Below are 128,168 nucleotides of genomic sequence, written 5' to 3'. Positions count from 1 at the left end.
ACATACAACACATACAATGGCCTCAAGAATGTTAACTCCCACTGATGCATATACCCGTAGGTGCACCACAACACAATAATAAATTAAACATTATGCATGGTGTACAACACCTAATTTCTAATACATAACCTTCAACACTGTATGAAGAACTTGTTTAATATGTAGACTACAATGGTACAATCTTCTTTCCTAAAGAAATATGGGAAAATCCAAGATATGATATAGACTTATCAATCTCTATTGTAGATTTGTTATGTCTCATTACAACCCCATTCTATTAAGAGTTGTATGATACTATAGACTTCATCTTGATCATTGCTTCTTTGCCAAAAGAATCAAAGTCACTAGAGGTATACTCCCATCTAATATAAAATTTCAATACCCTTCTCTTCTTGCTTAGTTCTCAAAAAGGTCGTTTAACTCCATGAACATGCCAAAGATGTCATCCTTGTCATCATTAAATAAATCCAAGTCTTTTTGAAAGAACCATCAATGAAAGACATAATACAAATTACGTGACAACAAGGCTAATGATATGGGTCCACAAATGTTTGAACGAATTAGATCTAGAACCCCTCAACATGTGCTTGCTACATGAAAAAAAGGTCTTCTCATGTTTGTTGAGTGAACATCCCTTACATACCCCTCTTCTCCTTAAATTCAAGGAATTCAACTGCCATGCCCTTCATAAGAGACAACAATCAATTTGCTTCATTGAATTTACCAATAACTAGTAAAGGCCATCCTCTCAAACTTGCTTTGGCCAAGTGTTGAATAGGATTGTGTCTATGTTTTTCAATGGTTATTTGTTGATCATAGTCATAACAAGAACATACAATACCCTTTGTAGCTCTAGAACTTATGTTGGTAGCATGCAAAACGAGGTGGATTATATCCTAATCATTAAACATTTGGCATTATCACCAAGCTCCAATGCATGTTGTTAGAGTGCTCCTTCAATCTAAATAAGGTTGTTCTATTCAAAATTGTGACTTAAGGAACCATTATCAATCTTCCATCCAATACTTAAGACTCAAACAAGATTGCGGTTATGTTCCTAAGGATTGCATGTCAATCATCAAACTTAATCCTACACTTCAAATCTATTAGAAAAGAAATTAAAAGAAGCTTCTTAATCATCTTAACCATTCAAAGAATATACAATAGCTCATGTAGCTCTAGAAATCCTCCTACTTGTATGTAGAATGAGATATTCCCTATCCCAATCACTACTTGGCATCATCTCCATGCTCCAAATGTATATTGGCATTACGCTCCTCCAATCAAAAGAAAGATGACTTGTTCAAAGTTATTTCTCTTGAGGCTCCACTATCAACATACCATCCAACGCTCACCCAACACTGAAGACTATGCTAGTGGAAATTCGCAATGCCATGGTAAAGCTTGTGCCAACTTTAGCAATCAACTTGTCTACACCTGAAGCTTCTATTTGCTATAAGCAATGTTTTTATTGCTAATTTCCCTACACTTCAAATCTATTAAACAAGAAATTAAAAGGAGATCCTTAGTCATGCTAGGAGCATACAATAGCTCATGTAGCTTTAGAAATTTTCCTACTTGCATGTAGAATGAGATATACCCTATCCCAATCATTAAGTACTTGGTCTAGATGCATGTTGGTATCACATTCCTCTAATCTAAAGAAGGATGACTTGTTTGAAGTTATTTCTCTTGAGGCTCCACTATCAACATCTCATCCAACACTTGAGACTTTGTTGATGGAAATGCACAACACCATGGCAAAGGTTGAGTCAACACTAGCAATCAACTTGTCTACACTTGAAGCTTCTACATTTAGTATAAATTGTTTTTTGTTGTTGTTACTTTCCCTTCTATGTCTTCTTCTTTGTACACTAAGAAGCATAATCACCATCCTTATTACAATTGAAACACATGATATGAATCAAACCCTTCTTTTAATTATTAAAGGACTCTTCTTTCTTCTTCCAACCATTCCTTGATTATTTCTTTCATCCCTTCCTAGTGAGGGCCTAGTCAATGACATCTTGAAAATTGTTTCAAACTCATGGTATCATCTCTTCTCCAAAGAAAACAATCGGCAAATACTAAAAGCCTATTAATTTATCTCAACCATAGATAACTCAAACATCTTTGACTAGCTCATTATTATGACTTCTTCACCAACTACACCAATTTCACCCCTATGATGTACTAGCTTCACTTGATAGCTTACCACTATATATTCCTTGATCATGTAGGTAATGTTGAGCTTGTTCCTCAAAAGCATTACCATGGATATATTCACATTTTTATTAAAGGTTACGAAGGCCTTGCACATCTCCTTGACAATCTTCTTGATGGAGATGTGAGGGATCATATAGTCCTTCACTAAATCTAACAAGATTTTCTTTGCCTACACTAACTTCCTATTGTACTCCATTAGATCTTTGGAATTTATGGAAGGCAAAAAATTCTCCATGATGTCCCATAACTCTATTTCTTCTAAGATAATATACAATGTTTATTTCCATTGCAAATAGAGGGTCCCTCTAGCAAGTGATTCTCACACACATTGGAGTTGTCAATGTTGCAACTACTCAAGCAAGCTTCAATCTACAATCTAGATCAACCATGGTTTTACTCCCCACAACTCTTCAGAAGTCCACATGTTGATAATTGACACAATCTTGCTTCGATCACCAAAGCTTGAAGATATTATCCATTAAAATCCTTTGATCGCTCTCTAGTCTAGACAACTAGCCTCTCCATATTGCTACTTCATATTGTTATGATATTTCTTTGAAATAAATGCAAAAATCAGAAATAGCATAGACCACTTTGAGGCGGCGACCTCCAATAATTAGAGAATAATATAAGAATTCAATAGAAAAATATATAATGATATGGGAAAGAGTTGCTTTAATTTTTAATAGGCTTAACTATGTAGGGACATTCCCCTTCATCCTAATTAAAAAGGATTTGTGTACTAACTAAAATTTATGTTACTATGAAGCATGCCATGATTGCTTATCCTTATTATGTTGGGGAATACATGATATTAGGATCATAATATTTCCTTACCCTTCAAAAAAGCATTGCTCTCAATGCTTAGCAACTCTAAAAATTTCATGTGAATCATTCATCATTCCATGTTGTATCTTCACTTGAAAAATTCTTCCACTTGGGCAGAAGTCGTGAAATGGCTCTATTTTACAATTTGATTTTGAAATTTCCATTTAACTTTCATATATTTTATAAGAATAGTTTTTCCATAATATCAATAATAAGTAGATGAAAGTCCAAAACAATATGCATTCTTAATGAGTCTATCCACAATAAGAAAGATTACTTCAAGATTATATCTTTAGCAACCCCATAATGAAGTCCATTAATATTTGTACCCAATGTTGAATTGGATTGCCTAATATTTGTAAGAGGCTTTGAGTCTTTCTTCTTTCCCTTTTATTTTGTTAGCATATCAAATGTTCCACCACAAACTTTTCGACAATCACCTTAATACCTTCTCAAAAGAAATGTTTCTTTATATGATGATGGGTATGAATAAATCTTTTATAGTATCTTGTTAGACCCAAAAATCCTCTCTTCTTAGGATCCACCTTATCAATTTTAAGTGATACCAAATGTCTTGAGTATTCTACTTCTATCACCTTATAAATACATTTGAATTGTTTTGCATATATTTTATTATCTTTCAATTCATTAACAATAGAAATATAAAATTTGTCTTTATGAATGATCTTGTTTAGCTTCTTGTAATGTGAGCACACTCTCCATGAATCATCCTTTTTGTTAAGCATCAACATAGGAGATAAATAAGAACCTTTGTTGGGATGAACAATGCTTCTTGGTATTAATTTAATGTCCTGACTATGGGCTCCAGTTAGAGGCATAACCTTAAATGCTTGAAATACTTCTTGATGGTATTTAATAATCTCTTGAATTTTTGGTTGATCTTGAGTTATCATACTTTGTGCTTTTATAAAAAGTAATTGTGTCTCTATATAATAAGAAATTTTCTTGAGTAAAATCTCCATCCTATGTGTGCTAATGATTTCACTTAGTGCTGATTTTATTCCCAAAATTTCATACTTTTTTTCCATTTTTCCTGAAAGACATGAATAAGTGTTGAAAATTGAAAGATATTGTTTCTAATTGATTAAACCATTGCACACCCAAAACTACGCCCACTCCCTTAATAGGAATAGCAACCATTTCTTAATCTAGTTGATAATTTTCTATTGAGAGCTTTATATGATGGCATTTACTACCATAAGGTAATTGTTTCCCATCACCAATCATGGCTTGAAAATTAGAGACTAGATAAACAAAACAATTGAATCGATTAGCTAATCTTCTATCAATAATGTTATGTTTACTACCAATATCAGCTAACGCTCACATTTTTCTTTTTTTATATTACCAATTACTCTGAGTGTTAGTGTATTCATTTCATTCAATGCATGTAGAGAGACAATGGTATTTTTTCCTCCTTGAAATCCTCATTCTTAAGTTTTATATTTGGCTCTTTCACAAGCACTTCTCCCTCTTCTACCTCTTATGTTTTCTTGCTACTAAAATACTTATGAATCCTCAACTCTTTGCTACCACAATTCCAACATAGGCCTTTTTCTGTTTTCTCTCTCTTCTTGAGGAGAGCTTAAAATTTTCTCGTAGGTTAAAGAATTTATCCATTGTTTTATTGCTAATAGGATTAGTTAGATTTTTGTCAATTACTCTCATGATTTTATCTTTGGTGGTATTCAATATGCAATGCTTGTTGCACAACTTTCCTAGTTGTACAAGGTTCTAACAAATGGACATCATATTGAAATTGGTCCTTAAGTCCATTAATGTACAATTGTAGCCTTTAGTAAGATGTCACCTCTAGAGTCTTAAGTGTCAATTTCATATACTCAACATTATATTCAACTATTGACCTTAATTGTTTTAAATTTGTTAGTTGAGTAAAATAGCTTCCAATACATGGTTGCTCAAAGAAGGTTGCTAATTCTTTACCAAATTCTTGCAATTGAACATTCAACCTTGTTTGTCACCCATCTTCCATTGGTACCATTGACAAGGTCCTAATTCTAAATATAGTAAACTTATGTCAACCATTGCATTATTTGGTATAATGTGAAATGTAAAATGTTGATTTATGAGGCTTACCCATATAATTACATTTTTACCGTCAATTTATGAATTTTTATTCTTGATAGGGATAATAGTTGATCTCAAAAAGTTGTAACCCTTGTTTTGGTTTTGTTGGGACTTTAATTGTGATAACCATTCCTTATTAAACCTATCTAAAACCCTCACATAAGGATAATACAACTGGGTAAAACAATTTATCTATAACAATATGCATTGTTGGTTTTTGTCCTTCTAAAATTCTTTTCTCAATTTTAAGTGGTGGAAAATAAAATGGGACCTTAGATTTTGTGTGTAGAAAAGTCATATAATTCTAAAGATGGCGTGGCTATAATTATATTTTTATTTTAAGATTTATTAAAATAGAAAAGTACTTGGTGTGAGAGAATTTCATGCTTTTGTTTGGACCAAACTTTGACCACTAAATTAAGGAATATGTTTCATGCCTAACAATAACTTTCAAAGAATTAACCCCACCTAATTTTTTATAAGATTTCTAAAAATATAGTAGTTAAAAAAAAATCCAAAAGTTGCAGCTCTAGAGAAAATTAATGAAAAAACATAAAATTCAATAACTTTTGAAAAACGAACCTTCAAAATCTAATTTTCTTCTAAGAGCTTATTGAATGCATACCTCAAAACCCCCAAAAAAGATCTAAATTCACACTACTTTGTTGTAAGTTATGGCGGAACAAAAATGTTGGCCCAAATTCTAGTTATAATACCATTTATTATGACACCTCTTAGAAATAAATGCAAGAATAAAAAATTATAGAAAACTACTGCAAGGAACTGACCTCTAATAACTAGATAATAATATATGAATTCAATAATAGATGATATGAGAGAGAGTTCTCTTTCTTATTTTTAGGTTTAACTATATAGAGATATACCTAATCATCCTAATTAAAAGAGGTTAATATATTAACTAATATTTATGTGAGGGTTAAACATGTCACAAGCATTTATAAACATTGATATTTATTTACTTATTTTGTTCTTACTTACATAATAGATAACACGAAAAAGACAAACAAGTTTTCCACAATACTACATAAGAAGGGTTTGATCATTTTAACATGGTTAAGGAGTAAAGACCACTATACGTTTTAGATGCCTAACATTATAACAACCAACTTACAATCTATTCACCATGTATAAATTAAATTTATCACCTTAACTCTGATTCATGCTAAGAGATTTAAGAGAACTATTTCTATTTTTGGACCATTTCAAATCTTTCTACCCTGCCAAAGTTAGAAATCAACCAGATCAATTTTTTTATCAAATATGTTTTTCGTGTTATTATGATTGTATTGAAATCTTCAATTGATCATAATCTCCTAATCATTCAATCACCCTCTTTTGATCAATTTTCTAGTCCAGTTTTCTTCCCAAGGCACCCATGCATGAAGAAGAGCGCGTACAACACCCACAACCAATTCAATTGTATTCCTAAATATGCATAAGAAGCAAATAGGTGATTCCTAAAGATTTAGGTGTTGTACATAAAATGGGAAAACCCACCAAACGAGAAATATTTATGAACTAGTTGGGATACACTCCCCATTTTACAAAATAGATCTTTTTTTTTTCAAAAAAAAAATTGCTACAAGATTAATTGAAATCTCTTTCTGAAAAATAGCAGCCCCTATTATATAGGACTGCAGATTTGAGTGTGTTGAAAAAGTGGAGGAATGGAAATTGCCCCACTAGGTTAAACTTTTTTTTTCTGCTACTTGTCAATCATCCAAAGTTTTTTAATTTTCTTGTTATTTTATATTTTACTCAGTTGAATTGAATATGTTAAATGATAAAATTCATGAGATCACCTACTTCATAAATTTTGGAGTTTAAATTTTTAAACTTAAATTACACTACAATGTTCATGGAACCACCCACTTTAAAATAATCCTAAAAATCTCAGCAACACCCACTGAATCATAATCTTAACATTCTTTAAATCGAATTGTTTTGTAGGACACCCCAATACTTATCATTAAAAAATGAATTCAAATGTGTTTTAACTTCATTGCACAATATACCACTGAAGCTGCTATCAAAAAATTTAGATATATTCTCAGGGGAAAAAAAATTTGTATCATTTGAGGTACATATGAACATGTAATCCCTTCTTCAAAAGGCACTTGCTCTTCCAACTAAGTTGATATTTAGGCATGCCACAAAAAAAGGTACAAAAATGATCTCTCTGTACTGCTATTTGTCACAGAATGAGATGTTGAACTATATATGCAACATACCCTGCTTTTCATAAGAAAAAAATCTCAACAAATGAAACTTAAAAAATGTTTAGAACCCTTTTCTAACAATTTGATAAGCCTCTCCTTCAAATACACTTTAACTTAGAATTAATAAGGGAAAAACACACTAGATCTCCATAAATTTCATATCACCGGCAAGTTATGACACATGTTTATCAAGCACTTGCTATGATGATGACCTAGGTTCAAACTTTCTTGAAATTGTTGCTTGTGTTAAAATAGGCTACACTCAAACAAAAACAAGTCAAAGGCAAATTTTGGCAAAATAGAAACCACTCAGACATGCCTTAAACCAAAGAGGGCACTCAAACATGCCTTAAACCAAAGAGGGTTTCTAAACTAGACTGTATATTCACCATGTTTAGTTGTGACAGAAAAGTGTTACACTTGAACATTATAGAAAAAAAGAATGTCACATGATCAATGTCAGAGTCCCCAAATGTCAAATACTAATAAATTTCTTTTCTGCAATTAAAACACAGCTTTCAAGTTCTAATTGATTTAGCCAAGCAATTTATTACAAAAATCAGCAGGACAAAGATGAATGATGGAATAGAATCTAGGATTTCTAGATAGCAAGATTATAGATTATACAATAAAATTCAGAATACTTTATATCCTTCAATGAACCAGTGTCTCTAAACAATGTTCAAAGACTTACAACAATAATTGAAGCATAAACACACAAGCTTTGGTAGAGTATTTTTAAGCACGGGTAGGTGAGTTGGCTTGGGCTGTGCGTTTGCTCCCCATAGGTCTCAGGTTTAAGAGGGGTGACTGCTTGTGAGGTGTGGATCCTTCCCAAGAGATTAGTCTTGCCTCAGCTCGCCTTGTTCGTTGGACTGGGTCGCAGGGATACCCTCGATATCTTTAAAAAAATAGCATATGTCGACAGTACAATTTGATACTAAATTTAAAACCCTTCCATGGCATTCATGCATGTGCTACACAACCTAGATTGCCATCCATCTAGAATCAATATAGTCTTGAGCATAAAAACATTTCACAAAAATTAAGATCAAATTTTCTCCAAAAGAAATCAAACGTGTCAAATAAAATAACTCAATATTAAGAAATTATAATAATCAACAACTTTAAATTGGATTTTAATTCCTAGCAGCATAAATTTTTCTTTGGAAATAAATTGGCATATCAAAGGTAGAAAAATTGATTAGCATGAGAGTTTTTGGAAATAATCACACAAGCAGAAAATTTCGGTAAAAAGGATTCTCATCATTGAACCACTGGAGTAAAAGAGGTATAAAAGAGTGAGTGAAGGGGTTCCTCATTTTTACTCATTTCAAAAGCTAGGTTGAACAGGAGTAAAAGAGTGAGTGAAGGAATGAAAGAGTGTGATTGAAGTGATGCAAGTGCAAGAGAGGGTGAAGAGGAGCAAGAAGAAAAGAAAGAAGAGGAATTCTACACCAAGTTGGGAAACAATTTCATGCACAATGTAAGATTCTCTGACTTTCGAATTTTCTTTATTAGTTTCATATTCAAATTTTAATTTTATTCTTTGTTTCATACACATGGCTGCAAGTGTATGTTTAATGATTCATTGTTCAATGTTTATTGTTTGTTGCTCATATTGTCAATTTGTATTAAGATTCAACACTGAAATTTATTTTTTAATTTTGTTAAACTAGGTTGAAACTTTTGTGTATCCTCTACTCTTGTGCTTCATATGACCTAAAGTAAGAAAAACAAAAGCAAAATCTTTGATTGACAAAGATTAGTTTGAATTTTAAATCTAGAATTCTAACTTTTTGCTTTATTAATGAATCCACTAAAACTCGGCCAAATGCTACCCCCGTCATGAATCAAAGATTAGTTTGAATTTTAAATCTAGAATTCTAAACTTACAAATTTTATTAGTGAAGATGAGGTTGAGGCTCACAATGAAAGTATTGAATCTAATTATGGACCTGAGGTTGAGGTTGAGGCTGAGAGGGGTGACCATGAGGCTGAAACCCAAACCACTAGTTTAATGGCCATTGCAACTACAAGTATAGATTGCCCCTCTACATAACTGGCAAACTATACCATGGGTCCTTTTGAATCATAAGTCTCCTTTGAAACAATTTACAACAAAATTGTCAAGCAAGATTGGGACATTTGGGGGCACAAGGTTGTGGAAGTGCAACTTTTGTGCACTTAAATTTTTGGGGAAGCATATGAATTTTGGGGGAGACCAGTGAACCTAAATTATAAAACTAAGATATACAAGCTATGGGGTGTTACCAATGGCAATGCAGTTGCACCTATGTCTATTTTTTTGTCTCATAGGCCACAAGCTCATCAGAGCCATCCACACGATTATACTTATACTTTGCAAACGAGAGTAGTAGAGATGCCAGGTTGTTCTTCAGGGTCTCGTGTAGGAGAGGCTGGGGGGAACACAAATTAACAAGTGATGCTCATAACCTCAAAGCTGATTTATTCGATGTGTAGATGAAGGATGATACATATGATGCCATACGAAAATTATTCTTTCCCAATGACATTACATTTCATGTGGCTCAATTTCCTTATTATAAGACGATGATGGCAATGGTAGCAAGGACAGGTCCATCATATGTGCCACTAGGTGAGACAAAATTGAGAACCATGATCTTGTACAAGAACTATCCAAAGATAAATGTGTTAATGAAGAAAATGTGGAATGCGATATAGTCATTGATGAGTGTACGGACATTAGGCATCATCCACTCATCAATATCATGGTTACATGTATAGAGGGCACATATTTTCTTAAGGCAATTGATTGTTCAGGGCATTGCAAAGATGTTGATTTTCAGTTTCAGATCCTCAAGGATGCTATTGAGGAGGTTAGGCCACAAAATGTGGTCCAAATAGAGACAAAAGTAGCCCATGTGTGCAATGTTGCAAGGAAATTAGTTGAGACAACTCATAGACATCAGTTTCAGATTCTCAAGGATGCTATTGAGAAGGTTGGGCCACAAAATGTGGTCCAAGTACAGACAGATGCAGCCCATGTGCGTAGTCTTGAAGAGAAATCAGTTGAGACAACTCAAACATATTTGGGGGACGACTCCTTGTGTGCATGCCATGAATAATGCACTCAAGGGCATGGGAAAGATTACGTGTATCAAAGCAGTGGTCAATGATGCTAGAGATGTGCAAATGTTTATTTGCAACCACCACACTCACATGCACTCTTCAAGAGCTTCTCTAAGGAGTTTTTGAAACTTGTTGAGACTAGCTATGCATCGCATTTCATTCTCTTGGAGAGAATACTTGAGTTGCAAGAGGAATTGCAACTAGTGGCTACAATAGTGGAATGGAATCAATGGCCCAAGTCCAAGACAAAGTAGGGAAGAGTGAAGAATGTAGTGAAGAGTGATGCTTTTTTGGGTGATGCAAAATATAGTCTCCACCATTGCTCTAGTTTTTCAAGTCATTAGATCTATGGATGTCAATGCACCTAACCTTGGAGAGGTGTATGAGTGCATTGATTCTATGCTTGACCATATGAGGGTTGTTGTGCAAGAGGACCCCACATTGCACTCGACAATGAGCATGTTCAACCAATCCCTCATCGGAGATGGGAGCTCAACACTCCCCTGCATATGGTTGCCTATGCATTGAACCCCAAGTGGTACAAGCATAGACCTGGTAGAGTTACACCTATACAATATGTTGAGGTGTAGATAGGGTTCTTTAGGGCCATTGAAAAGATGTACAATCTTGTAGAGGCAAGCATCATTCATACGAAGTAAACAAAATTTGCCACTCTTAGATGTTATTGTGGGGTGGACAAGATGGATATGACAACTATGGCACAAGAGGACCCAATTTTGTGGTGGAATTACCATGGACTGATTTCTTTGACTACCACTCTAGCCATTCAATTGTTATCTTAAGTTTCTAGTTCCTCAATTGGTTTGAGGAACTAGTCTACTTATAACTTCATCCTGTTGTGACGTTTTCACACATCGCCCCATTGCAAATGGGGACCCCCTACTTTTTAGGCCCTCTCGATCTTTTGGCTTTTGTTTGTTGGGTCTCCTCGCAGCAGTCTCGTCAGTCTCCTCGCTTTGGAAGTGTTTGGGGGTCAATTTGATCAAGTCTACAACTCATTTGAGCAAATTGGGCTAAGTCTAGAGCTTGTTTTGGTTGTTTTAGGGTTTTGTTCTTCAAACCTAGATTTTAGGGTTCTCTTTTAGGATTTTCAGAAAACTGAATGTTGCATTGGACTCAAAGCCCTCTAAGGAACCTGCATGTGAAATTTGAGTGAATTTTGGGCAACTTTCTATTTTTAGAAAGTTCTTATTTTTTAGGGATTTCATTTGCCTCCTAGATTGTGTTCATTTCACCAAAAATCAAACTTACTATTTTTAGTAAGTTTCTATATTTAGTAAGTCTCCCTACGTCTTGTTTTGCCCTAAATTTGACATTTTGAAACACTTTCTATTTTTGGAAAGTCTATTTGTGGCAGGTTCTTCATAGCCAGATACTGGAGACTGAATATTCATGAACATTCCTAAATCCAGAAAGTAAAGGAGCAGGCTAAATTGATCAAAAAATTGGCTAACTGTGGACATTCATTCCAAAAATGGAAAGCGTGAAGATCTTCCAAGTCTGGCACATGGAAATCGCTTCAATTCCCAAATTGGCATCCTGATCATGGAAAATGTCCAAAACTAGCTAAGTCTGGAAGGGAGCAAGTCATATTCCTTGGCCAGACCAAAATGGTGCCCTAGTCAGAATTTGTGCACTGAATTCCAAATGCCATGGAAAAGTCCAAAATCTCGAAATTCCTTCCCTAAAGTGTTTTGGTGCCCAAGAAGAGTGATGGGCGCTAGATGGAGGCAAGCATGAAAAAACACTCAAAAGGCAAAATTCCACCATGAAGTGATTTTGGCGCCCAAGTAAAGGGTTGGGTGCCAAATAGGGGCCCTCGTGGAAAAACAACAAAATGAAGATTTCCTCCCCTTGGTGGATTTGGCGCCCAAGTGTGCATTAGGGCACTAGAATGAGTGTGCCATGGAAAATTTAAAAAATGTTTAGATTCCTCCCCATGGTGAATTAGCACCCTAGTCAGTATTCAGACCCTGAAATGGGATTGCCAAGGAGAGAACACACAAAGACAAAATTTCTTCATAAAGTGCTTTTAGTGCCCAAGTCAAGGAAGGGTTGCCAAAGTCAAGGTGGCTTGGAAAAAGTAAAATTTGAAACATTCCTTGGCACAGTGAAAATAACGCCCAAGAGGCAGGTAGGGCGCCAAAAGATGGCTAGCATGGAAAAATCAAAAAGTGAAAATTCCTTGCCCAAGTGCTTCTAGCGCCCAAAGAAGAGTGGAAAGCACTCAAACAAGGGTGGCATGGAAAATAAGAAAAGAACAAAATTCCAGGAAAGGTGAAAATTTGGCTAAATGATGGAAATTCCTTCTAGAAATTCCTTCCTTCAAGACGAAACTCCAAGCAAGGAAGAAATCACACCCAATGATGAATTGAAGATAAAATTTCTATGGCAAGGAAGGAATCAAGGATAAACTAAACAAGAAATTTCCCCCCGAGAAAATTTTTGAAAAGTCCATTTTCAGGCATCAGAATCATCCAAATTTCAAAATGATGATGGATTTGGATTCATGAGAGAAATTTCTCTCTCCTGGACCCTAGAACCCTAATTTGAAAATTTTAATTTCTCTCCAAACCTTGGAACCCTAATTTGAAAATTTTCTTAAAAAATAGGAAATGTGCAAAATTGATGAAAAAGGTTCCTTGGAACAAGGCAAATTCAAAATTTCAAGAATATTCTTCATGGATTAAGTTTTCTCTCCAAGGATTTTCTCTCTCTGAGGGTTTCTCGCCAAGTGGCAGCCGGGTCAACACATGTCGAATTGATGGAGCACCTCTTTGCATGTAGCCGCCACATTTATGACATTATGGCATATTCTTTTTGCATGTAGCTGTCATGTTCAAGAAATGATGGTGCATTTATGACATCATGGGCAATTTTGCATGGAGGAATATTTATTGCATTTATGATTTATTGGGCGAGCTTGATGGATGATAGTGCATTCAATGCACAATGGATGCCATTTTTGGCCGAAATGTAATTAATTGTATATGGGCATAATGGGCATTTATTGCAGTTTCCCACCTTGTTGCATCATGTGTGAGGAATCTTTTAGGGAAAACCCTAATTAGGGTTTGCATGTAGCCAAAGCTTGGAGCCTATCTAAAGGGGGCGACCCCTTCATTTGTAGAGGAGAGATTAATTTGAGATTGTTGCAATAAGGTGTTGAAGCAATAACTTAATACATTGTTCAATTTGATGGTGTATTACTTGTTTTGTTTTGGCAACTTGCATGATCTTGCTCTCTTCACTTAGATTAGATTTGCTTTTAAGTATTTAGATGAACGAGATTTGATGAGATTACTTGTGAAATCCGAGCTCATACCTTTTGTTTGCAGATGATTGTTGCCTACTTTGCAAGGTTAGTCTGAGCCATTTACATGTGTAGGCTTATCTTCGATCATCATCATCGAGTGAATGTTGTTCAAATTGATGGCTTTCAATGGTGATATGAAAAACCATCACACAACCTCTAAAGATTGCACCACCTTCGTGTAGTTGTACTATGTTGGCGAAGCGAAGTGTGGTTTGATTTTGAACAAGTGATCTTGTCTCTTTGTTCTTAAAGTTAGATTAGACTTAGCTTAACTTCCTTAACCCTCTTCCCATTTACTTTCTGCATATTTCAACCTCAAAAATCCCCAAAAAAGAGTTATTTAAAGCCAAATCATTTGCATAAAGATCCTTGAACCCGCAAATTTGTCAAATCTTCTTTAAGTGATACGTAAGGCCCCTTGGATTACCAGTAAAACACATCAGCCAACTGAGTCATGTCTGATGCACGAAGGAACCTTGGAGTTAGTCGTTTAATCTTATTGCAATATTGGCAAACGGTTTAACTTTGATCAAGAGAGAGTAAGGTGACCATTGGTAACTTTATTCTATGTTAGACATTGTCCTAAAAAACACATCAACACATCCACTCTCTTAAAAGGAACATACTTACCCCTAGGAGAGTAGAGAAGCTTGTGGCTATACTTTATTCTATTTTGGACTCTCCTAAAAAACACGTCAACACATCCACTCTCTTAAAACGAACATACTTACCCCTAGGAGAGTACAGAAGCTTGTGGCTATACATAGTGCCTTGTGTATCATTGATCGCAAGACACTTTTGTAGAAAGAGAGTCTAGCCGCACAAGGAGATGTAGAGCTAGAGGAGCCAGCACAAATTGATGAGGATGCTACAGTTACAAAGGCAAGGCTACTTGATATTAGTTTGGTGAAGCTTGACCATGTGGAGTCCAACAATTCTAGTGATGAGGATTTCAACGATGATTAGAGGCTTCACTTCACTATTGTTTGTTATTTTGACATCATTATACTCATCATAATATTTTTATGAAATCTTGAATACAATATAAATTTCAAATTTGACATTTTCATTGTTTAAACTTCAATGTTAAATTATTAAAATTGAAAGTTCACTTCAAATTTTAGTAGTATTTAAGTATTTTAGTCTTTATTATTTACTATGTTTCCAAGTACTATATATCAGGGAACTCCATGGAACTATAAAGAAAGAATAATTGGCTGACCAAAAAATACTTAGAAAGTCAAAACTGCAAATTTATCAGTTTGAGGCACATTTTTGTTGATTTTGTCATCATAAATCACAAAAAGAAAGTGAAATATTAGTTTGACCAATTTTTAGGTTAAAGTTGTGATTTTTCTACTCAAAAAATTGATCAGGCAGTAACTTGCCATTTTTTCCCCCTTTTTGCTTCTTTGCAGTTAAAATAACTGTCAACATTAGCAACAGTTAGAATTAGCAAAATGTTTTCATTTAAAAGAGAAATTAGTTTTAAAAAAGTCAACATGAAATTTAAAAATAAAAAACATTAAATTAGTAAATAAACAAAATTTAAAAGATAGTAGATACAAAGAGGCACAAGTGATGACCAGCATTCAATTAAAATAAGAAAATTGCATTACAAGAAGTGGATAACCGATTATAAATAATGATTAAAGAAAACATGTATCCTTAATACAAAACTAGAAAGAATTGTTGATCTACTCTAGTAAATACACCCACAACCAGTGAATCCATCAAGTTTCCACGAATGTATCATATCTTCTCAATGTTAATTTTTATATGGAAATGAAATTACCTAGATCCAATGATGTAAATGCACCTAGTTAAGGTGCTAAGTGTATGCTTAGAAAACAAAATCAATCGACACTTCAAAATTGATGCACGTATTCCAGATAAATTATATGAACTCATATAGCCTCCTTTCAATTGAGAAGACTAAGATATCATTGGCATCTGTAATGGATATAGGGCGTAAGCTTCTCCACTGTAATTTAAAATAATTCTTCCAAAACATTCAATTAAAATGCAAGGATATAGACAGTAACTACAACCAAAAAGACAGAACCTATTAATCAATATTAACCCATTGCGGGAACCAATAACTGCTCTACATTCAAAATATCATATCAAAATATAAAATCATGGAATAATAAATGAACTTTATATGCACATCATTCCCAAAATTTAAAATGATGTAGACAGACCACCAAGAAAAATGAAGACTATTTAAATTCCAGCAGTCCTATTTAAAAAGATCTTTTGACATTCCCGAACATGTACAATTGAGTTTGTGAAGATGTTAACAAATTAGTTACCAAAAAATGCAAACAAAGAAAATAAATATATTAAAGAAACTTAGTAATGTAAATAATGAAATCTACACTATACTGAGATGGTAAAAGACAATAAAATAATGAAAAGAAATCTATCTCTTGACAGGGCAAGTAAGAATTACCAAAAAACCATAGTTTTAATACAAGCAAGTATTAGCACAAGATCACTTCGCAATACTCTTCAAGTTTAGCCATGCATTCTACTGAGTTAAGCTAGCAGATCTTTTTTCGAATAATTTTTCCTTGCTATGGATTTGGATATTTTTCAACAGTTTTCCTAGCTATACATTCTCTAAATTCATTTTTCTTTTTTCTAATCACAGAAAACACTGCATATCGATGTAGAGTTCAAAAGAAAAGTACACAAAGATGTTAGGCCACGATAGGCCCACAAGGCAGAAGAAGGTCAGCAAGACTAACATAGAAACCAAGCCCCTCAAATACAAAGATGCCTGACATCGGCTGAATGAGGATAAAGAAGTCAGCTTTATTTGGCTGTTTTGTCAGCAACAGAGTTAAATCTTCTGAGAACTTGCTGGCAGCTAATTTGGCCCAAATCATGAAAATCATGGAGACCTATTTTTTTACAAAATGTGATTGGACAGATTTGAACACATGTATATGTGAGAGGCATTGAATTATAAACTTGGAATCTCCATACATGTAGTAAGGATTGCAATATTTTCCTTGATTGCAAGAATAAGACCAAACTTGCAGCCCATAAGTTCAAAAACATTGTTGGAGACCTGTCCAAATTTATACAGAAATTTGATGAGATTCCTGGGGATCCGGCCACAACACTCCACCATACACCACAATCCCAGGATTCAATTTCGAGGTACTGTCAAATAAGAGAGCAGAGAGTTGAAGTGGGTATCTGGAGCAGGGTAGACAACAGGAGAATTACTAATGAAGTCCAATAGATTCTACTTTTTGATAGAATGAATCGCAGCACTGGTTAGAACTTTCACAATTTGTTTTCCTTTGGCAAAGGTCTTGGCATTTTCCACCATGGTCAGCTGAATTTTATGTATCAAGGTGTGCTTTAGCATAGTAAGAGCTTCAAATATCCTTCCATTCCTGTCAAGCAGAATAAACCACATGCACAAGAAAGGAATGCAGACCATGAAATTTTTATGAGCAGCTTGCCGAAGACTGAGCTAGAGTAGCAAGAGTTCCATTGCTAGGTACAAACTGCAAGACTCCAACAGTTTTGGAAGTGAACCCCAAAACAAAGAGAAAGGGAGATCCAAATAGAAGCAACTTTGGCACAGTCAAAAAACAAATGCAATCAAGTTTCACAAGCCTTGAAACACCTAAAGCAAATATGGGGCCTATGATATTCCTTTCAGTGAGATTCTCACCGATGAGAATCTTTCACTACCAAACGAGCCACTAAAAATCTTAACTTTGGGAGTACTTTTGTAATACCAAACATTGTTCCTCAAGAAGAGAGATGCATCTTTCCTAACCGAACAACAGCCTGAGAAACAAATATCACCCAAATAAGAAAATCAGCACTAAGCGGATCAGCTGGGAGAAGACCCACATATTTCTTCTTGATTCAAGTCAACTCATTTTGATGGCCTTCAGTAAGGCCAAAAAGGTGAGCAATTTGGGTTGATTTCCAATTTCCATCCAACTCAATGAGCTGATTTTTTTAATTTCCAGTTTCTTCATGGTTGAAATATCTGTTGGCATAAGAGAAGATAAGGGTTTGTAGCCTAGAATGAATTCCCAACAGTTAATACCAGGACCATTACCAAGATACCAAGTGATGTTCTTCTTAATCACATTTGCAGCTCTAACAATTAAAGACCAAAATTTGAAGGCACTGGATTTTTGTTGAATGCAGTTGAGCAAATGCACTGGATTTTTGTTGAATGGAGTTAAGCAAATGCATACCTTCATTCAGACCTCCATATTTAAGAACCAAGATCTGCTTCCAAAGGGCAGAAGGAGGTTTTAGGAGAATCCAGACAAGCTTAGCACCCAAAGAGTTGCTCATTACCATGACAAATCCAATTCCCAAGCCACCACACTCCTCTCTCTTGGTCACTTTATTCCAACCAACAAGGTAGGAACGTGTTCCTGTGGCATTGCTTGCCCCTTGCCATAAAAGTTCCCAATTTTTTTGTCAAGAATGTAAAGAATAGAAACCAGGGCATAATAAATCATGAGTTGGTAAATGGAAAGATTGGAGGTGATCGATTTGATCAAGAGCAATCAGCTCACAAGACTAAGCCACCTGTTGCTAAATCTTTGGATTTGCTTCTCAATTACTTCCAGAAGATTGAACCAATAGTCAAAGCTCCTCAGCTTGAAGCACATCTAAACACACAAGTAATTGAAGATACCTTCACTATCATAAGCAGATTGAACAATATAATTGAACCTTCTGTTTTCTGCAACATAAGTATTAATGGTGTAAAAATTTTACTTGTGAGAATTAACGGCTGCTCCCAAAGCCCACAAAAAATTGCCCAAATCAGTTTATCAGTCTTCTAACATTTAGTGGAGAACCTTTCCCTAACAGGATGGTATCATCTGCAAACTGGGCATGAACGATTTCCTTGACCCCATTAATCACTTTGATTCCCATGATTTTTGAAACCTTCCTTTCAATAGAAAGAGATTTCTCTAGGACATTACCAAGAATGATGAACAGATTGGGGCAGAGTGGACAACCTTGTCTTCAACCTCTAGTAGCTTTGGAAAAACAGTAAAACCCATTGAGGATCCATTAATGATTGAGGGAACTCAAGGATTAGTGATGCATCCAAAAAACCATTTACTGAAAGACAAAGGGAAGCCGAAGGCTTGCAAGATCTGTGCCAAGAAGTGAGATCAACCATGTCAAAAGCATTAGCCATGTCCAATTTAATAGAAATCCTCTTTCTTTTCTCTGCTGCTAGTATACAGCCATCTAAATTCATTTCTTATACAATGTTTGAGTAGATATATTGTAACATTAAACCTCGAAAACCATTATTAATCATGTTTTCATTTCATAATATGTTCAGACGTGTTGCCTCTATTTTGGTTACCAAATATTTCTTATTTCAATTGATCTTCCAACTAGGGTTTTCAATGGTGTGAAACTTATCTTTCATTAGTTTATAATGGCATAGTTCACTACTTGTAATATAGCCAAGGCCCTTGGCCAAAGTCTTGTACATGTTTCTATAATATAATACATAAGGCATTTGATTAATCTTATGTTGACATCATACTCAAATTGAAATGCACAACTCTTTTGTGCAGAAAATGAGCTTGACAATAGGGATCCGTGGAAAAGTTTATATGCAATTTGTTCCTGCTGTTTGCTTTTTTGGCTATTCCATTTGATGGTTTGTCTTTTTCAGACATGATAAGTTACTTCTCTTATTGTAGGTTTTCTAAAGTGTGAAAATTTGAAATATGTTTTCAGTTTTTAAAATTAAAGCTATCATGTAGGCAGTACTTCAATAGAGCCTTCAGTGCATTTGCATTTTATCAATCTTTTCTGAATTTCAACTCGTTTTAGTTACCTCCAAAAAGATAATGGATATGCATTTCCTTGGAATTCGATACCCATGATCCAGATCACTCCAGGATAAAAATTTATTGGCACAGCTGAATAGGGTCAATAATATTACATTGAAAACCATCATTTTGAAACAATAACCAGCACACGCTAATGTGAATCTGTGTGTTAAGCAGGACATGGAATAGTGGTAAACTAAGAGAGATTACCATGATGATGGCCAGTGTTTAAATCCCACTAGGATTATTCCTTCTAAGTATCCATTTGCAAGATTTAAGCAGACCTCCATTGATCAAGACTGGCTACAAATCCAAAGCATGTTTTGACAAAAAAGACACCCTCGTCAGAAAATCAATGTATCTCTATGCCATATTTCAAATTGTATCAATGGTTATGGCCAATGGTACTAGACTGAGCCTTTGTTTTACTGCTTCTGATTTTCATCAATGCCTTCAATAATGTGGCAAGCTAAATCCTATGATAGTCCAGACTCCAGGGACATACACTTGTGATCGTGTCAGAGCAAAGTATATGTAGAAGAGCTGTACGTAATGGAACTAGGTACCTAGTATGAATGCAAGTTTTGGTTGAATGGAAGATGATAAGGTTCCTCAATGAAAAAAACTTAAAAGAAAATTCATCCTTAATATAATTGCTACAAGTAAACTTAAAAACCAACAACCAAAAAATAAATTAACCAGAAGCAATTGTAATTAAGTTACATGTAAACATTCACTAGAATAATATGGCTGCAAGTGTAGGACAACAGTCACCTTGCTGCAAGTGAATAATTGTAAAAGAATTGCTTTGCTGCAAGTTAGTAAATTTCATGCAATAAATGAAAAAAGTAAAATCATACAATAATTGATAACCAACAAAAACTTGAAACACACCACACAATGAAAAATGCATAGTCGCTGACACGGAAGTGAATGGCTCCCTTCCACCTCCCTATTATGATAACATGAAAGGTGCTTTGCTAAATCAACTGTACCCTGTTTTTATCGGAAAAGAATGTATTACAAGTTTATATCATCAAAATCTATATCCCCATCTATTTGGCCCCATATTTATATCAAATGATCAAAGTCTTAATAGAAATTATAATTTTAACTTACGCACATCCTATGGATGGCCTTTCAAATTAAACAGAAAATGCTAAAGTTGACTTCTCCCATTTCTGCTGCTGAGTTGGGCAGATCAATGACACAAGCTATCTTTGGGGAATCAAGTACTGACATAACTATAATTAGGGAATCTTGCTGCTCATAAAATGCAGATTAAAGTTGGGTTGTTCAGCAATTTTGTTCAACCACCATTTTTGGGAGTAAACTTGCAGCACCTTCCTCAAAAATAGGTATTTCTTGTAATGAATAGATGTCATCACCAATTGGCATCTCCTCTATTCTGGCACAAGGTTCACATGAGCAAAATGATTTAGATTCACATAGAACAAACTCAGAGAATTATAATTCATAATAAAAAATCTCTTTATTTCATAATACTTAACCACTTAAGCACAATTGAACAATTATAATACTATTAGGCGATTAGGTAATTCTAATGGCATAAGTATGAATAATTGGGCATAAAAGGAAGAAAAATGGATTAAAACACTGGGAATTGAGGAACGCCTTTAAGACTCATCATCACCAACCACCTCATCGAATTGCACGTCCTTATGCAATCTAAGCAGCTGTTTGCCTATCATAGGTATCAAACTATAAATAGTTGAATGTGATGCTTTGCCTCATTGATAGTATCCTCTCTTCTGCCCACACTTTTTCATTTTGTTAAATAATTGAACAGGGTCTTGTTGTGAGGTATTCACACATCGCCCCATCGCAAATGGGGACCCCCAGTTTTTTTCTGCCCTCTACGGTAGTGTTAAGAGTCCTTAGCTATTATCCTTTGCATTAGAGGGGAATAAGTGGTCAAAAGGCCAGGGAGTCAAGTGGATAGCCTTGTGTGAGGTGTGAAATGAGTGAGTTAGAACCTTCACTTCATGTGCATACCCTCAAGAGCGTGCTTCATGACCATCACCCTTGGAGCGAATTCCCCTAAAAAGCCTTATTTGAATGTGAATTAGAGCATTTGAATGAAGATAGTGAGCATGGTTTTGATTTGAGATCACTCATTCTTTAGAGCGAAGTTTCCTTCATGAGCTCCTTGATAGGAGCGAATTTTGCATTTTAGGCCTTCATAGGGAAAGTTTGGCATGGTATTGTGAATGAAAGCTTGAGAAACCTAAGGATTGAATTGGTAAAACATTGAAGTAATGTAGGAAGGGTTGATTTTGGTTTTCACTTCACCTTCATGAACTAAGGTACATGAGCGAACTTCATGATCAACCTTGGGAGAGCGAACTTCAAGCATAGAGCTAGAGGAGTGAACTTCATATTTGGAGGTAGGAGAGCGAATTTCCATAAAAGCCTTGTTTGAGTGTGAGTTTGAGCAAAACCTAAGGAATGAATCAATAAGCAACAACGTGATTGAAGACAAGCTTGTTTGAAATCCACTTCATCTCCAAGCCCTCAAGAGGTTTACTTCATATTTGAGCATAAGTGAGCGAACTTCATGAACTCAAGAAGATAAGCGAACTTCATGAACTCAAGAGGATGAGCAAACTTCATGAACTCAAGCATATGAGCGAACTTCACAAATCAAGGGAGATAAGCGAACTTCAAGAATCAAGGTACATGAGCGAACTTCAAGAATCAAGGTACATGAGCGAAATTCACAAATCAAGGTACATGAGCGAACTTCATGAACTACAGGAGATGAGCGAACTTCATGAACTGGAGGAAATGAGCGAACTTCATGAGTTGAGGATAGAATAATTTTGAATTTTAGGAGATGAAAGGTAAGTTAGAAGGCTACTTCGTAAACTAAGGTAGAGGAGCGAACTTCATGTTTAGAGGTAGGAGAGCAAATTTCCTCTAGTGGCCTTCCCTAAGAGCAGTTCATCATGTTTGCATCAATAAATGGTGGAAAGATTCAATGCTGAAACCCATAGAACGAAGAAAATGAATGAGAGCAAATTCAAAGATCACTTCCTGAGCAGCAAGATGAGAGCGAACTTCACAAACATCAAGGTGAGAGTGAAAAATCATGTGCATCAAGGTGAGAGCGAACTTCAAGTGTCCCTTCCTTAGAGCAACCTCAACTTCAAGTGCTCTTTCATGAAGGCAAATTCTCTCTAAATGCTCTTATTAAACCTACAAACCACATGAAATCATAATCATGTCAAACTAAGAGATTATAGAAGGTATATATTATATGTGTTTGATGCTTGCTTATTTGTTTTGCAGGAGATGAAGAAAGAAATCAAGGAGATCGCATTGAAGGAGGATTGAAATAAGTCACTCGAAGATCAAATTTCAACATCAAGATTAAGATACAAAGAAGATATCCTCAAGGGAACTTCATAAGACAAGCACAAGAAGGTGATTACACAAGAAGCATTCGCTTACACAAAGATATGATTCACAACACCAACAACATAAAAGGAGTCACAGAGAAGAAATTCCAGAGCGGAGAAGTAGTTGTGCCATCATGAGTTTGTTCCAAGGCAACATCAATACTTCAAAACTAAGAGGAAGACAAGATCTATACCTTGCACCTCCATGATTAAAGCCCTCAAGAGGATAGTTTCAAAAGAGTTAATCAAAGTTAGAAGATCATCATCATCATCGCTGAAGCTGGATAATGTTGAGTATCAAGAAATATTCCTTCATGAATCAAGCCTACAAGTGCAAGTTAAAGGTGGAATCCTAGTCACCACTCACCAATCAGAGAAGTTCCACATCAGCGTGTCTAGATGCAATGTACCTGACTCATCCATGATGGCACAAACTTCAAGGCACCTACCTTTTTTATCTATTGATTATGTTAAAGTGTTGTAATCATTTCATTGCCCAGAATTGAGTTTGTTGTAACAAACCCTAATTAGGGTTTTCATTGTAAAATCTCGACCATTGATCTCAAATTGATATGAGCCATTGAATTGTATTGAGAGCACTATAAAAGGTTCAAGCTCTTCATTTGTAAAGGTTAATAGTTAGTGAGTAGAGTAGTGAATAGTTAATAGTGAGTAGCGAATAGTTAGTAATAGGAGAAGAATAGAATAGCAATTAGAATAGAAGTTAGATTAGGAGAAGGCAAAGATTGTTGACAAACCTTGTTGTAATGAACAATTGATTTCATTTTCAACAAATTGCATGGTCTTTACTTCTCAATTCATTTTCATGTTGATTAGATTGAATGGAGAAATTTGTTGAATGCTTTTGTGTGGAATCCGTTTAGTCCATACCACTAGCCTCTTGCTGATTGTAAGTGCCTTGCATGGTCAACTGGAATAATATGAGCTTAACTTCAAATTGTTATGCGTCCAATGTTTATGCATTAACTTGAATGGTGATCAATGTTTGATGGTAATAATTTGAACATCTTTGAAATGTCCTTAGTGTTGACATGTAGCTAGGTCGGATACCTAGCGAGGGCCGACCTAGTCTTGGAATTGCTAATTGGCCTTTTGGCCTTTGCAATTCTCCATAAAATGCACAACTTATACGTTTAATATAAAGGTATTGGTCTGGCCCTAAATAAGTAACTTGTAATTAAATAGGTCTGACCCTATTCTTGGCGTCAAATCAGGTAAGGCCGACTTGAGGTCTTTTAGGTAGCCTTCCCTCATATATATTCAATTGTCTTGTAGTCTTTCAAACACAATGAAGATATGCAATTCGCAGTAAGCGAACTTGTGCTTGGGGGTGACGATAAGACCTTATCGTCTATGGTTGGGAAGGCAACAATCTGATGTTTGCCTGTGGTGAACAAGCACAGCCCAGAAAATCAACACTTAGAAGATTGCACTAAGCTTGTGTCAAATTGTTCAAGTTGATGGTGAGAGCTTGCCCAGTAGGATTCCACATAATCATTCACCTATCTTCTTGCATTCTTAGGATTAGGATAGACTCTCTCAACCCTCTATCTTTTGTCATTTTTTTAACTCAAGTTAGTTTAGGATCAGAAAGCATCACCAGATTGCAATATTAGATGATCAAGTTTCAGCGATTCAAGCATTCGACAATTCAGCGTAAGTCCTTTTGTGATACCAGCAATCACATCAACCAACTGTGCTTATCCACACGTCGTGACCCAACATACAGAACCTTGGAGTTGTCTAAAGTGATCCTTAAGCCAATCTTCAGCATTTGAGTAACTTTGTTCAAGAGAGGATAAGATACTCTTGGGTATTTTATTTTGTGGTCTATGTTAAGGTCATTTTGTTGCCACACAGGAATGTGTGTCCAAATCACAAATGGACACCATTTCAATCCAATTCGCTCTAAGTCTGCATCTGCTATTGTGTTCAAATAATGTTTAGTTTTAACTCTAGCAAGATGGAAAGCAAGGTATCTCATGGGTTAAGTTCTTTTTAATTTTGGGGTTGGTTCTCCTCACCTTTGTTTATAATTCATCTCTACTATTAATTCCAAGAAGATTTCATTGGCCACCTTTTGCCTATGTATCTTGCACTAATTGTTTTGTTTCAAGTTTATGCATAAATTTATATACATCTGCCCTAGATGGCCATTACAGCAACATGTTCACTTCTAATAAGCAATCTACCTTTTCCACCTCTATATTATAAAACAGCTTCTCCTTTCCCCGTTGCACATGATTCTGGACAAATGAAAAAAATGATCTCAATTGTACATCCCCTACATAGAGGTTAAGATTCCACCCAAGTTCATTGATCATGTCCTACACACGATTTATGCTCAAAGAATGTCAAATGCTTCGTGTTCAATAACACATTGCATGACATGATCAATACTTTATGAAACAAAATCCTACTTCTCAATGAGAAAATTCTACTTGTATAACTCACTTGTTTCAAACCCTAGGAGAAAGGTAAGGATGAAATTTAGCTGCAACTCAATAATAGCAATATCTACAAACCACAGGCTTTTAACTAAAATTGCAAAGAGGTGTTCATCTAGGAAAAAATCATTACCTAGTTCTTTTAAATTACCTGGCAACCTGGACAAATAATCTACAACTAAAATTTTCACAACCAAGTTTGTCAAGTATAGTAATATCGAATTCTTGTAAAAGAATCATCCATTAATAATTCTTCCTATGACTACTGGCTTATTCATAAGAAATTGAATAGCTGAATGATTTGTACATAGATTGGATAGCCAGAAAAAAAATATACAAATTTGTTGATAGAGGAAAAACTGCCAAAAATTATTTTTCAGTTAATATGTAACCGAGTTCAATAGCAATCAAATTTTTACTTAAGTAATAGATAGCATCGGAATCATAACTTTCCTTTTGACAAAGCACAACGACCACAGTTGTATCTGATTCATCAGGGAGATTACAATAAAATATCAATCTGAAACCCTTAGTGCTTTAGTGTTGACATCTGCCCAGAACTACAGCCAATATACTTATTCTTCAAATCAACTATAATAATCAGAAATGTTTATTTACTACATGCCAAAATATGGCGAATTTGAACTATGTAAATGAAAACTCTAACTACTGAAATTAGAACAAAATATCAGCAAACCCTAACCTGTATGGTAGAATTTTATCCTCTTCCATGCCCTTTGTTTATCCAGAAAAATGTAGCAATCTCTGCTGTGTAATATTGGCTCTCCTTTCTGCCCTTGCCACCTATCCAAAAGAACACAAAATGACACAGATCCCTTTCAGACAAAATGGCCCTATTCAGGAAATTTCGGCACTTAATTTTTATCTTTAAACCGTGTCAGACTAGCTTCAAACTGCTACAGTTCAGACCTGATGATGTGCGGTGCTAATTTTCCTCCAAAATCGCCCAAACAGTCCTTAAACTACCACAAATTATACCCAAAGTGCAGCAGCTTGATTCATAAGATGCTGCACTGAAATTATCTACCAAAATCAGCCTCAACCTGCCTTTAACTGCCATGAACCCCTCACAATATTGAGCTGCGCCTCTTAACGAATTTGTCCCACGGTAAACCCAAATTAATGCTGAATTTTGCTTGAGAAACAATGCAATTCAGCTCCAAGATCTCAAGTCAGTTTGCTTGCAAACATCAAATCACTTGACTTGATAAGGATGACAAGTTCTTCACTTTAGTCCACCATGCAATCCTTAAAATGGAATTGCCAATGCAAGAGGCAAGGGTTTTCATCCTAACCTCTTGAATTTGGAAAGCCAAGAGAATTTCCATCCTCCTAGTTTGCATAATTTGGAGCCAACGAGTTTCATCCTTGAAAACAAAACTCCAAACTTGAACTCAAAGTGAATAATACCAATTTAAACATGAAGTCAGAAAATGAAATGAAGACCAGCGCTTTATTTATACACCCTTTCAACTCGGGCCCTTGGATCCTAAATTTCCCTCTTTATTATAATTAATAAAAACACTGTTTTTTATCATAATATTATATTAAGTTGCCTCTTAATTTCTTTAATAAAAATTATCAAGCCCAACTTAAAATAATATTATAATTTCCTTTCCCTTGCCCAATTCCTTAGCCTACAGGAAAGAGAATAGACTAGAGGTATTCTTACTATTTTAATCCTAAATTACCGGTTTTGACTAGGGTGTGTGTTTGGGTTGGAGATTTGGTTCGCAGGTTCAATAAAAAAAAATTGGGGTTGGATTAGTCCATACAAAAACATATAAAAATTATGTGTGTGTGTGTGTTTGCAGCAGTAATTAAGTTCAGAATACCCCACATAACATCATATATTGTATAATAAACAAAACGACCATAAAAATAAAAAATATTACAATGTCGATTAGTCAAACTTGAATGTCAGGATATAATTATATATTAAAATTAAAAAAATAACAATGTCAAAGATAAAAAATCAGCCATCACTGATCAAGCATTATCATATGGATCTTCAAATATATCATTGTAACCATCCGTAGTAGACAAGGTTACCCCGAGTTTCCAGGACAGGGGGAAGGGGTGACGCATCCCCAAGTCCCCGATTTTTCAAGCCAGTTTTGGGGATGCCAAAGGGGACGACTATATGAAATATTGGGAAAATTTAAAACATATAGGGAAATTTTAAATGTAAATATGAAAACATGGATAAAGCGTGCATATATAGATTATATATGCATATGAGGAATAATCTTAGGTTAATTTGTACTTTGTAATAAACGTTTAGTTGGGCTTCATAATATCTCTGTTTATGCATATAAATTACCATTGAATTGAAATCAGCAATTGTATGATGCTATCCCTGTTTTGTATCAATTTTTGTTTTTGCGCCTATCCCCCAGGTTCACATTTCAAGCATTATGACAAACAGTTTGTTGTATTCACTGATATAGTTTTCTGATACACAGATTTGTATAGTTTGATTGATGAGTCTTACAGAGCAAAGGTTTTGCAAACATTCATAACAATACTTGAAATATTTTACATGAAATAAGAGATGATTGAACATCTGATTACAAGAATGTTTCAACTGATGTCATTCGACATAGATAATTAAACATACAAACTCTGACCTTAAGTGTGACAATGATACTCATACGAGTAGAATGGAAATATATTGAGTGTTCACCATCAACACATGGAATGAGCAGCAAACTGTTGTTATGTTTGCACCTCTGTAGCCAACAATATCTGATCTGAAATAGGGTCTGAAAACAGGTCTGCACTAGCTCCAAAAATGGATGACAAGGCCTCACGAACTTCTAACACCAAGTCATAACTGACCCAAACCCCTTGCTCCTCATTCCTGGTCAGTTCGACTGGTCATATAAATCACAAATAGATGCAAAATATTCCTCGAGTCATTGCCAGATCAATATAACAGCAGCTGCCCCCAAAAAGCATAAAGAAATTTTTTTTTAAAGTGAGTTTTATTCATTTTAAATGCTGTCTAGCACTGGGGACGTCCAGCCGTCCTCGGTATGGTTGAGGGACGTCCCAGACATCCACTGTCGTCCCCGAGATGGTGGGACGTCCCCAGTGCCAGGCAATGGCGTCCCCGGGTTTCCAGGACATTTCCAGCAAAACGCAGCAGATTAGGGATGCCTAGGGGACATCCTCGAGCCATCCCTGGGATGGAGAAAAGGTTTTTAGACTCAGGGACGTGTCCCCAGGTAACGTAGATATCAGATGATGTAGGTAATGGTCAAATCGAAGAACTACAAAAAATGTGACTAGCACTCTCTTTCTCGCTAGTTAGCTTGTCTTCAACATCAAGCGCAACAAGCTAGGAAGTCGAAGCATCCAAGTCAATATGCTCCGGCTCCATATCCCACTTCTTTCTATCTCATTTCTTGTAGCCATTTTGTTTGTGTGAAAGGAGCCACAAGTTTGAATGCACATACACTAAGTCCTCTAACTTTTTTGGGTGTAGTCAATTGTGCTTTACTTAGTGGGTAAAGAAGCATGTTCTCCAATTCCTCTTAGATGCAAACAAACTAACAACTTATTGGGATAGAGTTTAAGATAAATTTTTTAATTTTAATTATAAAATATAAATAGAACTTAAAAGATAAAATATTTTTTGTAAACTTAGTTGTGATAAAATTTTGTTCACAAGAGGTTGTAGGTATGTGAATGATTGGTCATGGAAGTACCATCACCTATGAGAATAAACCTTATACTTGTCACAAAGAGCATCAATGTTAAAGTCATTAGAGCATACAAAATCCATGAACTCAATCTTCACCGCATCCCTCATGTTTGGATCAATGAAGAGTCTACAAAGTGTTGGCTTGTACCCTCGGTTGACTTTCAACAAATGTATATGGGGCAATTCTTGTTGGAACAAAAAGGAGCTCAACACTATAATATTTGGGACTCAAAGCAAAGGCAAAAAGATAAAAACGAGTGGTTGTTTTGTTCTCTCTCTTCAATAACTTTGTGTAATTGTTTGAATAAAGTTTCTTCAAGATTTTGTTCTTTTACATTTATGATGGCTTTCATCTTCTCAATCATTGAGTCAATGTCATCATATATATTCTTTCAAACGAGGCCTATCCATGTTGGTAGAACAGATCACACTCGATATGGGCTCAATGAAACTCAAAAGATATTCAACACAATCCCACCAAATGTCATCTAGGATCATTTGCTTAATACTTGTTGCCCTTGTAGTGCTAGATTGCCTCCATATGGACCGATATGGTTTGATGGCTATGTTGGAAAGTGCCTCACAAACCTTCACAAGTCATATCAAGACAATTGTGTTGGAGACAAAACAAGTCTCAACAACCTATTTTGAAAGTCAAAACTAAAAATTAAAATTAAAATTTTTACTAGAGTGAAAAATTTTATTAAAATAAATCTTAATACTTAACTTCAAAAGCTAATTTTGAGAATGTTTTGAATATGCCTTGCGACATATGGTGGTTGGTGATGAACATTTGATTCTCTTCGACCTCAACATACACATGTTTGATAAAATTAATTTTGGTCACAATTTTTTGTAGCATAAGGTTGAGGAAGTGGACAACAGAAGGTGACCAAAAAATGTCAAATAACACTCATCAATCAATAACCCACCTACCCTACAATTTTGGCGTTGTTTGCTATAACTTACACAATGTTTCGAGTGGCCACTTCCTCAATGGTTGTCATGAGAATGTTAATAATTAATACACATTCATTCACCTCCCCTTCGCAATCCATTGCTCTAAAAAACAGTGCATCTTTAAGAGAGAATGCAATAACATTGATCAATGGTCATTTCTTGCATCTTTCTGTCCATTGGAAACAATGGACACCCCTGTCTAGGCCCACAAATCCCTTATGTGCTTCAATGACTCCTGTACAAACTTCACCTCTTTTCCAATAAGATATTATGCACTTTTTCAAAACCTAGGCCTTTGTACCCTTTTGGAGCCTCATTAATTGCTTTTATCATTTGCTGCCAATATGGTGACAAAACAACATTGAAAACCAATTCATTTGCATAAAGACATCTTGCTATGTGTTGATCAGCAATCTCTCAAGAATCATTTTGAAACACAATTTCCAACTGTCCCTTTAATCTCTTATGTAAAGGCCATGGGGTGTTCTTGAGTAGCCAAAAATAGATGGTTCTCTATACATTGAAGATTAGAAGATGATGAACGGGGCCTCATTCATTTAATTCCTTTCTTTAATGAAGGATAATTTGATTTGCTGCCTGCTGCTTGATCTTCTTTTTCTTTCTCGTTAATATATGCCATAACTTGTGTTTTTGGAATGGCCTTTCACCAGGCCTTTTGTTAAGTTTATGATCAGATTACGAGAAATCAGATAGAAGATAATTAAATCAAAATTGTACGGCATATACCCTGGGAAAACCCTCCAACTTGAGGGAGAAAAACCCAGCAACAAGATCTCTTATTATATTTATCAAATCAGTATGGCAAGATGCCTTTACAATAGTTCACTTATTGAAGCAAGGTAAACAAGGAATCGATCTGCAGAGACAACACGGACTGCTCTGGATGATAGCGAACTGCTGTAGGAGATACACAAACTGCTGGTGGTAATATTTGATCTGCTGTGTAAGATCGATCTGCTGTGTATATTATACGAACTGTTGTGCATATGAGGATCCGATCTGCTGAAGGTGTATGCGGACTGCTTTAGATAATTTGATCTGCTTGATATGTAATTCAATGCCAATGAATGGATATTCAATCTCCTTTAAATACACCGCTAGGGCCCCTTCACCGAGGGTCGGCACTCTCCCAAGCAACATGTCTCAAGGCAAGGGGGTGGCGGACTTCCAAGTCAGCCTCATAAGAAAACCGATTATAATTAAAGCAATACGGATATGCTAATCAGCATATGTTAAATCCTTAATTATGTTTAACATAAATGTAAATAAATCAAACCTATAAATGTCTAAGGCTGATAGGCCAATTAGACATTTATATTAGCTATGTCGGCCTGAAGGAATCCAACCATAGCTATAATAACATCAACACCTTTCACCTGATTGTATGAGCATGAATACCTATTGTCTCAACCACTACAAATACAAACATAATCGGCACTGCTTAGAATCTGTTGTACCATGTCAAATGTTTCCAAAGGGGAGAATTTAGATCTATTTTCAAGTGAGGTCAGCCCCCATGGAGTTAGAACTGATTGCCATTGTAATACCTATGACAACAAGGTCAATAAACAACACATTCAAAGAATCAAAACAAATGAAAATAAAACATATATATACAACTTAACTCATTTTAAGAAAATTTAGCATGTGTTATAGATTCATAGAAGAATAAAAACAAAACAAAAACAAAACAAAAGAGTTCATTTATTAAAAAAATGTAGAACAAAAATCTAAAAACTTGAAAAAAACCTACCTCTTTTGCAAAAATCTTCCTCTACAATCTCCTTGGCAACAAATGGGCTCTTGTAAATGTGTAGGAAGGAATAGTAAACCAACCACTTTGGAATATATTTGTGCAATGGCAAGCAAGAATGAAAGTTCAGCAAGTATGAAATAAGAGAAATGACTTTATTTTTGTCTTCAAAATATATTGCAATCTTCATTTTAGAGTTTGGTGAGGCAACTTTGGGTTTTTGGTCAAAATGGATATAAATATTGTTAAATTTGCTACCTAGGTGTGAAAGGCAACCAAATATATTGCAAGTTCTTAAGGGTTCATCCTAGATTGACCCATAGACCTAGGACTGTAGAGTTATTTCAATTTTAATTGAAGAACAAGTTATGAACTATGAATGCTATATATGGATATGAGGAATTATGTCAATATCTAATAAATCTGATTTTTATCTGCAGGTCTGAAGGAGAGAGATCATTTAATATTTTCTATGTCTTCTCCAAATGAATTCAATTGGTATATATATCATTTAGGCAACCGGTCAATTGGTGTATTGACAGGTCATGCCTTTTAGGCATGACCGATCAATGCACCCATTGATCGGTGCCTTTACAATTATACCATTAACACAATGCTGATTATCGGTTCAAAAACCCCCGATAGCATATTGTAATATCATAATATAATGACTGATCTATTTAATGAATCGGTTCAGATAAACATCGATGATTCAAAGTGCACGATGAATATAATCCAACCGGTGCATTTGTTAACCAATGTTTAATGCCAAATGAAGCAGTGTATTCATTAAACCCGATAACAAATATGCTCGATATAATTAAGCCCAATAACAGATGTGAATCAGTGCCAATGTTTATGCATCCGATAGCAAGTATGTATCGGCTAATTTAACCCGATAACTTAATGATAAACAATGTTTGTACAATCCGATAATCATATGTAATATAAATCAGACATGAAGCATGTAGATGAATAACAGAACAAGGAAGGTTAGGAAGATCTTATCTTGCATAAGCTACCATGCATTAACACTCCCTCTTAGCTTTGGAAGATAGATAAGGCAACCTGCATCACATTTCCTTTTCATAACTAAGATAATGTCAGTCAGCAAAAATCATTTATACATGAGAAGTACCATCAAGACATATGATACAAAATAAAAGAACATCACTTGAGTATGTGACATAAAGTATTATTTTAACATGTGATAAAAGTAAGAGAATCATCACCTGATCATGTGAGAAATCACCAAAACATGTGATCTGTAAGATTCATCAAGATATCACCTAACACATGATATCAATATTGCCTAACACGCAATACTTAAGGATAAGTCTATGAGAAAGGTTAGTTTCTCATCATATCCAAGTTGTGATAAGTGCAATAACATTTATAAATGTTTATCACAACATAGTCATGGCACATCCATGACTTACCAGAGATCCAACATGATCAATGGTTGAGATATCACCTACACGTGATATCAGTATTGCCTAACATGCAACACAAGGATAACCATATGAGAAGTGCTAAGTTCTCATCATATCCAAGTTGTGATAATGCAATAACATTTGTACAAATGTTGTATCACAACATAGTCATGACACATCCATGACTTACCAGTGATCCAACATGATTACTGGTTTGACTATCATAAGATCGTCACCTTATGATGTCTACATACAAGTGTTCAGTATCTAAGAGATCGTCACCTCTTAGATATGAACACAGGTGGCAAGAAGCCAAGAGATAGTCCAAACATGACAAAGAAGTTTACACCTTAAACATCTTAAATATATGTAAGTATAGATTACAAAGCAGATTACCTTTCTATCATACCTAAACCCTTTCTGAAGTGATCAACCTTCACTCTGGAAAGTGGTTTGGTCAGAATATCTGCAGTCTGATCTCTTGTACACACATATTCTAACTTTATCACATTCCTGTCAACCATATCTCGTACATAGTGATATGGAATCTCAATATGTTTGGACCTGTCATGAAATACTGGATTTACAGAAAGTTTTATACAACTTTGATTATCACACTGAATGACTGTAGGTTTCAAAGGTTCTCCGAATAATCCCACGAGCAATTTCCTTAGCCATACTGCTTCTCGGGCAGCCATTGAAGCTGCAATATATTCAGCCTCTGTGGAACTCTGAGCTACTGAAGATTGTTTTCTGCTAATCCAGGATATCATAGCTGACCCTAAACTGAAGCAGCACCCTGAAGTGCTCTTTCTGTCAGTCACACTGCCAGCCCAATCTGAATCTGTAAATCCATGTAGATCTATGTCAACTTTTTCATATTTAAGACCAAGCTTTAGGGTACCTTGTAGATATCTCATTATATGCTTTACTGCAACCAGGTGTATCTCCTTAGGTTCACACATGAACTGACTTAAGGCATTAACAGCATAGCAGATATCTGGCCTTGTATTTACTAGATACATCAAGGACCCAATTATCTGCCTGTATTGAGTGGGGTTAGTAGGTCTTGATTCTGCTACTGCTTCTTTAAGTTTATGGAAGTTGGTTTCCATAGGAGAGGTCATGGGTCTGCAGTTTAGCATTCCAAATCTTGTCAATATGTCCAAGGTGTACTTCCCTTGGTTCAGTACAATATTATCAGAATTTTGCCATACTTCCAATCCTAGGAAGTAATGAAGAAGCCCCAAGTCTTTCATATCAAATTCTGTGGATAGATCTTTCTTGCATTGATCTATTAGGTGATCATCTCCTGTAATTAATAAGTCATCAACATATAAAATTAATATTAACATATCACCTTTATTTCTTTTGAGGTAGAGATTAGGATCTGCATCATTCTTAGAGAAACCCAGCTTTGAGAGATAGGTGTCAATTCTTTCATACCAAACTCTGGGAGCCTGTTTGAGCCCATAAAGAGCTTTCTTGAGTCTACACACATGAGACTTTGCATCATGAATTTCAAACCCTTCAGGTTGCTCTAAGTAGACTTCTTCCACGATCTCGCCATTTAGGAATGCTGTCTTAACATCCATTTGATGTACCTTCCACCCCTTTGCTGCTGCAATGGCTAGGACAGCTCTTACTGATGTGTACCTGGCAACAGGTGCAAATGTTTCTTCGTAATCTATTCCTTCCTTCTGTGAGAACCCTCTAGCTACAAATTTGGCCTTGTGTTTTTCAATACTGCCATCTGCAGCATGCTTGATTTTAAACAACCATTTAGAAGACACGACAGACTTCTTGGTTGGCCTAGGAACAATCTCCCAAACATCATTCTTCATAATGGACTGATATTCTTCAGTCATGGCATCTATCCATACTTGATGTTTGAGTGCATCTGAAACATTGTTAGGTTCAGCTTTAGAGAGATCATTCATAAGTGCAACATAGTTGATGAATTTATTAGGCCTCTTGCTTTCCCTGAAGGTTCTTGAAGGAGCAGCAAACTTCTGAGCTTCTGCTATAGTTTTGGTGGCCCAAAGTGGTATTTTCTTGCAATTATCTATAGGTGGGTCTTGTGTTTCACTTATAATTTCCTCAAGATACTCCCTCTAAAGCTCAAGAGTAGGTTCTTCTTCTAGGTTAGGAGTAGGATTATGAATTTCAGGTTCTATTGTATTTTGGGCCCTTTTGAAGGCTAAATCTTCTTCGAAGATTACATCCCTACTGAGTTCAATATTTCTCTACCCTTGTACATAGTCTGTAGGCTTTAGAAGTTTCACTGTATCCTACAAGTATTCCCCTTTTTCCAGAGAGTTCTAGTTTTAGTCTTTACTCTTTAGGTACATGAATATAGACCGGACACCCAAATATCCTAAGATGGCTGATATCTGGTTTTGTCTTGGTAAAGACTTCCTCGGGAGTTTTATCTTCAAGGTGTGAATGAGGACATCTATTTTGTATGTACACAGCAGTGTTAGTTGCTTCTGCCCAAAGGTTCAAGTTTAGATTTTGATCTAGTATCATGGCTTTGGCAGCTTCTACTATGGTCCTATTTTTCCTTTCAGCTACTCCATTTTGTTGTGGATTATAAGGTATTGTCAACTCCCTCTTAATCCCAGAATTTCTACAAAAGTCTTTAAATAGTCCTGATGTGTATTCCCCCCCATTGTCAGTTCTTAAGGTTTTAATTTTGTTTTCAGAGAGATTTTCTGTTAATGTTTTAAACTCTTTGAACCTACTTAGGATCTCTTCTGATTCTTTACATTTCAAAAAGTAAATCCACGTCTTCCTAGAGTAGTCATCAACAAAAATTACATAGTACAAAAATCCCCCTAGCGAGGGTACGGACATAGGTCCACATACATCAGAATGAATTAACTCCAAAACTATGCTAGTTTTCCTAGTACTATTCTGAAATGCATTTTTGGTATTTTTACCTAAGGCACACCCTTTGCATGCCTTTGAATGATATTGCTTCAACTTAGGTAGACCTGTGACAAGGTTTTCCATGGTTGACAAAGCTCTATAATTCAGATGGCCTAATCTCCTGTGCCATACTTCATTTGCATTAGTTGCTTCATGGATCAATGCTAGATTGGGCTCTGTACATAGCTCATACAAATAGCCTTGTCTTCGACCAATGACCTTAGCGTCTTTGATGGAGGATCTCTTTGGCCAAGCCAACACCTTGTTTTCCATGAAGGTCACTCTGTATCCTTGATCTTCTAGTGCTGATATGGAGATTAGATTTCTTTTGATGCCTGGAACATATAGTACTTCTTCAAGTCGTAGTGACATGCCTGTCTTCAGTTTGATGGTGCAGGTTCCAATTCCTCTGACTGGATGTGAAGAATCGTCTCCAATGGTTACTTCCTCATCATCTTTCTCTATCATGGAGTCTAGTATTTCTCTAAAGCCGGTGATGTGTCTGGATGAACCACTGTCGATCACCCATGAGTTAGATTTGTTTGAAGTATGGCTTGTAAGTGCTGAGTAGAGGACATAGTTCTCGGAGTCATTTTCTGGTTGTGCACTTTCAGTTTGGACATATGAATCAACTTTGTTTTCTCTTAAAATCATTTTGATTCTAAACTTCCAAGCCGAAAAATCTTCGCTACCTCCGAGTCTATTTTCGAATCTGATAGCGTTGGCCATTATGGAAATGTGATGTAGTTTGTAACTTAGTCCTTGAATTTTATCAAAATTGAATAGCCTAAGGTTCGATTACCTTGGCTCTGATACCATGTAGAGTTATTTCAATTTTAATTGAAGAACAAGTTATGAACTATGAATGCTATATATGGATATGAGGAATTATGTCAATATCTAATAAATCTGATTTTTATCTGCAGGTCTGAAGGAGAGAGATCATTTAATATTTTCTATGTCTTCTCCAAATGAATTCAATTGGCATATATATCATTTAGGCAACCGGTCAATTGGTGTATTGACCGGTCATGCCTTTTAGGCATGACCGATCAATGCACCCATTGATCGGTGCCTTTACAATTATACCATTAACACAATGCTGATTATCGGTTCAAAAACCCCCGATAGCATATTGTAATATCATAATATAATGACTGATCTATTTAATGAATCGGTTCAGATAAACATTGATGATTCTAAGTGCACGATGAATATAATCCAACCGGTGCATTTGTTAACCAATGTTTAATGCCAAATGAAGCGGTGTATTCATTAAACCCAATAACAAATATGCTCGATATAATTAAGCCCGATAACAGATGTGAATCGGTGCCAATGTTTATGCATCCGATGGCAAGTATGTATCGGCTAATTTAACCCGATAACTTAATGATAAACAATGTTTGTACAATCCGATAATCATATGTAATATAAATCAGACATGAAGCATGTAGATGAATAACAGAACAAGGAAGGTTAGGAAGATCTTATCTTGCATAAGCTACCATGCATTAACAAGGACAAGACACTGGACAACCCCCAAATCAGACCAGATCCAAACCCATATACAAGCCAAACCGAACCTGAACCATTAACATAGTTTTAATCCCAAAAAGGGGGCATAATAGTTCACCCTTCCCATAACTGCTTAGGCATGACCGATCAATGCACCCATTGATCGGTGCCTTTACAATTATACCATTAACACAATGCTGATTATCGGTTCAAAAACCCCCGATAGAATATTGTAATATCATAATATAATGACTGATCTATTTAATGAATCGGTTCAGATAAACATCGATGATTCTAAGTGCACGATGAATATAATCCAACCGGTGCATTTGTTAACCAATGTTTAATGCCAAATGAAGCGGTGTATTCATTAAACCCAATAACAAATATGCTCGATATAATTAAGCCCGATAACAGATGTGAATCGGTGCCAATGTTTATGCATCCGATGGCAAGTATGTATCGGCTAATTTAACCCGATAACTTAATGATAAACAATGTTTGTACAATCCGATAATCATATGTAATATAAATCAGACATGAAGCATGTAGATGAATAACAGAACAAGGAAGGTTAGGAAGATCTTATCTTGCATAAGCTACCATGCATTAACAAGGACAAGACACTGGACAACCCCCAAATCAGACCAGATCCAAACCCATATACAAGCCAAACCGAACCTGAACCATTAACATAGTTTTAATCCCAAAAAGGGGGCATAATAGTTCACCCTTCCCATAACTGCTTAGGCATGACCGATCAATGCACCCATTGATCGGTGCCTTTACAATTATACCATTAACACAATGCTGATTATCGGTTCAAAAACCCCCGATAGCATATTGTAATATCATAATATAATGACTGATCTATTTAATGAATCGGTTCAGATAAACATCGATGATTCTAAGTGCACGATGAATATAATCCAACCGGTGCATTTGTTAACCAATGTTTAATGCCAAATGAAGCGGTGTATTCATTAAACCCAATAACAAATATGCTCGATATAATTAAGCCCGATAACAGATGTGAATCGGTGCCAATGTTTATGCATCCGATGGCAAGTATGTATCGGCTAATTTAACCCGATAACTTAATGATAAACAATGTTTGTACAATCCGATAATCATATGTAATATAAATCAGACATGAAGCATGTAGATGAATAACAGAACAAGGAAGGTTAGGAAGATCTTATCTTGCATAAGCTACCATGCATTAACAAGGACAAGACACTGGACAACCCCCAAATCAGACCAGATCCAAACCCATATACAAGCCAAACCGAACCTGAACCATTAACATAGTTTTAATCCCAAAATGGGGGCATAATAGTTCACCCTTCCCATAACTGCTTGCCCACAAGCAATGATAAATCAAGGGTTACTACCATCTCCATGCCAAGGTGATGAATCATAAAAGTGATGCTCATCAATCCTAGTTCATGCACCTATTGATTGGAATATCTCCTATCCAAACACATCCTACGAACTCAAATGGGATATCTTTTGTTCAAAAGCATCTTGTAAACCTTGATAGTTGATACAATAGCACCATCACACTAACCTCTTAAATCTCATCTATCAAGTGCAAAAACTTGGACCAACATTTTTCTGCTCTATTCACCATGATGTTAGTTGTGATGTCCCCACTTTGAAATAGAATTTATTTATAAATGATAATAATAAAATTAAAACATTAAAAATTAAATTAAAATATAAAATAATATAATTAAATAAGATTAATTAAGTTAATGAAAAGTCAAAAGGTATGAAAGGAAAAGTTGTGACTCCCTCAACAATGAGATATAAAAGGGAGAAGAGAACCTCATTTGAGAGGGGGGATAATTTGGAAATGAGAAGTGCAGATCTGATTTAACTAATAAGTGCAGATCTGATTATAAAAGGTTGTGTCCCTTTCAAAGGGTAGAAATAATGAAGAGTTGCACTCTTTCAAAGGGTGCTAATGGTGAAAGGGTATGTCTCTTGCCAAAGGGCATACATGATGAAGAGGTGTGATCTCTCCCTCAAATTGAGAGATATAAAGGGAAGAAATCAAAAGCATCTAGTGACATCACCATGCATTGGATCAGATCAAAACTAGTATTAAGTTACAGGCAGTAGCATCTTTGTTCTTGGTGGTATGCATGGGGATGTGTTGAATGTGTATGCTTAATATACGAAGCCTGATAATGTTGTTATGCAGAATTTAATAGAATACTAATATAGACTGCAATATGTATGACAGTCATACTTAATTTCATATATATTTATTATACATGAGAAATTAGTATACTTATAGTTTCATTCATGTTATTACTATCAGTATTTAAGAAGATGGGAATAAGATGTTCCAAAGAGGGGTAGTCTAAATCCAAGCAATAGGTTAAGTCCCAAGATAGGGTGGGGATCAGCGACCCATAAGCCTTGAGGGTATAGACCCAAGATAGGTAAGGGCTTGGATCTGTAAACTTTGAGGGAACCTATTGTATTTGGTCTCTAAGCGCTTTGGTAACATACATAGACCCTTCTCCCTTAAAACTGAAGTAGTAGCAGGGTCCGATATCTATATTAAGAACCATGAATAATGAAATTAATCATTTAATGAGGAAAATAAATAAGAACTTGTTAATAACTAATTGAAGAATATCAATCAATTTTAGTATATTGAAATAGATCAAGTAGGGGACATTACATTAGTCAACAAACCACCATTTTCTTGTTTTCCCTTTTGGTTATTCCCATGCAATGGAGAATCTATAACACTTGAGCTTCATGATCCAACTTGTAAGTTCTTATGGCTTCTTCTAAGAGATTTAAATGTATACCTTCCAAATTAGAATAAAAATCACATTGTGTAAGGGCTGCAAACAGTTAGAACAGTCACAATTCACCTTAAATCATACCAATCAGGTACCATGAAGGCTGCAATGATGATTCCCTTCAGCTAAAAACTTTCTTCAACTTCTTCCATCCAGGATATTTCCTTATATTGGGCCAACTTGAAGCTGTTCACAATTGATGACAGTTGTTCTGGCAACCTGATAATGATATAACAGCAGCAAAATCGATTTCCCCTTGAAAAAATTGAAGGTTTGATTCAACTTTGAACAATGTAAATACTGAAAATGCTCCTTTAGACTGTAAACCTTGCCTTCTTATGATTGGAAATCTTTGCAAAACCAATTGTGTAAATGCCATTTAAATTATGTGGGAGCTTGTAATGACTATGACAGCAGCACTAAGGCTAAAAATCTGGTACATAGCTGTCCTGAGTGTGTCCCCTCCATCCCTTGGTTGTAGAATATCATCACCAATTGCTTGCCGCTCACCTTATGGGTGAATCTTTGCACAAATTTCCAATTTTGATGCTACCTCACCATGCTCATGCTGCACCACTCTGATATTTATGTAAACTTCTGCAAGGTCACCTTGTGATGCCCATGATGACCTTAATAAGATTGCCTTGACACACAACTCCCTTTCCCTTGAACTTCCCTTTTATGATGGACCTCTCAACAAGTGAAACCTCTTGCATACAACATTAAAAAAAAAATCTTGATACCATTGCTGTAACACTGCATTCTCTTGCTCAAAATCAGAATTGTAGTGACCGGAAGCCATCTTGCACTAGCTGCAAACACCTCAACAATGATAATGGGTGGGAGATACTTCCACCATGTGATAAAAACTCCTTTGGAGGTACAAATAGAATTGAGGATAGCTGGGAGTGTTGAGAACAGCTGTTCTAAGATTGGAAACAGCACTCATAGTGACCCGTGGTTCATGGTTCTTGATACCAAAATTCCTACCAAGTCACCTGGGTTACTCTTAATAAGAGATTCCCATTTTACTAATATCTCATTTTGTGGCCACTTTAAAGTGTAATGTCAAGCATATCCAATATAGGCCAAACATTATCATAGTGAAGTGTCTTACCTAAGAGATTCCCATTTTACTAATATCTCATTTTGTGGCCACTTTAAAGTGTAATGTCAAGCATATCCAATATAGGCCAAACATTATCATAGTGAAGTGTCTTACCTAAGGATAGATCTTTGGTAGTTTCTGTGTATTGAGGAGCTCGAGCTACTAATTCCCTTTGAAAATTTACCTACATTAGTTTTGATATATGTCAGGCCCTTGGCCATATAGAAATAAACCCAGGCGCTCAATTTAAAAGAAAAATAATAGTATTCCTGAAAAGGGCTGACTCAAGTTAAGTCCATGATTAGAGTTGACCTAGGTTAAGGCATTAATATTAAGCAAATGGATGAAGAAGGCCAACCAAGACAAAGGGAAATTAATTAATAAAGGGAGGAAACAATTCAACAAGGGAGTCGGCTAAGGAGAGGGGCAGCAATTCCCAAATGGCATATAAATGAAATTAATCAAAAAGTTGAAGCAGCGCCCAGCTTTGAAAAGGTGTAACCCTTGCCATAGGAAAGGGGTGTTATGAAAAGGTATGACTCTCTCCAAATGGGAGATATTAAAGAGAAGAACAGTTCATCCAAGAAGGCATGGAATAAGAAAGAAGAGATAACAAAATTAAGTAATCTGATCTGGATTAAGAGCAGAAATAAATATCCAATAGCAACAAATAGATTAAGGATAATTTACATGAATAAAGTTAACTTATAGGTGTGCCTATATGTGTTCATGATATAAATAATATTTGCAGCAATCATTGAATATAGTGTGTAATCTAAATGTTTCTCTCGATTATATATAATAAAGAATTCATTTAATAACATATTTGAATTTAGAGAAACGGATTGCAAATAGGAAGTACGGCCAGCCTTCCAAGTTCATGAGAGCCAAGTACGCCACCCTGAGATGAAGATTATGGTCATGGGCCAAGGGGCTTAGTGTGCCCTTGGGCTTGAGATCCCATCAAGTATGCCACCCAGAGATAAATGTTATGCTCGTGGACCAAGGGGTTTAGTGTGCCCTTGGGCTTGAGATCCCATCAAGTACGCCACCCCGAGATAAATGTTATGCTCCTGGACCAAGGGGTTTAGTGTGCCCTTGGGCTTGAGATCCCATGAAGTACGCCACCTTGAGATAAATGTTATGCTCATGGGCCAAGGGGCTTAGCGTGCCCTTAGGCTTGAGGTCCCATCAAGTACACCACCCCAAGATGGAATGGACAGCCAGCCTTCCATGCTCATGGGCCAAGAGTGGAATGGAAGACCGGCCTTCCATGCTCTGGGCTTGAACAAGGAGGACAGCCAGCCTCCAAGGTGAACTAAGGGATGGAAGGGCGGCCCACCTTCCATGCTCTCGCAATACAAGGGTGACCAACCTTGAGACTGCAATTTACAGACGTTTCAACAAATTCCTAATAAGGCTATTATGGGACTCCCCATTGGAATAGCTAATGCCTTAGTGAGATTTTTAATATGAGAATGTTTATATGATTTCATGATGTATAGATGTTATCTTGATTTATTGTCAATTTCCAAGGGACTAATCTTGTGTGCGGGACCTAAACCGGAATTTAGCTTGTTAAAAACATTTCAATTGGTAAATTTATACTCTTGACTGTATTACATTTCCAATTTCTAGTTGGAATTGTGATTTTAGGGTGACATATAAGAATATCCCCAAAGGGGAAATTACACTATAGCCATGCTAGGGGCTCCATTCAATATACCTTGGTGTGTTACCTCCTTCCCATCCACCCTAAACTTAAGCTCAAATGTTTGATAGTTTTGAGTAAATTCCTCAAGTGAGTGCCACCATTGCATAGTTGAGACCATGTCTACTTCTATCCCAAGAACATATAAGTCATCATTGACTTGATGCCTTCCGAAGGATAAGTCAAGTTGTTGTATTTGCTTCTTGCAAGAAACGATATGGCAACTTACAACCATGACATTAAAACCCCCAAATCCTTATGTATCTAACACTTTCCTAGAAACTAAATTTGCATCTATGAAGCTATGATTAGCCCCACTATTAGTCAATACTAAAACATTGTGCCCATGCACAACACCATGTACTCGAAAGGGATGATAATTGGGCACTCTCGAACAAGCAGCAAGGGTGCCTTCAAAAAATTCTCTTTCTCCCTCATCTTCATGCTCTACTCATCAGCTACATGCTTGGGCTTTGGTTCCTCTATCTCCTCATCTAAAATTACCTCTATGTGGTGTATTTGCCCCTTTCTTAAGCATCTATGTCCTAGCTCCCATGGCTTTTTGCAATAAAACACAACTTCTTCCTTTGAAGCTCATTCTTACACTCTTCCACTTTGCTTGGTTTAGAAGGTAGTGTCTTTGGTGGAGTGAAACTCTTTTGAGAAGGGTTTCTTATGTTGCTTCATCAGTGGAATCTTGGAGTAAAATTTGTTCTTAGCCATTGAATCCTCCAAGTTCAAAGCACTATTGATAGCATCCTACATTGATATTGGATCAAATGTGTTAACCAAACACCTAAGTGGTTCAAATATTCCCTCTAAAAATAAAACAATGATCTTTCGCTCTATCACATTTAGAATTTTGATACTTGCTGAAATTCTGCAACATAATCCTCCATTGTACCATATTGCTTCAGTTGTACCAACTCTCTAAAACAAACCTCTAAATCCCTTCTGTCAAATCTTTCTATCAATCTCTAGTTGAAATCCTCTAAGGTGGTAATAGAGGCTAGTGCTATGCCCTCGAGTAACCATGCAATGGTATCACCACTCATGAGTTATACCCTCTAAATGGAGAGTAACAAACTCGATTGCCTCCACCTCATACGTAGGATTCAATAAAAAGGATTGACTCCCCTAGTCTTGAAGAGATTTATGAGAGATTTGACAGCATGCTTGGGAAAATGAAGCAATCAATTTTTAATAGGAATCTTAATTTGAGATTATCTAAGCAACATAGTAAGCACACTCTGCTGTAGTGGTGGAACACTGTGAACACCCTGCTTCATATGGCAGTCTTTGCTCTATTTCAAAAGTGGTATGCACCAAAGGTCGGTAGGTTGCTTCCTTGTGATGACGGAGAGATGAAAGAAGGGTTAATGAAAGCCATTCAAAAGATGTATTCAATTGAGGAGTCAAGTATAGTTCACACAAAATGGCTTGCCTTTACTAATCTTTATGGTCCAACATTCAACAAACTAGAGGCAAAAAATAGATAGAGCAAAATTAGTTCAAACTAATCCTATTGGATGGTGGGCATGGCACAAGAAAGATACACCAAAGTTGAAGACACTCATTCTTTGCCTCCTGTCACGGGTTGCTAGTTCCTCTGTTGCAAAGAGGAATTGGTCTACATATAGCTTCATTCACTCTATCAAGATGAATAGGCTGGACAGATATATTGGTGGTCATGCACGATGATTTGCAACTTCATCAAAGTATCAACATACTCCAGCTTTTTATGCTTGTGGTAACAAACCATTTTGTTATTTTTGAAATGTCTATCGCTCAGAACTCTCGCCTGAATGCCTCTGGCCATTGCTCCCCTGGTCGTCTGGAGGCCTCCCTCGCTCTAATGGCAATGGTCCGCCTGCGGCTAATGCTCATGTGGATCGTGATGCTCTTGTTGCGACGCGGCTGGATGCCCCTGCTGTGGATGGTGGTTTTGCTTCGGGAGTTTCCGGAGTGGCTTGCTCCGCTTTTGGGGCTTCTAGGGGTTCTTATGCAGATCGTCTGGCTTCTGGAGGGGGTAAGGGACCTGCTTATGCTAACTCTAAGCCTTTTCCTGTTTGTCAGTCTATTGTTGTTAATCTGGAAGAAGAGACAGTTAATGTGATTGATTAGATTGCCTCTGATCTTTCTTCTCTTGTGGTTATATGCCGGTTTAGGGGGTTTTGGCCAAGTCTTCCGGGACTCCATGAATGGGTCTCTAAGCACTGGGAACCCCTCATTTCGGATTCGGTTCAGATTTTCCCTCTAGCCAAAGGTTTTTTTATTGCTAAGTTTGAAAAACTGGTGGATAGAAAGATTATTCTATGTGAACATTTTTTTACTTGGGAGAATCGCTTCTCGTTGATGATTAAACCCTGGCACGAGGATTTCAACACTTCATCTGAATCCTTCTGTAAAATGCCAATTTGGGTTAGACTCCCCAACCTCCCACTTCATTTTTGGGTGGACCAGTGCCTTGAGGAAGTGGGTGAGGCTTTGGGAGATTTTCTTAAGGTGGATGTGGAGTCCTTTGATATCCTTCATTCTACCTACGCACGTATTTTGGTAGATATTGATGCTTCTAAGGGGCTGCCAGCTGAGATCAAACTTTCGAATCCCAAGGTTTTCTGGATTCAATCTTTGGATTATGAAGGGATTCCCTTCAGATGTAGAAGATGCTTCAAGACTGGGCATGTCGCGGCTAAATGTGATTTAGAGAGAGTTAAAGTGAAGAAGCCCTCTTCATGGTGGAAAGGTGCCTCTTCTCAACATTATACAGTATTCAAGAGCTCTTCTCAGACGGTTGGACAAGATTTTCCCATTTATGACTCTAAAGTGCATGTAGTAGATTCTGCTGGATTTTCCCCCAAGGTCCCTGTTGATAGTGTTGTCCCTTCAGCTGACGTCTCAAATGGTGTTCCTACTTCGGTTCCTTCTGAGCCAACCGGTCGTTCTGCTTTGTCTGTTGGAGCTACCCCTGCGGCTGGATGTGATTAGATTCTTGTGGGTACGTCTGCTGGTGCTGCCCCTTTGCCTGCTTTTGCTTCTATAGCTTCTGCTGGAGCTGTCTCACTATCTGTCTCGTCTTCCAGTGATGTGCCTAGCCATGGCTCTGCTGGTCCTACTAGCTTTTCGAGGTCTGCCGGTATCTCCTTGGATGCTGGGTTTCCTGGGTTGGATTCGCTGGTTTGGCAAGCTGAGGCTGCTAAGGTTGAAGAAGGCTGGATTTCGGTCAAAAGCAAACATTCTAAAAGGTCTTTGCCTTCTTTTGATATGACCCTTAGATCCCAAAAGAAGGGATCCAAAGGGAAATCCTAATGTTGGTTGGTTGCTCCTGGTTGGGGGTACCTGTTGTTCAAACTGCCTGTAGACTTTCCATGCATATGTTCTTATTTGTCAGGCAGCTTTTCTTTTTGGAGGGGTCCGTCTGCTTAGATTCCCTTTTCTTGGCTTTGATCCGTCTCGTCTTTGTTCCGCTTTGTTTTGTAGATAATCCTGAATATTTTTAGTTATGGGTTTCAGGTCCCCCCTATTAAACCTGCTTTGTACAGGGTTTCAGGTCCCTTAAAAACCTGTTTTTAACTTAATCAAAAACATACTCCAGCTTTATGGTGGTATGTCAATCCAAAAGACACCACCTTGATTGATGAGGAGGAGACACAAGGGAGATTGGTTAGAATTCAATTAGATGAGACAGTTCCTCATAGTGGCAATGACTCAAATTCTAACTCCAATTTTGATGCAATGTTGGCAGATGCTGATTAGGGGCATACTTTCTATCACTATGCTTTTATGACTGTCATTTTGACATTTATAGTTCAAGCTTGCAGCCTTTGGGCATCTTGTTGTGTTACTATTTTGTAATTTTATATCATATGCACATTGCAATAAATTATGGAAGCAATTAAATTTTATGTTTTGACATTTAATATTTATTAAAATTAATTCATTTCTCTCATGTAAACTCTAATGTTGTATTAACAATTTTATAATGTATATGTCAATATGATGAATGCCTTATCAATGTTATCATCTGAATATTTGAAATTTTTCAATATTTAAAAAAAAAATTCCTATTTTTTATATAGTCATCTTCTTTGCCGTCCCTGCAATCCCCAAAAATGGCCTCAAAAAAATCCATCCTGGAAACACCCCCCCCCATCCCCTGACATCCCTGTCTTGAAAACTGGGTGAAACATAGATTTTGAATGCTTGCAGGCAGAAATCTACAAGCAGATCAGTCAGTTCCTTGGAGGCAAAAACCCTCGGGACAATTCGTAGTGCAGACTTCAGCGGAACGTGCACATCCTAAGCAGGCTTATCAGAGCATCACTTTGTACACAGCAGAACCTTATCAAGATCCTCAAGGAACCAATATCAGATCAGCATGGGAATGGAAGCCCTCAAGGAAGACGTAAAGATTCAGGAATATGTCCCAGACTAGTATGTTCAGATTTGTTAGTTGTATCGGATAGGTAGATTTCAAGTTGTATGCATGCACGTGTTTGAATATAATATTAAAAATACAAAAATATTTTTTGCTGTAGTATTTCTGGGTTTGTTTTGATGTGTATTTTATTTTCATGTGCTTAAAGAAAGCAATCCACACTAGGATAATTTAATTTGACTCTACAATGAAACCCTCTTTGCAATCCCTCAAGAGAATTGTTTTCATTTCCATTGAATTTGTTTAAATTTCATGCTCCTTAATTTTAACCCTGTAACCGAGCTCAACGGTAAACTCGAACTTCCCAATTTATCTATGCCCACAATACAGTCATCCAAAGGGTGTGAAGCAAACTTTTTTTTCTTCTAATGCGCCAGTAAAACATGACATAAGTTCAAAGCCCTCAATGTAACCCTCGAGGGTACACTATTAAGTCGCAAACAAACAAAAAAAGGGGTAGTTTCAGAATTAACCAGACTTTAGAAGGTAAATTTAATCGTGGCAATGATTCACCCCATAAAATTTAATCTTTTAAAGAAAATAATCAAATGCATAAAGCGGAAGACGAAAAATTAATTAGTTTACCTGTGAGACTACGTATCATCGTCTGAAGGGGGCTTTTTAGGCTTGCGGTAATTTTCCTCAATTTGCTTCGCCATTAAAAGACCAGTATTGATGACCTTCTGTATGTTCGGTACGTTGTAATTCTGCGCCACATACACCCCAGCTACTGTGCCAACTATGAAGGCAAAACTACTCCGAATTATGCCCATCGCAGCTGCAAACAAAACCCACCTTAAATCCTCCTCACTCTCTTCCAAAATCTAGTCAATTTCAAGACTGAATTGAAAGAATTCGAAATCCGGAAATAATGAAAAAAATAGAAAATGTTAATAAAAACACGAAGAGGGAGAATTTAGTGCGAGAAAAGAGGAATTTTGTAGAACAATTTCTCTTGCATGAGAGGTTATCAACTAGTGGAAGGAGCTGCAATGATTGGGCTGATAGAAAATTAAAAATATTATTTTTATTAATAAATTTTTGTACATGAAGTAATTTTATAGTTAATAATTAATAATTTTTTGTACATTTATTAATTTTATAGTTAATTATATGAATATTTTGAAATCATTTTAATTTTGTATTTTAAAAGGTTGCATTCAAGCTTGTGTATTTGAAATTGTTATGGTAGTTCTTTTTTTTTTTTATGGTCAATCTGGAGGCATTGTATAAAATAAGTCAAGCCATATTGGTCTCTATATATGTGAAAGTGAACAAACATAATGCAACTTATGAGAGAATTTATAGAGTTAAGTGAAATCAATTTTTATGATAGGGAGGACAAGTTCTTAGACATGTTTTCGATAATTTTACAAGATCACGAATCACTATCATCTATATTACAAGTTGAATTGAAATAAAATTATATAATCTTTGTAATACAATTAAATTATTATTTTTCACTCTCTTTCATTTTGTTCGTGTTTTTCTTAGCAATGTAAATAAAAGTTGGAGGTCAATTATATTTTTGGAAAGGATAAAATTATTAACTTTTAAAAGGTGCAATGTAGTCAGTGCGGGAGGCTGTTGAAACTATAGTTTTTTGCGACAATGGCGAGGAAAATTTGGGCACCAATCTCCTTAGCGTAGGCATGATTTGGTCCCTTGGCTCATGGCACCTTTCCTTCCTCCAATTGATACTTCAAAACCTTTGCAGATGATTCGCAAGATCCTCAAATGCTACCCCCACATGCTGGTTTGGGTAAAGTTTTGTCATGGTGTAGGAATGTGCAATCACAGTGGTGAGTTTTTTCCTCCTTCCAGGGTTAAGTTTGGCACGAGTGGTGTAGGGCCTTTTTGAGGGTTGGGTGTAAATTTTTCAATGGAGGATGTGTATTTTGATGCCCCAAAAGGGGTCTTGACACCCTCAAAGTCTCATGTGTTGTTGCTAACTGCTTAATTCCCTTTGAAAGTGGAGTTAGGAAAAGATATTTTGCTTGAGGTTTCTGAAAATGAGGCCTTCTTTGCTAAGAAAGGCCTAATTGAGAGGTTCAAAGGGTTTTGACTAAGTCTCTTTGAATTTCATCAATGGATCTCAGACATATGGAGGCCTATTCTAGAGGGTGATATTCAAATTTATCTTTGTGCGCATGGGTTCTTTGTGGTTGTCTTTGATGATATTAGGGATTGGTGTATGGTTCTCTATGATTATAGGTGAGATTTCAATGAACACCTTCTTATGCTAAAACCTTGGCAACCCTCCTTTGATCCAGCTTTTGAATCTTTCTTGGCAATTCCTATCTAGGTAAGACTCTTGAATCTTCCACTTTAGTTTTAGTTTGACTCCTATTTTGAAGCAATTGGCAATTCTTTGGGGAAATTTTTGGAGGTGGACAAGGGGTCCTCAAATTATTTGCATACAAGCTACGCTTACCTTTTGGTTTAAATTGATATTACCAAAGATCTCCTTGCGAAGCTCTCCCTGAACACAACAAGTAAATGTTGGAATTAGATTGTAGATGAAGGCATTCCCTTTCGTTGTTGTAGATATTATAGTGTTGTTCATTTAGCTGCCCATTGTTCCAAATGCAGGAACGATATCTAGGCTACCTAGAGAAGGGATGTCTCTCCCCACCATTATATAGTGGAGAAGGAGAAAAAGAAGATGCATGTTAGGAGGAGAATGCTATTGCTACTAGTTTAACTAACAAGGTTGGCTCTCAGAAGACTCCTTTGAAGAGTAGGGTGGATCCATCAACCCCATCGAAGATTACCTCACTGAGCGATTATGTTGGGTCTCCATCTGTTGGAACAGACAACGAAAAGGTTGTTGAGGCTCCTTCCCTATTGATGGAGTTAGGAAGGAATTTAGTGTGTTTTTCTGAGTGCCCAGGTGGGGTCTCCCCAAAAGAATTGAGGAATGGAGATAGTCCTCGAGAAAATTGGACATTAGTGTAACGAAAAAAGAAGAAAATGAGACCCTATTCAATATGCTTCTTGGCTCTCATGCTAAATCTAGTGCAAAATCTTAGTATTGCTATTTACATTGTAGCCCAATACTCTATTGCTTTGTATATGCACAAGTGCTATGGAAAGAATAGGTTGGGGTATATGTTTTCTCCTCTTTTCGGCCAAGTGCCTTTTAGAGATAGGTGTAGATGTTAATGTTGGATGTTAAGCATTTTCAAGTAGAAAGTTTTGTCAAAAGGACATTTTGGACTCCTAGTGAATGCTCTTGCATGAATATGTAAAAGCTTTTTGAATTACTACATGGGTGATGCCCCTTAGCAGTTATTTAAAGATATAAAAAATGGTAAATAAAAATTGGACTTTGAATTCTTTAGAGAAATAGTTAAATATGACCGTAAAAATTATATGAACTAATATTATACGATATGTATATAGAAAATGTATATAATCTAATTTATAAGAAATATGGTTATTGATTTGAATAAGGAATCTTTTACTTAAATCAACTAATATAGTTGTAGAATATATTTAATTTAGTTTATTGGGAGACTAGACAATAGACTAGCCACAAGATTACAAAGGGAAGGCAACACATGTGTAGGTAAAAGATAATGCCTATAATTTGGAGAATCAAATCAAATCAAATATCATCATATATTCACCTCATTTAATATTCTACTCATTTAATATTCTATTGTGATTCTTATCAACTAACCAATTTATTTTCATTAAAGGCATTTTTCTAATATATGTTATTTTAACAATGGAATTCCCTTCCCATTCATAATTTGGAGATGTATTGATCTTGACATGGTACGACTATGCATCTAGTTATGCATAAGTTGTGGTTGTATTTTTCCCCTGAGTGATTATTCTATGTGTTGCTTGAACGTGTTTGTGTGGGGGAAAAAGTGACACTAAGCAAACATGCCCTAATCTCACTTTCAATCACACACTTGTGGAATACGAAAGAGCCTAGAGGTATCACACAATTGCCTACTTCTTTTTGTGGAAGAGAGAGCCACGGGCTACCTATTAGGATTTCTATTCCTTTGTTGTAATTGAAAGATAAAATGATGCCAGTTCAATCCCTAACCCCAAAGTGCAAGTATGAACTAATAACAAGATTGCAGAATTGAACTTAAACAATGGAAAGCTGTAAACACAAGGACAAGACAAGAATGTAAATGCATACCTGGTGCTAAAATCTGAGTGAAAATGTTCAGGACGGGGGCGCGGGCGCCACTGTCCTGATTCTGCCCCTGAAACTGCTCCTGAAACTGTTGTTTTGCAACCTGAAAAGCTGTCAAAAATGCTGAAACTTGCTGTCTGACAGAGGGACCAGGGCGCCCAGTGCGCCTGTCCTGGTAGGACCAGGGCACCCCATGCCCCTGTCCTAGTCTTTTGCTCTGAAATTTGGTGTGTTGTTCAATCTCCGTCTGCCTCTTCCGAATCTGCAACTTGCGACGTCGTCCGAATCCCGAAATCTGCACTTATATCTGAAAAGGTGTTTTGGGCGGCTATATAGGGTTTTGCCTTAGTCAAACCCCCGCTTTGGTGATTTCCACCTCCACGAATAGCCAAGTTGTATTGTAAAAGTAATGTGTGTGCACACCTTGTGTGTGTGCAAGATCCTAAAATGCAAGTAAGCAAACTAGAGCAACCTAAAAAGTAAACCCTAATTGCTTGTAAATGATAATGTAAATGCTCCAAATCAAGATGCAAAGTGATCTAAAGCATGAATACAAATGATATAATGAGGCTTATGCAAAGACATGAAAACAACATGAAATCATACCCAACCCCAAGGGAGGGGTACAAGCCAATCTTCAGTCGGTAATCCCCTATTGCTCTTCAATGTCTTCAAAGCCCTAAATGGATGAATGAAATTGATGAATGCTTGATGGATGGATCTTGAATGTTGTTGAAGTCTTCAAAGATCTTCTCTTTCACTGCATAGAAAGTCCCTGAAACCAAAAATCGGATCCTTTCAAATGAAGAAAGAGAGCTCTTATATATGAAACCCTAGGTCTTAATTTCAAGTTTTGGCCGACCTAGAGATTGAATCTCCCGCCAATTTCTTGGGGTTAAGCTTTATTTTATGATTGGATTGCGCTCCTAAAATTTCGGGAAAAATGTCCGGGACCATGTGCACGTCGGGCGCCATGGTCTCGACAACTTTTCACCAAATTTTCAGGGCCGTCGGATATGATGATTTTAGAGCGAATCCTGAAGTTACAGCTGATTTTGAGATGTTTTGACCCCCGAAATCAAGCCCCCAAGTTCAAAATAGGACCTAATTAGGGTTTTTGATTAAATGATGTATTGGAGGAATAAAATGAAAGGGGCACACTTTAATGAAAAGGGCCCAACTTTATGATGTGGGAGATGATAAAATAGAACCTTAGACCTAATTAATTTAATTAATTAAGTGCTAAAGGGGAAATGCAATGCAAAATGCAAAATGCGCCAAGGCGGGTGCTAAACTAGGTGTGAAATTGTACCACCCTAGCAAGTGCGTACAATTTACGACGCTATAGTGTTTATGAAGCCTTCATGACTTATGGTGTGTATAGACCACATGCATGTTCAAGATGAGGATCTTTTAAAATGTTAGTCGTTGTAGACACCTAAAAGTTGCACAATGAATGAAGTGAATTTTATTCATTTAATTATCCCTAATTCTTCCAGTTAATTAAATTAAGATTTAATTAATATCCCTATTCTTCTAATTAGCCTATTAATCAAATTAAATATTTGATTAAATCCATTTCCTCTAGCCTAACCTATTAATTAAACTAAGGTTTGATTAAGTTCCCTTATCCATTTAATTGAATAAATCATATTTATTTAATTAAAATCCCATTTTCCCCTTTTTGAATAAATTCACATTTAATTAAAATCCCTTTTGCATTTAAATAAATCAAAATTTATTTAAAAATTCCCCCACTTGCAAAATCCTACAAATGCAAGTCGCATCCCCTTTTTGGCTAAATTAAATCATTTTAATTTACCAAAATTACCTATTTTCCCTCACCCACTTGCAAAATCCTACATTCCCCTAATCATTCTTCTAGAAGCCTTCTAATCCTATCCTAATCATGTCCTATTCTCCTAATCATGTCCCATCCCTAAGATTGGGGGAGTCACTTCCCCAAATTTGGAAGAAATTCTTCAAAATGCATTTAAGACTTTATCTATTTCAACAAGTTAACTTGTTGAGTCTTCCAAACATGTAAGGGTCTCACATAAACCACTAGTGGTTTTCCTCTTTGGGAAAGTTAGCCTCCAAAGTCTTCAAAAGGAATTTAATGCCTCTTGCAAGCCCACACCCCTTAGCCATGATGGTTGTCCCTTTAACCATATTCCCATGTTGCACAAGAGTTTACCTCTTGGGTAATAGCATGCCTCCCTGGTTAGTGACATTATCCATGATGTCACTCCTTGAGGTTATCCCTGATTGCTTGATTAGCATCTAATGCTTGTTTAGCATCCCCTCAAGCCCTCTCAAGGTGGCATTTGTCAACTTGGGATTCGATTGAATCTCTCCCATGGATTGATAACTTCAATCCTAGCCCTTGTTGAGATTACTCAATCTCAACCATCGATTTCTCTATTTTCCCTATAAATAGAGCCCATTCCTTCTTCAATTCATCAAGTCTTTTGTGCATCAAAATTATAGTCACATTTCAGGTTAAGGAGCTCTCTTTGTCATCACCGAGCATCAACATCATCCTCAAGCATCCATAGCACATAGTTTAGATTCATTTACTTGCATTTTAATCTTCCATCCTAGCTTAATTTCACTTCATTTATAAGTTTTGCATTCTCATCTACATTTAATTAACTCACATAGCATACTTAGCTTTCAATTTGGAATATACTTTGCCTCCTAATCACCTAGCTTGCATCCTTCATCTTCATCTTCATATTCATCTCTTAGCACTCGCTAGAATCCTAGTTGCATCCATTTCGATTCTAGTAGCATTTTTCATATAACTCGTTCTCTAGGTTGTCATCTTGAGGATCAAGTGCTCTTCCAAGTGAGGGCCACCTTGAATCTTAGATATCTTTAGAGATAGAGGACAATGAGGAAATTTTAGAGTTTTTAATCTATTCATGTGTTTTGATTTCTAACATCTAATGAAATGATTCATTTGTGTGTTTGAAGTGTTTTCCCTCTTGCAGGTGGAAGACCACATTTTCGGCATACAGTCATCAATGTTATTTCTTTGAGATAGGTGTATACTATTGTGCCAAGTTCCCTATGAGGACTTCATGTATTCTTCTACGATGATGTTTCATATGATGTATGTGAGATGGTATTATGCCCGATTTTACCATGCTTAATTTAATGGTGTGTGATATATTATGATTATGAACTTACGATGTTGCAAGATATTAATATTTATTTGAAATGATACAATAATGTGATTAGAGAAATTAAATGAAATGAAATCATATATGTAATTGAACCTCGTTGGATAATTTTATGATGCTTTACCTATTATATACATGCACAGGTACACTTGATGTTTGTTAAGTGATTACAAGTATAGGGTATTGACTCTACCTGACTCCATAGATCTAAGAATATCCCAACAATGGTTATATGGGAGATGTCACATTGTCCGTAAATGTTTAGCCCTAACCCATTGTACTCATTTTGAGTAGAGTTTTTTGTTTTTGTGATCAATGTTAATACATACCCCAAATATTGTGATTGTTGATACTCTAAAAACCCTAATCCCTATGTGGACAACCAATAGAGTGTTTTGGTGTTAATTTATATTTTTTTGTAAATTCAAGTGTGAAAATGTGTTTTATGGTTTAAATGGTAGTTTATTATTTGCTTATATGGATTTTAATGAAAATATGAATAATGTAAACAAAATAATATTTTTTAAATGTTTGTTTTGGTCCAAGGGTGAAATTGGTAATTAAAATAGAATTATTTAATTATTTTATTTCAAAAGAATGAAGTGTTTTAGGGGTCAAAAGAAAAAGGGAGTTTATTTTCATACTTAGTCATTTTTGGAAGAAAATTGTGTTGGTATGTGGCAACTAATCATGCTACTGGTTTTAAATATTGGTGACTTTGTCAATCGTGTTTCTCCCTAGATCACTTACAGGGGAGTGTAGGGGGGCAAAGCCCCTCCTATAGGGCACATAAATTGACTATTATTTAATAAAGGAGTTGACTATTATTTTGGTATATGAACCTACCTTTGTAAACTACTAAAAAGGGCTTGATAAATAAGTGGATGTGTAATGTCAAAATTCATTAGATTGAAAATTTTCTCTTCATTGGATAATAGGAAGAAAGTGGACGACTATTTCTCTATGGATATAGCCCACATTAGTTGAACCATGTTAAATATGTGTATTATTTTATATTATTATTTTGACTCTTATTCTTCATTGTATTTAATATTGTCTATTGTTCCGGTTTGCCTAAACCCTAACAAATTGTGGGGAAAAAAACCCTCTTTTGCTTGACATTTGAATTCTGGATTGTGAAGTCATTTGTGGATGGGTTGGAGTGAAATTCATGGCATTCAAATAGGAATGTGAAAGGATGTTTGTTGTCATGTGCATTTGAGCTCTCGCCTTGTATTTTTGAATAATTCGAGGATTAAAATTTGAGACAAATTCGAGGTAGGAACTTCATTCCTCCTCCATTATTTTCCATTTTTGTTTCTAATTGTTTGCGAAAGGATTAATACATTAGGAAAATCATTTCCATTTCTTAAAGTTTTGCATTTGATAAATAAAAAATTATTTGAGAGAATTTGAAATAAAATTTATAATACAGGATTGTCATGCCTATTTTTTTGCAGAATATTGAAAACGTGAATTTTATGATAAATAATAGGGTGTTGGTTACTTTTAAACCAAAAGGGTATTCTTGATATTTTGAATTTGTAACTTAATTTTTTATTGTTTTTAAGGTATTTTAATGAAGTTTGAAGAAATTTCTTGGTTTTTGGTAATAAATGAAAATGTGAATTGGATGAAAATAATGATGGATTATTATGTGGAGGTATAGATATGCCTTGTAAAATGTGAAATGGGATATGTTTGGATAGTGTCTTATGTGATTATCATGAATTGAGAAAATTGTCAATGTGATGTGAAAACCTGTGTAAACTTGAGAATGTGCATTGTTGTTTTGATTTCATGTTCTTTAGAGAACGCGATGAACCTCAAGTGTAGGTAGTATAGTTGATGATGGGAGTGACATCTTATGGGGGTTTAATGCACAAACGTACCACTGAAATAACCCATTGGGAAGTTATTGTAATAAGTGAAAACTAATGAAACATTAATAATAATGAACCAAGATAATGTGTGCCCCTCTCATGCCTTGAGTTCTCGTAGAGATTAAGGATGAATTGGGAAGACTTGTTTGTTTGTGGGGTGTTGGTCTAGTGAGATTGAGTCTCCTCGTTTGTTGGAGAGGACTACTTGATTTTGTGTGAGCCATCCCTTCAAGCTACATGATAACACTTCTCTATCTTGTTCTCTAATATCTAACCCTTGAGTAGTTAAGTATCACCTAAAATATGACTATGCCTTTCTTGTGGGTGTTGACTTATTGATGCATATGTGGATGCCATGTGTTCTTGGCTTATTGGATGTTGTGATATCCCTCATTCTTAGACACCATGTATTTTTATACACGATGTTATGTATTCTTTGTGTTTGGATGAGTGTTTGCCTCTCCTCATGTGTCTTACATGTGAGAATGTCTTTGGTCTTGTGATTATCTCCCAACAACAAGAGACCGAATCTTTTGAAATGTAATTATATGTTGATAAGACATTTGAGTCCTTTTGTAATGTAATATTATTTCATGAACCTCTCGTTGAGATGGATGTAATTGTATTTGGATGAATGATGTTAGTATGTGTAGATTGGTTTGTATGTCTTGGTATTGGAGCCGAGCATGATTGCTCCATGAATTGCTCAAGTTACTCATATTTTGTTAAGGAAAATGAATGTAGGAACGTTTTTTTTGGGATTACAGTGAATCTAAGGAGTCTTTTTACATAATCTTGGGTAGTGTTATAGACCCACCATGCCCTCATTATCTGTCCTAACAATATTTTGAGTGGTGTTGTGAAGTTTTTGAGTCATTCTAGACCCTCTTGTAGAGTATTGTATAGTGCTACTTTTATCAAAAAGTGTCATAATCATGTGTCCTCATGTCTTCTTGCTTAGGGAAGGATTTAGGAGTGTTGGTGAGGTCGCTAAAATCCCTCCCAACCTCTCCTTTCATGTTTTGGTGGTGATTAGCACCTGGGTGAGTTGTTTGTCAATTATGTTCCCTGAGTCTAGTTTTGTCATTTTTGAGACCATGTGGTTTTGTAGGCCCTTATGTGTGTGCACTTTGCATTCAAGGTGTCCTAATGACCAATCCCTAACTCCAAAGTGCTCATTATTCACAACATTAATGTGCAACCAAGACACCAACACATTGTCAGGACTTCAGTGTACAAGAAAGACTCCAATGCTAAACTAGGACACTAGTGTGCCATGCTAGCATCCTTCATGGGTGTCATTGTTCTATATAGGTGTTAGTGTCCCCAGGGTGTCCAATTTTGTTGTTTGGTTTCTCAAAATTATTTGTTGGTCATTCTTTGGGGTGACCTAATATGTGGGAATTAGTTCCATTGGCCTTTGAAGTCTTCACAGGCAAACATTATGATGACAAGTGTCATATAGTAGGCTTTAGGACATCTCCTTACCTTGGGAAGTGATTCGTCACTTGGAAGTGGCTTGTCATCCTTTCATCTAGCAGAGAATTGTTTCCTCCTAGTTGAGAGACCTCTTGCTTAGGTTGCACTCATGTTGTCGTATTTTAATTAGTCTTGTTGAGTGGACTAGAGGTGATTAGGCCCTCATCCTACTCTCTTGCCTCTTAAACTGACAAATTCATCATATATTCAAGCAATGTGGGCTCCTAGACTCCCTCCATCAATGTCGATCATCTAAGTGTGTTGTAAGTATTTTGGCCTCAAGTTGGTTAGTGTGGTTTCATCTAGATTATATGTTGATGATTCCCTCATCCCATCCTAGTGTCATCTTGTGAAATAATGTAATCATGGATTATGTCAATCATCATCAAGGTGGCATACTTTCTCACTCTCATCATTTCATTGCTGTGAATTGTCCCACATGTGTTAGTTTTCTATTGGTCCCACCTTGCTTGTGTGATGGTGAGGTTTTTTTAAGTTGTTCTTTGGTGTCGTAATGCTCTTACAACACTTGTTTTCACATTGTAGTGTGAATGGAACATGCCTTTCTCTGTTTTAGTGTGTTGTCGATTATTGTTTTTTAAAAAATGGTTGAACTCGGGTTTTTCCTTGGTCCTACAGACAAGACATTACAAACAACATGAAATAAAACACACAAAACTATCCAACATGTTTAGAAAAATTCACACTCTGCTACCATTGGATCCAAGTTTTGTATACAATCTCATGAGCCATATGTCAATGCCCTTTACCAAAAATAATTACTTTGCTCTCAATTTTTTACTATTTGGAGTTTTGGGGCAGCAAGAGATACGTAGTGTGTATCCATTCCAGTCGATGAAATAGTAGAGTGCTAGATATTTATACTAAATTTATATTTATTATTTTCTTTATACAAGAAGCTGAAAACTAATGATTGGTCACTTATGATGGACTTGAAAAGCACCGAGAGGAGGGTGGGGGTGAATTAGTGACACCAAAAATAAAACTACTTCAAACACTAATCGGTAGATGAAATTAACAAAACTTTTAAACACAATGCACACAATCCAAAATGATATAACAACATCCACAATAAGTAAAATATCCACCATAACACAAGTGTTTGTACGTGGAAAACCCAAACAGGTAAAAACAACGGTGAGATGGAACTCACAAGTTAACTATCTACAGTAATAGATAACTGACCGGTTAGGGTCTACAAAGTACTCTGCTAGGAGCGAATCTTGTTAGAGATCCCAAAGTTTGATTAGAAGCTTATACTCTGTGAAAGGTAGCACCCTCTTAGGAGTAACCTCGGTGGAGGATTTCTGAATCCAAACTAATGGATCACCTTGTTAGAGGATTTGAACAATGGAGCTTGTTAGAGCTTACCCGGTTAGGGGATTTTAATTCTGCTGTGATTGTTAGAAAACAACAGGATTGGTTTGATCTATCTGAGTAGCACAATACTTGCTCAATCAGATCCTTCTAAACATATTCAACACTGCTATCCAACATACTCTCAACTTAGCACTTTTTGTCTCTCGCACATAACATATCACTTTCACTCTCGTACAATAATTCATTGTGATGTCAATATATAGACATTAAGATTTCATGTCGGCCTCAAGAAATCATAACACAATTACCTAGGTGCAGTTTATCTGGTCAAGTGATCATAACTCATCAAAAAAATACTGCCAAAAATTATCGGTGGGATAACTCATCACACAATCAACGAATACTGATTGGAACAATCAATACCCGTTGGAGTTAAATATATGAATAGTTATCCTTGAATCTCTTGATATAATCTCTGCTTGATCTTCATGTTTATGTTGATTAATGTGTATCCACTAGTTGTCTTCTATGCATATACCGGTTGTCACAAAGTACCGGTTAGAGATAAACCTCTTAGTATAGCGGTTGTAGTGTAAGCAACTTGAAGTTACACCGGTAGACAATATAAACATATGTGTGTGTATGTGTTTCATCATTGACAACATATGATGAATATATTACAATCATCATCAAGCCAACAATCTCCCCCTTTGGCATTGATGGCAACACTTAGAAAATTTTACAGTAATATCGCTAAGTGTGCATATAAAACTAATTTACACATATACACATGCTTCCCCTTAATGCATACATTATACAAAATTTTCAAAAACACACATACATATTTCTACTCTGCCTTTGACAACAATGCCAAATTGAAAAAGATATATATGTATATATATATATATATATATATATATATATATATATATATATATATATATATATATATATATATATATATATAATTTGTATCAAAGTGTTCAACATATACAACAACAACTTGAAAAATTGAATCAAGATTCATGCATAAGCTAGTCTCATGAAAATAATATTAAAGTTCTTCTTCAACTGTTATATGGCATTTGTCCATGTCTCTAGCACGTTCTCAGTGTACTCAAGTGTAGACATAATCTGTGAATTGAACTCTTCCATGGAATCCAGTGAGCAAGTTTCTGGGGTAGCTAAAATAGCTTCAATATTAGTGTAGGCTCTCTGTAGGATGTCCACTTGTGTTGTAAGTTGACCCTTCAATTCCTTTAGTGACCAGAGTCTCTTTGCTTTCTCATGATCATAAGTATCCAACCTGTTGTGCAAATCATCTACAGATTTGTTAAAAGCAAATATAGAGTCCTGAAGTGGGACATATGCATTGCATATCTTTTCTAGCTCTCGCTATGTTTCTGTTCGCCTTTTTGTGATATCAGAATAAAAGAATGAAACATTAGAGGTAGAAGCAAGATATTTTCCTCCTGTGTCAATAGCTTTTCCCAATAAAGCTTTATTATGTGATAGAGCCAGTTTGCCGGTATTAATTTCCTTCATGATCTGCTCTCCACGCTTTTTCCTATAACTCTTTTCTGCATATACACCTTAGGTTCTGGTTCCTTTTTCTTTTGGACACTCCCTGTCGTTCTAGTACTCTTCATCACCAAAGTTGCATTCTCAGCTTTATTTTTCTTATCTTTCCCACTTGTGGTAGGAGTAATACTAGTTTCAACTTGTGTATCCTGGATTACCATAATATCTAGTTTTGCCTTATTTTTATCTTTAGGAGATGCTAATAGGTTATTAGCATAACCAACCAGTAAGTCATAGTTTACCTCATAAATCATATCTTCCATTTCTTCTTCTCTTGGCTCAATTGCCTGCATTAAACAAAAATCAGTGGTAATTGTGAAAACAATGTCCTTTGAAAATTGTTTTACCACATCCTCAGGAAATATCATTCTCATGCTCATCTTCTTCTGAAACTCATTGAAATACTTATTCATAGCAGTAGGAAAAGTATTCTTTACAGCCTTGATGTTGCTCTTGATTTGTGCAGATACTGGTAGGTCCTTTGACCATTTAATATCACCTATTCCAAATAGAAAATTTAAAAAATAAAAGAATAAACTGACCAATAGCTATCCATACTTGAACTTTAGACTGTTGTCCTTCTTGATAGATTGCAGATTTAGAAACAATTGTCTCTTAATAGGCTCACACAGATCATAATTAACATTTTCAGCTATCATCCTGTAAGCTGTGTGTATTGCTGCTGATGGAACACTATTTAGTCTACTGGAGTAAAATACCCGGTAGCCTATAACCATAGCTGCCAGTTTCACCGTTGGGTCCCTGATATTGTTAACAGAAAAAACACGTTTATCTAATGTTGAACCGGTTAGAGAGTATACCGTCTCTTTTGAAATTTGCCTCAGCTCGGGTACTTCACTGGTTGAATAATAACCAGTTACAACCTAAATGGCTTCCTTGGTTATAGTGTGAGTTCTCTCTAAGTACATGTTTTCACCATGAACCTGACTCAAAATAATTCTAATATGCTCTTCCTTAAAATATTCTAGAAAATAAGCGGCGTTGTGAAAAAATTTCTCAAAAACCCTAGCATACTCTTTTTGAATCTTTCCATTCTCATCACAAAGGGATTTTAACTGAGTGTAAATATACAGTGATCCTAGATCCTTAATCTTACAATCAATATAGCTCGACAAATCTCCTTTTACTAAAACTCCACTAGGAACTTGTGATAATGCATTATACAACACAATTTGTTCCGCCTCTACAACTTTCATTGGCTCAGATGTAATCATTAACCTTTCTACAGACTTTGAAGATGATGCCATTTCAGATGAACAAGATTCGAAGCATGATTTTCAAAGAAATACCTATTTTGCACACACTGCCTCATTTACCGGTTGAATGCCCCAAGTGCACACTAGTTCAGTCTTCTGCAACCTTCAAATTAGCTCAAACACACAAATCTTAATGCAACTTCAACTGAATTTAGTTAACAAACTCTTCTAGGCTCTGCAAGCACTCAAAAATCTTTTCTCGAATGCGTTAGCGTAAAAATAACAAAGTGAAAACTCGCTTTTATTCTTTTTACCAACTGCATTAAATGCTCGCCTATTAGGGTTACAAACCCTAATTTCACCGCTCAAGGAGAAAACCGGTTGATAACTAAATGACAAAAGATCAAAATTTCATGCTTTCAAATTCTCTTACCACATATTCACTTCAAGGGGTCCGGAGGTGGATTTATCGTTAAGCTCCCCTCGGTCATATTAAAAGGCTTAATTTACCGATGCAACATTCTCTTCACTGGGTGAAGGAATAATTTGCTCTCCAAGTGAATCATCACTCTTCTTCTTCCAAATTTGATTCATTTCTTCTCTTGTTTCTTCAACATTAACTTTCTGCTTTCCTTTCTCATCTTTAGAAGGGTGGATCGGTTGGTTCTTCCTGGATCTACAAAATTTTGCTAAGCACCCCGATTTGTTATAGTGATAACATGCCATACCAGATGATTTCCAAGGTCCTACATTTCCTCTCCCAGTTCTTCTTCTGCAATTCATTGCCACATGACCAAAGTTATTACAGATGATGCAAATGACATTTGTTACCTTTTTCATCTCAAATGGACTAAACCGGTTGTCATAGGGTCTTTTCCAGTTCATGTTGACCTGGTTGTCAAAGTTCCTCATCCGGTTACCATTTGGTCTTGGATGCACATGTGGTACATGATTATTTGCTCCATATCCACACTTAATAGATCTACGTCCATACATTCCACATGTGAAGCAATGACCTTCAAACTTCTTGGACACATACCTAACATTAATATTGTAGCTTGCATTTCTGTTAGGTTTGTCTCTACAAACATTTGCAGTGTAACCAGGTTTATGGCAAACAAAACAAATAGGTTTAAAGACCTTCTTACCGGTAGGTTTCTTGATCTTAGGAGCAGATTTGTTCTTAAGAGTGTTGCTCTTTGTACCAGATGATTCTCCTTTCTCAGATGTGTTAAAACCAAGTCCGGAGGTATCACCTTTCATCCTTTGTGATTGGATTTGTTCTTCAAGCAAGGTAAAACTCTTGTTGAACTTTTCTAGTTTCTCATTAGCTTCGGTAATCTGTTTGGTGAGATCTTCACTATGCTTTGACAGGCTTTCTCTCAGAGATGATGCTAGTTCAAGATCTAGTTGTAAGTTCCCTTTTTCTTCTCTTTCTGCAACCAAGTGCTCATGCATAGTGACATTTTCCTGCTTGATCTTGGCAATCTCTTGATCTCTTTCCTTGATAAGATCTTCAACAGCTCTTCTAGCTTCCAATTCCTGACTCATGCAGATAGTGAGACCTTCTAGCTCCTCCTCAGATTTAGTTTCTCACCGTTTAACTTTTCAACTTGGCTAAAGAATCAATATTGGCCTCATCTAAAGAACTATTATTAGATATCTCCAACAGTTGTTCAGTTAGCTCTCTCCTTTTGACTTGTGAAGCTTTAAGTTTGACCCTGAGGTTTTCAAGCTCATTTCTACTAGCTTCAAGCTCTTTGGCCATCTCAAAGTAGCTCATGTTCGCCATGGTGGTTTCAAGGCTCCCTTCTAAGCGATTAGGATTCAAAGAAGTTAGGCTCTGATACCAATTGATGGACTTGAAAAGCACTGAGAGGGGGGGGGAGGTGAATCAGTGACACCAAAAATAAAAATACTTCAAACACTAACTGGTAGATGAACTTAACAAAACTTTTAAAGACAATGCATGCAATCCAAAATGATATAACAACATCCAGAATAAGTAAAACATCCACCATAACACAAGTGTTTGTACGTGGAAAACCCAAATAGGTAAAAACCACGGTGAGATGGAACTCACAAGTTAACTATCTGTAGTAATAGATAACTGACCGGTTAGGGTCTACAAAGTGCTCTACTAGGAGCGAATCTTGTTAGAGATCCCAAAGTTTGATTAGAAGCTTATAACCTGTGAATGGTAGTACCCCGTTAGGAGTAACCTCGGTGGAGGATTTCTGAATCCAAACTAATGGATCACCTTGTTAGAGGATTTGAACAATGAAGCTTGTTAGAGCTTACCCGGTTAGGGGATTTTAATTCTGTTGTGATTATTAGAAAACAACATGATTGGTTTGATCTGTCTGAGTAGCACAATACTTGCTTGATCAGATCCTTCTAAACATATTCAACACTGCTATCCAACATACTCTGCAACTTAACACTTTTTGCCTCTCGCACATAACATATCACTTTCACTCTCATACAATAATTCATTATGATGTCAATATATAGACATTAAGATTTCATGTCGGCCTCAAGAAATCATAACACAATTACCTAGGTGTAGTGTATCTAGTCAAGTGATTATAACTCACCACAAAAATACCGCCAAAAATTATCGGTGGGATAACTCATCACACAATCAATGAATATCGGTTGGAGTTAAATATATGAACCATTATCCTTGAAACTCCTGATATAATCTCCGCTTGATCTTCATGTTGATGCCGATTAATGTGTATCCACTAGTTGTCTTCTATACATATACTGGTTGTCAGAAAGTACTGGTTAGAGATAAACCTCTTAGTATATCGGTTGTAGTGTAAACAACTTGAAGTTACACCGGTAGTCAATATAAACATATGTCTGTGTATGTGTTTCATCAATGACAACATATGATGAATATATTACAATCATCATAAAGCCAACAACTTATTACATTCTTTAATAGAAAAAAGATGTACAATTTAGCACTGTCATTTATTATGCATACAAATACATTATTCTTAAAATAAATTATTTCTTTTACTCTCTAATATGTTATAATTAACAATATATTTTTTCATCAAAGTGTAAGTGCTAGTAAAATACTAAGTTGATATCAACTTCTTGGTCTTCTTCTCAATGATTGTGTTGGTAGTTCAATTTTTCTTAGTACTTGCCTTTAGTTAGGTACTAATGTAACTAGATTTACTTATCTACTTGTTATTTTTTGTTTTCAAACTAATTAAAAGCTTTTATTTTTATCTACTTTAGTTTTATATGTTAAAAGGAAGATATGTCACGACTTAGTAAGTTGTACCAATTTTTTATATCAAGTTTTTACACGTTCTTGCATATGTATACCCAAGTAGTGATACTCAAATAATTCTTCTATCCATACATGAAAGGTATTATTCTATCCATACAAGATAGGTATTCTTACATCAATATGGATAGTCATCATTTATCCATATGGGACAAGTAATCTTGCTTTATCAGGATATAATTAAATTTTTACCCTGTCTAAAAAACTTAAAACATAGAAAAGATGTAAATTGTTCATCCAAACTCTTTTGAATATACAAAGAACCTTAATTTTGTCCTAGATTTTAAATTCTTTCAGCTATGTTAACACAATTTGATCCATCTAATTTTTTAGAAAGTACAGGTATCTTGTTTAATAAAACTTGAGTATCAAAAACCTCTTTTATTGACCCAAAGTACCTACATGTATCCATAGAATCAATGCACGTAAAATACATAAATTTGCTTGCATCCAAGTTTTGATGTGCACTATAAAGTATGAGTATGCAACCCTTTATAGTGTAATGTCTCAAAATAGGTAAACTTTCAAGCTATTATACTTTAGCTCATTTTTCATATTTCTAGTGAGCTAAGGTAATGATGAAAGTAAATATTTTATTAAATATTTATTCTCGTGGAGACCATTTTACATTATGGAGCTATTATAAACGAGATTTTATGGTGGTTATGAGAGGTTATTTTGAGTTGTGAAGAGAATATGTGGCACTTGGCAATAAAAATGGTGGGAGTTTCTATGCATATTTAAATTATATTTTTTCCTTATAAATTGGTGTGGGACTTTTTGGATACTTTGTTATTTGTAATTTGTTGGAAACTTTCGTTGCCTCATTTTGCCAATTTATATTCTTAATATTGCATTGTATGAATTGATGGAGTCTTCTTATGTGGAGGAAACCCCATAGGAGAATACATATTATGTGTGAAAACTCATGGATTGTGAGGTTCATAATACGAAATTCTATTGATTATAGAGAACATTGTCACTTTGGGAGTGCATTGGAGCTTCATTGAATTGATCAGTTCAACTTGTTTTTGTGTAGAGTTTTGTGTGTAGGTGTGAGTTGCAGTTTCGACATCAATTTGTTGGATGTGTTTTTTATTGTTTGGTGTGTATTTTTATGGTATATCAATTTGCAAGACCACCTTTTATATCTATATCTTTCACAATACAAGTTGGTACAATCTGGTAGTGTTATAGGTGGTATTCCAATAAGATTGACACTTTATCTTTAATTGTATTATTGTTGTTGATTCCAAATTTGTATGAGCCATTTTTTATATGATTTTATCATTGTATTAACAATCAATTTTCATTTTTATCTAATCAAAACAATCCATTTTCATGTAAAAATAAGATTCATATCAATTTTTATTTATGTGTTTATTGGTGAAATCGGGTGTAGAAAAATTGTTAGTTTTATTTTAAAATTTATGTTGCTAATCTATTGTGGGTGTTTTTTCTATTGTTTTTGGAGGTTATAATTTTGTAAATTGGTAAATGATCCAATGATAAAGAGAAAGTTTCAAAAGATGGGGAAAAACTTAGAAGTGAAAGTATCCACCAAGGAACCAAAAAATATGGAACCTGAAATAGTAACGAGTAAACCAAAATAAAAATAACAAGAGAAGGTCAAGGAAGATGAACAAAAAAATATTTAGGAAATTAAGAAGAAACAAACCATTGACAAACCCACAGTATAATTCAAGTAATTTCAAGTTGAAGGTAAAGAATATTTGGTAGATTAGAATGTTTCTGTAGTGTCATAAAATTGCAACCCCTGCAATTTTCGATCATATTAGGGTCTTCACGTTGGCGAATCAAATTCCCAAACCTAATCGGAGACCCGAGACTTGCTCAATCCCCCAAAACTGCACTTTTTCTGCCCCTTGCACTACTTGAACCTGCTTCCTATCCTGAGATAAGGGTAGGATAGGGGCGTGGCGCCCTTGTCCCTACCTTATTTTGGGGCCTCCTATCTTTGCATTGGTGTTTGCATTTTCAGTGGGAAAACTTTCCCTATGTCGACCTATGACAAAAAATCAGTCAATTAACCCTAATTGATGAATATATCAGTCACATTTATCCTCTCATTTGCACAAGTTCAATAAGAAAAAAGTGGGCATAGGTTCAAGCAATCAAGCATTCAAGCATCCCTTTCAAGCATTGATCATTCTCAAGTCTCCCTTCAAGACTAGGTGTTGCATTCAAGTCAAGGATTCAACCATTGAAGAGGATATCCCTTTCAACATTCTATCTACAACCTCGCAAGTACTTTCTTTCATCATTTGGTTAATTCCAAAACTAGGGCTTGACTTGAAGGTAAGCCCCCAATCCCAACCCCTTTTCCTCTCTTTTCTATGTGTAGGTTGCAGGTGTGCAGCTATATTTGTAGATTTGGACTCCATTTACAGAGACGGAAAAACCCTTTTCGTTTCACGGATTTTTTGGAGGACTGTGTGCACTTTCAACACACTCCTGACAACTTTTCCTCAAATTCACAGGGCAGCTTTGTCTCGACATATTATAGCCAGATCCAGGTGCACAACTTCACCCCATGCTTCCATTTCAAGTTATAATCAATTCTTTACTAGTTTTACACTTAGTCTCAAAACACATAATTCAACCATTACTCATTCTAAAAGAAGGGTTAACTTGTCATTTCACACCATTATCAATTCATTTAGTATTCAATCTCTCTCCTATATTGGATCTAGTGAATTCCCCCCCTCGTTTAAATGTAATGTGGATAAAGTGTTTGAAGGTAAATCCGCAGTGAAACTTTCATCTCTCCTCGGAGGGAAGAAAAGCTTTCCTCTTGATCTCTCCATCATTCACTTTTCACCCCATTACATTTTGGTGAACTTGATGTCTTGCATGCTTTATTCTGAAAATCATTGCATATTTTTTATTAAATACAAGTTTAATTTTTCTGCAAACTTAGTGGTTAATTCATTCAAAACCCTAGTTTTTCAAATTGAAATTGAACTTGTGTTTTATAAAAATTGCTTGCTATATTGTCTTAGATTTCAAAATTGCTTTGTTTGTCATATTCAATCTCTTCATTGTCTTGTTCAATTTACAAATCAAATTCACAAAATTAAGAGGTTATTTGTCAAAACCCTAATTTTTAAAAAACATCTCAAGAACTAGTGCAAAAATTGAATTTCCATTTAATTTTTAGAGTTGTGTTTGTTTTTAGACTTATCCTCTTTCCTAAAATTCAAAATTTCAATTTTCCTCCTTTTTCAAAATTCAAAATTTCAAAAATTAAGTGGTTCGATCCTAAAACCATAATTTTCAAATTTAATTGGATTTTGTACACATTTCAATCAATTTCAATCAACTTCAGTTTTCTAAACATTTTTCAAGGTGTCCCTATCCATTAGGTTTGCCCTTTTTCAAATTTGCAATTCAATTCCTTATTTTTCTCAAAACCCTAATAGGGTCCTATTTTCACATTCAAACCTTAATTTAGCCTATCTAGAGATTGTAAAATCCACCAATTTTTTGAGGTTAGCTTTAAAATCATTGTAACTTTCATCCCTGAATTTTTTTGAAAAAAGTTGGTCCTCGACTTTTTTCCTGAAATTTCGGGAGACTATTATGACTGTATTTAATAGCTTAAATCTAGAAGATTGGCTGATTTTGTCGATTTTTTAATCTCTCTACAATAAAAAATACCTTCAAAATTCAACATCTCAAATTTCAAGATTTTTTTTAAAATTAAGGGGTTATAATCTGCCCTGATTTTAAAAATTGTGATTTTATCAATTTTAAAATTAAGTGGTATCCCATTGGCCCTAATTTTAAATTCAAATTTCCTTTCATTTATCATAAAATTATTGTTGGAAATTGTGTCATTTTCTTCTTTCAACAAAGTTTAAATTGTTTAATCATTATTTTCTCAAATTTTGCATTATTCAATTTTTGTTCACTTTGTTCCTATAATTCAAAATTCAAATCCAAAATTTCAAATTTTCCCTCTAGTGCATGAGTTTTACCACTATTAGTCCTACCTATACTATCCCCATTAGACAAAGTATTATAATTAAGGCTTCCCAAGGTTTAATTACCAAGGAGATGGAGCATAATTTGGGTGACTTCTTTAATGAGGATAATGATAATTCTTCCCATCCTAATCATGTCCCTATCTATCCAATTGATGAATCCCATGATGAACAAGAAGAAGCTTTGACTAGAGTTTCCATAGATCAACTTTCAAAATTGGACAATCAATTTGATAACTTTCAACAATGGATGTTCCAAGAGTACCCTAATAGTGAAGCTCTTCCATTGATTGAAGGCCTTAAATACATGATTCAAAGTGATAAGAATGGAATTGATATTGTAGACACCTAAAATTGTCATGTCTAATTAAATAAATATTTTATTTATTTAATTATCTAAGCCTAATTCTTCTATTAATTAAATAAATCCTTATTTATTTAATTAATTCATTTATACTCTTCTAGCCTTATTTCTCATTTAAATAAATACATTTATTTATTTAAATTATCATTTTTCCTAAATTAAATAAATATCTTATTTATTTAATTGATCCCACTTCTTCTATTAATTAAATAAATCCTTATTTATTTAATTAATTCATTAACTTTTTCTACACATCACACATGTCATTCATCTCTTAATTCCTACACTACCTACCTCTTTCATTATTTTGGTATTTCTTTTACCTACCCTCTAATCCTAGCCGACCTCTCTTTTTACACCTCTCAATCTTAACCCTCCATTTCATATTGTGTCTTCTATTTAAGAAGATGCTTTCTTCATTATCAAACCCTAATGATCCTAATCATTCTATGCATTCTAATCACTCATGCTAATGATCTTTCATGCAACTTGGCTACACTACGATCCTACTTGCAACCACATTCCGTTCTTTGTTGAGCTCTTGTGCATATAAAAATCTGAGAGCAAATATATATCAAGCAAGATCAATGGAGATAGGAAGAATGAAGATCAAAACCCTATTGGACATGTGATGGTATAATCTTTGTGATTTTGTTTTATTTTGCATTGTCTTAGGTAATCTTCATATGTTATGGTGGATCTTTGTTGATTGTTAGGCTAGGGTTTAGTGGTTGGATTCATTTAGCCTTTCAATATTGTTATTATTGTTATCCATTTTCACCATATACATTTTGGCACGCCCGGTTGGCACGCCCGGTGGGACTCTTGTCCCTTTGCATTTAACCTTTTTGTTGCAGATGTTGCATTTTTGAAGTTGCAGATCAGACATTTTTCGACGACATTTTAGGTTTTTCCGCGTCTGCAAGCGTTCGGATCGCGTCTCTGATTTTCAGAAGCGTCTGCGGTGTCTGGAATCGCGTCTGCGTTTCTGCCAAATTTTATTTTGCAGGTTTCTGAAAGGGGCGTCTGTGTATCCGAACCGCGTCTGCGCTGTTTCTGCCCGCGTCTGTGTCCGAGAGAGGCGTCTGTGTATTTTGGCCGCGTCTGTGCATCACAGAACCGCGTCTGTGTCATACAGACGCGTTTGTGTCTGGTATAACAGCGTCTGTGTTTTATTGTTTTGGAATTTTAAATTTTTCTTTGGTTCAATTTTCGGATTTCATACTTAGGTTCAGATCTGGTTTATTTTTGGACTAACCCTTGCAGATCTAACTAACCAAGTTTGTGCAGCTTGGTTTGGAAGCAAAAACGTTTTTGTTAAAGGCCCCTTTTTCACAAAGTCTTTTTGGGTTTTTCTAAAATTTACCTAACTTGTGTTCTTGCAGGAAGGGGTGATCATTTGAAACAACCCAAACTACTAACAAATTTTGTTGCAGGGCCTTGGCTAGGGTTTTGTAATTTTGTTGTGTGCCTTGTTTTCATAGATTAGCAAACACTTCCATTGGTGCACTAAAATTGAATCATTGTCTTTTGTGTCTTGAGCAATAGGCTCTTTTTGTTTAATCTTTAGAGGGCCTGTCTTCCCGTGTGGTCATTAGGACTACTAGTGAGAAGAGAACGACCCAAGTGGTAGCAAAAGAAAAGCCATCTTCTTCCAAGCCACTATAATCAAATGTATTCATGGTGAAAACTATGAATAACGTGTGCTGATTAGTTCATACCGACACTATGTCTCCCCATAAACCCGTTTGATCAAATTTATTTGATCATTTGTAGGGCGTAACCCCTACCGGCGGGGAGCCTTCTGTATTTACAGAGCTGAAAGTGCCGCATGTATGGCCACACGAGCGGATGCCCTTACTAGCACCATTTTGTTTTAGAGGCCCAAATCCTTCTAGTTGTTGGGGCAGGAGGTCGGACCTCTGGTAGCGGCCCACACACATACGGTTCTTAGTAGAGATACAAAGTTCGCCATGGGGAGTTTTCATGGAGACTGATGCTTGGTTGACCTGAGAAGTGAGTGCCGAGGGTGGAGCCAGTGAGGTCAAGCATCTAAGTATCCACTCTGAATAGCGTAGCCTCGGGGGTAAAACCCTATGTGGGATCAACAACTATTGTCTTGGCCAGCCATAAGAATTGTGCTTGACTTATGTTAAACATTCAAAACAAATCAAGACCAAACAACAAAACATTGTGTCTTTTGTGCCTTCAAGTGTATGCAAAACATTTTACATCAAACAACACACTTTTCTTGGAGTCATTTTGGAGTCTAAACACTTGCAAACATTGAGTCCTCATCAACATTGTGTCCTCTTGTCACGAAAAACAATCAAACAGTCGGATTTGGTCACAACAAAACAACTTCACAGATTGGAAAAATTGCACGAAGTTTACAGAAACGCGTCTGTGTCTGTTTTAACCGCGTCTGGGTAATCTAAGCGCGTCTGTGAAGGGCAGAATAGCGTCTGTGTTTTTAGAAGCGTCTGTGTCGAACAGAGACACGTTTGTGTCTGGGAATCGCGTCTGTGCAGTATACAGTCGCGTCTGTGTTAGAAATTGCAAGAAAAATTTCACAGTCCAGCAAACACAAGAAATCAGTTTCGGAATACTTGAGCTTCCTAGGTTGTTTCTTCAGGTTTCATCTAGCATTCAACCTGTCCTTGGGTCTCATACAGTCCATCATTGCTTCACATCTCATTTTACATTCACAGTTGTCTAAACTTGAGTCAAAAGGTCACTTGCTTGTCCTCATCATACTTTGTCAACACACTACATACAACAACACTTTGCTAAGTGGTCCCTCATCAAGGTTTCTTACCTTTGGGTCTCATTTGGTCTTACTTAGAGTCAAGGTCAGCTTACCTCATCAAGAGAAACTATCCTCTCTTTGGAAGTCACACCTACTCTACTACATACATACTTGGTCTTACACTTTGGACATTGCAAGTACACCTCAAGATTCATTTACATTCCATTTTACTCTTGGTCTTCTGTACTCTTTTCATTTTCATCTAGTCTCTCACATCTTGGTCAAACACCTAGTTCATGGTTGAAACCCGCCTTCAAAAATCTAGGAGAAAAGCTAAAGAAGCTCAAGAATCCGCAAACATGAGTTCTTATGAGTATGACAATGATTTATTTTTCAATCCTGAGCACATTACATTACCTGACATGGAGGTTTATAGAAACAATCCAAATGTGGAAAACGCAGACACTACAAACAACAAGGCTATACACAATGACAATGTGGACAACCTTTCAATACAATCAGCAGACATAGAAGAATCCATAATGAATCCTCATTTCAATAGATTGGTTGAGGAAATAATGAGGAGAGATCGACAATACTTCTTACACATGATGGCACAAAGTGGAGCTAAAATACCTCATGATTTTGACATGTCTCAAATAATGGAACATAGACCTTTGCAACAACCTCACTCCAATATGGATCAAAGGAGACCCAATAGTGGGGGAAATAGAGGACCGAATATGATGCCTGAGTCACCATCAGTTTTGCTTCAAAAACCAGAAATCCCACATACACAAGCTCAAACATATGATACTTACTTTCGAAGACCATTATGGAAGCCTTATGCAGATAGATATGCTCAATCACATGCTCCAGCTATGGATCAATCAAAACAAGTGGATACTCAAAGGCATCCTCAAAATTTGGACATAAGGAAACCTCATGTCAAATTTGGGGGCAACACAATGGAAAATGAAATGCCTATTGAATATGGTATATATGCACAAAATAGATATGGGGTTCCTCAACATGAAGCTATGCCAAGTGCTCCCTATATGCCGCATCAATATAGACCTCCTCCATACGAACATGTCTATGATCAATATCATCCATACATGCAACAAGCTCCTCCTCAAATTGGTGTCTCAAACATGGGGTATGCTACAAGAAATCGATCGCCACCTAAGAATAATTTGGAGCAACAAATCAGAGATTTACAAAAGAAAATGGAGGACATAAATACACCAAAACCAACATACACAATGAGAGACATATGTCTTTATCCATTTGATAAGAGCATCCCAATGCCTCCATTTCCTGCACACTTTGTGACACCAAAATTTGATAAGTATAGAGGAAAAGGAGACCCCAAGGCACACATAAGACAATTTTTCACAGCTTGCATTGAGGTAGCAGTAGAAGAAACATATTTGATGAGGTTGTTCCTGCAGAGCTTAGGAGATCAAGCTATGGAATGGTTTTCTCAATTACCTCCCGGTATTAAGTCATGGGGCGACTTAGCAGAGGCATTCATTCAGCATTTCTCCTACAATATAGAAACAGATATCTCAGTCACTACTCTATGCAATACTAAGCAAAAGGAAGGAGAATCTTTTGCGTCATTTTTACAAAGATGGAGAAATCTAGCTAGCAGATGCTCTTGTGAAATCCCACAGAAACAAATGGTAGAAATGTTCACTCAAAACGTTAACAAGGATATTGGCTATGATCTCAGGAAAGCTTGTTTGTCCACATTCAAGGATGTTATTGAAAAGGGCCTAGCAACAGAAAAGGTCTTAATTGAACAAGGAGTCATTAAGATATTCAAGGAAAACAAAGATGACTTTAAAGGAAAAGACAAGCCAAGATTTTGGAATAAGAACAAAAATACAGTTAATGATGGTGTTGTTGATGCCAATATGGTGAGACCCAAATTCATCTTTTCTGGATTAAGTTCTACAAACAATCAAGTGAATACTCAAATAACTTCTAGACCACGAAGGAAGTACACTCCATTGGGAGAACCACTTGAATCAGTCTTCAAAAAGCTGGTGGCAAACAAAGTGATCACAGTTCTAGATTTTCCTCCATATGAACCAAAGGTCAAACCAAATTGGTGGAATGATGATGAGTATTGTGAATTTCATAAGAGCAAGGGTCATAAGACAGGAAATTGCCATCGACTGAAGAACATTGTGCAAGATCTCACTGATAGAGGTGACATTGAGATTGAGGGACATTCATCTAATCAAGAACATGAGATGTTTAAGGAACCATTCCCAAAGCATGACAAGGGAAAAGGTAAAGCCACAGATGATCAAGCCAACTATACTAGAGCACCTTACAACTATGACTCAACTATCAACCACATCTCGATGGACAATCATATCTCTACTATTACTATCAAGAACAAAAATCCTGAGAATCCTCCTCAGAGACCCAAGATTGTTCTAAGAGGTGTGGGATCTTCATCTGAGTCTACCTCTGAATGTCATGTTACAACCCGTCGAGGCAAGATTACATTGCCAGGTGCCTCCACTAAAAACACCGCTTCTTCATCAACCAAACCTGAGTATGACCTTGTAGAACAATTAGGAAAGACACCCGCGCTCATCTCCATCCTTGAGCTATTACGCATATCTCCCACACATAAAGCTATTCTTGACAAAATCTTGAGAGACATCGCCGTTCCTACTGATCTGAACGTGGACCAGTTTCAAGCCATGGTGGGATACCTTTCCATTCCACATTCCCTTACATTCACAGAAGCCGATGACGCATCTATAAGTCAACCACATAATGCACCATTACATATTGAAGCCTTCATACACAAACATCGAATAAAGCGAGTCCTGATAGATGGAGGAGCTGGTCTAAACATTTGTACATTGAGCACCATTAAACAATTGGGATATTCTGACAAAGCTGTGAATTCTACAAATCAAATCACCATCAAGGCCTATGATGATGAAGAGCGTTCATCCAAGGGCACAGTCACCATACCTCTAAGAATTGGGCCAGTCACAAAGGATGTGGTTTGTCAAGTCCTAGATCTAGATCTCACATACAACATATTGCTAGGACGTCCTTGGATTCATGAAATGAGGGCAGTCCCATCAACATATCATCAATGCATTAAGTTTCCTCATAATGGAGTCGAGGTAACAGTCAACGGTGATCCAAATCCGTTCATATATTGCAATAACCTGAGATCACATACTAAGACCATCATTCCCAGTAATCGTGAAGCTGTTCCTTCTTCGGCATACATTGACCCTGAGTCATTGAAACCTTCGACATCAAAACAAGGTGAACTTAAAGGCAAATTTCAAGACAAAGGCATGGGAGAATACACTCTAAATTAGACAATGTATTTACGACAAGTCGTGAGCTCTCCAAAAGAATATGGAAGGCCACATCCTAACAAACAAATCTCCATCATGGCATTCAAATGGGATCCTACTACCTTTCAAAGATGGGGTGAACTGGAAGAGGAAAATTTATACAAAATGCTTTACAAAGACATTGAAGAGGACACACATGATCAGATTAATATACCCTGTGAGAACTATGGCAAAGGCTTCAAGATTCTACAAAGATTCGGGTATGATGGAAAAAGCCCTCTTGGGTTACGCAAAGAAGGCGTCATGGAACCCTTACAACCTGAATTGACTGTAAAAAGGGAACGCTCAAAGGGACTTGGTTTTCTAACTTCCAAGATCCACACTAAAAGGACAGAAGAGGCATCACGAACCAAAGTTGCCAAAGTTCAACAAGAAGATTACTATTCCACAGATTCCAACGAATGGGAATGGGGTTCAGACAAATCCTCCAGTGACTATGAGCTCACCGAGACATTCAGAGAGCCAAATGAACCCATAGAAGAAGAGGAATTTTACAAAAAATTCAAAGTTGGTCAAGAAACAACTCATAAGGATTTCTCACAGTCTTCGTTTCAAGTTCTTAGGTCGAAATCACATAGGATGAGGACACCTGTCCCAGAATGCGCTAATAGTGACGACAATTTGGATTCGCTCACGATCGAAACTGATGAGGAGAGTGCCATCGATGACCTCAACGATTGCCTCAATATACCCGAATATAACCACATCTTCACTCTTAGCCCTGCAAACTTCGAAAACATTAAAAGCCTTCCCCTTGTTCACCACCAACTCATTGACTGGGATTATGAAGGATCAACACAATTTGACACATTTCAAAATGACGAAGCTATTATTGACTATCTTGGCATACGAGATGATCTTCCCCCTGGGGACCACAAAGCAGGATACACCATAGAACTCAACAACGTGGCATATTTCGGTGAGGGTGTCGGACCTTCCAGTCGCAAAAATGTGAAAATAAGAACAAAACAAGGGTCTTATGGCGAAAACCACACTGTGGTGCTATCTGACTCCAAAAAAGTAAAAAGAAAGGACGTATCTGAGGGCGAAAACCTCTCCGAGGCACCCGAAGATGGAAGGCTCGACATTCTCCCAGCATCATATGAGGAAAAATCATCCATGTTGGTAGAGGAGACTATCAAGACAAACATTGGTACAGAAGAGATTCCACACAACATATTCCTGGCTCAATCCTTGACAGAGTCCGAAAGATCAAAATTCATAAGCTTCTTCAAAGAACGACAAGTCAACTTTGCATGGTTATACGCTGATATGCCTGGACTAGATCCAGATTTGGTAATGCATCATTTGACAGTCAAACCGGGGGCAAAGCCAGTGAAACAGAAATTAAGGAAAATGCATCCACAAGTGGCATTACTAGTCAAAGCAGAGCTGGAGAAATTATTGGATGTCGGATTCATACGCCCAATTGATTATCCCGAATGGATCTCCAATTTAGTACCTGTCAGTAAACCAGATCGCAGCATCAGAATATGTACAGATTTCAGAGACATCAACAAAGCTTGTCCGAAAGATGACTTCCCATTACCAAATATCGACTTGATCGTTGATCTCACAGCAGGTCATGAAATGTTATCTTTAATGGATGGGTTTTCTGGTTATAATCAAATCAGGATTGCACCCGAAGATCAACACAAAACATCATTCACTTGTCCATGGGGAACTTTCTGTTGGAATGTCATGCCCTTTGGGCTAAAAAATGCAGGTGCTACATATCAAAGAGCAATGACCACTATCTTTCATGATCTCATGCACATAACTGTGGAAGATTATGTTGATGATCTCTTGGGTAAATCAATAGATAGAGATACACATTTGGACATACTTTCAGTCGTCTTTGATCGGTTGGAAAAATACAAGGTAAGATTAAACCCCAAGAAATGTGTCTTTGGAGTAACCTCTGGGAAGCTCCTAGGATTCATTGTGTCCAAAAGAGGAATCGAAGCCGATCCAACAAAAGTCAAGGCTATCTTGGACATGCCGCCACCCAGAAATATCAGTCAACTTCGATCCTTACAAGGGAGACTCCAGTCTATACGAAGATTCATAGCACAACTTGCAGATAAGTGTAATCCTTTTCAACACCTGCTACATAAAAATATCAAATTCAAATGGGATGATAACTGTCAACAAGCTTTTCAGACGCTCAAAGATTATCTTTTGAATCCGCCAGTTCTGATGCCACCAGTTCCAGATCAGCCTTTGCTACTATACATATCAGCTACTCCAACAGCACTGGGGGCACTCCTAGCACAACAAATTGCTGACAGCAAGGAAAAAGCAGTATACTATATCAGTCGCACATTGGTGGGATATGAGCTAAACTACACACCGATCGAGCGTGCATGTCTCGCTGTGGTCTTTGCTTCGCAGAAATTACGACATTATATGCTCACTCACAAGACTAAGTTGATTGCAAGAATTGATCCACTAAAATATCTTCTCAACAAAGCTACACTTACTGGGCGGCTGGCCAAGTGGGTAACAATCTTGAGTGAATTTGACATTGAGTATGTGGACAGAAAAGCAATAAAAGGACAAGTAATCACGGATTAATTAGCAGATGCTCCCATGATAGATGATGTTCCTCTAAATGCAGAATTTCCAGATGAATCCATTCTAACAATATCACATGCAAAGCCATGGCAATTATACTTTGACGGCTCATACACACAGCATGGGGCAGGAGCTGGTATTCTCTTTATAACTCTTCAAGGCGATTCTATACCAAAATCATACCGCTTATCATTTCCTTGCACTAACAATATAGCGGAATATGAGGCATTAACAACTGGATTACGAATTGCAGTTCAATGGAAGATCCAAGAACTTCGTGTTTTTGGGGACTCTCAACTTGTCATCCGTCAAGCAACTGATGATTATCAAACAAAAGATGAAAAATTAATGCCTTACAAACAAATGGTGGATGATTTGAAACAACATTTCACAAAGATAGATTTTGAGCAGATACCAAGAGAGCAGAATCATGCTGCAGATGCCATGGCTACAATCGCTTCACTAATTGACCTGCCTCAAAATGAAACCTGCTATGAGTTTCTGGTAGACAACTTGTTGGTTCTTTCATATGAGATCACTCCTACTGAAATGATATGCGTTGTCGGTCCCGAATCCCAGTTATATGGTTCCATATTCACATACCTTCGCGATAATATCTTGCCTCCTAATCTATCAAACAACCAACGTCGCACCTTCATTCGTCAATCCTCTCGATATGTCATTCTAGCCGATATCCTATACCGACGAGGTCTAGATGGCACTCTTCTTAGATGTTTAGAAAGCGACGAAGCTCAGATTGCATTACGTGAAGTGCATGAAGGGATATGTGGTCCGCATACTAGTGGTCCTACCTTGGCCAAGAAACTCATCAGGACTGGATATTACTGGCCCAATATGGAAAAAGACTCATATCAGTTTGTCAAGAAATGTAAGCAATGTCAAATTCATGGAGACCTCATACATGCACCAGCACAAGAACTACAACCACTCGCGTCTCCTTGGCCCTTTTGTCAGTGGGGACTTGATCTCATAGGCAAGATTCACCCTCCTTCTTCCAGTGGTCATAAATTCATTATCACAGCCACAGAGTATTTCACAAAATGGATTGAAGCCGTGCCTCTTACATAAGTCACTGGTAAACAAATTGCTACCTTCATCCTGAACTACATCATTTGCCGATATGGTATTCCCAATTCCATTATCACTGATAACGGGCGTCCCTTCAAAAATTAGGATGTTCGTGAACTCTGTGAGCGCTTCCATATCTTCCATCATTTCTCCACACCATATTACCCCCAAGGTAATGGCCAAGCTGAGGCGTCTAATAAAACAATTCTTAAAATCCTCAAAAAGACAGTCGACGACGCTGGTCGTAACTGGCATATCCAACTCAATCCAGCACTTTGGGCCTACCGCACAAGTGTCCGCACACCTACAGGAGCTACACCCTACTCACTTGTCTACGGCGCTGAAGCCATCTTGCCTATTGAGGTCGAGTTACCTTCTTTACGGGTCTCTTTGCAAAACATCATCAACGATGAAGATTACAGGGTCTCTCGCTTACAAGAACTAGAACTGCTGGATGAATGGAGACAAACTGCTTTTAATCATCTTAAGGCTTACCAACAGCGAATGAGTCGCAGCTACAATCACAAAGTCAAGCCTCGCACATTTGAGGTAGGAGACTTAGTCCTCAGAGAAAACCGCAAGAATCAGCAAGACAGAGAGAAGAAGGGCAAGTTTGAACCAAATTGGCTTGGTCCTTACATCATCACAGTGGTATATGGATCTGGGGCATATCAGCTCTCAACTATAGAAGGTGAACCTTTGGAGGATCCTATCAACAGCATGCACCTTCGTCGGTTCTACACATAGCTCATCAGAGTATCCTAATTCAAAAAATACAAAAAAAATTATAAAACATAAAAAATCGTTACTTGGTGAAAACCTGGCAAACAGGTGCCTTGTGACACAAAAAAATTGAAAAATCGAAAAAAGTAAAGAGAAATAATTTCGTCCAACGGTGAAAACCACTTCGGTGGCACCCTGGGCAAGTACCATGGTGAAAACTGGGTCACCAGGGCCATGCGTAGAGACATTGCTCCTCCCTCCTTCAGGATTCTCTTTCATCCTTTCACTTTGCACACACTCACAGCCTATTCATCCATAATAAACTTACCCATTCCCATCATGGCTTGTTATTGATCTACCCAAGATTGGTTAGCCATTCATAATAAATCTCCCTTTTCACATCCCTTTCCATCCATAATAAATCAGATCCTATCTGTGGCTAAGGCAAAATCCTAGGTCTAGTGATGGGTGTGGAACTGAGAACATCACATGTTTCGAGGAGTATAGTTTCTTCCAGCTTCCTTCAGTCTATCCACGCACAATCCACAATAAAGCAACATTTGCATCACAGATCCGCAATAAAGTTTCATCTTCTCCGCAATAAAGTATCAGTTTCATGGATTCAGTCAGTTTCAGATGAGACACAGCAGCAACAATGGGCTTCAACAAAATCAAATCTTTCAACAGACTCAGACAACATATGGTTCAGTGCTATCTATCCTTTTTGTGAAAGTAAACATTGTGACCATAATCAAATAAGACTTATACAAGTGACAAGAGACACTAAACTTGAGAACTACAGTGGATGTTGGTGTCGAGTCTTGGTTTTCTTTTGATTTTATCTTTTGGTGACATGTCTTTTAGCTTTTCCAGGATGTCTCTGACTAGAGATTCTATCTCCAGGATGTCTTTGACTAGAAAGGAAAGGATGGGGTATCATCACCTATTTGCATTTGCTGTCTGTGGATTGTCTCTTAGTAATGCTATGACTTGTCCAAGGATATGAGGACACTGTGAGTCTAGTATGAACTGAGGCATTCCTTGTTTGTGACTGTCTTATCTCCATGCAAATAGGTACAATGACTTTCTGGGTCGAACATATGCCTCGATTGTCATAACCTACTTGCCATAATAAAGCTCAATGATGATAACGCACAAGAAGCTCTTTCACTTTCATATCTTCTGTCTTCCATCCCCCTTTCTTGATTGACTTCCATCGTCCTTCTCGAGTCCGCGTAGCCTGCTATCACACGACTGAGTATAATAACACACCAAAAACATTTGCATTTCATATAGTTACACCTGCATTACCACATATAAGCATTTCACACATACATATAGATATCACAATTGCATCACATCCTGCACACAACACTTGTTAGCACAATTATCATTTGCATTATCATATTCATCTGCATGACATACATTCACATTTGCATCATGCATCACATATAAAACATAAAAGAACAAAAATATTGCATTGTGTCATATGCATATTTGCATCCATATCATAAGCATACATTCTAAGAACATCTCATCACATAGGTACACATGCATATAGGTGCCGCAAAAAAATGAATCATCTCTCATATATAATCAAATGTGTCATGATACAATGATGTCAAAAGAATCATATGGCTACAAAATCACCCGCAGGTGTCTACAATACAAAAAAAATAAAATGGTACAAATACTGATACAAGGGAGCCCTCTATGGCTATGATGAACTCCCTCCCTCGGAGCCGCTGGCCTCGACGGAATCTGAGCTCTAGATGGACCCGCTCCAGGATCACCCTGCCTGTCTGGTGGTGGTGGAGGACCCATGACCCCACCACTCGATGCCTGTCTCCTCCGGCTCCCTCCCGTAGCCGTCGTTGTCCGCGATGGTCTATGAAAGCTCCTCGCCCGCTGATCTGCTGGCATGACACCATAATACAGGTCCCTCCAATAGGCGATCTCCTCTCCGGCTCGCAGCACATATGCGTAGCCTGCTCTTGTGTCCTCCGCCGCCTGTCTCCCTGCCCTCAGTGCGGTCTCAGCCTCAGTATAGCGCCGAATCGCCTGATCCCTCTCCCGCTCAGTATCCCTGAGCCTAGTCCTGAGTTGGTCCCTCTTCCGCTCCAGATCCTGGATCTCATCTGCCTGGCCCTGGCAGATCTCCCTGAGCTCAATCAACTCATCCTCCTCTGGATCCCCACCCTCTGCCCCTGCCTGTGGCTCTCCCTCTGCGGGTGCCTGTACCTATGCCGGTCCCTATACCTGTGCTGGTGCCTGAATGGGTACCTGTCTCTGTACATGCCCAGGCACCTATCCCTGTCCCTGTCCCTGTCTCTGTCCCTGTCTAGGACCCTGTGCTGCTGGTACCTGCAGGGGCACTCCACCGCGACCCCTCACCACCTGGGCTTGTCCCTCCTGTCCACCCTCCCTCCGAGGTGCCACCCTCCTCTCCCCCACTACTCCCCTCCGCCTCCGTCGGCCTCTGCCTCCATCGCCTCCACCATCCTCATCATCATCTCCTCCAACCTCTCCCTCCAGCAGCTCTCCCAGATCTGTCAACCGTGGAAATGGATGCTCTGCCCAGTAAGCTGTATACTCTGCATCCATGCCTGCATCCTCAATCTTCGGCCACATATCCCAGGGTAGGGGCATCATCTCTGCCAGCTGTGTAACGGCCTGATCATATGATAATAATGGCCCGAACTGCGCCTGATCCCTCACTGTGCGGGCATACATACCCGAGCCTCGTGGCATCCTCTGGATCCTGCCAAACTGTCTGCCAACCCTATCCACCAGCTGTCTCTCCAGTATGTAAGGCATCCGCCCAATCAAATATCTGCTCCTGAAGGTATAAGGCAGCTCCACTGCGTCATCCTCCCACTCCTCGCACCCCAGGTACAACCTCCAGATGACTACATCAATGTCATCTATCACACGTCTCCAGTGCTCTAACCTGCCAATCCGAGGCTGTGAAGTAATCATATCATAAAGATGCACAAAGCTCCGCCCTTGACCTCTGCCCCTGAAGTGTATCGGGCGTGTGATAGGCAGATGCTCGTATGCCCACACCTGTAGCAGTGTCATTCCACAACCCAGTCCCACTGATCCATGGTAGACGAACTGGTGTAGCTCATAATACAAATGTGCCAAGACGCATGGACCCCATGCATATCTAGTGTGCTCAGTCACCAATATCTCCAGTGCTCCTCCCCAGCCCACTGCCAACCCCCGTGTCGCCCTGTCCGGACACAGGAACCCACTGATGGCTCCTCCGATCACAGCTGGCAAGGCTAACCCTGTCGCAGTTATGGTATCCCATGCCACGTGCCCTGCTCTCATCTCTAGCCCGGGATCCTGGAACACCCGTCTCAAAGCCTCCCTGTCTCCGTCACGATCGTATGGGATCAGCTCTCCATCGATCGGTATATGCAATATCCTGTAGACATCCTTGAGGGTCACTGTCATCTCCCCCATTGGCAAATGAAAAGTGCAAGTCTCGGAGTGTCATCTCTCCGCTAGCGCAGTCAGCAATCCCATGTTCGCCCGAAACTCAGGCACATACAATACGTGTCTCAATCCCATCTCCTCAATAGCAGCTCTGTCCTGAAATGACAACTCTGGTCGCAATCTCTGTGTGGACGGGAATCTCTCCCGTGACTCTAGCATAGGCAGATACTCCTGCAGTCAAACAATCGAATCATGTCAGTTATCGTGGCATTCACTATTTATCACAAAATGCTACTTGCTATCTAAATGCATATGGTTATCTATCCTAGTGACACTCACTGTTCATCACAAAGTGTTGCTATTTATCCTAGTAGTGCTCCCTATTCATCACAAAGTACTACGTGTGTGACATTCCCTGTTCATCACAAAGTGTTACTCACATTTGCACTCCCTGTTCATCACAAAGTGCTACTCATACTTTGGGTACTCCCTGTTCATCACAAAGTACTCTATCCTGGTACTCACTGTTCATCACAAAGTGCCTTGATCTATCCTAGTCTTCCTAGAGGACCTGCTTGAGCGTATCCTCTCAGCAGCTTATCCAATCGACAGCGTATGTTCATCACAGAACTACCGATTTGACCTAGAAGACCAAAACCATGCATTTTCAAACATAAACGCACTTTAAACTCACAAACGCGCCTATTGACTGTACAAGCGCGCCTACAAAACACAGACGCGCCTTCTGAACATAAACGTGCCTACATTATGCACAAACGCGATTTTGGAACCTAAACGCCCCTACAGGGTATAAACGCGTCTGAAATGCACAGACGCGGCCGCATTCAACGCAAACATGGTCCCAGACATAAACGCGCCTGGAACCGACACAGACGCGCTTGGCAGACACAGACGCGCCTGGCACCGACACAGACGCGGTTGTACGTTTTTGCATTTTTTTATGCCCTATTCCTAAGCACATTTATTGCTACCTACTGTGCATTAATGACAAAAAATTAAAAGCGTCAAAGTACGAGGAGGTTTGGTGGTACTTACCGGCTCTCCTGCCTCTGCTGGCCTCTGAAATTGGTGAACGCGGTCGAATCTGTGTACGAAGGCCATCGCTGTTGATTGCTGCTGCTCTTTTCTTGCTCTGCACTGTGATCTCGTGAGGGTGTGGATGACAATGAGGATGTCTTTTTTCCATGGTCTATCTTATAGCCTACCCTAGCCCCTAGCCTTCATTTCCCGAGTCAGTCTTCTTTATCCCGTGACTTTGTCACTTTATCCGGTTAGTCCATTCTAGCCTCTCTTATCGAGAGATTGTCTGCAATCTTTTCAGACATTTTCATCCAATCTCTCGAGGGGGCATATCATTCCCATTCTGGGGCAACTCTGTATCAGTTCATCTTATCTTCTTTGAAACAACGCGACAAGCCGCATTGTCTCAAAGAGGGGCAAAATGTAGACACCTAAAATTGTCATGTCTAATTAAATAAATATTTTATTTATTTAATTATCTAAGCCTAATTCTTCTATTAATTAAATAAATCCTTATTTATTTAATTAATTCATTTATCCTCTTCTAGCCTTATTTCTCATTTAAATAAATACATTTATTTATTTAAATTATCATTTTTCCTAAATTAAATAAATATCTTATTTATTTAATTGATCCCACTTCTTCTATTAATTAAATAAATCCTTATTTATTTAATTAATTCATTAACTTTTTCTACACATCACACATGTCATTCATCTCTTAATTCCTACACTACCTACCTCTTTCATTATTTTGGTATTTCTTTTACCTACCCTCTAATCCTAGCCGACCTCTCTTTTTACACCTCTCAATCTTAACCCTCCATTTCATATTGTGTCTTCTATTTAAGAAGATGCTTTCTTCATTATCAAACCCTAATGATCCTAATCATTCTATGCATTCTAATCACTCATGCTAATGATCTTTCATGCAACTTGGCTACACTACGATCCTACTTGCAACCACATTCCGTTCTTTGTTGAGCTCTTGTGCATATAAAAATCTGAGAGCAAATATATATCAAGCAAGATCAATGGAGATAGGAAGAATGGAGATCAAAACCCTATTGGACATGTGATGGTATAATCTTTGTGATTTTGTTTTATTTTGCATTGTCTTAGGTAATCTTCATATGTTATGGTGGATCTTTGTTGATTGTTAGGCTAGGGTTTAGTGGTTGGATTCATTTAGCCTTTCAATATTGTTATTATTGTTATCCATTTTCACCATATACATATATATTGTGTGGCATTTCTCATATTGTTTATTCCAATGTCATTCCTATAAAGAGTTGCGCTAAAACCCTAGGTTATTCACAACCTTCAACACAAGTCAATCCTTCTATTCCTATGACTAATCCTATGGATAGTATTCCTACTTTCACTTCAAATATCATGGCTACATCAACTCAAAATGTCATACCTACAACCATTAGTCATGGGGGTGTTAGGCCCAATATGGAAAGCTAATGTACTGAGAGGGGAGGGGTGAATCAGTACTCCAAAACTTTTCTTGAATAATAACTTTACTATTATGCATAAACAAAATAGTGCAGTAACATAAAATAAAGTTAAAACAAATAGATAACAATCATACATGATTCACTCCATAACACATATATTTTGGTTACGCAGAAACTTTTGGTTAGAGAGAAAAACTGCGATGGGGATGGCACCCACAACTTCACTACTGCAATAATAAAGAATGCTCGGTTAGAGCTACATTTAGCTATTTCTGATAGCTTACTCTATTAGGAGTAACAAGATCAATTAGATCTACCTTGCTAAAGGATTTTACAACATTTATACTGAATGTTGCACTTGGTTAGAGGCTTTACAATTTATAGACTTGATTAGAGTCTTTTACCCTGTTAAAGGTTTCTCTTTCAACTTCACAATATTACAATAAAATCATTACAAATATCTGCAACTTTACATCTGAAATGTTATAGCAGATTCTATGTGCTCAGAATAAGATTACCTTGCTTATAGCATACCTTGGTAACCCATATAGTAACTCGGTAAACCCTTCTGTTTATTCTGTTCTTCGACTGTTCTCTGAAAACCTTCTCGGTGACCTCCGTGTCTCTGTAACAGTCTTCCTTCATGCATACATGCACTTAACTCATGCTGTATAAATAGATCTCTTAAAACAGTGATCTAATTCATTGCTTCGATCTTACAAACAAGATTCTTCGAATGAATAACTAAACAAAATATTCCATTGGTTAGATTGATCTCGTAATCATACACAATCTTCTAGTGCAATTTCCAATGTAATAACGGTTAGATGTGCCTCAATCTTGTAACACGTTTTCATATGCATGTCCAGGTTCAATGAATCTGGTAACACGTTTCACTCGGTGAATATCAACTCGGTGTGTCATCTTTACTGCTCGGTAGTCATAAAAGATACTCGATAGATAGCTCAGTGTGTACTGCGTTATGTGACTGCTTTCTGCTGTAACCGACTAGACTGTGCATATCGACTTCTCTGTGAATACCGACTGCATGATTCGGTAATGCTAACCGACTAGAATGTATAGTATGACTTTGAATATAAAAACTGATGGCAACTTGATAAGTAGTAATAGGGGGAAATCCCTCTTCTTCATTTAATCCTCCATCTTTACCTATGTCTTCAATAAGCATTCATGTTATCCCTCAACCAATCAATGTGACACAAGGGATCAATTCATTCAACAATTTTATTCCTCCTTTAAGTGTCCCATTTCCTACTCAATCATCACCTATGCCTATTTATCATAATATCCCACCACCTTATTCTCAATCAATGCCTTCCTTCAATGACATCACACCACCTTCTCAATCAACCATATCTAACATCAATCCTTCTACCGAAGCAACCATTAACAATCTTGCTCAAACCATGTCATCATTACAACAACAAATCTCTTCTATGAGTCAATCCAAGTTTAGTGTGCCCACGTTCGATGTTGCGAGCCCACTTTCTTTTGATATTGTTAGAGTCGTCCCTCCTAAACATATCAAAGTCCCTCAATTGGAACTCTATAATGGAAAAGGTGATCCTTTAACACATGTCAAGACATTCCAAACTTTGTGTACTAACTTTGCTTATGATCAAAGTTTGCTTGCAAAATTGTTTACTAGAACATTGAGAGATAAGGCTTTACAATGGAATTTCTCTTTACCTTCCTATTCTATTACTTCTTTTCAACAATTAGCAAATGCTTTTATTCAACAATTTCAAAACAACATAGGTCCTAAGATCATTTTGACTGATTTAATGCATTGTAAACAAGGTGTTAAAGAAAAAGTGATTGATTTCATTGGTAGATATAAGCATTTGTGTTCTCAAATTTCTTTTCAAGTGCCTGATAATGATATTCAAAGAGTTTTCATTTCTAATTTGCAAAATGATATTAGAGACAAACTTCTCCTTTCTGAGTTTACTTCCTTTCCACAGTTGTGCGCAACACTTCACAATTATTAACTAAATGTGAGTCAACTGGAGAAATCTGCTCCTATGGCTCTGAGTGATAAGGGTGACAATTCTCAACAACCATTTGCGAAGTTCAAACCAAGCAAAGGATTCATCAAATTCATTGACAATATCAAAAATAACAATGTGAATGCTACAACAAGTTTGCCTCCTATTTCTAAATTTTTAAAAAGAGAAAGACAATTTACTCCTTTGAATGAATATTTACATAGCATTATGTCTCAGTTGTTACAAAGAAATGTTATTAAACTTCCTCCCATAAAACCAGTTGACCCTTCTAAGGTAGCCTCACCCTACTTTGATAATAAATTCTTTTTGTCAATTTCATCGTCGACCAGGTCATGACACTAATAAATGTTTTGCATTGAAAAGTAAGATTCAAGATTTGATTGATAATAATACTATATATGTGGCAGGTGTGAATGATAAAGGAAACAAATCAGTAGCCCCTCCTAATCAAAATCTTAAGATTTTCACTGATCCATTGCCTTATCATACCTCTAACGTGATTGAGATTGAACATACCTCTTTCTCTCCTTCTGATCTTAATACTACAACTTCAAATTTAGTGAATATGGTAGAGAAACAAGTGACACCTAAGGATCCTTCTATCACATTTGACCCTAGTGAGACTATTAGAGCACCCAATGGCCCTTTATACATAGTTGTGAAGGTTAAGGACATACCTTGCCATGGTGCTTTTGTTGATCCCTCTTGTATGGTTAATGTCATCACTGAAGAGTATCTTTTCACTTTACAATTGCATAAATTGATCTATGATGACACTAATGCGGTTGTTAAGTTATTTTATGGATTCCCTTGTCCTACCATTGGTTCTATTACACTTCTTATTGAGGTTCACACTAAAACTATGGATGTCAACTTTGTTATCATTCCTTCCTCTGAGCAATTCCATGTGAAGTTGGGCTATCCTTGGCTATCTTCCATGAAGGCTATTGCTTCTCCAATCCATAAGTGTTTGAAATTTCCCCACAATGGAGAAATCATAACTGTTAACCATAGCTTATTTGGACCATCCAAAAGAAGCCCTAGTGTTCCTATTGATTTCTTTTGGCCTAAGAAATTTAAGAAATTACAATCTCTTCCACAAAGGAGTGATGCTCTTTTCTAATCTGATAAAAAATGGAAGAAAGATATGATCTTATCCTTAAGTCACCCTAGATCCCCAACAATTGACATTCTCATCCTTCTTGAAGATGAAATCCTTCCCCTAACGGATAGGACTAATCTTCCTCAACCTATTCCTATGAATGTAACTATGCCTTCTCCTCAAAAGAACAACAATATTTCTTCTAAGATTAGACCTGTACCACCTCCCCATGATGGAACTGGTCTCCTTCCTACACCTAATATTCCTCCTTTATATGGCGCAGTTCCACCTCCTTCCTCTTATAGAGAGAAGAGTCCCACCTCTCCTCTTGTACAACCTAAAAGACCTCAACCTAAACCTTCAATTATCAAAGAGGAGACTATTCCTCCTTCAACAAATGTTCCTCCTTCTTCTCAATCTTCCTCTAAGACTCAATGAAATCATTGTGCAAGAGACCGCTGACGAAGGCAATGTGCTCGAGCTTGTGAAGTTGTTCCTCAAAACATTGAATCTCCCAAGACTCCAATAGTTGACATGATTCCCTTTTCTCCTAAGAAAGATGTTGAACCTACATGTCCAAATCGTAAATTGCAAAAAACATGCAATGGTTTTACTCCTATTCGTGTTCGCGCTCCTCTTTCTATAAATCTTAATGAAGAAATGAGTCAAAATTTTATTCATGATGGCAATACAATTCCTATTTCTTCTAATAGTGACTATGAATATGTTGATGTGGACAAGCATTGATCAGCTGAATTTTTAAAAACCCTAATCCTAGCTCCTTGAATCGAACAAAGTGATTTATCACATGAGCATAATCCTTGTTTGGATCTTGTGATAGCTCCATCTGCTATGATCGATGTCGCTCCTCTGGCGTGTTGCCCACCTTCCCAAAATAGTGATCAACAAGATCAAGAGGTGGATGTCGTGCTAGATTAGGAACATTAGCACTGTAGATCTTCTCTTTCTCTCCTCTCTTTCTCTTTGCGACTATTCTTCTATGTGTATCCCCGTTCTTCTATTTTTCCCTTAATGTCTACTTGCAGACGATACAAAGCATTGAGATCTCTTTTGGTTGCTTGCATGTTGACTCAAAAGACATCCTCTATTCCCTTTCTTCCAAGGTAGTGTCCTTTCTTTGGGGAATGATGATTATTATATGCACATACATATATGATATACATGAGTTATCATACAACATACTGATCTTGAGGAAAGTGAAACTACCTCGTGTTTTGTGTTGATTATCCTTGGGTTTATTCCTCAATTGAGGGCTAAATCCTTGTGATAACGTGCTCCCTCTCTCTCTTTTTCTCTTTGGTGTATCCTACCTTAAAGCAATCACTCCCGATAAGGCGTGCACAATCACTTTAATGTGGGGGCATACACTTCGCTCATATTTTTCTTCTTGATACTTAAAGTTACTTAGTGGATTGGGCTTTGCTTTGTAATTTTTTGTATCCTTTCTTTTTCATGACTCATAGTGAGGGGAACCTTGCTACTTGCAGTCATGGTTTTCCCTTCTTGATCTTCCCTTTTACTTTGTCAATCAATGTCGTAAGATCTTTAGTCCACTGGGGGCTTCATGTATCTTGCCTCCATAATGTGGTAGAAGTCTTTCAATCTTGTTTTCTTGTACTTTACCGATAGTATTGGCATACGCTTATACTCCTGCTAAAGTGGGGGATAAATGTAGTGCCATAAAAAATTTTACCCTTACACTTTTCGATCACATTAGGGTCTTCATGTTGGTGAATCAAATTCCCAAGCCTAATCGGAGACCTGAGACTTTCTTAATCCCCCAAAACTGCATATTTTTAGCCCACCACACTACTTGAACTTGCTTCCTGTTCTGAGATAAGGACACGACAAGGCCGTGGTGCCCCTATCCCTGCCCTATTTTGGGGCCCCCTCTGTCCGGTCTTTGCATTGGTCTTTGCATTTTCAGCGGGAAAACTTTTCCTATGTCGGCCTATGATGAAAATTCAGTCAATTAACCTTAATTGACAAATATGTAAGTCACATTTGTCCTCTCATTTGGATAAGCAATAAGCAAAAAGTGGGCATAGGTTCAAGCATTCAAGCATCCCTTTCAAGAATTGGGCATTCTCAAGTCTCCCTTCAAGGCTAGGTGTTGCATTCAAGTCAAGGATTCAACCATTGAAGAGGAGATCCCTTTCAACATTCAATTTCACACAAGAAATTCTATCTACAACCTCCCTTGAGGTGATTTACATTTCAGCCTTTCATTTAAATTTACTTGCAAGCACTTTCTTTCATCATTTGGTTAATTCCAAAACTGCGGTTTGACTTGAAGGCAAACCCCCAATCCCAACCCCTTTTCCTCTCTTTTATGTGTGTAGGTTGCAGGTGTGCAGCTGTATTTGTAGATTTGGACTCCATTTATTGAGGCAGAAAAACCCTTTCGTTTCGCAGATTTTTTGGAGGACCGTGTGCACTTTCAACACGGTCCCAACAATTTTTCCTCAAATTCATAGGGAAACTTCGTCTCAACATATTATAGCCAGATCCAAGTGCACAACTTCATCCCATGCTTCCATTTTAAGTTATAATCAGTTCTTTACTACTTTTACACTTAGTCTCAAAACACATAATTCAACCATTACTCATTTTAAAAGAGGGGTTAACTTGTCATTTCACACCATTATCAATTCATTTAGTATTCAATCTCTCTCCTAGATTAGATCTAGTGAATTCCCCCCCTCTTTTAAATGTAATGTGGATAAAGTGTTTGAAGGGAAATCCGCAATGAAACTTTCATCTCTACTCGGAGGGAAGAAAATCTTTCCTCTTGATCTCTCCATCATTCACTTTTCACCCCACTATAGTTTCATTGGTTTCTAATGATTTCATGTGGTAGAAAAATATAGATGAAGTAAAGATGGAAAAGGTTCCACTTGTTGATTGTGAAGCATTCAAGTTGAATGAAGATGTGCCAAATCATGTGCTATCTTTCAAACTTTTGAATGGTGAACCTTTGATTAATGAGCATGTAATTGAGGAGATTATATTGGTTTTGTCTGAGTTGAGAATATTGGGTCATAAAAATGGAGGTGTTGAGAAATCTCAATAGATTCTCTTGAATCAAAAGAGGTTGAGTATTTTTTTCACACCCTAAGGTATGGAAATAATTCAGACTCATTACTTCCTATGACATTGCAAAAAAATAATCATCATGGAAAGCATGCAAAAATGAGTGATAGAGTAAGGGATACAACTTGTAGTATAGGGAAAATAAACTCTTTATGAAAATTGTTGTTGCATATCAAATCCACATAATATCGTAAGGGTCAAAGCAAAAAAAGGCATCATTATTACTATTGATTTATCCATTTCTTGGATTTGAAATGAAATTAATTTTATGAGGAATCACATAGAGTTTGTTGAGAATTCTAATAATATTGCAAGGAGGCATTGTTCATGGTTCATAGATCACTCATGGAAGCCAAGTACACTATTTGAAGACAATTGTGTGGATGATGGCCAAATGAATATTGTCAACTTGGGTTGTTTGATACTAGATAATGATAAGCAAAATATGTATCACTTTGATATTCAATATTTTGGGTTTGATTATGTTATGGTGTTTTGGATATCAAGCCACAATCAATTTGAAGGATGAATTACTACAAACCTCTAGCATCATAAAGGAAAGGAAATTGGTCATCCTTTTGGGTGAACAAAAGATCTACAAAGACTTCTATATTATGGGCCATGAGCTACAATGATTATGTGGTTGAAAGAACATTGGGTGACAATCATATTCTTTATCAAATTTGAGATGATTGATTGAAATAGTGTTTAGTTTAATTTGGATGTGCTTAACATTACATTTTTTAGGCCATTAGAAGAAATGATTGTAAGATGGAATTTTTTGAGAATCACTAGTTTGACATAATAAGGATGAGTATTGGCTGCACTAGACATGACCCAAGTTCCACTTTAAGTATGGTTCAAGATATTATATATATTATCCTCAATATTTCTAGCACTACAATAAATTTTATTGTAGCCAAAGAAGAGATTTTAGTCACATGGTAGAGGCGTTTTCAGCCCCTTATCATTATTGAGGTGTTTGCAAGTAGTAAAAGGTGGGTTCCCACCATGACATTTTTAAGTCTGAACAAAGAAATGCAATGTTACAACCATGGTATGATGTCTCTACTATTCACTTTGATAATTCATGCTTTGAACTAATGTTACCTTCAATGAGAAGCTATAGACCTGGATTTTTTAGGAATACCTCCTTTCTTAATATGGTGTAGATAGAAAGTCTCAACTATTGGGATTACTAAGTACTATTATTTTAGTCTATATAGTGTTGTTTGGGGAAAACAATCAAGCATTATATGACTGTTACATCCACTTTACAACCCACATACAATCTAATCCATGTCATACTCTAAAAGTTGCATATGGTAGTATCATGGTAAGAGCCATTGAAACACAAAGTCACCTTTGGATTTAGATAAGATATGTATATATGTACATGATAATATTTAAGAGATAGTTTAGGAAATTTGAGTTCATTATCATGCTATTTTGTTTGATTCATGTAGTAGCCACTTCCCAATTTGGGGTGAATAGGGTATTTAGTGATCATTTGGGAAATCATGATTTGAGGTTTATAATAACAATTCAATGTGTAGAAAAGGTTGGGAGTTTCATATGTGGCACATGAAATTGACTAATGAAGTTATAAAGAAATATGCTTTAGCTATAGAAGAATCTCTACATGACTTTGAGGTTACAAAGCGTATATGCTTAGGCTATGACATGAGTACTATATACATGAAATAAAATAACACATTGGAATACTTTGATAATAGGGATAAGGTATGAATGTCATGCCATTTTCTTATTATTAAATATGTCTCACAAGAACTTTATATAAGATGTGATGCTTAAACAAAAGGAATTTCCTTGGTTAAATTGCAAATGTGGAATTCCATATGAAATGAAAGCAAGAAGTTCAAAGACTCAAGAGAGAGCTTCTCTAAGTATGATGTAATATTTTATATCATATAATTTTTGAAAGAATTCATACATCATTTGGTTTATGTAAAATGTATGGTGGATATAGATAACACCAGATTGAATTTCATCTTGGATCATTATGATTGGAATGATGAGTCACAAAAATGCGAAATGGGAAATGTGCTTGTTGGTGTATTTTTTAGGATATTTCCTTGGTATTTTTCTACCATTCATTAAGATTGGAGGCTTCTCAACATGGTAGATTTTACCAGTGATATATTTATCACTCAAATTTAAAATGAACTTATGAAGGGTGACAATTATGTGATAGTGGATAGTCTCAAGAAGTACATCATCTTCCACTAGAAAAGTGGTTTCTTGTAAATTTGATATTCAAAGTTTTGTGGTGTGAATGTTGCTATTGTGGCATGCTAATTGTGTTCCTCTACTATACACATATTGTTTTAGATCAATACATAAAGCTAAAATTATTATCTCTCAAATAGAGATAAAGTTTGGATCTATTAATGCATATTTCAACAATGTGTGTTTCAAAACTACGGGGGTAATGGTAGTAATTGTTTCTAGAATGTGTATATATTATTATGAAGGATGCATTGACTATTAGAATAGCCCTTTATTTTTTCAAAATAAAATTTATATTATTATAAGAAGTTTTAATAGGAAGCGGAGGCAATAGGAGATGGGGGAATATTTTCAATATACAAGGCCTATGTGGACTCTGCTAATGCTAAATATTGACTATAGAATTTGATTGTGTGTTGAAAATATAATGATTTTTCATATCTGAATGAAGATAGTGTAACCCAATGTTTAGTATTCCCATTTACAAACTTAAATTTGAGACATTCTTTTACCCTTCGTACTAATGATTGCATGATGGCATAAAGTTATACCTTATCACTCAATATTGCATAATAAATTGATAGTATTCTCATATGCCTCATCTTAAGTATTTAAATTAAGAGTAACATTATTATTGAATAGCTATGTAAAATAGGCAAATACTCATTTTATCTACGTTCTTTTAAAATCGTATTTCTTAGTCATTTATTCTAGAAGTTCAAACTTATAACTTGCATCTTTCTTTAATTTTTTGTGATAAATAATTTTACATATATTAGTTCTAAAAAAGCAATAAATAAATAGAATAGACAATTTTTATTTATTTGCAAGAATAATATTAGCTAGTTCGTTTTAATGTTTGTCCTTTCTTAATGTAGGAGATAGCAAATGTCAAAATTTGTTTCTTTATATAATTTGAATGTATGTGAAAATCCATTGTTTATAAATGAAGATGTATATGTTAAGGCGATTATCATTCTTAGTTTTATTCTCCAATAAAAGAAAACATGAATTAGAATGATATTTTCTTATGCTTATGATATTGAAATTATTTATATAATCAAGTCCCTTTCAAATCTTGTATTTATTTCATTTCATTGTTAAAGCATTGATTTTTTCATGTTGATTTGAATAGTTGTATTTTTCTTTCATGTTGATTAATAAACTTAATTGAAGAGGAGAAACTTAGAAAAACCAAGTAGCGTTCGGTATAAATGGTGCCTTTGGCTCACACTTACGAGTAATATTGTCACGATTGAGAAACTACATCTATCACTTGCAACAACAATGTTTGTGGCATCGCCCATATAAATAATCGAGGAGTATAAAGGGACATTGTGGAGTTACAATCCAAGGGGGATTTGGTAAATCCCCCTTGGATCAATAATCTAATAAGATAATTCATAAAAAACCTACATCTACTAGTGAAACTATAGAAAACCCAATAGGGCCTGAATATACATGTAATTAATTAAATTTACTATTAATTAAATGTTATGATCCTTTATTTTGACACATGAGTCAAGGGTGGCATGATCATAGGACATGGACCTAAATGGAATTAGGTAAACAAGCAAGGGGCCAACACAAACCCTTTTGTTGGCTTTGTGGGTGTTGATGTATTTCACCCATGCTACACAAGAAGGTTTTTCTCATATGGATTTTTTGCTTGCAGCTAGGTGGGCTAATCTGAGGTTTCGGATCTTTTGGACCCATTGGTTTCTCTTTGGGAGGCTCCCCCCTATTCTGCTTAGGCCAGGATTTGTTTCTCCTTTGTGGGAAGCTCTTGGGGTTTCCTCACCTTTGGCTTTCACAACCATGGTGGTGCTTGTTCGATTTTTAGATTCTTTTTGGGATCCTTTTCTCCTCGTGTTTTGAGACCTAATCACTCCATAGTTCCTCTTTCTGCGGGGCTGCATTGAAGCTATTTCTGCCCTGACTTGGAGATCTTCATGTTTGATTTTTTGAGGGCTTCTTTTGATGTCTCATCTTCTTCTCGACCCTTGTGATGGAATTATGGTGGTTTCTCTATCTCTCTTCTCTCCTTGTGCTCCTCTATTTATCTTGATCTTTTGGGAGATTTTTTTTTGTTATGGCTTCCTTTGGAATCTCCCTATTTTGTGATTTCTATGATGATGGGGTCTAGCTTTCTCTTTTTATCTCTCTTGACTCTTGGGTCTCTCTTTGGTGGGGGTTTTGTTGTCCCAACCCTTCTTGTTTCCTTGGCTTTGGCCTTTGTGCTTCATTTACTGCATCTTTGGGTTACTTTGGTATTTCCTATAGAAGTGGTCCTATCTTCTATTGAGGGGGAGATGGATGTGGTTGGAGACAACCTTTCTCCTATTGAGGTGGAGTTGGATTCTACTAGTTATGCCTAGAAGTGTTGTTGGGGGTTGATGGAGCCATGTTTTTTAGTTGTAAGGGAGCTGATGATGGCCTTTTTGCTGACTTATTTCCCTTATCTCCTATTGAGGTGGAGATCTTGAAAGGCAAGTTGTTCTCAATGTTTCTCATTATCAAGGATAAGGTTTTGGGAGCCTTGATAAAAACCATGGTTAAGGTTGAGGGAGCCTTGTTCCTTGTGCTCATGTCTTTCTGAGCTCTATGGAGTTTGGCTTCAACCTTTTTCTTTTACAACTAGCTCTTCAATGTTTAAATCTTTATTGTTAGGTTGCGGTTGGGCTGCTGAATGGTTATGTTGTATCTTATTGTAGTGTTCTTCTGAGGGTTCCAAATTTGTGAAAAATCTGAGGGTTTTGTTGATGGGCCTTTTGACACACCTAACATGCAAGATTCGTGAGACAAAGCTTCTCTTGAAAGAGGACAAGAAACTTAGAAATTCCTAACCTCCCAAGGTCTATATGGTTGGGTCACAACGGTGCATGGAAACTTAGCATTCACTGTTGGTAATGCAAAATACATAGGTCTTCCTCTATGATTCTTTTTATATTTTCACTTAGAAATAAATATCAAAAGATAGATCAGGGTAACAAGAAATAATAGAGTCAGTGCACACAACTAAGCAAATTACGAAACTGATGCACCATAGTACAATATTATCAATAACATCTGAAACAACAATTAAGTATCTTTTCCAATAAGCATGCAAAGCCAATCAACTTATATACAAATAGAACAAGATATCAAAGATCATAAAATTGCATCACCACCTCATCCTCATACACCATTCACATGCACAATATGATTCATGAAATGACAAAGTTGAAATACTAAATTGTTGATTAAAATGAGAGAAGATACTAGACTACAAGAGATGTCAATCATGAAGACACATTTGTAGATCATGCAATCCACAAGTTGCTTGAATTGATTTGAAGGATAAATAAGAGTGTTTCAATAGTAAAACAATAATTGTAAAAGTAAGGTTGCATAAGAAGCTAAAAAATGCTAATTACTGGCCTTGAATCATCAATCCTTGAACACTCAAAATGGCCCAATCCCTTACAATGTATATTATTACAATCCGTAAAACCCACGAGTAAACTATGCCTTTAACTTAGTTTCAAAATGGTGGGAGTTGCAGTCGACATGCAAATCCTGCCTTTGGATCTCCACTTAACTACTACTACATATGCATCATTAGTCAATTATCTTCTAGGAGTTGTGGCTCTGTAGTCTCCACGTGTACAATATCCCTTGATGATAGTGCCGGTGCATGACAAGTGTAAGTGAAGAGTTGTTAATGAACTGTAGTAATAATTAAATTAGTGCCTCCCTGAGCATGCATCTGCTTGTCAACTGCCAGTTTTCCTTTTGTTTTGCTTGTAGTTCTGGTAGTTTCCAATGAAGTAGTCTAAGGAATCACGTGGTGGGACTACTATGTACTCAATATGAAACTTAGAGACTCTTAATGCCTCCTTCGTGCTTTCTAGCCTGTCAACTATTTCGTCCATCATTGATTTAGATTGTCGATATTTAAAAAATAACTACATATACCTATTCATAGTTTCAATATTAAACTCAACAGTAGGTGCGAAGTGATTTGTTGTATAGGCATCCCATCAGTTGAGTATGGTCTCTTGGTGAAGCACCTCATCCCGCATGAGGTTGAAACCATATTCCCTAACAAGATTATGGTGAACTGTTCATATTGTGTCAACAGGTTGAGGAGAGGAGGATGTTCCTTGAGTACTTTGATTCGACATTGTTCCATCATTTCCATCTTTAAGTCCAAGATGTCAATGCAGGACTGCAAGCTTTCTATGCTGTCCCTTCCCAACAAATATTCCTTGGTTATCACATCCTCACCTAGTTCCTTGATTTTTCTCTAGTGTCTTGTCTTGCTTTGAGAGCTTGTCAATCTGTTTCTCCCATTGCGTGGAATGGTAGATAAGGATATTCTCATTGAGATGGGAATCTTCATAGATCTCCATAGTATCTCGTAGGAACATTTTCACCTTGCCCAATTGATCTTGAGCCCAAGTATTTTCAGTAGTAGCCACCTTTCTCATTTCATACAATGCTTTTACCTCTTCTTATGGAAGAGATGAGGTAGAAGGTAAGGTACCATCAACCCTAAAGTCTAGTGGCTTGGACATCTCTACAATCAATTGCTTGTACTGCCTCGGCTGCACTTTAACTTCCTTCTTTTATTTATGTTCTTTTTCAATCCTTGTTTTAATGGTGGAAGTAACAACATCTAGAGATCCTATTTCTCCCCATTTGGTCTATTTACCCATATTTACGTATGATACCTGGCACTTGGGGGTGACTTGCCCATCTTCTTATTGTTCTTGTGTAGGAGTTGCAACACTAGCTATAATATCTCTTGAATCTCTCCTTGAGAGATGATGAAGAGTTTTGGCTCTTTTACTTCTTCTTGGAGATTCAACGATTCCCTCTTGTAAAGAGATGCTTGGGAGGATAATTTTTTCCTTCTTCTAGAAATTAAAGGTCAACCACTGTGGCTTACTATCATCCTCATTTCTGGTGCAGGGGCACAAAGGCAATTTTTTTCTGTGTTGATTCCAGGAGATTGGAATCATGTTGTTTTGGTTTGTAATAAGGTCAATAGGTCTTTGAATAAGTGCTCAAATGTTTGTAAGGATCCTAGGAGTCACTGATTCGCCAATTTTGGCATATGGGCTCTTAAGGGTGCCAAATAGAGCACTTGGTAGAATAAATTGTTATTGAGTTAGAATAGGTGGGTTTAATGTTGTTTAGAGGTTTATAAGGTCATTTGTATCATTAGGAAGTGACCTAGGTTGGATTTGAGCAAAGTTGCTCACTTTTGTAAAAGTTGCTCATAGCAACTTTACAACATTTGCACTTTCACACACCAACAGCTAGTTGGCTTTCTTGTTCAGTTGTAGGCATTTGTAACCAACCCAAGGCCGATATAAGCCTTGGGAAAATTGATGAGAATGGTTGGTTGAAGAATTGAAACAAGAAGAGCAAGTTTAGCCTTTCAAATTTTGTGTTTTCAGCGAGTCTAGTTGAGTTTAATTGGTTTTGTACGGTTTGTACGGACTTCCAAGACTAGAACAAGGCATGAATTGTTAGAGAATATACATATCTTCCATTTGATGGTGGTCTAAAGCTTTGAAGTGTTATAGTTTGCAAATTGTGTCATTTTTGTTGCAGGTGGGTCCTAAAGACCTAAAACCAAGGTTTTGAAGACTCTATGGCCCATTCCTAGCATTCCATGGTGGAACTCCGTATTGAAGCCTTATGGAATGTTAGGTGGCCTCATAAAGTATATTTTCATTTTGGTTTTAAGACAAGGGAGGCTAAACTCCAGATTTTCCACCATACCCTAGGCTTGGCACGTTGATTTGGCAAGCAATGGGGATCATGGACAACAAGCCCTAGTTGGGTAAATCTGTTGGATGGAATTGATGCAAGGTTGCATTGGACATCCTCATAGATGTACAAACCTGAAACAATCATCAGAATTCTTGAGCAATCAGACTGGTGAACACATTCAAGCAAATCCCATTTTGATATATTGTATGAAGCTTCCAAAAGGGTATCTTAAAAGCCAAAGATTTCATAGGGGTGTTCAGGACTTATGTCAAATAATTGCAAAATACCTCGCAGGTAGGGCTAATTGAACTAGGTCTCCTAGTAGACCTAAAAGAGCAGATCGGAACTAAAGCTTGAAATTGGTAAACACCAAAATCCTAAATGAAGGGATAGGGTTGGAAAACTAAGGAAAATAATCCCTAAGTGTGTTGGTCATGTGTGAATGGAGATTCTATGGTAGAGGGGGTTCGCTCTTGGTTAAGGTGTTGAGTAGGAAGGTCTCTAATAAGGAGTGTGGGACACTCACAAAACAAGAAGTGGTCACCTTAGTCTAAGGACCTTAGGAAGGCAATTAAGGGTGGGCTCTAAAATATTTGGAGGGTTGACAAGTGTGGAATCATTGGATGGTTCAAGAGACAACCTAAGGAGACATCAAAAGTAAGCAAACCTAGTAGGAGAGCTTAACCACTCTACATTAGATTGGTATCAGAGCCACTGGATTGAACAAAGTGGTGTATGTAAAACCAAGAGGTAGATTTAGAAGCCAACAATAGGCTACATAAGGCAATGAGTCAAGAGCCCATTAGGAAGTTGGTCCAAGACATGCTTAGTGAAGCCCAAGAGCTAGACACCAAGAAAGGTAAGGGCAAGATCACATAGTGGGGTGATGAAACTGATGATGAAGATGTAGATGTGATAGGAGTGGTGACAAAAAAGAAGGAGTTGGAGAAAGATTAGAAAATATTCTTGGATGCTCTTAAATCACTCAACAAAGATAGCCCAGATGGTTTACCACTCTATAGTGGAAGCCTAAATGGAGAAGAGCTATTGGATTGGATAGAAGCCTTGAACAATCATTTTGAATACAAGGAGATTGCATAAGAAAAGAGGGTAAATATGGCTAAGACAAAGTTGAAAGGATCAGATCTAGTGTGGTGGAACATGATGCAAGAAGAAAGGGAACAAACTGGGAGAAAGAAGATCAACTCCTGGGAGAGAATGAAGATCAGAATCAAAACTCAATTCCTACCTCTAGATTATGAGGTGCAGATACACACGAAGTTGATGAGTTTGAAGCAAAGGGAAATGAATGTGAGTGCCTACATAGAGGAGTTCAACAAACTGACTCTAAGAGCAAGGAAGCAAGAGGAAGAAGTGGACAAGGTAGCAAGATACCTAAATGGCCTAAGACAAAACATTCAAGATGAAATCAGCATGTTGGCACCTAAGATAGTCCATAAGTGTTTACAGTTGTCTTGGAGAGCAGAGGACAAGATCAAGAGGAAAAGTGAGATCAATCAAAGGGGCAGAGGTGGTAAAGGATTTAGAGGAAGAGGCACCTTTGGAAGGGGTCATAACTCTGGCAAGAATAAAGAAGGCAATCCATCTAAAAATAGTGGGGATAACTTCAACAAGAGTGGTCAGTTTAGAGGCAACTCTAGAGGAAGAAACAACTTTAGAGGCAGGTTTTGCACTCAAGGAAGATGTCCCACTGTCTTCACCGATAAATGCTTTCATTGTCATCAAGTGGGCCACACAATGAACCAGTGTCTTGAAAAGACTTCAAGTTCTTATGTGGGTGAAAGGAGAACTCAATTGGTGCAGGAGGAAGACAGTCAGAGTGTTACCTCACCAATCAGCAAAGCTGGACCAGTCCTAGATGGAGAGAATCTGATCCTAAGAAGAACCTTGTTTAAGGTACCATAGGCCAAAGAACCTACTCAAAGAAAGATGCTTTTTAAAACCACTTATAGATCCTATGGTAAGATTTGTAAGGTCATAGGGGATTTAGGGTCTATTGAGAACATCGTAGCAATTGAGATGGTAGACAAACTCAAGTTGAAAAGGTTGCCACACACCAATACCTATAAGGTATCATGGTTTAGTAAAGGACAACATGTGTTAGTTGATGAGAAAGCTTGGGTAGACTTTGAAATTGGAGAGTATAAGGACATAGTACTATGTGATACACTACCCATGGATGCATGCCATTTGTTACTTGGATGCCCTTGGCAATATGATGTCAAAGCCATACATGATGGGGAGAAGAATTCTTATGTGATCACCAAGGAAGGTAGGAAGTTTCAAATAGATCCTTTGGTTGTTCAGGGAGAAGAAAGCCATGTAGGATCAAGTGTTATGTTTCTTAGTGGGAAAGAGTTACCAAAGGAGTTGAAGCATGAAGGGAACCAAGGATGTGCCATCATAGTGAAACCAAAAGTAGATGCAAAGACTGAACCCAAACCGGTGGTACCTCAAGAAGTGAAGACCTTGTTGGATCGGTACAAAGACATTATTGTAAATGAGATACCAGATGCTTTACCCCCATACAGAGATGTGAACCATCAGATAGACCTCATACCCAGAGCTACCTTGCCAAACAAAGCTGCTTACAAAATGACACCTGCTCAAAATGAGGAAATAGAAAAACAAGTGCAGGAGTTGCTAGATAAGGGGTTGATAAAGAAGAGTTTAAGCCCATGTGCAGTACCTACTATTTTGGTACCTAATAAAGATGGAAAATGGAGAATGTGCACTGATTCAAGAGCCATCAACAAGATTACAATCAAATACCGGTTTCCAATACCAAGAATTGAGGACCTAATGGACTACCTAGGAGGAGCTTGTTACTTTTCAAAGGTGGATTTGAAATCAAGTTATCATCAAATAAGGATCAAACCTGGAGATGAGTGGAAAACAACCTTTAATACCAATGAGGGGCTCTATGAATGGTTGGTGATGCCCTTTGGGCTCACAAATGTACCTAGCACCTTCATGAGACTCATGAATGAAGTGCTTGCAAATTTTATTGGTAAATTTGTGATTGTTTATCTTGATGACATTTTGATTTTTAGTAGGTTAAGGGAGGAGCATATCAGACACTTGGATCAGGTCTTGAGGAAGCTACATCAAGAAAAGTTGATGATCAACTTAGAGAAGTGTGAGTTCTTCAAAACTGGACTACTATATCTTGGTTTTGTAGTTTCTCAAGGTTGTTTGAAGATGGATCCATACAAGATAGATGCCATAGTTAATTGGCCTACTCCTAAGTCAATAGGAGATGTTAGGGATTAGCTTCTTTCTATAGGAAGTTTATTAGATGATTTAGCCATATGTGTGCACCTATATTGAACACCATCAAAGGTGGAATGAAATGTCAATTTAAGTGGACTAGTGCAACAAACAAGGGATTTGAGTTGATGAAACAAAAAGTAGCAGAACTACCTTATCTTAGGCTCTTGATTTCAATCAGCTCTTTACTGTGGAGTGTGATGCTAGCAAGTTGGCAATAGGAGCATTTTTGAGTCAAGAGGGTCATCTGGTAGCATTTTTCTCTGAGAAGCTCAATGAGGCAAAGAAAAAGTATTATACCTATGACCTAGAGTTGTATGCCATGGTACAAGCACTTAAGAAATGGCAGCATTATCTACTCCCTAAGGAATTCATAGTCTATACTGACAACCATGCACTTAGCTTCTTGAATGGACATGAGAAGTTGCACCAAAGACACCTCAAATGGGTTGAGCACTTGTAGGCCTATACTTTTTCCATCAAACACAAAAAAGGTGTCACCAATAAGGTAGCAGATGCCTTGAGTAGAAGAGTTCTTACCATCCAAGAAATGCAGCTCCAAAGTGTGGGGTTAAGTGATCTCAAATATCTATACCAAGGTGACAAGGATTTTGGTGAAGCATATGATGTTTGCACCAAGTTTGCTAATGTTTGTCATGTTGCATATTCTGATTTTATGTTGCAGGAAGGCCTTTTGTTTAAAGGACACTTAATTTTTCATACCACAGTGCTCTATGAGAGACAAAATCATCAAGGAGAAGCATCAAGGCAGCTTAGGAGGATATTTTGGTCTTGACAAGACCTTAGAGCAGGTTGAACGGTTCTATCATTGGCCTAAACTTCAGTCAGATATTAGAAGGTTTGTGGAGCAATACTCTATATGTTAGAGAGCTAAAGGAACCTCCAACAATGCAGGGTTATATCAGCCATTGGCCATACCAACTAGACCTTGGGAATGTTTGAGCATGGACTTTGTTCTTGGCTTGCCTAGGACTCCAAGAGGGTATGACAGTGTTTTTATCATAGGGGACATATTCAACAAGATGACACACTTTGTGCCTTGCAAATGCACTAATGATGCCTCCTACATAGCAAGGTTATTCTTCAAAGAGGTTGTGAGGATTCATAGATTATCGCTTAGCATTGTGAGTAACAAAGACACTAAGTTTGTAAGTCACTTTTGGCGAACCTTGTGGAAGAAACTAGGCACAAAACTTTCCATTTCATCAGCATACCATCCACAATCAGATGGTCAAACTTAAGTAGTTAATAGATCCTTAGGCAACTTGTTGAGATGTCTCACCAAACAGCATGGAAAAGCTTGGGATCTAGTATTGGGTCAAGCAGAGTATGCCTACAATGACTCAGTTAATAGAAGCATAGGCCAGAGTCCCTTTGAGATAGTATATGTATGTCATCCTAGGGGCATCTTAGAGCTTAGAGATCTCAGTTCTATGGACCATAGAAGTGCACAAGGTGAAAACTTTGTAGAGAATGTAAAAGAGATACATGAGCAGGTCAAGAAGACATTGCAGCAACACAATGAGAAGTACAAGGCCCTAGCAGATAAACAGAGGAGAGAAGTACACTATAAGGTTGGTGATCTAGTGTTGGCCTACTTGAGGAAGGAGAGGCTACCCAAGGGACAACCTAGTAAGCTATGCATGAAGAAGATTGGACCTCTTACGGTAATGCATAAGTTTGGCAACAATGCCTATGAGTTAGAGTTACCTCCAAACTTGGGCATATACCCAATATTCAATGTATGTGATTTGTATCCATAAAAAGGGTCTCAAAAAGCTACAAATAAAGAAGATACTACTACCATTGAAGATGTAGATTGGTTACAAGATTTACCTCCAAGCCAACCGGTCACATTAAAATGCATTTTGGATTCTAAGATTGTGAAAAAGACTAGGAGAGGAGTCTATAAAGACTATTTGATCAAATGGACAGGGCTACCAGAGTCAGAGGCTACATGGATGACAGAGGGAGATATATTACAACATGGTACCACTGCCCAAGCCTTATCCACTCAAGAGACTTGAGTTCTTCTTACCCCAGGAGCATGGTGCAGGGGCACAAAGACAATTTTGTTGTGTTGATTCCAGGAGATTGGAATCATGTTGTTTTGGTTCATAATAAGGTCAATAGGTCTTTTGAATAAGTGCTCAAATGTTTGTAAGGATCCTAAGAGTCATTGATTGGCCAATTTTGGCATATAGGCTATTAAGGGTGCGAGATAGAGCACTTGGTAGAATAAATTGTTATTGAGCTAGAATAGGTGGGTTTGATGTTGTTTAGAGGTTTATAAGTGTTGGAATTATGCCTCTAATTCACTTGACCTTTGTTCATACTAATTGGGTTAACTTTGGCCGATGAAACAATGTGAAGAAAATTTGTGAACTCTATCGGTATAACCTTTGCCAATGAACTTGACATATCGGAGCTCAGAGTAGCAGGTTTGAAGTCATCCCGATGACTCGATGAAGTCGTCTTCGGTCATCAAGGTAGCATCGGTTATCGAATGGAAAAAAGGATAAAAGACTTATAGTTTAGATCTAGATCCAATGGTCATCGCTTTACTGCTATGGAAAGATGCACGTATTTTATTTCCTACGACTTTGCAACCATGGTGGGGCCCGACATAAGTGAGCGGTCCATGCAAGATAGGGTCGTGCAGATCGGAGATGATCGAACGATGATCAAGGTTGATCCAACGGTGGTCGTTATGTCACGATGGGAAACTTCTCATTAGTATATTCCTCATGACATGGTGACCAAGTGGTGGGACTCGACAGGAGCACGACTACGGCATGTTAAAGGCCGAGAAGATCGAAATGATCAGATCATGATCGTAGAAGATCTGACAGTGGTCACTAGGTTGCGATGGGAAATTGCTTGTGAGACTTTCCATCGTGACCAAGTGACAAAGAATAATTTTGGGCGGTAGTGAGGTCGTGCTAAGATGTCAGAGCAGGGACCCCCGAACCAATCAGGGGGTGCCACATTGCGGAGCGCAAAGAGAAAGATCAAACGTTTGGGATAGCTGATTGTTTGTCTTGCCGATACCCGATGGAATCGCCTTCGGTGATCAGGTCTGTCATTGACCATCGAAGACGTAGTTTTGAAGCTACGCCGATACCTGATGGAGTTGACTTGTTTGAGCTGGTGTATTTGAATACGAACCGGTTAAATTCTTGGATGCATGTGGGATAATTGTTTTCTCACGAATGCATACCGACGTAGATAGTTAGATGTCTAACCAATTGGTGCAAACTAACAATTGAACAGTTGACATGAAAATGTATATGAAGCCAAGAGGAGACTCGAACATAGCAACTATTCTAATGATAAGCCGTATACTGTGGTGTGTACCTAGAGTAATCAGAGTGAACATCCGTGTTGTGATAACAGACTTTATTGTAAAGATTCTTTGTTGTGAATAAAGTGTTCTTGTTGTTGGTGGTGGGTTTTTTCCCAAAAGGGTTTTCCCATGTAAATTCATGGTGTTTATCTCTCCATGTGTTTGAATTCTGATATTGTCTATGTTTCGTATATGCTAATCTTAGTATTATGTAAAGTTATTAAACATACTAGTCTTATTTCCCCTCCAAATTGACATTAGGGAAGCATTTTTCCGCACTATGCTTTCCTTACAAGTGGTATTAGAGCCTGGCCAGTTGTGTTATCCTTGTTGGGTAGGGTTGGTTTTTTATGTTAATTTTGTTTCAGTGGGAGTCTGTTAGTGTGTCTACTTGTTTACAGATTAAGATGGCAAGCACTTCTGGAAGAATGGATATTGAGAAGTTCAATGGCTCCAATTTTGAGTTATGGAAACTTAAAATTGAGGACCTGCTGGTTGACTGAGATTTTTGGATTGCAGTGAGTGGACAAAAACCTTCAGGCATGAAGCAAGAAGATTGGGACTTAGTAGACCGAAAAGCCAGAGGACTCATAAAACTAGGCCTTATAGACTCAGTTTTGTTGAATGTACATGAGGAGAAGACTGCAAGTGATTTGTGGAAGAAGTTAGGAGACATCTATCAGGGCAAAACCTTAGTGAATAAACTCTTCTTTAGGAAAAAGTTGTATTCTTTGAAAATGGATGCAGGAACACCCTTGGTAGATCATTTGAATGCGTTTAACATGGTTCTCTCTCAATTGACATCAGTCGGTGTGGCTATTCAAGAAGAAGAACGTTGCATGTTGTTGCTATGCTCATTGCCAGATTCTTGGGAACATGTGGTGATGGCCATTGGTAGTACTACGACCCAGTTCAAGATGGATACTGTAGTCAATACTCTTTTGTTAGAAGAAATGAGAAAGAAGTCTTCTGAGATGAAAAAAGATGCACTCTCTGTTCGAGGCAGACCAAAGGACAAAGACAAGAAGAAAGGGAAGAAGTCCAAGTCCAAGTCTCAAGAGAGGTCCAAGTCTCATGGAAAGAAGTCTAAGGTGAAATGCTGGAACTGTGGACAAAAGGGTCATATTTGAAAAGACTGTAAAGAGAAGAAGAAGAAAAAGAACTCTTCTGATAATTAATCTTCTCACAGTGATGCAGACGCCTTTGTAGCAGCTCTGGCAATGCCTGCTTTTGACAATGTGTGGTTGATTGACTCAGGGGCATCTTTCCATATGACATCTCACAAGGAGTGGTTCTCAAAAGATGAACTGTATGCTGGTGGGAAGGTGGACTTAGCAAGTGACTCAACACTGGAGATTGTTGGGAGAGGAAGAATTAAAATCTAATTTCCTGATGGGAGAATAAAGGGAATCAATGGAGTTCTGCACATACCAGGTTTGGCAAGAAACCTACTTTTTGTAAGCAAGCTGAATGATGTTGGAGTCCAGGTAACATTTGTGTATGGTGGTTGTAAGATGACTAGAGGGTCTATTAGTTTGGCTAAGGGTGAACGCATTGGTACATTGTACAAGTTAAATGCTGAACCTGTGTGCTCTAATATAGTCACTATGAAATTTGATAGAACTACCAAGTTGACATATGATGTAAATTCTATGGAAGCTAAACTTCCTGCAGAAAAGACAATGCTCTGGCATTATAGGCTTGGTCACATTGGTGAAAAATGTTTGAAAACTTTAAAGAGTAAAAATTTGGTAGGACTTACTGATTGTAACCTTGAGTTTGATTTCTATGAACATTGCATATACGGAAAACAAAACCGTGTTCAATTTTATTCAAGTCCTCATAAATCTTCTGACATTCTGGACTATGTGCATTCTGATGTGTTTGGTCCAGTGGATGTACCTTCTTTGTCTAAATCAAAGTAATATGTATCCTTTGTTGATGATTATTCGAGAAGGACATTTGTTTATTTTATGAATAGTAAGTCAGAAGTGTTCAGTCGGTTTAAGGAATTTAAAAACTTGGTTGAAAATCAGACTGGAGGGAGAATAAAATGTTTAAGAACTGATAACGGTGGTGAGTATTGCAATATAGATTTTGACAAGTACTGTGTAGACCATGGAATCAAAAGACATAGAACTATGCCTTATACTCCACAAAAAAATGGAGTTGCTGAAAAGTTGAATCGGTCTCTGATGGAGAAAGCAAGAAGCATGTTGAGTAGTACTGGGTTGGAACAAAAGTTTTGGGTAGAAGTAGTTGCTACAACATGTTACCTATTGAATCGATCACCTATAGTAGCGTTAGTAGACAAGACACCTCTGGAAGCATGGTTTGGTAAGAAAACTTCTCTAAGACACATTCATGTGTTTGGTTCAAAGGCATATGCACATGTGCGTGATGTTAAAAGATCTAAATTGGATAACAAAGCAGTCAAATGTATTTTCATTGGATATGGAGTTGGAGTTAAAGGATACAAGCTTTGGAATCCTAAGACTAGGAAGGTTGTGTACAACAGAAGTGTCATCTTCTGAGAGTTGAAACCTATGTCTATAGATAAACCAACAGAGAAGGAAAAAGAGAAGGATCTGGCTGAATTTCCACTAGGAGAAGAAGTGACAACTCCAGATGTACCTAAAGATAAGAATGAAGAGAGTTCAAGTAGCTCTAAAAGTTTAGAAGAAGAACAAAATGAAGCCTCACCACAAGTGTTAAGAAGATCCACACGAGAGAGATGACAACCTGATAGGTTTACCCTAGATAGGTATAATTTTTCAATGTTGAATGTAAATTGTGCCTATGCTTTACTTGCTGATACTGATGAGCTTAGGACTGTAAAAGAAGCCATGTATATGTCAGATTCAGATTCTTGGTTGGAAGCCATGAATGATGAAATGAAATCTTTGGACAAGAATGGAACATGGAATCTAGTATCCTTGCCTAAAGGCAGAAAGTCTGTGGGCTGTAAATGGGTTTTCAAAAGGAAGTATGGTCTAGATGGCAGCATTGACAAGTACAAGGCCAGATTGGTTGTGAAGGGGTATTCTCAAAAGGAAGGTATTGACTATGGAGAAATATTCTCTCCTGTAGCTACGCTGACATCTATTAGATTTCTTTTGTCACTTGTAGCTGTATATGATTGGGAAGTCGAGCAAATGGATGTGAAAACAACATTTCTTCATGGGGACCTTGAAGAAGAAATCTATATGTCCCAGCCTGAGCATTTTGTGAAAAAGGGTAAAGAACATTTGGTATGTAAACTAAAGAAGTCTCTATATGGTTTGAAACAGTCTCCTAGAATGTGGTATCAAAAATATGATATGTTTGTGTTGTCTTTGGGATTTGTAAGATCGAAAGCAGATCATTGTGTGTACTACAAGGTTGAAGATGATAAGATACTTATTATTGCTTTGTATGTTGACGACATGTTGTTCTTTGGAAATAACAAAGGTATGATCTCAGACTTGAAGTCCCAATTATCCTTGAAGTTTGAAATGAAATATTTGGGGTCAAAAAACTATATTCTGGGAATGGAAATCAAGAGGGACAGGTTAAGAGAAAACTCAGGCTCAGCCAGAGAAAGTACATCACTAGTGTTCTTGATAAGTTTAAAATGTCTGACTGTAAACAACAAGTTGTTCCTATTTTGTAGGGAACCAAACTGTCTGTGCATGATAGTCCGAAATCTCTAGAGGAGATAGATGATATGAAGAGTATACCTTATGCAAGTGCTATTGGCAGCTTGATGTATGCAATGGTTTGTATAAGGCCAAACATTGCCCAACCAGTGGGAGTATTAAGCAGATTTATGTCAAACCTAGGAAGACCGCATTGGGATGTTGTAAAGAGAGTTTTCAGATATCTGAAGGTTACTTCAGACTTTGCATTATGTTATCATGGTAATCTGAATGATTCAAAGAGAACTCTTAGCATTTGTGGTTATGCAGATTCTGATTGGGCAAGGGACATTGATGGTAGAAGATCCATCAGTGGATACGTTTTTGTTCTAAATGGTGAAGCAATAAGTTGGATGAACAAGTGATAGTCTGTAGTCACTTTGTCCACTACAGAGGTAGAATACATGGCAGCCACACATGCTTGTAAAGAAGTTGTTTGGCTCAGGCGTTTGAGTACAGATATTGGTTTTGATGTAGGGCAGGTTGAAGTGCGAAGTGACAGTCAGAGTGCTATATGTTTAGCGAATAATCCTACATATCATGCCAGGTCTAAACACATATATGTGCAATTCCATTTTGTGCGTGACATGGTAGAAGATGAAAAGGTTAATCTGAATAAGGTAGACACTTAGGAAAATGTTGCAGATGCATTAACAAAACTGGTGAGCACTGACAAGTTCAGGTGGTGTTCTAACTTGATGGGTCTCAGTACCCATCCCTCTCTATAATGTTTGGAAAGTGCCCAAGCAGTCCAATGAATTCCTCGTCAAGTGGGAGTTTGTTGGAATTATGCTTCTAATTCACTCGACCTTTGTTTATACTGATCAGGTTAACACTGGCCGATGAAACAATGTGAAAAAAATCTGTGAACTCTATCGATATAACCTTTGCTGATGAACTTGACATATCAGAGCTCAAAGTAGCAGGTTTGAAGTCATCTTGATGACCCAAAGAAGTCATCTTCGGTCATCGGGGTAGCATCGGTTATCGGATGGATGAAAGGATAAAAGACTTGCAGTTTAGATCCAGATCCAACGGTCATCGCTTTACCGCTATGGAAAGATGCACTTATGTTATTTCCTGCAACTTGGCGACCATGGTGGGGCCCAACATAAGTGAGCGGTCTAGGCGAGATAAGGGCCGTGCAGATCGGAGATGATTGAACGAAGATCAAGGTTGATCCAATGGTGGTTGTTATGTCACGATGGGAAACTGCTCGTTAGTATATTCCTCGTGACATGGTGATCAAGTGGTGGGACCAGGCAGGAGAGCGGCTAAGGTGAATTAAAGGTCGAGAAGATTGAAATGATCGGATGACGATCGCAGACGATTCGATGGTGGTCGCTAGGTTGCGATGGAAAATTGCTCATGAGATTTTCCATCGCGACCCATCGACAAAGAAGAATTCTAGGCGGATAGTGAGGCTATGCTAAGATGTCAGAGCAGGGACCCCATAACCAATCAGGGGGTGCCACATGGCGGAGTGCAAAGAGAAAGATCGAACATTCGGGATAGTTGATTGTTTGTCTTGTCGATACCTGATGGAATTGCCTTCGGCGATCGGGTGTGTCATCAGCCATTGAAGATCTAGTTTTGAAGTTATGTTGATGCCCGATGGGGTCGACTTGTCTGAGCCGGTGTATTTGAATACGAACCGGTTCGATTCCCTGGATGCGTGTGGGATATTTTTTTTCTCACAAATGCAGAATGACGTAGACAGTTAGATGTCTAACCGATTGGTGCAAACTGACAGTTGAACAGATGACATGAAAATGTATATGAAGCCAAGAGGAGACTCAAACATAGCAGTTGTTCTAATGATAAGTCATATACTATGGTGTGTACTCGAAGTAATCAGAGTGAACATCTATGTTGTGATAAAATAATTTATTGTAAAGATTCTTTGTTGTGAATAAAGTGTTCTTGTTGTTGGTGGTGGGTTTTTTCCTGAAAGGGTTTTCTCACGTAAATTCATAGTGTTTATCTGTGTGTGTGTTTGAATTATGATATTGTCTTTGTTTCGTATATGATAATCTTAGTATTTTGTAAAGTTATAAAACATACTAGTCTTATTTCCCCTACAAATTGATATTAGGGAAGCATTTTTCCGCACTGTGCTTTCCTTACAATAAGGTCATTTGGATCATTAGGAAGTGACCTAGGTTGGATTTGAGCAAAGTTGCTCACTTTTGTAAAACTTGTAAAAGTTGCTCATAGCAACTTTGCAACATTTGCACTTTCACACACCAATGGCTAGTTAGTTGTCTTGTTCAGTTGCAGGCATTTTGTAACCAACCCAAGGCCAATATAAGGCTTGGGAAAAATGATGAGAATGGTTGGTTGAATAATTGAAACAAGAAGAGCAAGTTTAGCCTTTCAAATTTTGTGTTTTCAGCGAGTCTAGTTGAGTTTAATTAGTTTTGTACGGACTTCCAAGCCCAGACCAAGGTATGAATTGTTAGAGCAGAGACATATCTTCCATTTGATGGTGTTCTGAAGCTTTGAAGTGTTATAGTTTGCAAATTGTGTCATTTTTGTTGCAGACGGGTCCTAAAGACCTAAAACCAGGGTTTTGAAGACTCTATGGCCCATTCCTAGCATTCCATGGTGGAACTTCATATTGAAGCCTTATGGAATGTTAGGTGGCCTTGTAAAGTATGTTTTAATTTTGGTTTTAAGACAAGGGAGGCTAAACTCCATATTTGCCACCATACCCTAAGCTTGGCACGTTGAGTTGGCAAGCAATGGGGATCATAGACAACAGGCCCTAGTTGGGTAAATCCATTGGATGGAATTGATGCAAGGTTGGATTGGACATCCTCATGGATGTACAAACTTGAAACAATCATCAGAATTCTTGAGCAATCGGACTGGTGAAGACATTCAAGCAAATCCCTATTTTGAAGGCTTAAAAGGAGGGATTAGGCCTAAAAAAGGGATAGGATGGTTAGAGACCAAACCCATATCACATTTTGACATATTGTATGAAGCTTCCAAAAGGATATCTAGAAAGCCAAAGAGTTCATAGGGGTGTTCAAGACTTTTTTCAAATAATTGCAAAATACCTCGTAGGTAGGGCTAATTGAACTAGGTCTCCTAGTAGGCCTAAAAGAGCAGATCGGCCCTAAAGCTTCAAATCAGTAAAAACAAAAGTCCTAAATGAAGGGATAGGGTTAGAAAACTAAGTAAAATCATCCCTAAGTGTGTTGGTCATGTGTGAGTGGAGATCCTATGGTAGAGGGGGTTGGCTCTTCGTTAAGGTGTTGAGTAGGAAGGTCTCTAATAAGGAGTGTGGGACACTCACAAAATAAGAAGTGGTCACCTTATTCTAAGGACCTTAGGAAGTTCATTAAGGGTGGGCTCTACAATGTTTGAAAGGTTAAAAAGTGTGGAACCATTGGATGGTTCAAGAGACACCCTAAGGAGACATCAAAAGTAAGCAAACCTAGTAGGAGAGCTTAACCACTCTACATCAATTTCCACCTTGGGTTGACACCTTAGCAGTAACCATATATGATTCTGTTTGTCGCTCCTACCTTTCATATTCCTATTGTTCTTCATTTATTGGCTTCTCATGTGATTACTGTTGTGAAGGGTCTTCATGGTGTGGAGGAGGTTGAGAGACCTACTAGGAGAGGTTTGCTGAAAGTACTTACTCGTGGGTTAGTTGTTGTTGCTCGACAAACTATTCTAGCTTTTTGCTTACCTCCTCCTCAAACACTTTATCCATTTCCTCCTTTTGTTTATGCTTATCTCCTTCCAATTGTTTTAGGAGCATCTCTTGGTCCTGGGGAGTGAGAACTAGATGTTCATCTTGCTCTTCATTTTCATCCTCCTCCATAGGTTCTACCTGTTGTAAAACTATTTCTTGTTGAACGTGTTGGGTGGTGGACTGCCTTTGCATTGTCTCACCTCTCTTCTTTCGTGTAACTACTGCAATAGGCTCGTTATCTTCATTTGAATTAGATTCAATATTATGGACAATTACCTACTCATGAGATGGTACGGAGTCTGGTGTAGGTGTCTAAGTGGCAAGTAGTTGAGTTGTAGGAGGAGTTGGTTGTTCCACATCTCGTGCTTGCGTTGTACCCTCTCCTGGGATGATTCCAATAGAATGTACAATGGGATGAATGGAGGCCTATGGCAATGCTTGCAACCTATTTTTGTTCCTGTGTTCAGCTATCATCTTTAGGAGTTGGGACTCCTTAATTTTGGCATCAAGTTGCTTCATTAATTCTTCCTTGTCAATGGTTCGAGAAGCAGTTTCAAGATCTATAGGAGTATTTTTCCTTGATTTTGACATAGTTCGCCTAGTATTCTCCTTAGTAGTCTTTGATTGAGGGTTTCCCATAGCCTTTCCTTTCTTCTTTTCTTTGGAGGCACTTGGGAAAATCCTCAAGCTCAACCATTGCATTGTTCTTTCAACTACCTTTTCTATTATAATTTCAATGTCTACTTTCTCTTGCTCTGACCACCTCATAGGCGAAAGTGGCTTCTTGTCAATCCATGTTTCCTTGTAGACCGGATCCAGTAGCTCACCATCATCTTAGAGGTCATTGGGGAGGTTGGTACATACCTTCAAGTTCCTAATCTGAAGAACTATCATTTTGTAATATCCCCTCTCTTAGGCTTCAAAATTGTCCTATATGTCTACCCAAAAATCTTCTACAACCGGTAGGTGACCCAAAAATGAGATAGGGATCATTTGTTTCAACTTGTGAAGTGGATAATACCTATCTATAGCACAATAAAATTCCTTTAGACTCAGGTACTATAGTTCATGAACAAATGACTTAGCAACTTGTAGGTTCGGGCATGTGTAGTATTCTAGTAAAATTGGGAATGTAACCCCAATCTTGTGCGTAAGTGTCAGGAGTGATGCAGCTCCACAATCTGCCTTATGTATTCAAGAATTATTACTTTATTACTGCAGTATCGAGGAAGGAGGAAGGTTCTTCTGGTGAATCCACTCACTCATATGTAAGTGGAGTGTTGGTTTTTAAGGAAACAACTACCCCACTCTTTTACTATTTTCATCACTTTTGGGGAGATGTAGTAGCCTACATCACTTGTTAGCTTGCATATCACAACATATACGAATGCATCATTTATTCTCTTGAAATGGAATTTGGCCTTTGTGATTGGCAATTGAGTGTAGTATTCCCAAAATTTTCTTTGTCTAGGCTCTTCTCCTAGTTTTTCATTTGTATTGAGACTTGGGTACTTGCCACTCCTTGCTACTACCCATATGACATAAGAAGTCATGGAGAAATTATTTGTTTGAAACACATTGGATAGCTTCTCATGAATGTTATTTGAGATAATTTGGGTCCAATCTAGATATTCTTTACCTATCAAGACTCCATGGATGTAATAGAACATCCATAGATGATAATGCCTGCAATCTGGCTTTCTAAAAGCATGGCTAAGCATGATGATTAAGTCCATAGGTTCCTCCTTGAAATCAGCCCCGAGGATATTATCTATGGCCTTGAAGCTTGACTTCCTTGGTTCCTCTAGCCAAGCTTCATTTATGTGGTGTTTGTAGTTTGAGGCATTTTTATTGAAAATGGTAGCTGCCTCCCCTTCGGTGGTCTAGAGGGCTTTTTCAAACTGAGGTATTTCAAATGTCATTCCAATGATTTTCGTGGAAAGATCCACAACAAGTTTTCCTGTTGCATCCATACATTTCCTTGTATCCTTGTTGTAATGTTGGTCTATAATGAGGATTAATTCAGGTGATTGCATCACTTGAGGGAAAATGGTAGCCTCAACCAACTCAGATCTCTTGATTCTCCTATATGGGGCTTCAAGGTTTGGTTGAGCCACTTTTGTTCTGATTTTCTCAATATCTATGTGACCAATGTCTGTATCTATCACCCATTGTACTTCATTTTCTAGTTTTGACACCAAGGTCTGACCTTGATATTAATACTTCATGGTTGGTGGGTTCTTTTCCAATTCGATCTCACCCCTGGTCTTCTTTTGAGATGATGTTGATGGTTCCATAAGACTGCCTTAACCTGCAACAAAGAATACATATGATCAACTTCATAAGATTGATAAAACACAAGACTCTATAATCCCAGAGTCTCTGGGTCCCAGGGTCTCAAAGGAGTCTAGATTATAGATGATTTTGAGATCCCAAGGTTTCGGGGTCCCGAAGCTTAAAACATAGAAACATGAACCTACTTCGAGGTTTTGGAGTTCTGAAACTTCGAAGTGAATAAGGCAACAGAAGGGATGTTTCTGGAACTCCAGGGGTCCGGGGTCCGGAAGAGTTTCTCAGGAAGTTGGCTTTGGCACTCAGGGAACCCTAAGTTTTGGAGCGATCATAAAAGGTCTCAAGATGGCCTTCGAGATTTTGGGGATCTGAAGTCGTGAAGGAGTTCAAAATCATTGGTAAGGGGGACTCTGGGAATCCTAGGTTCCAGAATCCTGAAGTTGCAAGGAAAGGATCAAAAGGAACTCTGGAATTCTCAGAGGTCTAGAGTTCCAAAGTAGGGCAATAGAGGGGATTCCAGGATTTCGAAAACTCAAAATACCAAGGCAACAAAAAAGAAAGGCCAAAAATAGAAACCCTAAGTGTCAATGCAACATTGACATTATTGAAAGTGAGAAAAACCCTAACCCTAATCTATGAAAGCAAGGAAAGAAGCACGCAAAACAAGAAATGAAGCAAAACGAGAGGGAAAAAGCCTACCCGAGAAAAAGAGAGCAACAAAACAAAGCGCTCAATGGAAGGACCAAATCATTTGAGGAGAGAAAGTAGTGATAAATTAAAAAGCTTTAGCATGCAAGTGATTCAAAATGACTCTTTGAGCACTATATATACCCCTCCGGGAAAATGTACAACTCGCAACACGAAACTCTTCGAGGTTTCAAGACTCCGAAACTTCAAAGAAAAATAAACAAAACAAGAAGAAACTCAAGATTCTGGGGATCTAAAATCTTGAGGGTCCAATAGACAAAAGAGGCACCACTTCAAGACTTTGGGGTTCCGGAGTTCTGAGGTGGTGGAAACAAAACAAAGAGAACCCAAGATTTCGGAAACACGGGATCCTAGGGCTTAGGCGGGACAAACAACAAGACTTCGAGATTTTAGAATTCTGGAGTTTCGAAATCAAATGAACACAACAAGGAGAACCCAATATTTTGGATATCCGAGATCATGAGGCTCCAACAGAGAAACAAAACAAGGCTTCGGGGTTCCGGGAACCCAAAATATTGAAGAACACAAAAAGGGAAAAGCGAAGGCTTCGGGATTTCGGGAATCCTGAATCATGAAGTAGAGCAAACAAAATGAACAAGGAAACATAACAAGAGGAGACCCTCAGGATTTTGGGGACCTGGAGTTCCAAAAGTCTCAGAAGGGAAATGACACAAACTTTGGGGTTCTGGGGATCCAGGATCTCGAAGCAGGACAACAGGCAAAGGGCCAAAACACACTTTGAGATCCCGGAAACTCAAAGTTCTGAAGTGTGAACAAGAAAACAAAGGACTTCGGTGTTTCAAAAACCTAAAACTACAAAGAGGCAGAACAAAAGGAAGAAAAAGAAAACAAGGGAAAAAAAAAAGAAACAAAGGGGGACCCGTATTTTTTAACAATAAATAAAATGATGGGGGAGGATCTGTAGGGCATAACAGATGGCGAATTTCTGGGAAAAATGACTCGAGGCATTTTAGAACTTCAAAATATCTGGTTCACTTGACCTCCAAGGCTACTGTCATTCAAGGTAATCCATGATTCGACACCACATCAAATTCTAAAGGCAGGTTACTATTGGCCCAATATATTCAAAGATGTCCATGAGTATGTCAAACATTGCCACACTTGTCATACATCGACATCTAGAGAGCGAAACCCCACAATGCCCCTTCAACCAGTCTTTGAAGCCAAACCATTCACACAATGAGCATTGGATTTTATCGGAGTTATTAATCCCAATTCATCTTTAGGGCATACATTTATACTGATTGTCGTATATTACTACACCAGGTGGACCAAATCTCAAGCATGCAAGAATGCTACTACAGAAACAATCCTCAAATTCCTTGAAGAACACATTGTTACCAGGTTTGGGATGCCCTTCACTCTGGTATGTGACAATGGCCTAGATTTTACTTCAGCATAATTAATGCAATGGTTATATGAGTTTAAGGTGATTCTTAAATTTTCCTCAAATTATTATCCCCACATAAATGGAGTAGCATAATCTACCAACAAAAACCTCCTAGATGTCATTAAAAGGTTGTTGGAAAAGAATCCTAGAAATTGGAATAATTAGTTGAAATACACCCTTTGGGCTGACAGGACTAGAGTCAAAGCTGCCATAGGAATTTCTCTTTAATATCTTGTGTATGGCCAAAGTCCCATTTTCTCAGTTAACTTACAAATTCTCGTCCTTCGATTTATGAAAAATATGGAAATGGAAGACCAAGTCAAAGTTCATCTCCTTAACTTGTTAAAACTTGATGAACAATGGATCAATACCTTGCAACATTTTGCTAAATACCAAGCCATCGTCAAGTGATGGTTTGATAAAAGAGCCAAGGTAAAAGCCTTTTGGATTTCTGACTTAGTTCTCTTAGGGGACAAAGCTAGAGAAAAGAAGGGCTACCACCATAAGTTTGAAAGGTTGTGGTTAGGTCCTTATCAGATTGGTGAAGTCCTAGGAGAGAACACTTTTAGATTAAGCTCCTTGACTGGATAACCTGTACCATTGCCTGTCAATGGTCAATTTCTCAAGCATTACTTTGATTGATCTAAGTGGAGCCTATTTCATTGTATTATAGTAGTTTAGCTTCTCTTTTTTGCATTCTTTGTTTTGTTTGTTGTTGTTGTTCGTTGTTTGTTTTGTAGGGAAACCATTTTCTTCTCAAAGCTTTTGGTGCGGTGAATATTCTCTGCATAATGATGAGAAATTTTGAGAGTCTTTACTCTTAGATTTTTATAAATTCAATATCTTTAGGTTGATTTTGAAATCCTCGCCTACATTCCTCCAAGGTGATATATAACAGTTTAATTATGATTTTAGTTTTTGACATTCAGTAGGTGAAGGGTGACCTGACTACTCAGCACCATCTGCACATCATAAATACATCATGAAATCTCTGAAGATGTCGAAAGAACTTATATCTAGAAAAATCAAGAATCAAGTTGTTTCTCGTTGTCCATGGTGGTCCCCAACCCAGTTTCAAAACTTAATTGTTTTAAAGTTTCTTTAAGTTCAAGGCAAAAACCTTTATATGCAAAGAGATAAAAAAAGGCAGAGAAAGAGAATGAAAAGTAATGGAATTTCTTGCTGCAACTTCTTTGGTTGTTTCGAGTATCTCCATCGAGGCTATGGACATCTGGTTGGTAGTGGAGAAATGCTTGACGGGGATCAAATGTAACTCTGTCGGGACTATGGACGTCTGACTAGCAGCAAAGCTTGCCCAGGATGATATTGCATGAAATACGAGATTGATTTCACTCACGTAGCTTGGGCATGAATTATTTTGTCTATCTTCAAGATCGAGAAGATGGGGTAACTAATTAAAGCATAAACTTATGAGTTGTTAGCGTATAGTCCCAATCTTATTGTCTAGCCTTTTTTTTGCTCATACTTTCGCCTTTATGGAATACCTTGAATGACAGTAGCCTCGGAGGTCAAGTGAACTAGAGATTTTGAAGTTCTAAAATGTCTCAAGTCATTTTTCCTAGAAAGTTGCCATTTGTTATGCCCTACATATCCTCCCCCATCATTTTCTTTGTTGTCTTAAAATGTGGCCCCCCCTTTGTTTCTTTTATGTTTTCCCTTGTTTTCTTTTTCTTCATTTTGTTCTGCCTCTCCGAAGTTTTGGGTTTCCGAAACCCTAGAGTCCTTTGTTTTCTTGTTCACACTTCGAAACTTCGGGTTTTTGGGATCCTGAATTGTTTATTGGCCCTTTGCCTCTTGTTTTGCTTCAAGATTCCGGACCCTTGGAACCCTGAAGTTCATGTTGTTTCCCTTTTGAGACTTTCAGAACTTGGGCTCCCCAAAATTGCAAGGGTCTCCTCTTGTTTTGTTTCCTTGTTCTGTTTGTTTGCTCTGCTTCAGGATTTCAAATTCTCAGAACCCCGAAGCCTTCACTTTTCCCTTTTTGTGTTCTTTGGGATTCCGGGTTCCTGGAACCCTGAAGCCTTATTTTGTTTCTTTGTTGGAGCCTCAAGATCTCGGATATCTACAATCTCGGGTCCTCCTTGTTATGTTCGTTTGATTTTGGATCTCCGAAATTCTGAAATTTTGAAATCCCGAAGTCTTGTTGTTTGTCTTGCTTGAGCACCGGGATCCCATGTTTTCAGAATCCTGTGTTCTCTTTGTTTTTTTCCCACCACCTCGAAACTCTAGAACTCTAGAGTCTCTCAATGGTGCCTCTTTTGTCTATTGGATCCTCCGGATTTTGGATCACCAGAATCCCGAGTTTCTCCTTGTTTTGTTTGTTTTTCTTTGGAGTTTCAGAGTCTCAAAACCCCGAAGAGTTTTGTGTTGCGTGTCATACAATTGCTCAAATGGGTATATATAGTGCTCAAAGAGTCATTTTGAATCATTTGTGTGTTGAAGGTTTTGAATTTCTCACTGCTTTTTCTCCTTCGGCAATTTGGTCCTCCTGCGACACTTTGTTTTGTTGGTCTCTTTTTCCCAGGTAGGCTTTTTTCCCTCTTGTTTCGCTTCGTTTCTTGTTTTGCATGCTAGTTTGCTTGGTTTCATAGATTAGGGTTAGGGTTTTTCTTGCTTTTAATAAAGTTGATGTTGAAGTGACACTTAAGGTTTCTATTTTTGGCCTTTCTTTTCATCGCTCTGGGATCTCAAGTTTTCAAAATCCCGGAACCCCCTCTATTGCCCTACTTTGAAACTCTGGACCCCCCCAAAATTCCTATGTTTCTTTTGATCCTTTATTTGCGACTTTGGGATTTTGGAACCCTAGAATCTCCGAGTCCCGCTTGCCAGTGATTTTGAACTCCTTCGGGACTTCAGATCCCCGAAATCTTGAAGGCCATCCTGAGACCTTTTATGATTGCTCTGGAACTTCAAGTTCCCGGAGTCTCAAAGCCAACTTCTTGAGAAACTCTTCTTGACCCAAAAACCCCGGAGTTCCAAGATGATCCCTTTTGTTGCCTTATTCAATTTGGAGTTTCAGAACTCCGAAACCCCAAAGTAGGTTTCTATTGCTAAGTTTTAAGCTTCGGGATCCTAGAACCTTGAGATCTTGAAATCATTTATAATGGACTCCTTTGAGAGTCCGAGACTTTGGGATTCCAGAGTCTCTTGTGTTTTATCAATCTTATGAAGCCGATCATATGTATTCTTTACTACAGGTTAAGGTAGTCTTATGGAACCATCCACATCATCTCAAATGAAGACCAGGGGTGATATCAAATTGGAAAAGAGCCCACCAAGCATGAAGTATCAATATCAAGGTTAGACCTTGGTGTCAAAATTGGAAAATGAAGTACAATGGGTGATAGATACAACCATTGGCCTCATAGAAATTGAGAAAATCAGAAGAGAATTGGCTCAACCAAACCTTGAAGCCCAATATAGGAGAATCAATACATCTAGGCTGGTTGAGGCTAACATTTTCCCTCAGGTGATGCAATCACCTTAAATAATCCTCGCCATCACCCAACATTACAAAAAGGATACAAGGAAATGTATGGATACAGTAGGAAATGTGGTGGTGGATCTTTCACTGGAAATTATTGGAATGACATTTGGAATCCCTCAGTTTGAAAAGGTCCTCCAGACCACCGAAGGGGCAATAGCTACCATTTCAATAAAAATGCCTCAAACTACAAACAACATATAAATGAAGCTTAGCTAGAGGAACCAAGGAAGTCAGGCCTCAAGGCCACAGATAATATCCTCATGAATGATTTCAAGGAGGTACCTATGGACTTAATCATCATGCTTAGCCGTGCTTTCAAAAAGCCAGATTGTAGGCATTATCATCTATGGATGTTCTATTACATCCACACAGTCTTGATAGGTAAAGAATATTTTGATTGGGCTCAAATTATCTCAGATAATATTCACGAGAAGTTGTCCAATGTGTTACAAACAAAGAATTTCTTCATGACTTCTTATGTCATATGGGTAGTAGAAACGAGTGGCAAGTACCGAGTGCTCAATACAGATGGAAAACTAGGAGAACAACCTAGACATAAAAGAGTTTGGGAATACTACACTCAATTCCCAATCATATAGGCCAAATTCCATTTCCAAAGAATAAATGATGCATTTGTATATGTTGATATATGCAAGTTAACAGGTGATGTACGTACCACATCTCCCCAGAAGCGATGAACATGATAAAAGAGGGGGGCTATTTGTTCCTTCAAAACCAACACTCCACTTACATCCGAGTGAGCGGATTCATTGAAAGGCCCTTCCTTCTTCCTTGATACTATAGTAATAAAGTAATAATTCTTGAATACACAAGGTAGATTGTGGGGCTGCAATCAATCCTGACCCCCAAGCATAAGATTGGGGTCACATTCCCAATTTTACTAGAATACTACACATGCCCGAACATACAAGTTGCCAAGTCAGTTGTTCATGAACTATAAGACCCGATTCTAAAGGAATTTGATTATGCCAGAGACAGGTATGATCCACTTGGGAAGTTGAAACAAACAATGCCTGCCTCATTTTTGGGTCACATACTGGCTTTAGAAGATTTTTGGAGAGACATGTAGGATAATTTTGAAGCCTGAGAGAGGGAATATTACAGGTTGATAGTTCCTCATATTAGGAACTTCAAGGTAGATACCAACCTCCCCAATGACCTTTGAGATGATGGTGAGCTACTGGATTCGGTCTATGAGGAAATAGGGATTGACAAGAAGCCACTTGTGCTTATCACATGGTTAGAGCAGGAGAAAGTAGACAATGAAATTGTAATAGAAAAGGTAGTTGAAAGAGCAATGTGATGGTTAAGCTTGAGGATTTGCCCAAGTGCCTCCAAGGAAAAGAAGAAAGGAAAGGATACGGGCAACCCTCAATCAAAGACTACTAAGGAGTATACTACGTGAACTAGGTCAGAATCAAGGAAAAATACTCCTATAGATCCAAAAACTGTTGCTCAAAACATAGATAAGGAAGAATTAATGAAGCAACTTGATACCAAAATGAAGGAGTCCCAACTCCTCAAGATGAAAATAGAACATGGGATCACAACCGGGTTGCAAGAAGTGCCACATGCCTCCATTCATCTTGTTGTACCTACTATTGGGATCATCCCAGGAGAGGGTACAACACAAGCACAAGATGTGGAACAATCGACTCCTCCTGCAAATCAATCACCTATCACTCAGACACCTACACCAACCTCTGTACCATCTCATGAGAAAGTAACTGCCCATAATATTAAATCTGAATTAGATGAAGATGACAATCCTATTGTAGTAGCTGCACGAAAGAAGAGAGGTGAGATAATACAAAGGTAGTCTACCACCCAACAGGTTCAACAAAAAATGGTTTTACAACAGGTATAGCCTAAGGAGGAGGAGGAGGAACATGAAGAGAAAGATGAACATCTAGTTCTCACTCCTCGGGACCAGGAGATGTTCCTGAAATAATTGGAAGGAGATAAGAAAAAAATATGAGCAAACAAATAAAGTGTTTGAGGAGGAGGTAAGCAAAAATCTAGAATATTTTGCCAAGCAGCAACAACTGACCCACGAGCAAGTGCTTTCAGCAAACCTTACCAATAGGTCTCTCATCCTCCTCCACACCATGCAGACCCTTCTCAACAATAATCACATGAGAAACCAATGAATGAAGAACAACAAGAAGATGAAAGGCAAAAGCAATAGACATAATTACACATGGTTACTTCTGAGGTGTCAATCCAAGGTGGAAATGAGGATGATAGTATGCCACAGTGGTTGACCTTTAATTTCCAGAAGAAGGAAAAAAATTGTCCTCCCAAGCATCTTCTTACAAGAGGCAATCACTGAATCTCTGAGGAGAACTAAAAGAGCCAAAACAATTAATCATCTATCAAGGAGCAATTCAGGAGATATTATAGCCAGTGTTGCAGCTCCTGCACAAGAACAACAAGAAGATGGATAGGTCATCCCCGAGTACTAAGTATCACAGGTAAATCTAGGTAAACAGACCAAATGGGGAGAAATTGCCTCTCTAGATGATGTTACTTCCACCGGTAAAATAAGGATTGAAAAATAGCATAAATCAAAGAAGGAAGTTAAAGTGCAGCTGAGGCAGTACGAGCAATTGATTGTAGAGATGTCCAAACCACTAGACTCTAGGGTTGATGGTACCTTTCCATCTACCTCATTTCTTCCACAAGAAGAGGTAAAAGCATTGTATGAAATGAGAAAGGTGGCTACTACTGTAAAGACTTGGGCTCAAGCTCAATTGGGAAAAGTGAAAATGTTCCTACAAGATACTATGGAGATATATGAAGATGCCCATCTCAATGAGAAGATCCTTATCTACCATTACATGCAATGGGAGCAACAACTTGACAATTTCTCAAAGCAAGCCATGATACTGAGAAAAATCAAGCAACTAGGTGAGGATGTGATAACCAAGGAGGATCTGCTGGGAGGGGAGAGCATAGCAAGCTTGCAATCCTGAATTGACATCTTGGACTTAAATATGAAAATGATGGAACAATATCAAATCAAGGTACTCAAGGAACATCCTCCTCTCCTCAACCTGCTAACACAATATGAACAGTTCACCACAATCTTGTTAGGGAAATATGGTTTCAACCTCATGCGGGACAGGGTGCTTCACCAAGAGACCGTACTCAACCAATGGGATGCTACTTCACACTCACTAATGAGTTTAATATTGAAACTATAAATAGGTATATGTACTTGGTTTTTAAATGTCAACAATTTGAATCAGTGATGGACCAAAGAGTTGACAGGCTAGAAAGCACAAAGGAGGCATTGAGAGTCTCTAAGTTTCATATTGAGTACATACCAAGTCCACCACGTGATTCCTTAGTCTGCTTCATTGGAAACTACCAGAACCACATGCAAAATAAAAGGCAAATTGGCAGTTGACAAGCAAATGCATGCTCAGGGAGGTGCCACTTTAATTATTACTACAGTTCATTAACAACTCTTCACTTACACTTGCCATGCACCAACACTGTCATCAAGGGATATTGTACACGTGGAGACTATGGAGCTACAACTCCTAGAAGATAATTGACTGTTGATACATATGTAGTAGTAGTTAAATGAAGATCCAAAGCCAATGAATTGCATTTTGACTACAACTCCCATCATTTTGAACCCGAGTTAAAGGCATGGTTTACTCCTGGGTTTTAGGGATTGTAATACTATAAATTGTAAGGGATTGGGTCTTTTTGAGGGTCTGAGGATTGATGATTCAAGGCTAGTAATTAGGAATTTAGCTTCTTATGCAACCTTACTTTTATATCTATTTTGTCACTATTGAAACACTCTTATTTATTCTTCAAATCAATACAAGCAACTTGTAGATTGCATGATCTACAAATGTGTCTTCATGATTGGCATCTCTCATAGTTTGGTATCTTCTCTCATTTTATTCAGCAATTTAGTATTTCAGCTTTGTCATTTCATGAATCATATTGCACATGTGAATGGTGTATGAGGATGAGGTGGTGATGCAATTTTATGATCTTTGATATCTTGTTTCGTTTGTATGTGAGTTGATTGGCTTTGCATGCATATTAGAAAAGATAATTAATTGTGTTGGTATTTTGGTATGGTTTTGTCATTGATGTCAACACCTACTATCACTTATCAACTCTGGCACTTTGAAGAATCGAAAATGTTCACCGGCAAGCAAGTGACTTATGCACAGTCACCGGTATCTAGTACACCGGTAGGATATGATGTTCACCGACACTTCGAATGGCATGAAAAATACTTGGTTATGTCGAAGACATCATTTGGACACTTTGTCTTGGAGATTTGTTCATTGGAATATTCGTATTTGCATATTTGTTGTTACGGGCAAATAGGTTCATGTTATACACCGGCAGGATTATCTATTCCAGATCAGCACAACATGCTATGGAGATGTTTTATTATTGTTGTAAATGCATCAAGCCGACATGTTGAATCGGTTATTGCATCAGATATTGTTTTATTTGTAAATTGATTTTATTGTAATATCCTTTAGAGCCGACCTACTAAAATTGGTCTTAGGTTATGATATAAATGTAAGATCTTATTTGTAAGATCAAGTATGGAATGCGAAGGAAGAAATAATTCAGTATATGCAAGAATAAGCAGAGCTTTACACGCAGACATCATTTGAAAGTGAAGTAAGGTTTTTGTGAAGACAATCAGAACTACACCGGTATTGAATCCAACATAGTAAGATGCTATTTTGAGCAGTACATCCTTATTGGATTTAACCATCCAATTGTAGTCAGTGTGACTCCTATTTGTGTTTGAGCAGTGAGCTCTAGGTGCTTGGCCTTTCTCCATGTGCAGACCCCATTTGTATACACATACTAT

General features: G+C 37.3%; 1 protein-coding gene across 7 annotated transcripts; it reads right to left on the bottom strand.

The window, feature by feature from the left end:
* Positions 1-6,590: 6,590 nt before the first annotated feature.
* Positions 6,591-49,008, bottom strand: LOC131055052 (uncharacterized). 7 transcript variants are annotated; one of them, XM_057989671.1, is made up of 2 exons: positions 48,616-49,008; positions 6,591-6,609 (listed from the first exon to the last, which is right to left on the bottom strand). In XM_057989671.1, exon 1 carries the CDS (start codon positions 48,801-48,803, stop codon positions 48,624-48,626), a length of 180 nt encoding a protein of 59 aa, XP_057845654.1. In that variant the 5' UTR covers positions 48,804-49,008; the 3' UTR covers positions 6,591-6,609; positions 48,616-48,623. The 7 variants fall into 7 exon arrangements, with proteins under 7 accessions (XP_057845654.1, XP_057845653.1, XP_057845650.1 ...); XM_057989670.1 differs by lacking the exon at positions 6,591-6,609 and adding an exon at positions 7,982-8,389; XM_057989667.2 differs by lacking the exon at positions 6,591-6,609 and adding an exon at positions 15,480-15,898.
* Positions 49,009-128,168: the final 79,160 nt, after the last annotated feature.

This window comes from Cryptomeria japonica, chromosome 5, assembly GCF_030272615.1.
Source record: "Cryptomeria japonica chromosome 5, Sugi_1.0, whole genome shotgun sequence".
NCBI classification, from domain to species: domain Eukaryota; kingdom Viridiplantae; phylum Streptophyta; class Pinopsida; order Cupressales; family Cupressaceae; genus Cryptomeria; species Cryptomeria japonica.
This window is presented reverse-complemented; position numbering and strand designations above follow the sequence as displayed.

Coding starts and splice junctions, on each gene's coding strand:
- LOC131055052 (XM_057989671.1), bottom strand. CDS start 48,803: ATGGGCATAATTCGGAGTAGTTTTGCCTTCATAGTTGGCACAGTAGCT.